We start from the raw sequence: 122,600 nt of genomic DNA, 5'->3' as shown, positions 1-122,600 counted from the left end.
TAGATAGATAGATAGATAGATAAATAGATAGATAGATAGATAGATAGATAGATAGATAGATAGATAGATAGATGATAGATATGAGATAGGTAGATAGATAGATAGATAGATAGATAGATAGATAGATAGATAGATAGATAGATATGAGATAGGTAGATAGATAGATAGATAGATAGATAGATAGATAGATAGATGATAGATATGAGAAAGATAGATGATAGATATGAGTTAGATAGATAGATAGATATGAGATAGGTAGATAGATAGCTATGAGATAGATAGATGGATAGATAGATGATAGATATGAGATAGATAGAATGATGATAGATAGATAGATAGATAGATAGATAGATAGATAGATAGATAGATAGATAGATAGATAGATATGAGATAGGTAGATAGATAGATAGATAGATAGATAGATAGATAGATATGAGATAGATAGATAGATAGATAGATAGATAGATAGATAGCTATGAGATAGATAGATAGATGGATAGATAGATGATAGATATGAGATAGATAGAATGATGATAGATAGATAGATAGATAGATAGATAGATAGATAGATAGATATATAGATAGATAGATAGATAGTTTGTAAAAGGTATGTGGGGGAGGGGTAACACTTTATATTGTCCTGCAATCCATTAAGTTCTGCAGGTGTTAATGGCAATGGGATAATAGCGGTACACATTCTCGATAATGGACTGTAAGCTCTGTGACTAAGTATCATTAACTATTAATTCGCCAATGTGCAAAGAAAAGGAAAGAAGAGTGAAATGAAAGAATTGCAGAGGTGCTGCTACAAGGGGGGTGGGGGGAATACCGCAAAGAGTTAATAGAAAGGAAAGAAAAAGGAGGGAGAGGGAAAAGAGGGAAAGAGGGAGAGTGGGGAGAGAGGCCTGGGAAAGAACAAGAGAGAAAAGAGAGAGGGGGTTGAAAATAGTGAGTGAGAGAAAGAGAGAGACCACAGAACGGATGTTTGAGAGAAGGAGAATAAATGATGCCCAACCCCCCCACCCCTTCCCTCTCCCTCCTCTCTCTCTCCCTCTCTGTCTTGTTGTTTCAAACAATAGACACAGACTCCCTCCCTCTATCACACACACACACATACACTCAGCAAGAGGCAGTGCAGCTCACACAGGATCCTGAAGAAGAGAATTTACTAAAAAAAAAAAAAAAAATCTATACACAAAACATCAAGCTGCTTTAATGCCCCTCCGGCCGCCTTGTGATGGACGTTAGGTTCTACCCTCCTGCCCCCACCAGCGTGGGCACCTTATCTACAGACCCCACCTGCCTCAGCCCCCTGGACTTTTATCACTGCAACAAGGTACAGTGTTGTCACTCTGCTGCCACATCTGCTCTTGTTCCACTGCTTGCTCTTTATTGCTTATTGAGTGCGGAAGGGGTTCAGGCCATTGGCGGATGGCAACTTTTGTGTGCCCAGTGTGACAGTGGTGCCACCTGGGATGGATCATTAGAAAGAGTTCACCAGTGAGAAGTTGCGTTACATGGCTGGGAATGGCTGGCACTCCACTTGCTGGTCGGCTCCATGTGGGCATTTTACTGGAGGGTACATGTTTTGTTTTTTTGGGGGGGCGGGGGTGTTGGAGAGCTAGGTCCTAGCTTGCTGCATGCTCAAAAACTTGCAGGACACAGTGTAGCACTTGAGATGACAGCAGCAAGGAAGCGCAGGTTGTTATCCGGCAGGGATGCTTGTTTAACCTACCAATTGCTGAAATGTCCTCTGGACACAGGACAGAGCTCACACCACTCTCAAATCAACATCAAACCAGTCCATAGATACCATATTTTACCATCTTGTGACTGCACGTGAACATAAGGCGACTGCATGAATATTACGATCTGTGTGGGTTTGAGTGCGTTTGAATGGAGCCGTAAAGACCACCATGAATTAAAGTAGTCCAAAAAGTTGTGATACCCATAAGGGACAAGATCACGTAACGCCCTTTAGAAATATTTGGAGTTATGAGTCAATGTGACACCTACCATGTACTTGTGTTGTCCGTGAATTAATAAATGTACACATTGTTTATATGCACATCATGAATGGATGGTCAAGGTGGACATCATGATGGAATTGTGGTGGCCAACATGACTAGTTGTGTTACTCACCATGAATTTGTAAAGTTTGAGACTGTAGCGGTGGCTACTTTGGGGTTAGAGATGGAGGTTGATGTGATGGCCACCATAAAGTCATAAAGGTAGCAGTAGATGTGTCCCCATGAATTTATGAGTTAGAAGAAATGGGCTACCATCATTTCATAAAGAAAGGTGGTCTTTTCTGAATTCAAAGAGGTACATGTGGTGGCCAACCATGATCTCAAGATCTAGAAGTAGATGTCATAAGTAATAAAGTGAGGTGGTCATGGTGGTCACCCGGCACTTAAAGAGGTACATGTAGAGGCCACCATGATTTGAAGAGTTAGAAGTAATGTAATAAATCATAAAGTGAGGTGATGATGGTGGTCACCCTGCGTTTGAAGAGATACATGCGGTGGTCACCACAAATTTATAGAAATTTGTCACGCTAACCTTTCCATGACTTCCAAAGTGTCATTCCCTTAGCTCCGAACAGGTGACAAGTTCCTGAGACACCAGGCATGGTTGGTTCAGATCTTTCCTTAGGGATACAAACACCTTACAACTCCTCTCTTTGACTGCTATTGGCTACACTTTGTCCTTCCCACTTCCAAATCCCCCCAAAAACCATTCCTAGCCTGTCCACCCTCCCCTCCCTTCACCGGCCATTAAAAATAAATGATTATAAGATCACGCCTTCATTTCCATGTGTATGGAAATGTGCTCCGCCGTTAACCCCTACAATCCCAGGCATAATATAAAACTTCCTAAAAAAAAAAATTATAGAAAAAGAAATAAAGCTGTCCTCCCGCATTGTATTCTCCTCCACCTCTGAGGTGAGCTGACACACAATTGAGGAAAAACCATTTGAGATGTCAGATATTATGGTGCGGCATCTAACAGGAAAATGTCCTCGTTTATGTGCTAGTTGGCTTCATAGTAAACTTGCAGAGCATATAGACAGACGTGCCAGAGGTGTGCTAAATAATACACTGTGGCGGATCTACTAGAACTTGCCATGTTCCGGATTTTAGACAAATATCTTAGGGTGAGTATTACACTCTTATATTATACCTTTATTTAACAATTTGGCAACATTGTATCATTTCTGTACGATCCGCTGTTCTGTATAGGGAGGCGATGAGGAGGCTGTGCTGGATACTCAGTGTGTATTGTGTTTATGTGTGTATTGTATTGATTCTATGTAGATGTAGCAGAGCTGGATTTTTTGTTCTTTTGTGCACCGTGAGTTAGTAGGTCAACCTGCAGTCCTATACCAACCCAGCAAAGCTCATTGTATCGGGACGAGTTGTAGCAATTGACATACTGATCCCCTCTACATCCTCCGTGTATATGTTTAGGACTAGGACTCCTTCACATATATATAATTTGATTTCTGTCAATTAGCATTTGATGCTCCAAACAGGAGTCCTCATAGCATCCTACAGGCTGTAGTGGTCATTGAGGCTGGAGAAGGTCCACGCTGCTGTCTATGAGTGACGGATCATCACAAGGCCTTTGTGTCAGAACAAAAGTTACAGGGACTGGAAGTCCCTGTGTTTACAGCGCTCTGATCCCTATGTACAGCGCCAGCCTGGGCTATAAACAAAGCTCACCCCTTTACTGCAAGGGAAGAAGGCAATGGACTGCTGTGCATGGAGGCAGAGAGATACAAGGAGCACACAATCTCCCACTACACAGTTATCTACATACATCATATAGCATGTGCACCTATATACATCTATATGCTATCTGCTTATCTAGTAAATGTATCCATATGTGTCAATAATTACACAGCTATGTATATGGAGTATGTATCTGTGTGCATGTTTATATCTATCTACAGTACAATACTCTATACATTGATATGCACATGTAAATGTATGTCTTTGCGTAAATGTACACACATACATATACATATATATATATATATATATATATATACATTTACAGTATACATATGGATGTAAACCTATGTATATACTATACTATGTATGTGTATATATATATATATGCATTTATGCATTTCTTACTCTTTACTTTCTTTCTTATTACTCTATGTGTGTATATAAAGTGTATATATGTGTGCAAATTTAAATTTAAATATGTATTTACACACACATATATATTTTATATTATATGATTTGCCTATGTACATATATGTTAGCCTATTCGTGCATATATGTAAATTGTGTTTAAACGTTGTGTAAATGTGTGTATATGTATATTTTATCAACCTATAACTATGTGGGTACTTTACAAATATATATATATATACCGTATATATTGTATATGTTAACCACTGATTTTTGTTACTAATTATTTTAATACAGCACTAGGGAAATGCTAACAGCACCCCTATAAATGTAATAATATACATAATGGTCGCTGTACACAATTGCTCCGTTTTTCACTAACTTTTCTGACAGTCCGGACCATGGTCTCTTCTAAAGTTTCTAGCAGATGAGTAGTATCATAAAACTTTACACAAATCTTGTGCAGGTGCTGCAGTTTTTTTGGGGGGACATTGCAGCAGAAATGTAATTGTTGAGCAGATGACGCTTTGTCTTGTAAGAAAAGTTTCCCACATATAGTGCTCGGTTATTTGCATTTGGATTTTGCGTATGATATGTGTTTTGTGCGGTCCGTGGCTATTACATGTATGCATTGCTTATATGAGATGTGATTAATAGTAATGTGCATATACAGTCTATCTTTCAATCTATATGTATGTATGTGTATGTGATATAAGGATGATAGATAAGCACCCTATAGCGGCATATACTATATGGTACCCTGGACTCAGTGGTGACAATGTTGGGGACACTAGTGAGAAGCCCCACTATTAAATTCATGGTCAGTTAACAGAGGAAACTAAGTTATAGAGACGGCATCACATCACGGCAAATGTATAGAGCTGATATGATGCAGTGATGTCAGTGCTCATATAGATCTACCTTCTGACCACTCATATTATTAACCCATGAGTGTCTAAAAGGCCAGGCCTTCACCCAGGACAGAGGAAAGAGCCTTTGTGTTATCACATGCCATATGCTATATGCTGGGTGACTATATGTGGCGTAATGCAGCAGGGTATAGGGGACCATGTAGAGTATGGCTATGTAATGATACATGTTTTTTTTCATTTATACATTTTGCTACTTGACTATATAACTTTGCAGTCACTTTAATAGCAGAAATACTAATGCGTTTTTAGAAGAAATCAGAATATTACATATTAAAGCCCTAGTATTTTTACCCTCTAACCGTCATATAAATATATTCCGCACCGCTGCGTGCACAAATATACCAAACCATCCTTCAGAACAGCCATTGACATGTAGAAAGAAGGATCAATATTATAGGTGCAGTACAGTGGGTGACCACCGGGTGGCACTGTGGCCCCGGTATGAGTGGTGCGCTTTGGTAGGCCGTCGAGCTAGCGCATTCAGTGAAATTGGTTTGTCGTCCCTGGATTAAGAAGAAAAATTAAACCTTGTGTTCAATGTTCTGCTTTTTTTGTGCTATTAGCAAGAAAATATCAAATATCTCGGCCGGGAAGCTTTTTGGGATTTAAGGGGGGTTTAGGATTTAGTATCCTCGTCTCCTCGGCAAGCTGTCTTTGCTATAATACCAGTTTAGTTAATTGGTTAATTTGGTGTTAATTAGAAAGTTTAATAAAGAACAGGATTGTGGTTGGACAACGTGATGTACCATGGATACTCTGTGACCCAGAAAACATCTGCTTGTCGGGATCAGGGGGGGGGGGGCACAGATATTTCTGGCCCGCTGCCAGTCGTAGCTTCATAGCTGCCCATGGGGTGCACCTGTTGCCTAAAGACAGGGCTAAAAGCCATTTTATTAGCCTGGGAGTGAATCTGGAGACCATAGTTTGTCCATTTAGAAGGCAGTAGTTATGTTGTGATTTAGCTCTTTCTACTCTAGAAAGGTAAATGATATTGTTTGTATAATGAAAATTTTTACAATTTTCCACTATACTTTCTGTATCAATTCCAAACAGTTTTCTAGATCTTTGCTTGCTGTCATTCTATAGGAAGCTTCATTGCTTACTTCCTGTGGATAGAAACCGTCCCTGGTCATGTGATGTCACACAGGTGCAAAGCTCGTTATATCCCTGGTCATGTGATGTCACACAGGTGCACGGCTCGTTATATCCCTGGTCATGTGATGTCACACAGGTGCACGGCTTAATATCACACACGTCTGTGGAGCTGGTCATGTGTGACATCACATGACCAGGAACTGATTTGTCATTGTATAGGAAGCTTCATAGTTTACTCCGTGTTTAAAAATGTCAGTCCCTGGTCATGTGATAGCACACAGGTGCATGGCTTGTTATATCCCTGGTCATGTGATGTCACACAGGTGCATGGCTTGTTATATCCCTGGTCATGTGATGTCATACAGGTGCATGGCTTGTTATATCCCTAGTCATGTGATGGCACACAGGTGCATAGCTTGTTATATCCCTGGTCATGTCATGCCACACAGGTGCACAACTCATTATATCCCTGGTCATGTGATGTTACACAGGTGAATGGCTCGTTATATTCCTGGTCATGTGATGTCACACAGGTGCACAGCTCATATATCCCTGATCATGAAAAGTCACACAGGTGCTCTTCTCATTATATCCCTGGTCATGTGATGTCACACAGGTGCACGGCCCATATTTCCCTGTCATGTGATGTTACACAAGTGCACGGCTTTTTAAATCCCTGTCATGTGATGTCACACAGGTGCACGGGAATGAGACATTCTTGCTTAGCCCTTAGGTGGGCTGCACCATCTGTGTACTATACATATACCAGATTTTACATCAATTTGGAACTGTCATGCATACAATGGCTATTATTCATTATGCCTTCTCCACTGGTTTTCTGTTGGAAAAGGCACATAAACCACCCCATCAACGCCAGTTTCTTTGGGCCTATCGGTGGGCGGGGCTGGCAGTGGTCCGGCAGGGGAGTGAATGGTTGGCTTTCTGGATTTTACTATAGTTTCAGTAAAAATACTGGCGCAGACTATAGCAGTAAACCCGCCAGTTCAGACTTGGATTTAGGTCACAAATGTTAGAGTTTGCCCCTAATCTACAAAGAGACCAAAGCATCTTAGTAGGGGTATTGGAGCACTGGCGGGGGTAATTTAAAATGCCAGTCTTAATAAATTCCCTGCCAATGTACAGACCCGGTACTGCAATTTTTTATTCTCTCCATTTTTTTGCTTGGTGATTTTATCAGTTTGACCCATGGCTGCTGATCCAGAATAAGACCAAAACAAAAACCATATGAGGAAATTGTAAACTTTTATATTACAAATATGTTAATTCCAATAACTAAATATGTTATTATGACTCATTTTATATTTAATTGTGTCTTTTAGATGAAAAAAAATGTAAAAATCTTTAAATATGGCAGTTTTCACACAGTCTTTTACACAAAGGAAAAGACCAAAAGTATACGTACTACAAACAGAGCCCATTTAAAGATGTTTTATTAGGGTCTGGGTACTGGAGATTACAAATATGTTAATGGAGTTTTCAAGTATTTCATATTGATGGCCTATTGTCAAGATAGACCGAAATCTAATTAGTTGGGGGACTGACAACTAGCACCCAGTGCTACTGCTTATGGCTCTGATACTCCAGACACAATCATCTTATTGGTTCAAGGGCTTGACATCTGCCACCACCGATCACAAATCCTGGGGATGGACCTATTTGTGATCGGTGGTGGCGGATGTCAAGCCTATCGCCATGACCTATCGTCAAGATAGACTGAAATCTGATTATTTTGGGGACTGACGACTAGCACCCTGTGCTCTGATACTCCAGTCACAAGCATCTGATTGGTTCACAGGCATGACATTTGCCACCATCCCTAGGATAGACCCCCAATATAACTATTGTAAACAATCTGCACTAACTAAGCTTTAATTTTAGGTTACAATCACACAACACGGACCTACAGGTGGATAATGAGTTGGCATCATGTTTTTTTTTTTTTATAATCGCACTATGCAAATCTATTCTGCAGAATTTTTACAACAAATTTCACTTGTTTCAATAAGTGGCCAAAGTTTGCAAAGTTTGTGACGAAAACATATTAGATTTTTTTCCAACAGAAATTACGATTTTTAGGAAAGGCGTAATTTGAAGGAGTACAAAGGGTGCGGTTGCAACCAGGGCCATAAGGCCTAGGGGGCCCATATGGTGTAACTTAACTATACTAGAAGTCTAGTACTATGAACAATACATAATAACTGGGGGACTGACCCACATTTTGCACTGGGGCCTGGCAGCTTCTAGCTACGCTGATGGTTTTTCGTACTCTTATAGTGGATTTTCACCTTTAAAAATTTAAGTGTTGTATATTAATGAATCTGAATACATAGTAGCAGTCAAGGATGAAAAAAAAAATTTTTAATTATAGAGTGGTGCCCATTTTGGTAAAAGTGACAATACGATAAAATGCTGCCTTCAGAAACTGATAATCAACTCTCATTGGGGGTCATTTACTAAGGACCCGATTCGCGTTTTCCCGACATGTTACCCGAATATTTCTGATTTGCGCCGATTTTCCCTGAATTGCCCCGGGATTTTGGCGCACGTGGTCGGATTGTGGCACATCGGTGCTGGCATGCACGCGATGGAAATCGGGGGCGTGGCCGAACGAAAACACGACGGATTCGGGAAAAACACTGCATTTAAAAAAAAAATGTGTCGCGAAAATTGCACTTACCTTCACTCAGCCCAGCTCGGTGTATTCCAGTGCGTTCCGATGCTCTTCAGCGCAGCAGCCCCACCTGGTGGACGTCGGAGGAACTACCTTAATAAATCCCGGTCGGACCCGAATCCACCGCAGAGAACGCGCCGCTGGATTGCGAATGGGCCGGGTAAGTAAATCTGCCCCACTATGTCAACTTTTTGTTACTAAAAAGTATCATAAAAAGTATTGAGCGTTTATGTAGAAATCTGTTTTTAAAATTAACTAAAATAATCAACTACTTGTTCAAAAAATATAATGAATAACATAATAAAACATACCACCTGATATAAGGACAAAATCCTAATATTCCCAAATATAGCTGCCTCAATGTTTTCGGCTATAGACTGCTCCGGCTGAGGTCAGACATTGCTAGGGGATTAGTTCTTGGGTCATCTGCAGGTCACATTGTTTTGTTGGTTTTATTATATTGACATTTTACATGTTTTATTATCTACTTCCACTGTCCCATTGTGCTATTGTCATTGTTTATGCACCATGGGGAAAATTACTATTCTATATTCTGAAGTTTTTATGGACCCCATTACTGTATATCCACAAAATAACTTTTCTTTGGAAGAATAAGGAAAAATTTCATTTCCTTTTTCAATTTTGCTTTAAACATCACATCATATGTTGTCCATGGATTTGTAGATAAACCTAAATATTAAAAACAAAATAGTTGATAGCTTAGGTTAACTTAAAGCCTTGTAATTGGACAATGCAGATTGGGTTGGATAAGCCCTTATTGGTGAAAGGTTTCTGTTACAACAAGTTGCCCCCATAGTGGACACTTACCTTATACAAGTGGTCCCTGACTTAAGAACACCTGACTTATAGACGGCCCCTAGCTACAGATTGACCTCTTTGCCCACTGTGATGTCAGGTGAAGATCTCTGGATGCCAATAATTTACTGAACTTTAACCCCAGGCTGCAATCATCGAGCTACCAACTGTTGGCAATACAGCTTTATTGTTAATCTTTGTTCTTATAACAACCCAACTTTAGAAAATCCAATTGTCACAATGACCAAAAAAAATTTGACTGGGGTAACAGGTACAATATACCCAGGGCCGCCAATAGGATTCTATTATGAGTCCCCCTCTCCCCACACACACACTTTAGTTCCCATCTTATACTATTATGCCACATTGCATATAAGTGCTTCATAAATTTATTCCCCTATATATAGTTCCCTACAATGAAGCCACTGAAGCACATGCCCCCCAAGTAGGTAGGTAGCCATCAAAGCAAATGCCCTCCAAGTAGATAAGTAGCCACCACAGCACATGCCCCCAAAGTTGTATCTGTCCATTCAAGTCTATGGGAGCAACAAAACTGGTTGATTGTATAGACGAAGGTAGCAATCTTGAGATCCCTTCTATCATGTATTTATGAAATATCTTGTGAACATTTCAATAATATTAAAGATGGAGTACCATATTAACAATGCAATATCCTATACCTCAATAATATTAATGTGAATATAGCCATGATACCAGGTTGAATTTTATGGTTAAAAATATTGAAAAATATCCATACCTTCACTCATACTAGTCATAATTATGAAGATTTGCCATTTTTCACAATTACATCAGGTAAAAGTAAAAGACACTAAAAACAGTAGGTAACTGGAAGGTTATCACCTCATCAAAGGAATGTGGCCTTACCCTTTCTGTATATATGGGAAGACCTCTAACTGGTAACTCCCAGTTGTCACAGTACAAAATTTATCTTCATATCTTGATGTTAATACCACCTCCCCTGCACATACCAGATACAGGCGGTCCCCTACTTAAGGACACCCGACTTACAGACAACCCATAGTTACCGACGGACCCCTCTGCCCACTGTGACCTCTGGTGAAGCTCTCTGGATGCTTTACTATAGTCCCAGACTGCAGTGATCAGCTGTAAGGTGTCTGTAATGAAGCTTTATTGATAATTCTTGGTCCAATTACACCAAAAATTTTGAAACTCCAATTGTCACTGGGGCAAAAGAAAAAAATTCTCTAGAACTTCCATTATAAAATATACAGTTTCGACTTACATACAAATTCAACTTAAGAACAAACCTCCAGACCCTATCTTGTATGTAACCCGGGGACTGCCTGTATATCGAGAGGCTCCGGCCCATCGATATATATCTGGCAGTGTGACTGCGCTGTTCAATTCAACGCCAGTTCCTGCCTGGTGTATCGTTGCGCTATAGCCTACGTGTGCTCCTGGCGAAGGATTTCGGCAGTGCCCAGGATCTCCCCACGCTGGCCCAATCTGTCAACCAACATGGACCCCAACATGCACGCTTGGTGTGCAGGTGGTGTAAGGGGGGAAAAAATTGCATGTCCTCGCATGCACCAAACTTTGCAACACTTTCAGGTCTAGTACACCAGGAAACCGGCGCACAAACTCTTATAAATCCCTCCGCTTTTGTCACAGATGTATATGACTGTGTCAATACTCAATATCCAACTGTGCAATTCTTTTAAGCAAACAGAAGCCTCTATTTCCCAATTAAAGATTCGTTATCATAGGAAATGTCTGCCATCGGAGAATAGTTTGAGTAATATTTCACAGCAGGAGCGATGGTGAACCGGCTGCTACATGGGTCATGGCTTCTAGGAGAAGGTCTGGTGCCCATATTCAGCCTGTAACATATTTCATCCATGATAAAATTGTGATCGTCTTCTTCTTTCCATTACAGGATTTACTCTGGGGAACGTAAAGTGATTGTATCGTCGTCTGTTTACATGTTGCTTTCATGGGAAATTTAATTCAGTTTTCTCTTATCAGCTCAGTACAGAAATCAAATTCCAGCTAAGCTTTATGAAGCTTCCATTTTTTATGCATAAGAGAGGGACTTGTAGGGTCTCATTGGAGACAGACCCTCTCTCCACACACTGGTCTGGTGCCAGCTACTGCTGTAGTCGCTCTACATTACATTTGTCTTCTAGTTAGGCAGCCAGGGAGACTTTCCCAAGTTTCCACAGAAATTTCATGTCCTGTTCAAGTAATAGAATAAAAGTCAGATGCAATGAACCACTACAGAGTTTTAGAGTATTGGATCAAATATAAAGGAAGGAAAGTCACTTTAGCTCAAAATCAGAAGCCTCCAACATAGAGCAGCCACTGCTGGTCAGTAGCCACGTGGCTGGTATCTGGTACCCTTTAAAGGGACCCTTAAATATATACATTTTAGTTATTAAATACTAATTTATTCAGCTTTCTGTGACGGACTGTAATACAACTGGCTGCAGCAGCAGCTTGTATATTGTGCTCTGTATCATTACTGAGCCCTGCTGCCTCTAACCAGGAATGGAGGAGATCACCGGTAAATTGCTGAAATTTTACGAAATCTCATCTACAAATTGTACAGATTGTCAAATAATCAGGACAAGAGTTTCTTGTTTAGAGTTCCTTTATGTTTGTAGTTACTGCACAATGTAGATATAGGGGCTCCTTGGAGCCACCAGATAACATTATTCTTTTTTGGTCTCTGTGACAATTGGATTTGAAAAATGTTGGGTTGTCATTAGAATCAATATTAACACTAAAGCTTCATTACAGACACCTGTGATAACTGTTATAGCTGTTTATTGTAGCCTAGGACTAAAGCACAATAAATTACCAATATCCAGAGGTCCGTTTGTAACTAGGGGTCGTATGTAAGTCGAGTGTTCTTAAGTAGGGGACCGCCTGTATTTCAACCACAAGCCAAGAGTTCTCTCCTCATGTCCAAACTCTGGTTGAAATTTTCTCTACAAGCAATTGGCTGCTCTCTATCCTATTCATGGAGTCCTAGTTTCCCTGGGAACCACTTTACTGGCGCCCAGTCGTATCTTGCCCTTGCCTATTGGAACATGTTCTGCTACATTGACATCTGTATATCTGTAGGAATCCATAGACACTTCTTTCTCAGAATAGGGTCATGGTGAAGAGACAGTAGATCTGAAGTTGTATAGATTTGTACCAGGACCCCCCACCTTCCATGGTGTCTTCATATGTGGCATTAGGGACCTTTGGGCCATCTGTGGTCTAAGGGATGAGGAAGATAAGAATATTGCAATATACTCACGCCCCCCCCCCCCGTCACCTATCTCTACACTCACAGGCCACAGCAGGGGCAACAAAGGTGATTTCTTATCCACGCCTCATCTTTGGAGTGTATACAAGGCCCGAGTACAGACCTCACTCCTTCCGCTGGGCATGAAGAGGAAGCTGGCACAACCTGCTTCTACAGGTCATAAATTATTAGTAAGGGAAGTGAGAGAGACAGTCCAGGAAATGCAGGGACAGCCGATAAGAAGAGATATACATGACTGATAATGAGGACGGGGCCAGCCAGTGGGAAACCACAAGAAGAATAGAAACACTGATGGATGAAAAAGAGCATCAGTCTTAAATTATTATCTGGGTCACACTCCTGCGAATGATGAGAAGCGTATATAAGTGTATGCAGCACACTACAGGGGTCCGAATTGTCAGACATCTCTGAAATATCTGCTTTCAATGTTTGTTTTTCTCAATCATTGTTTGTAAAACTGGGTTCAATGTAAAGAGGTATATTACTTCCTAATAAGCCCTCCCCAGAACTGTAAAATCCATTAAGTGCATATTTTGCTCTTGAAATGGCACATTACACATCCAAGAAAGCTACAATGGATCCCGATGGTGCCCAATGGACCCCATTAACTAGTAATAGGCTTAGTCATACTGAAGCAAGAGATACAAGACTGCGCGGTGCGCTGTCCTCGTTGTCACATCTAATACAACTACTAACAGAGGTTCGGGACCGATAATTGATACAGAAAGGTATAAAGCCCTTTCCCTCCATATACAGGCAGTCCCCGGGTTACGTACAAGATAGGGTCCAGAGGTTTGTTCTTAAGTTGAATTTGTATGTAAGTCGAAACTGTATATTTTATAATTGTAGATCCAGACAAAAAAAATTTTGGCCCCAGTGACAATTGAAGTTTAAATATTTTTTTCGCTGTAATGGGACCAAGGATTAACAATAAAGCTTCATTACAGACACCTTACAGCTGATCATTGCAGTCTGGGAATATAGTAAAGCATTCAGAAAGCTTAACCAGAGGTCAGAGGAGTCTGTCTGTAACTATGGGTTGTCGGTTGTAAGTCGGGTGTCCTTAAGTAGGGGGCCACCTGTATAGTCCAATGGTAACTCTTCCATGACTTCTAGGCCTGCGAGCAACCAGATACATTTCATCTATGTAGTCAAATTTTGGCTCTTTACTTCACAATAGCAGATCCATAAAATTACAAATTACAGATTGGGGTATTAGTTAGTTTAAAAATAATAATCTGGAGTACATCAGCTCCACAGGCTAACCTGCTTCACTTTCAAACCCACTTTTCAAAAGTATAGTGAATGGCGCTTCAAAAAGTCTACAGACTCTCTTTACAACTTTTTGACATCAAAATTGGGGAATATGCAGCGTAGTAAATTTCTACAACTGAGTTGTAACCAAATGTAATTCAAAAATAATCTTCTATTTCTTAATGTAGTCCGTAAATTTCTTATAGCTATGAGTTCCACCTCTACTTTTTGCTTTTAGGTTTCTTCTTAGTACTCACAAAATGACAATCGTTTTGTATTTAGGACAGATTAGTAGTATTAACTTTACTCATCACCTATGCTGTGTAAGGAGATATATTGTTAGGCCTGAAGATGAGATAACGTACTACAACGTGTAATGATACTCGGTGGCTGTTATCAGGTTAGGATCTCAATAAAGCAATTTGGGTATCAAATTTGATTTGAAATTTGAGGTTCCTTGTACAGCATGAGAGCATGATAAAATTTTAGGGAGAATTTCACATGTGCTGCATCGTAATGCGCTGTGTGCCTATTGCTGGCCTATGCAGGACTTATATACCGCGGCCGTATATACGTCTCCCTACGGTCGTGTAAATTCAGCCTAAGTAGTATACATGTGCTACTAGTAATTCCCACTGGCGTGTAGGTGACCAATCAAAAGTTTAGGGCGATTGTAACCAAAAAAACTATTTTGTCTCGAAGGCTGGAAAGAAGTCGGCCATATTTAAAATTGTAGTCACATGTTACATCAACTAAGTTTCCATTTCCAGAAAGGGAATAGGCCATTGACAGCTGTTATTGAACATCATTGATCAGTTTTACTAAATAAAATATGTATTTCTTTGGGGGTTCGATCACCTCAACTGCTGTTTATTCATTTAGTGGTACTTCAGCCATCAACCTACCTCTATGACCATCTATGTGCTCAGTATTTTTAGTCATGCCTTGGATTACACTATTTCGATTATTGCCTTTGTTCCTTATGTACCACGAGCATCGGTGATGTGAATCATGTCGAATCAATATGATGAATATTGCGACATTTTCCATACAGGCCTATGTGAAAGCACCTATAAAGGGAACCTGTCAAAAGCCATACTTCATACAAACCCTACACAGTTCCTTATAGCTTACTATATAAGTCTTCAGTTGATGGCTTTGAATAGCAATTTGATGGCACTAATTTTTCTAAAAAGCACTTTTATTCAGCCCCTTGATAAAGTCAAGGAGGGGGTCTCACGCATAAAGTCAAGCTACCCCGCCTCCTCTCGTTTCCTCACACTCCTAACAAGGCCCCCTACACAGTGATGTTATCTGTATGCCAAACTCACCCACTTGTGGAGTTTGTGATGGGTATGGCTGATGACAGGTTCCCTCTAAGAAGCTAGTCCACATGTCCTTCCTGGTATTTCAGTAACAAACTACTTTACGCCACCACCAATAGGATACTTTTTCCCAGCACATCTCCACACTGCTCCCTTCCTCCACCTTTTATTGTACCGTGTTTCTAAAAATAATTGCCTGCATCTCTTACATGACTGGTGCTTCATATGTAAAATTTATGAGCTCCAGTGTAAGGAGAAAAAAAACACTTTTTCGTTGCATTATTCATGTCACTCTTATAAGTTCAAGCATAGAGGTTGAAAAATAGGGCAGAACAGACACATTCATGTCTTCGTAAAGGTGAATTTGGGGTTAAATGTAATCAGGATTTTGCTTGTATCAGTCAAAGGAACATAATTAGTGGAGCAGTAATTTACTATGAGATTTCAGGGCTTCTTAGAACAATGTAATCTTAGAGATAACAGGAGCGTCTAGTCGGCCAATGGGAGAGCAGTAATGAATACAACATAGCTGGAGTATACATTCAGTTTAGATACATTTTTACCCTCTTCTAAATTTTCTTTTCTTTAGATATATATCACTGTTCAAGAAACTTGGCAGGAATCAGTGATTCAGGGTGTGCACTTGAGGAAACAACTTTGCAATATTTGTCTATTCATTAGCAATTGGCTCTTAGTTGGTGGTTGGAGCCCTAGCTGCTGTGACTCTCTCTGCTCCTAGCTGCTGTGACTCTCTCTGCTCCTAGCTGCTGTGACTCTCTCTGCTCCCAGCTGCTGTGACTCTCTCTGCTCCTAGCTGCTGTGACTCTCTCTGCTCCTAGCTGCTGTGACTCTGTATGCTCCTAGCTGCTGTGACTCTCTATGCTCCGAACTGCTGTGACTCTCTCTGCTCTTAGCTGCTGTGACTCTCTCTGCTCCCAGCTGCTGTGACTCTCTCTGCTCCCAGCTGCTGTGACTCTCTCTGCTCCTAGCTGCTGTGACTCTCTCTGCTCCTAGCTGATGTGACTCTGTATGCTTCTAGCTGCTGTGACTCTCTCTGCTCCTAGCTGCTGTGACTCTGTATGCTCCTAGCTGCTGTGACTCTCTATGCTCCGAACTGCTGTGACTCTCTCTGCTCTTAGCTGCTGTGACTCTCTCTGCCCCTAACTGCTGTGACACTCTCTGCTGCTAGCTGTTGTCACTCTCTCTGCTCCTAGCTGCTGTGACTCTCTATGCTCCTAGCTGCTGTGACTCTCTCTGCTCCGAACTGCTGTGACTCTCTCTGCTCCTAGCTGCTGTGACTCTCTCTGCTCCTAGCTGTTTTGACTCTCTCTGTTCCTTGCTGCTGTGACTCTATATGCTCCTAGCTGTTTTGACTCTCTATGCTCCGAACTGCTGTGACTCTCTCTGCTCCTACCTGCTGTGACTCTCTCTGTTCCTTGCTGCTCTTACTCTCTCTGCTCCAAGCTGCTGCAACTTCCCATTACATTGCCATGTCACGTGCCATCTCTGTGAATCTCTGTCTCTCTTGCTATCAAGATGGTTAGAAATTTTGGAGTAAAAACAGTTTTGTTTGTAGGTAGGATAATAAGAGCCAGAGTAAGTAAACAAGGATGCATTTTGGTGAGATATAAACACCATTTCTTGTAATCACGTGTACATTTGATTTATGCAGTCTTTTGAAAAGGTAAAGGGAACTTGTCATCAGGAGCCCCTTTTCTAGCTCCTCCATGTCCCCATAATAAAACTGTCTTTTCCGATAAAAAGAGCAGTGTCCCGTGTCCCATGCCCGCGAGAAGCGGTTGACTCCCCCCCCCCACACACACACACCCTCAGGAAAATTCTCCATCATTCATCGATTTCAAATTTCAATTAGACGCATGATGGAACCTTTTTTCTTCCTGGCCACTCCCATGGGACACGGGACACTCCTCTGCAGAGAGAAAGGTAAACTTTCATCTAACTTTTCTTTTTAAAAACACTTTGGCAATGTTCAGATTATTCTCTAAAGCAACATGGGGGGGGGGGGGCAGAAAAAGGACTCCTGATGTCAGGTTCCCTTTAACAACCATTTAATTTTGAAAGGCCCATAAACAGCTGAGAAGCAAACTGTTGTAAAGTGAAGCTCCACCTTGATGCACTTTTTTGTCGTGTAGAAAACGTCAATCTAGTGCAATTTGGAGAAAAAATGCTGCTATAAATGGATCTTTGTTCTTATTTTCCACCTTCATATAGCATTTTGAGTACATAGAGATGGATTGCGCCAGTGATAGTTTGATAGATACAGCATTGAAAATACAGTCATCCAGCAAAAAGGTTTCCAAAGCCTCCATGACAAGTCAAATAGAGACTTCCTAATCTTCGGAGAAGCGAGATACCTTCTCGTTATAGCCAAGCAATATCGTTACCTGCTGATGTATTAATTATCATATGTTTTTAAAGGGTATTTGTATACTGGTAGTCCCCTATTTAACGACACCGACTTACAGACAACCCCTAGTTACAGATGGACCCCTCTACCCACTATGACCTCTGGTGAAGCTCTCTGGATGTTACTATAGTCCCAGACTGCAATGATCAGCTGTAAGGTGTCTGTAATGAAGATTTATTGAGAATCCTTGGTCCAATTTCAACAAAAAATGTTAAATTTCTAATTGTCACTGGGGCAATTGTCTGGATCTACAATGATAAAATATACAGTGTCGACTTACATATAAATTCAACTTACGAACAAACCTATGAAACCTATGTTATACATAACCCAGGGACCACCAGTAATTTTAAAAACTGAACCATACATGACTATATTTACTCATATGTATCAAGACTGAGAGACCAAAGTATATGCCAGTCCCGGAATGGTGTAGATTCCAGCTGCTATATCCAGGCAGGTTATACTAAATATTGGTGGCCAAGGTATCCCAGCTCTTGCCCATTTTTCCATTTTTTAAAAAAAAAATCAGTGAACTTGAAATCACTCGAACTTGATAAAGTCACACTTCATCACAAGGCATGATACATCAGCCACATGTAGTATGAGTATGCTGCATTTGGTTCTATGGATTTTGGAGTAGCGGGTTGTATTTTTAATGAAAACCATATGCCTTGAATACACAGTTAATTCTTCTGTACCCCGGATGAGCACGTGTTTTCAATCCAGAAGAGTAAGCAGCTCCCATGTACCTCTGCTGCTCGCTTATGTCCAGGTGGAACAAAGGACCGAGTAAAATACAATATGCTGGATCGTTTCTCCCCTCTTTTTTGCCTTTGAATAGTTGGATGCCTAATACAGACGAGATAGTTGGATGGTGTTACTGAGCAGGTTTGGATATTATCAGGGAGTTTTAGTAATAGAATATTTTAAATGCCAAGGCAAAGCAATTAATGGACGTTATTGCACCTCCAAACTATCCCAACCTATGGAACTGTGATGATCCTTGACCAGAAACCTGTTGACGTGACACATACTTTAGGACACGGCTGACGCAAAGACATGGGTGGAGATTTTCTACGACTTATCTGCAAAGAGTTTGTATGTTCTCTCTGTGTTTGCGTGGGTTTCCTCCGGGTCCTCCAGTTTCCTCCCACACTCCAAAACATACTGGTAGGTTGATTAGATTGCGAGCCCTTGGGGACAGGGACCGATTTGTCATGCTCTGTACAGCGCTGTGTAATCTGTGTGCACTATATAAATAAGGAATTATTATTATATTTCTGGCAGGTTTCTGGCGGAGAACGCATTTAAATCCTCCCCTCTCCGATAGTTCTGAGCCTTTTCCACTCCACATGCCACTTTGGGTTTATTGAAAGGGGGGTGGGGAGGGGTGTAAACGGAAAATCGGTGGAGACTATAGCTGAAATTCCAGGTCAGACCTGGCCGAAACAGATCGAAACTAGCGGAGAATGCGTCCGGATCTACTAAGAGGGCGGAGCCTCTTGTTAGATCTGGGAGGCGGAGAGTCGGCAAGGTAAATTTTAAGGCTCACCTTTAAAACTTAGAATTAAGAAAATGCAGTCCAGGATCTCCCAGTGGCTTCACTATTACAGCACGTTCTTTACTGTTGCTGTAGACCAGTTTTATCTTTGTGTCATCTCATACACAGTGATACATGGCTTCAATTTTCAATCAATAGTAATTATTTCTTCCAAAAGTGACCATACATCAGTATCACTTAGGGTCGGATTAGCCGCTTTAATACACTACTGCTAAAAATGTATTGAGACAGTAAGTCATTTTCATTTCTTATTCATAAACTGCTCTGTTTATTGTTGGATACAAAATAAAATAGATATACAGGCAGTCCCCTACTTAAGGACACCCGACTTACAGACAACCCATAGTTACAGACGGACCCCTCTGCCCACTGTGACCTCTGGTGAAGCTCTCTGGATGCTTTACTATAGTCCCAGACTGCAATGATCAGCTGTAAGGTGTCTGTAATGAAGCTTTATTGATAATTCTTGGTCCAATTACACCAAAAATTTTGAAACTCCAATTGTCACTGGGGCAAAAGAAATTTTTTTTTCTAGAACTTCCATTATAAAATATACAGTTTCGACTTACATACAAATTCAACTTAAGAACAAACCTCCAGACCCTATCTTGTATGTAACCCGGGGACTGCCTGTAAATTGTAAATTTCAAATAAAAAAATATTCGAATTTCTGATCACTTTTCTGATACCGTACTTGCTGTGCCTCCCTTACTGCAGTGGTGCCACCGCTGATACACTACTGGTCAATCAGTAATTGTGGTGGTCACCTGCCTCAGTCAATGATTGGCTAGGTGGCCTTCTCTATTGTTTCCTGTGAAGTTATAAACAGGAAGTGGGAGTGTCCGTGAGCATTGACTTCCCTTTTATTATGTTACCAGCCCCCTGCAGACCTCCCTTCATCATAATTTTACTGCACTAATTAAATTAATATTGTTTAACCACATCTGATTTTAATCCAAAAATACGGAAAAAAAGTGTCCTTGGACTGCAGAAAATTGAGATCGATGCAAGAAATCCTCATCCTAAGAAGAAGAAGAATTCTATTATTTATATAGCGCACATAGATTACGCAGCACTGCACACAACTTGCCAAATCAGTCCCTGTCCCCAATGGGGCTCACAATCTAATCAACCTACCAGTATGCTTTGGAGTGTGGGAGGAAACCGGAGGACCCAGAGGAAACCCACGCAAATACGGTAAGAACACAGAAGGTTATAGACACCCTTGATACCACTCTAAAAAATAACCAAATCTCTATACTGTAATAAAAATCTGAATAAGAGACATAAAGTTTTTCACTTCTTGTTCTAGTAGTAGGAGAATAGTAAGTAGGAGAAGAGAGAGCCTTTATACAAAAATGGATAGGAGCCCCCCATTTATAAATGTCTTAATGATTACCATGTGATTCACTACCCTCGTTCATGATCACACAATATTAAAAGAGAGAGCTGTGTGATGATATCTAGGTATGGGGAGGATTGTTTATTGCAGATGTATTACTTTGGGATACAAAAATGTAGACTATTCTGTCATGCATCTTGCATAGTTATCACTCCTCCAGTTGATATATTTACACTGCTCTATCCATTCTTTATATAGCTCAATCAGCAATTCTGACCAGTCAAAATTGCAGATCAACTCCACTTTAAGTGGTGAGGGCCCACTTGGGAACCCAGTTTTGTGAAGTATCAAAGGTAGCTTCAGCGTGATTGGTTTTTAAGTTTGTGTCCAGGTTCATGTTTGTCCTGTATTGCCGGTTAGGTGGTCATGCAGTTAATCCGTGAAATTGATGCCCCTACTAACTAGCCGTGGCTGTGATTGGCCGGGCGGGACAATCACATGGGCATGCCTCTGGCTTATCATAGCCTTGGCTAGTTGGTAGAGGTGTCAATTTGCCAGATTGGCTGCATAGCCACCAATCCAGCATTATGTCCGGGTCATGCCGGATGCACTCGAACCCCGGACTCCACCCATCTCTACTTGCCATAGATTGTCATCTCAGGGTTCAGGTATTTAGTATCCGGACCATAATATAGAAATAAAAATGAGCGGTATGAAGAAGGTCAGGAAGTCCTAAAAATATAAACAGGGTGGGTGGGAGTTATCTTAGATAGCGTGTAACAAAAAAATAGACCAAAATAGAGGTATGTGTATAGGAAAAGCTGTGGTTTACACTTGGAATTGTACTTTACTAATGACTTCTGAAGCTAATCACTGACTAAACCTCTGGAGATGAAGAGATTTTGCATCTCAACCACAAAAATGTAAAACCAGAAGTATGCAAAAATATAGTGCCAAACTTTATGTATTTTATGTTGTGCAGTTTATTCATCTTTTTTTATTATAAAACCAGAAAATGTGCCTCCGTTACTACCATTGCAGTGTTACACGTCTGCTTTATCAAATTTATGCAAAATTTACAACATTTTCTTTGCATACTAGAGAACAGAACTCTGGATTACAAATTTGTTATGTCACTCTGCGCAATTTATGCCAGGAACACAATTTACTATTTATTTTATTTATACATTTTCAGAAACAGCCAAAAAAGCTTCATTGTTAATCCTCTGTATGAGAGTAAAGCAATGTTTAACTTTCATATATCACTGTGGCTTGGTTGCCTGACAACCCAATTGTTATGAGTTTTGCCATGTAAACAGGGATGACTTAGTCAAACAAGACATTTCGGAGATGTAAGCATTTGCATCCTCAAATAGTAGAATTCAAGAAGATTTAACTTAGGTGAAACCAGCTGCCAAGAAGCAATGGAGATAATGGGGACAACCAGTCCTGGACAATAATTGAAATAGCTTTAAACTCCATTTTAATCTAAAATAAGCCCCCAAAATCTTGGACTTTAGGACTACACCTCCCGGAACATATTTAAAGGACATCTACCAACAGGATGGAGGATTATAAACCCAGCACACTGATATACTGGTGTGTGCCCCCTCTGGCAGGATCTGCTCTTCTGTAAGCTTCCTATGACCTTGTTTTTTAGAAAAAGGGTTTTAAAAATTATGCAAATGAGTCTGAAGGGCTCCAGGCTCCATTAACACCTCAGGCTCATTTGTAAAATTTGTAAAACAAGGGTATAAAAAGCTGAAAGAAGAGCAGATCTTGCCAGAGGTGGCATAAACACGCATGTTAGTGTGTTTGGTTAACAAACCTTGATCCTGGTGGTAGGTGTCCTTTAAAGAACATCTACCATCAACCAACTTACTTGCACGTTTAATCTAGGGGATGGCAACATTGTTCTTATATCCAGGAACGTATGGATCTTCTGACAAAGACTTTATAAAAATATGCATATGAGCCGGAGGTGCTTCAGCCTAAGTCACCGTAGCACTTTTGGCTCCTCAATCTGATAATATATGCACCCCCCGCTTTCTTAATTTGAGCCGATCCACTGCTGGTGATGTCACAATCGATGGGCTGGACCAGGCTACAATGAAGAGAGTGGGGGCGTGCATATATTGGGGCAGATTTACTTACCCGGTCCGTTCGCGATCCAGCGGCGCGTTCTCTGCGGTGTATTCGGGTCCGGTCGGGATTCACTAAGGTAGTTCCTCCGCCGTCCACCAGGTGGCGCTGCTGCACTGAAAAGCATCGTTCCGCACTGGAATTCACCGAGCCGGACCAAGTGAAGGTAAGTGCGTCCCAAGCAAAATTTATTTTGTTTTAAATGCGGCGGTTTTTCCGAATCCGTCGGGTTTTCGTTCGGCTACGCCCCCCGATTTCCGTCGCGTGCATGCCAGCGCCGATGCGCCACAATCCGATCGCGTGTGCCAAAATCCCGGGGCAATACAGGGAAAATCATTGCAAATCGGAAATATTCGGGTAACACGTCGGGAAAACGCGAATCGGGCCCTTAGTAAATGACCCCCATTGTCTTATCAGATGGTGGTGCCAAGAGGCGCTCTGGTGACATAGGTCATCTGGATATTTTTACAAAGTCTCTTTTAGAAGAATCCGACCGCTCCTGGAAAACTTTGACCTCATCTAGATAAAAGAACAAGCCAGTAAGTTTGGGCAGTCTACCATGAGTAAATCTGATTGTAGATATCCTCTAAAAGCATTTTTAGGGAATTTGACATAAACTGTAGAATAAACTTTTAGAATAGCGGTGCTCTGTTAATTATGAATTTTCCACATGTTGAAACACAAGTAAAAATAATGTTTCACATCTAGAAAATCTAGAATCAAGAAAATATAAAGAACTATTTCTTCTGACTCTTTTGCATGATCGGCATGGCCCAAAGTGTGTGTGTAAGGAATGGAGATAGCTGCCCATTACGAAAGAATATAATTGGCCCATTTCTTATCGACCCCAAAATATGTTATTGTAGTAGAATTGGTCACAGATGAAAGAACATATACACATTAGATAGCTGGCCAACACACTAGAATTGGAGGATTTGGCTGATTGTCATCTAATGTGCATGGTAGCCATAAGTGTGGGAATGTTGGCCTTCAGCTATCTCCACAACTCACAACTAACTTACGGCCTCGTTACCTTGTGCTTGTTCACAGGGCGTCACATACCCCGTGAGGTACTATACATCACTACGTTGGGAAGCTGCTGGCTGCCCACACCTCAGAAGATAGGGCAGGACCTATTCCTACCCGTTTTTTGGCCTGTGACTTTATATAGACATCAGGAGGGTGAGCCGGGTGACGTTGTTTGCGGCCAACACTCGTGTGCATAAGGCCTAACTAAGGCCTAAAGATTCTACAATTTCTTAAAACGGCTCAAATTTCTATAAACAACCTAACTTGGGAAAATAGTGGTCAACAACCCTGGATTTGGACAGTCCTGAGACATAGTTCTTGCCAGTCTAAAGACTTTTTAGACTTTATATTGACTATAAGTTTACATCCGCATTAGTCATCCACAGTTTCTGTTCCATCATAGAAACACAAAAACAGAACCTGAAGTCGGGGACATTCAGTTGTGTGATAGACAACACTGGAGCCCCAGAGATGCCACTGACTATAATGAGGTCCATTGGGTTTTCATTATGGAGCTCATCATTATATCAGACGAAATGCAGAACATCTAGTACTTTTTATCGGGGATTTTTAATGGAATTTACACCGGAGGCGCCTAAGAGGAGACTGATACAGATGTGAACGTAGTCCTAGCAGGTAAAGGCAAAGTTTTGACATAAATATGTTTGGACGTTGCATGTTACTACATGTTGAGTTTGTTGCTGTGTAGAGATTTTAATGAATCTACATGTATGTTTAATCCTCTTCCCCGGAATGAATGAGATGAAGGCTATAAAAGCGATTGAACCTGGGTGCTCGGGGCTGGGTCGTGGTGTGTTCTTTGCTTTTTTATTGTTGCAGTGGTAACTTGTGTTATATTACAGGTTTAAAAGTGGTTGCGGATTCAACTGTCACCGATGAAGTGATATGTAGAAACCTACCACAAAGCCACACTTCCTGCTACTGATCTCTGAAAGGTGTGTTCACACATACAAACATTTAGTTGGTTGTTTGAGTGTGTACATTTATATATACGCATGTATAGTGCTTTGTAAGACTTTAAACTTTTGTATCCATATTCAGTGTATAATGATTTTATAAAGGTTTGAGGGAAAACAAAAAATTACTTGAATGTTTGGGACATATGCCATCAAAATCCATCATGATAAAGCAGGGACACTTACTCATAGATCCAGGCACCGTGACTGTGGTCATTTTTTAATTAAATTTGTTAACCATGGGCGCAATCCTTCTAAAATCAACTTTTACAATTATGCTAATGAACCTTAAGGGCTCTAGAGGGCATTACCAGAGTGCCTCAGTGATGTATTTTCACTCGTTGTTACAATGAGCAGAACATGTCTCATGGATTTTGATGGTAGATTTTCTTTTAGTTGGCCATACACAGTGTCCATCCAAATGCTTGCATGGCTCAGCCAAACATGCATGTGTTCTTACAGGGGAGAGGAAAACTTATAATGTCACTTAAAATACTTGTAGATGTGTCTCAGCTCCATCAAGAGCAAAGAATGAAGCATGTTGTATACCAACAGATCATTCTGCCTCTGATTTGATGGTCTTGCCAAAATCGATGGTTGCTGTAGACATTTAGTTCCACCAGGACAATACCTGTACAACCTTGTACAACCCCAAAATATAACAAACGGGAGAACTGGAAGTGGGGACCAATGTTTACCTGTTTGGTTATATCTGGAGAAAAACAGATAATTTAAGCAACTTTGTCCTCATAGGTGGGTCCGTGAAAACTGTTTCCCAAAAAGAATGATTTTTACCAATATTTTGATGGTAAAGCACAACGACTACGTATCATCTACCATGATGCCCATTTGGCAAATTCAGAAATATTGGCTTTGGGACCCTAAGGTCATTCATACAGATTACACATTTTAGTTTGGACCACTATCTTTCCTGACTCCCTCATACACCTGTAGGACCAGCTCAGGCCGAAGTACTCCTCAGGCGACGGCCCATCTGCTGAGAACATAAGGATCGGGCAGTTGAATTCCATCTTGCTCGTGCTTGGGCTGCACCAAGATGCTCAGATCAACCCAACAAATACATATTATTAAAACAACTTTTTTTTAATTTGTCAGTGTTTTTGTAAGGTACCGTATTAGCATAAAAATTCTTGGGCCAGGAGGTTGTCAAATTACAGCATTGGGTATTTAATACATAATTGTGATCACTACTTTATCTGATGATACCTCTCAGTCCTTTACTTCTGGGGGTATATATACTTCTATGACAAGGCAGCATTGTTTACTCTTATCGCTTATCATCTCCTTAGCGTTCTGTATACTATAAGTGCGAGGAGAAGTTAAAAGGTGAACTGGGGTTTGTTGATATACGCATTCATGAGATACAAAGATGATTGTCAGCCTGCAGGTGCAACCACAGCCACCACACATCAATCTGCTTCCAGGGGCTTTATGATGGGCTTCTGGCCCAGCCTCATCTCTTCTAGTTCAAGATCTGGTATAGTGATTGAACAAGTCTAATGGTAAATTATAAGGTTTATTTCACTTCGTGGGGGTTTTCAAGGGACAGCACTTTAGCAAAATGAACGTTTATATACACCAGTATACTAGATGTCCTTCAAATTTATTGCAATCCACTTCCCCTCGGCAATTTATAAAAGTGCCGCAATAAGAGCAATAGCAAGTACAGTCCCGTTCCGGGTGATCTGAGAAGTTAATTTGCAAATAAAATAAAACTTAGAGGAAATCTGTCATCAGAATCCAGGGATCCAGATAGATCCAGGCAACGTGGCTGTGATAATCTTCTTATATGTCTTATCCATGGCTTCCTTCCTTCTAAAATCATCTTTTCAATTTATGATAATGAGCCTGATTCACAGGCTGTTACATTGTGGTGGAACACATTTCCTTTCCCCCTGTGTGACATTACAGCAGGCAAAGAAAGGATAAAGTGCTAAGGGAGCAGAGGCTGCCTATGAATCTACAGCATGGCGGGGCTCTGTTAATGCCACTCATAGCCCTTCTGGCTTGTTAGCATAATTGTAAAAGCTGATTTTAGTAGGAAGGAGGCCATTTATAACAAAGAAGCTTACCATAGTCACGGTGCCTGGATCTATGAGTAAGTGTCCCTGGTTTATCATGTTTGATATTGATGGTAGATCAACCATGAAAAATGTGTAAGTAAGTAATTTTTTCCAAAATTAGAAATGGATTGTAAACAAGAAGCATATATTTACAAAGCTTAGGTAGTGAACTATACAATAGGTAAGCCGTGTCTCTATCCCAATGAGTACCACAAAACATGACATTATGGAAGAAAATAAAGTCTATTTCTAAGGAGTCGAAGGATGTTAGGCCCCCAGAATAATTTTATTGGGTAGACCGAACCAATACCAGTCTAATGTTGCTCAGCTAAATGACTAAAGTTAAAAGGAACGGGGGGCTTATAAAGGAATTATTTCACCTGGTTTTACACCACTAAACTAATGAAGGGTATGAAATATACTTTCCTGCATTCTCTCTCTAGAAAAAATACTTCTAAAGTCATATGCAAATGAGCTTAATGGAGAAAAGAGTCACTTTTTGCTTGTGAGGGGAGCATCACGTCAGATACCCTCAGAATGTAAACTTCATCTGCAAAGAGTTTGTATGTTCTCTCCGTGTTTGCGTCGGTTTCCTCCGGGTCCCCCAGTTTCCTCCCACACTCCAAAACATACTGTTAGGTTGTTTAGATTGCGAGCCCCATTGGGGACAAGGCCCAATTTGACATGCTTTGTGCAGCGCTGCGTAATCTGTGTGCGCTATATAAATAAAGAATTATTATTATTATCTTTCAAACACATGATGGTTGTGGCTCTGTTTGCTGAAGAACCAGAGATAGGGGCTGTTAAATTTATAGTCAGGAATTGGAAACTATGACTTGATGGGCTGTATCTTTGATTTTATAGCACACAGAACCACAAATTGTGATAATCATCTTGACAGTGACACCAGAACCATAGCTCTAGCTGCTACAGATACCAAGATAGGGGCCTCTAAATCTACAATCTCCTCGGGTTTTAATAGTGACTCATCTCAAGCAAAAAGTGACTAATTTTAGCTCATTTACATATGATTTTGACAGCAATTTTTAAATAGGTAAACAGATGATTTTTAACATAAAAGAAGGAAATCTAGAAAGGACATTTCATACCTGTGGGTGGGAGTAATTTTGTGTTGTTAAAGCTGTTCATCTACACAGTTTGTGGCCCCAATATAAAGTAATTGACACATCATACCGAAGCACCTGCTTTGTGTGTCTCAGTATAGAGCACATAGAGGTGCAGAATAATAATAATCTTAATTTATACGGCGCCGTCATATTCAGTAGCGCAATACATATCATAGGGGACATATACAAATAAAATAAAACATAACAGAGCACAACCGGAATCGGAGCTCATGATGACACCCATGATTTTCAACACGCCATCCATAGATATGATGGAAATTATTACAATAAAACCTCCTAATAAAGATTGAATCATTTGCAGAAAACCTCCATGAATCGTGTTAATGTCTTTCTAATTGTTTCTGTAGCGAGAAAACAATCACAGATCAGATTGTGACATCCCGCAGATGATAATGGCGCAGTCGAGAATAATGAACTTTACATAGGTTGTTCTCCTTTCGCTGTTGTGAATGATGTTTTATTGCTTCTGTTTGTTCTCTGCCGGAAGTGAAGATTTATAGAGATAACTAATTATATTCTGGAGGAAACCAGAAGTATTTTTTTCCATGTGTCTTATCAGATGGTGCGGTGACAGGAGGAAATTCATAGTACCTGACAAGCTGAGCGCTCTAAGTCTCCGTGTTATCGCTGGATCTCTGTTTTCCAGATTCAGTTAAATTGGTTTGATTTCTGAGAGCTTTCACTGACAGAATAACCCAATTTGTTCATGCAAATCTCTTAGCGGCTTGTGAATAATGGTATTGTGTTGTGGCTTCTGGGCCAGCTTCACATTCAACACCTAATGGCCTCATCTTATGAACACAATTCATCTGGTAACCATATAATACGCGGTTATGTAACCAAAAAATACACGGTTATGTCATCTTATAATACGTGGTTATGTAATCGTATAATACGTGGTTACAGCATTATGTCAGTGGACCGAAAATTACCAGACACACCTCTAATTTCAAGTGACAAATTAGAAAGTTGTTTGTGTATATCTGACTTCTATGCTGAAGTTGTAGGCCTGAAGCCTGAGATGAGAGTCTCATGACAACATGTCTGTCAGGTGCAATGCTTTTATGCAGACCTTCATCTGAATTACTATTATAAGTGATTAATTGGGGTTGTATGGTCCACTCCTGTCAATAGGGTATAACTGATCTGTGGGGGTATCAGTCAGGGTCGGCTCCAGGTTTCAGTGGGCTCCTTTGCAGTAAACTTAAATGGCGGCATTAAAAAAATCAGAAATTAAAACAGTCTCCTGTTCCCTACAATATTCCCTAGTTTATCATCTCAAACAGCCTCCTCATGGTCATTTTATTTACAGACCCCATTATTTTATATATTGCCCCCTCGCCCCTTATGGATTCATTAGATACAGCCCCCCTCACCCCCATGGATTTCATATGTACAACCTTACTTGGGCCCCCCAGCAGCTCTGGGCTCCGGCACTGGGCGCCGGCCCTGGTCTCAGTGGTCTGTTATGCTAATGAGCCATAAGGGCTCTGGAGGCATTCCTAGAGACGTTCTCTACTGCAGCTTCACAGGCTGTTACACTGTGCAAGAACTTCCCCCTTATCACTGTGTGCTGAAACTTCCTCTGCTTCAGTGAGATTACATTAGGCAGAGGGAGGGGTTAAGTGCAGAGGGAGGAGGGGGAGACATTGTAACAATTTTTACAACTACTGCAGGAAGGGCTCAGGTTGAATGATCCAGAGCCCTTATGGCTAATTTGCATAATTTTAAAAGCTTATTTTAGAAGGAAAGAGGCCATGGATAATAATTATAAGAAGATAACCACAGCCATAATGCTGGATCTAATAGTAAGTGTCCCTAGTTTATCATGTTTGATTTTGATGGTAGATTTCCTTTAAGTCTACAAAGAGTTTCCACGGCAAAACTTCAGCATACAGAAACAGGAAGTATTGTATTACTTAGACTTTCAGTCCATAGATTAAAAATATCAATGCAAATTGATCATTAAGGCTTCTTTCACACAGACGTATGCTATACCTGGGCCGAGACCCGGGTATAGCATACTTTCGATTGGAGAGATGGAGGGGTGAGCCCCCCCCCCCTACCCCTTTCCGTAGCAAGAGTGGATGGGAAAATTTTCATTGTAGGGGTTTTTTTTAATGGATAGATGGTAGCATAAAGCATACTTGTAAATATTTCAAGGTGGCTGTAAAGACAGATTTTTGTGAAAACCTATGTAGCGTGGTCCTCATAGTCATTGTCCCCAAACATGTGACGGGCCATGCCCTGGCCCCTGAATATGAGTTTGACAACTAGAGCTACATCTAATGATATGCAATAGGGACACCACAAATATAAAATATACATATAGTGTCACCTACTTGAGGCCTTCTTCTACCTTTCAACCTTTATGGAAGTCCTGGAGTCTTTCCATTTCTCCATCCTGGAGAGTTACCAAATCATAATATAAACTTTATTGTTCCATTTTGAATTAGAATCTTTTTGAGTCACTGAAAATAATTTGAAAATGTAGCATGGAATAAGGTGAAGGCCTTTCTTCTTATACATTTTTACTAAGGACATTGGGGAATAAAAAAAATGCAAGAAAAATGAAAAATGGAAGAAATCAATGTTCTGTAATTGTCTTCCATGGACAGAAAAGGTGTTTCATAAATCACATAAATCTCATGCGCCATGCCATAATTTTTCTACAGGATTTGGGGGAATTGTCTCATTTTATCCCCTTCGTACCCACCCCCATCTCTAAGTAATTTGGTGGCTTAAAAGTCCAACCAATACAACCATGGAAGTTTACATGTGAATAAGCTCCTACTAGCCAATTGGGCGATAACCTTTTATTTTTATACAGGATAGAGATACACCACCAGAGAAAATAATGAGTTACCGCCCACTTGACTAGTATGACCTTACCCACACATAAATTTACTGAAATATGAAATTTCGAACAAATTATTTTTATTTAAAATACAGTATGTTTTTCAGCATTTTCTACTTGATGGCTGAATCTTAAGAGTAGTGGAAGATGAATAATAATAATACTTTATTATCCCAAACGGGAACTTAAAGTGTCACCTCCGCAGTACATAAAATTGACAAGACATCACATATATATACTCACATAAAAACATGGTCACATAGGAACACATATATCATAAAACAGAATAAAAACACTAATACACATAGATATAAATAGATTCCACCGACTATGCAATACATAGTTACGTAAATAGATTATAAAAATAGCAAAATAATACCTATTTCCAGTAGGCGCACTTTTAAAACATTCCTATTTTACCCCTTATTGAGTTATTTGATAGCTCGAGAGCGGCTGGTATAAACGTCTTTTTAAATCTCTCCGACCTGCAACGCAAGAGAATAAAACGGGAGCTGAAACCACTAAGCTGTGCTTGCAGCACGCCATACATTGGATGGGCACTATTATTTCTAATTTTTTCCAATTTCCTTAATATCCCGCACTGTACAAGCTCCTCCCATCTGTCAAATTGCAGACCTACTATCGAGGAGGCTTTCTTAATTATTTTATCCATCTTTTGACAATCCCTACTAGAAATACAGTTGCCCCAAGCCACTAGGGCAAATGCAAATGCACTGACCATAACCGTATTATAAAAACCGACCATCATAGTCCTTGGGATGTCAAATGCCCTTAGTCTGCGTAAAAAGAATAGATTACTATTAGCGCGTCTAGAGACCTTGTCAATATGCTCATGCCAGCTTAATTTATTATCAATGATTACGCCCAAGTATTTATAGCTCCCAACCTGCTCCACTTCTGTCCCTGCTATAGTGAGCGGTTTCGGCATAACACCCCTTTTCCTCGAAAAATCTATAACCAATTCTTTCGTCTTATTCACGTTTAACACGAGACCATTTGAGCTACACCATTCTGTAAATGTATTCACTGATTCTCGGTAGTCACTGTCTTCCCCCTCTGTGATACAGCCCACCATTACCGAATCATCCGAGTATTTCTGAAGAAAACAGGCCGGATCATTTTTCCTAAAATCAGAGGTGTACAAAATAAACAAGAAGGGAGCTAAGACAGTACCCTGGGGGGCCCCCGTACTACACACCACCTCATCAGACCATATGTCACCCAACCTAACCCTCTGTGGTCTGCAGCGCAGATAAGCCATCAACCATTTAATCATGATCGGTTCAATCTGCATAACCTGAAGCTTAGATTCTAGCAATGCTGGAATAATCGTGTTAAATGCACTGCTGAAGTCAAAAAAAGTCAAACGTACCTCTGTTTTGGGGGATTCTAGATGAGCACATACTCTATGTAACAGATTAATTAATGCATCATCTACTCCCAGCCCACACCGATATGCAAATTGTAGTGGGTCTACAAAATCCTTCACTACACTGGATAAATGCCGCATAACCAGTCTTTCTAAGATTTTCATGACTACCGGGGTCAGCGCTATTGGTCTGTAATCATTTAATGTTTTCGGTCGAGGGACTTTATTCACAGGAACTATAACTGAAGTTTTCCATAAAGTTGGCACTATTCCACATTGTAGGCTCATATTAAATAAATGTGTAAAAACCTCCCCCAACTCCCTACAGCACGATTTCAGGACCCTATTATCCAACATGTCTGGGCCTCTAGCTTTACTAGATTTTATTCGTCCTAATTCTAGTACCACTTCCTCAACTTTAATCGGCGGCATCATCTCCTGTTTTCCTCCCACATAATGTTCCCCCACCACATCTAGATTTACACCATCCCTTACATTACTTCCCGACACTATGGAATTACTCATAGCATCAAACCGATTGAAGAAGTTATTCAATTCGTTGGCCTTCTCTCTGTCCCCTTCTGCCCCTTCAGTTCGCGTTGGTATACCAGTAGTTAATTTTAGACCCTTCCAGACCTCCTTTGTTTTTTGCTCAGACAGCTTATTTTCTAATCTCTTTTTATATGCAGCTTTGCACTCCCGGATTTTATTTTTCACATCCTTTAATAGGCTTCTATAGGAGACCTCATCCCCAGACAAAAAAGCTCGCCTCTTCAACCCCAACAATTTCTTAAGTTCTCCAGTCATCCAAGGTTTATTATTGTAAAATGTAAAATGTTGTATTTTTTATTATTTGTCAAATGTTTTACCTTAGCTTTATTTCCCTTGAATGATTTGCCTCCCTTTTGCCTTTTTCATCCGTGTTTTTGTTTAGTTCCGTTGTGTATACTGTGTTCTTATAAAGTGAAATCCATTTTCCTCCATATCTCCGGGAGACAGGACTTATTAGAAGGCGCTTTTAGTAAGGCTTCTCTTTCATCTTTCGCGTCTAGTTTCTTTTCACGTAGTCTTCTATAGTCTCACCAAATCTGGAATCCATAAGCATAAAATAGAATTCTCGACCTTTGTGAGCAGCCCCATTTATATCTGATCTTGGCTTATAACCAGGATCACATTTAGCCCTCTTTCTTCCAGTAATTTTACTCTAAAAATACATAAAAACTAGTAGCATGAGAAATGTAATATAAAACTAAACCCAATCGGCCTAATAGCGCACAGAACAATAGCGTCATGGCCACGTGCCTACATGCCCCCATTCCAACAACTCATGTAATTGGCTCGGGGCTCATACATGGAGGGACATGCGAGCTGTTATCATGTGTCTGCCCTGTGCCAGAATAAACCTCTTTGTCGCTTGCACAATGCCGTATTTCCATTTTTGCTTGCTATCTACCAATAATAGCATCATTAACTCAGAAATATGTGAATGTGGTTTTGGTTACCACGTTGGTTATAATTGGCAGAAAAAAGAAACAGGAATGGGTGCAGATTATAAAACTCGTTATTTTGATATGAGGTGTTGTATCGAAGTAACCTCAATGATCTATTTTCAGACTATACCCTATTAGTTGATATTACTGTGTGGATGGCTATGTTAAGATTCCCAAGCTTTGGCGATCCCTAGTATATTTTCCCCGTTTTAGCACATTCCGCAGGGTAAGCATCTTCTAGTTGCCTAGCGACAACACGACTTTCTGTTGCTGAAACTACCGTTTGTGTTGATGTATTTACATGTAAGATGTGGTCACAGAAACACATAAAATAGACTTCCTCTCTATGTTATATGGGTTACTCCCCTACTCGTTAGCATATTCTAACCCAAAGCAAGATTGGGTCAACTACATGACTTCCTGTGACATGTGGTCACAGGACGTTATGTTTGCTATAGAATAGACTCTAGCGACTTTATTATACAATGGCTTCTGTAGGATAGTCCCACAAAGATCTAATGAAGAGAAAATGTATCTTCAAGGTCAAAGGTGCTTGAAGAACATTTACATAGAATAGGTCCTCGATATCTAAATATGTATCTTTAGGGTTAAAGGGGCTTTCCAGGCTTAAAATATGGCTAACATATCCATAGAATAGGTCCTCAATATCAAATTGCACCCAATCGATCCACTGATCTCAGTTAAGGATGAACAGAGAATGGAACAGGAAGCACAGAACTCCATTCTCTATGTAGTGGTCAGTCCAGGTTACTACAGATCAGCTCATATTCAGCTAAGTTGCAGTGACTCTATTGAGTCACTATACAGAGAATGAAGGTGTCTGCTTCCTGGAGATTATCTGAGTGCTGAGTGTTGGATCTGTCACTAATCAGATATTTATATGTCCTTAGGATCAATATTTTTTATTATAACGAAAATGGGAAAGCAAATAATAGCAATTTAAAAATTCACATCCCTAAATTATCATGTGCTGTTTTACTCATTTCACATAGGACCATATACACAAAAACAGGCCATGTGCAGTCCGTTTTTTGATCGGACGGCACTAGATTGCACTAAATGATAAACTTTTTAATAGATAAGTACCCACAGCTGTTATCCTAATGGACCATGCAACCAATCCAACAAAAAGTAGAGCATGTCCAAGTCCGAACTGTTTCTCACGGATCACGTATAGACTATAGATCCATGAAAAAGGGATACCAAACTAATGCAAATTGGCCCGTTAATGTGCAGGAAGCCTTATATATCAAGGTTAATCATCTGCACCACCGTACCCCAACACAGCTATCCCCATTGATTGAAAGTTCATCAACATCACAGAAATCTCAATAGAACTTGATGGAGTTGCGGTATCCCGAATTTTTACTATTGATTATCACATCACTATAGCGTTGTTGATTTCATTCCCATCATATGTTTAAAAACCCCTATACTACATCCAGCTACCGTATTCACTTTTCCTTAAAGAACCAATCAGAATGATCGATACTGAATCCACCTTCCTTCCATCTCTACGTTCCCATCACGTGTCTGCAAATTGAAATTAGTTTTTCCCTGTACTATTTAATGAGGCTGAGCAATTACAGAGAACAGCTTCCAAACGAGAATGTTTGTGGAAAACAACATGTGCATAATTAGTCCTTAATGAGCCATTGTGTGTGTGGTATTTTTTTCCCTGTTAAACGTGCAATTAAATTTATAATGGTTTATAAGATGTAAAATAGCGTGAAAGAGGAGCAAGTGGATGGAGTCTGTGCTCTTAACCCATTCCCTGCCGGATTTCTAAAAATTTGATTTCCAAAGTTATGTATTTCTGCATAGGTTATCTTTGAAAAAAAAAATTGAAAAATTTTTCAGCTTGTTATAGGAATTACAATATTTTGCTTCGAGAAATCATCCACAGTAATTATGTGAACGATAAGATTCATTATTTTTGAAATATCACAAAATATTTTTGAAAATGAATTCCAAAAAAGAATTCAAAATAAATAAAATGTAGTCAGAATTCAGTTTCCCAAACTGGCCCAAAGTCTCCAGGATAAGAATATGAGCAAAAAAAGCTCCAGCACGCTGCTCCCTCCCCTTTAAGATGCATGAAGCTGAACCAGAGGAAGCGCTCACTTCAAGCGCGAAACACGTTGTTCGTAGAATGCAATAATTTTTTACTATATTATATATAATGTACTACTTTTAACTAATATTAAATAATCTTGAAATCACAAACCGAGTCGTCCAGTGTCTTCCAAATACTCAACACATATAGAAAAATTAGAGAAAAATTAGAGTTATTCTCCCTTTAAGATGCATGACATGGAATGATAGCATGTATTATAAACACATTATATTAATATACATTATTAACCATTTACGTCAATCAGATAAAAAAAGGAAGCAGCGGCACTCACCAGTAACGTGCAGATGAATCTTTATTGCGGTGTGTACAGAGGCAGAGCGGGGCCTGCCAAGACCCGTACCGGACGTCACCGGAGAAGGAACCGTTTATGGTCGGATGGTGCCGGGACACTGCGTTCTCCCATGTTGATTATTAACCATTTTTTAATAACATCAGACTAGGGGGGGGGGGGTTACTTATTAGATTTACACAGAATCCTTTTACAATTTCCAGTCTAGGTTATACAATATATACATATACAGGCGGTCCCCTACTTAAGGACACTCGACTTACATACGACCCCTAGTTACAAACAGACCTCTGGTAATTGGTAATTTTCTCTACTTTAGTCCTAGGCTACAATAAACAACTGTAACAGTTATCACAGGTGTCTGTAATGAAGCTTTATTGTTAATCTTAATTCTTATGACAAACCAACATTTTTAAAATCCAATTGTCACAGAGACCAAAAAAATCTGTTTGGGATTACAATGATAAAATATACAGTTCTGACTTACATACAAATTCAACTTAAGAACAAACCTACAGACCCTATCTTGTATGTAACCCGGGGACTGCCTGTACAATAAAAGCCATTTTCTATCGAGGGATACAGTACATATAAGTTCTGTAACTAGTATGACCTTTCGTTCCCATCAACATTGGTAGAGTCGGCCTACTTATCTACCTGGTAATGTGTAGATACTTACCAGGCATACATGTGTTATTATTATTATTTTTACTATGGATTTAGAACTTCTAGGCTCTTCTACCCAAAGGAAAGAGGTTGCCAGGGTCGACGGCAGCACCAGTAGTACCCGGGCAAGTGCCGGGGCCCAGAGTTGCTGGTGGGGTTCACACAGCTGAATCTCAGTGTATAATACAACTATGTGGGGCTATATATAATTAAACTATGTGGGGGCTCTATATAATTAAACTATAAGGGGGTGTTTGGGATGATAAACTAGGGAAAATTTTCGGAAATGTTTACGTTTCTGTATTATTAATGCCTCCACATGAGGGGGCCTACTGAAACCTGGAGCTGGCCCTGGAGGTCACAGATAGGGATTTTTCACAGAAAGAGTAGTGAGACTATGGAACTCGACACTACCCTGTAATAAGTAATACACATCAAAGGTTCAATAGGGGCCTGGATAAAAAAAAATTTATATTTGGTAAAATAGATATTTGGTAAAATTTGACTCACAGGGTTTTTTGCCGTTCTCAATATCTGATCTGTGTCATTCAGATACGGTACCATAATAAATAGATATTCTGACAAAAAAAATCTGTGTTTCACACAAATATACATAATACAGTGAAGCTCTGAGGTAAAAATTTCTCTGAGGTACACAAAGGTGGAGCTGTTACAGAAAAATTTCTGCCATGGAGCTCTGATGGAGAACATCTGAGGGAAAAAATGTGTTTGCCACACAAATAGACATTATACAGTATACAGTAGACTTCTGAGGTAAAAATTTCTGTCTGACACCATATAGCAGTGATGGCGAACCTATGGCACGGGTGCCAGAGGTGGCACTCGGAGCCCTCTCTATGGGCACTCTTGCCATCATCCCAGGGCAGAGTTTGCCAGACAGGACTCAAGGCCTCTTGCAGTCCCAGGCAACCCAGGACCCTAGAAGGAAGCTACAATGATAATCCACAAACTTCTTCTCCTTCTTTCTACTGTATTGGTGTCCTCAGGTGTCTATACAATTTAATCCTGTGAAAGAGCAGGGAGTCATAAGTTACTGCTTAAATTGTTGGATTGGCACTTTGCGGAACATATGTGGGTTTTGGTTGTAGTTTGGGCACTCGGTGTCTAAAAGGTTTGCCATCACTGCCATATAGCATAGGGAGAACCTCTGAGGTAAAAACTGAGGTACAGAAAAGGGCCATATAAACCATGGGCCAAATATTGTGGACCAGTATAACTCATACACGAGGCCACAACAATGATAGAATTTGTAGTTTATGGAACTAGTTCATGACCACTGAATGCCTGCCATAGTTACTGCTTTCAACTACACATAAAAAATAAAAATCGATAAGAATGATTGAAGAGAATGTTTTTTTTAAAATTTAATATAACATTTAATATAATTTTTTCTTCATTTTTTCATGTTTTTCTGCTTTGCCTCGGTGCTAAAGTGTGATTAGCGCCTGGTCACACAGGGAGTTACAATAATGAGATCTTCCTCATAAAAATGACCATAACCAAACATAATTCACATTTTCCAAGTCACATAGAATCCCGCTACTCATTTGTGATTCTCAACACTATTACCAGTCCTAGTAAATCTGAAATATTCATTGCCAGAGGCTGAGGGAGATGTTGACATTTGCCACTGTGTCAGATTTGTAGAACATCTGTTCCTGGGGAAGTATGTGATATACATTGAGAGTTTTCATAGTCGCGCAATGCTACGTATGGATAGAGCTGCCTCATGAAATTATTGTCAGCCATGATGTATAATGTAGAAATTATTGTACTGTGAAAGTCAGCAGAGAACAAAGCAAGAGATCTCTGCTGATACTAATGGAAGAGGATTCAGGAGCAAGGCTTCTAAAATGGGGTTAAACTATGAAGGGTGCAGAAGAGCGGGATGCGGGATGGGCCCATAGACACCTCAGCCATATTACAAGGCACCACTAACATAAATGGCTCCTGCTAGATGGGGGATTTGGTATACATTTAGGTTTAGGAGATTTAAAATAATAAGTTTATTAAAATAATAAAGGGTAATAAAAGATAAAATAATAAGTTTAAAATAATTTCCATGTATAATAATACACCCATAATAGTAATATTATAAACCCCCAGGACACAAGTTTTTTAAACTCTTCGTTGTGCAAATTTTGTGTGATCTTATTTCTTGGAAACATGAAACACATGCAAAAATTATTATGTTTCAAAAGTCCAAATAGCCATCCTCTATACATGGTGAAAAATTTTTTTTGACCATTTTGGCAGTAGACAGGGGTTCTTTAGTGTAAGAGCATTGGGGGACATGTATCATATGGCGGTGCATCATGTCCCTCTTCCATGCCTGATACATCAGGAGACTCCAGCCTCCAATGGTACTGTGTCACCATTACCTGCCCCCTTCGCACCTCTTCACCCCCGCCTGGCCGGTTTGCATGGATTTGTGATTATTTCAAGCCTTATACACCAAAAAAATGGCATAGAAACCTTGATAATTGTGCTCCAATAAAACCGTAAAACTCATAGGACGTTGTAATGGTGAAGACCCTCTCTTGACCTACTAGCATCTACAGGACAGGTTCTACACCTTAATATTATAGTTTGGACTTGATAGACCTGCCGCATTACTCATCCTAATGCTGCCTTGTTCCAACTCTAGAAACGTAAAAATGTACATTTTTAAGACTACATCTACATCAGATCATATTAAAGATAGAGCATTACAGCCATCCATGCATGTAACCATCCATGTTAATAATGTAGCCCTCATGTGACTTTGCTAAATGTGGCCTTCATGTTACTTTGATAATAATTTAATGCTTCTTTTTTTACCAATGTTTGTTTCCAATACAACAATACAGGCAGTAGCTCTCATTTATAAAGCCAGGCCAGTCCAGTGGGTAATAAGCTCCCACCATTAATCCCTATGGTCAAATAGGCCAGATCATGGTTTAGTGTTGTTTTCTGGAAACAAGCCATAAAATTCAATGACTTCCCTCCTTCCAAACTGCCCTGGCTAATTTGTAGGACAGGAATACTAGTCATTATGTAGCAAGGAGACATGTGCACTCGCCGAGCCATGTCCAATAACACAAGCACCTGTTGCTCAGAGGGTGGTCGTATAATTGTCAGGATTATAACTCGAGATATTAACGTCCTTCATCTAGAACTCCCAAAGTCTATTAATGTTATTTTCTGCCTGTAATTCTTGTAATAAAATTGATTAAAGTCACATCCTTGGCTTCTTCAGTTTGTGATTTGAGGAATCCGAAGAATTTCTTCTGAAGTAAAAGCTTGATACAAAGTATTCCCTTCTATAATAATAGGCTTCTCCTGCCCATTTCACGGGGATCTTGATAATGGATTCTATTCAATACTGGCCAAGTGTAATATCTAACCTTGGGCTGGACAAGAAACCATTTATCTACTCCCTTTCTGCCGTACACTGCATGCTTCACTCCCTCAAAATATATTACACTGGTTTACAATGAGTGATTGATTATTCCTATTCTACCTCATGATTTTATCCATATGCTAAGATCTGGGTTATTAAATACTTAGATATGTATTTAGTTGAACTTATATACTGGTGCGGGTCCTTTGGACCCAATGATTTTAATTGAGGAAGCATTAAGCTATGTATCTTTTGAAACATGAAATTGGCACTTGATCCCTACACACTACATACAAGTGTAGGTGTCCATCTTGTCCTTGTAGTATGGATGTCTTTTATTGGTAATATTGTGGCATTTTAACCAGAATTCATCCGATCGCCAGGATAGGTGATACAAAGCATACAGTGTAGTATCACCGGTACAGTGTAGGTATATCGCCGGTAGGGACTGAACAGAGTATCAGCAAACATAATCCACCACCACTCCATTCAGTCAACCGTTCTCAACGTTGGTGGGGCTCCAAAAGATGGAACCCAAGCTGATCAAACCTTTCTTACATGTAATGTGGACAGGTTGCAAATTATGTTTCTAGGAGAAACCATTAAACACCTTGAACCAGTTAAGTTCAATGTACGTAATACAGAATCCACCAAAAAGATAGATTTAATACAAGATGCAAGGATGTTCAATAAAGCTCCATGACTTCAAAGGGTGCTGAATATAGATGAGCTCACTTGGCGTTTGCATTCGAGTTTGGGGTTCAGTTTTAGCATGTTGCTAGATTGGAAGCCGAACTCGAATGTCAGGTCCGTTCATCTCTATTGCTGAATACATCATGGCATAAAATGGCCCATTGCAGTGATATATTTACTGTACCTACATGGCAAAACTAGATAACCCTTGAGGACTTGATTGGTAGCCTCAAAAATATGAATAAGTAGTATAGCTTCCTAAAGAATTCCAAGAACTTTATTTTTTGAATTGGTTAATGGGGAGTTGTTCTTCACCTAAAAGCTCATAAATTCTGCAGTGTCAAACAATACCAGACCCCAAATCTTTGGCCATGTCTACTCTACACTTGTCTATGTTACTGAGAAAACATAAGTCTTAGCTTCTGTCCTCTTTGTCCATGAATATGAGAAAAAGGTTTTTAATTCCTATTTTTGTCTTGTAGTTTGATGGGGAGAACATGTATATGAGTATGAATGAGAGTAACCAGGACTTCCTTTCAACAAATCAGGTAGGTTCCGCTCTGCTTCCCTTGTCACACTTGTGGTGTAGTGGTTATAGCTTACCGTAGACGTGGGGGACCTCCTGGCTTTCATATCATAATGGAAAATAGGGGTGAAACTTTTGGTAATCATCATAACCAGACTTATGCCTGTGGCATATGGTAGTCCTACCTAAACTTTTTAAGTGCTTCTCATACTACCATGGTTCCTTGTTTTCTACAAAGAACTGGTGTCTACTCGTAATTTTACTGATACAAGTCCATCAAAAAGAAATGGCTGCTTCCCTCCCTAAACACTGCCACGCCTGTTATCAGGTAATATATGGTATTGCAGCTTAGTTTTAATCACTTTAATTAAACTAAATAGTGGTAAAACCGGACACAATCCATGGACTGTCATGGGGTTATTTTCTTATTCTATAGGGCCCCTTTAATATTACATACTCTGCTTACATTACATTTTTACACAGATAACATGTTACAAGGGGTCACTTGTGTCTTTTTATACCAGTGCTGTCTATCCTGCTGTCCTGGAGTCCTCCATTAGGACAAGCTGGAAGTCATAGTATCAGCTTGAAGGCCACAGGGTGAACACCACTGGCCCATTCCATGATCAGCAATTATTGACTCAAAGGGTCAGAAAGTTGTGGTGGTCGATGGCACGGGGAATCTTTTGAGAAATTGCAAAGTTTTTGTCACGCAAAACTACGCCAGGTTGGACCTGTTGTAGTTTTACCAGTCGGCTGCGCCGCCCGCCTGATACATCAGGAGGCCGCAGCCTCCCCAAATATTGGTATGTAAGGATAAAAATTGGTGGTGGATTAGTGTCTTGATTTGGCTGTGGATAAGGGGTGTGGGTTCTCTGCACCCATGTGTGGCTACTAATACACTGCAGACTGCTCTTGGCCAAATACTTGTATCCTCCCCAACACCATTCATGTCATCATGTAGATGTGTTCTGGCAGAGATTGAATTATACCTGGTGCAGGACCTGAAGAGAGGTGCAGGACTCTAGGTTCTAGTAATACAATGACAATGAGTCCTGCTCCTCCCTTCAATGAATTAGCTTGGACTGAAGCATTCCTTTAACTCCCTTGAGAAGAATAGGATGCACATTGTGTTCAGCAGACATGTATGGCCAGCTCGAACAACCTAATCTGTCCACTTGATCCTTTGTGGTAGTGTCCCCATTGGTGCACTATGCCTTATCTAGACTACTCCTAGATCTATCATTGCAGCCGCTATCACATTATCGATTATGTAATGCTTATAATGTATTGCGATATAACCATGAGACACATAAAACATGGTTAATGTCACTTTAACCTTTCATACCCCTACTAATACCAGCTCAATAGCCGGGCCATGTCTTGTTAGTCCCATCCAGATAAGTCACTGAGACAGCTGCCCCTTTCTCAGCGCACATTATGGTGGCTTTTAGGGCCATCCGTGCCTGGAGGAGTAATACAAATTATATAATTCTACCTATTTAAATCAAATCATGGTGACACTCCTGACTGCGACGCAGAGTGAGATTTCCCGTTTCGAGCAGACGCCGGCGGTAATGAAAGATGACATCCAGTCATTGAGCAGTGACCTATTGACCCCCTTACAGAGAGGAGCGGGAGGGGGCACAGGGGGATATAATTTGTGTGTGACTGGGATTGTATACGGAAGCCTGCTATTGTTTGGCCGGCACAAAGAGGGGCCTTTTCTGAGGAGTTAAAGGATGAATGGAGTGTGCAAATAATTGTGTCATTCTGGGCTTCTGGCCATTGGAGGATTCCTGATGACAAAGCTGTAATGCTTTCATACACTGTTCCCACTAAGGACCAAAGGTGCACCCATTGTTTTATGGAGTTAAATGCTTATTTACTCTGCAAGGACCACAACTACAATGACACAACTTAATTAGTAATGGCCGCTAATGTATTCCTGACATTAACAACGCTCTGCCATATGTAGTTGTGTCCCCCACTGCCTCCTCCATGCCCCTCATTCATTGATTTGTCTGCTGTAGAATTCTCTGTACATCTATGGACTTCTAGATGCACAGCTCCTGCCACGACCTTCCTTCTTGTCTTTCTTTTAGTTTAGAAAACCAATAGTTTAATGTGAACCTGTCAGTTCCCAAGTCTCATATAAACTAAACATCTGACCACTTACACCATAATCTGTGGCCTGAATGTAGAGGAACTTGATATGCAAACATACATATTGATATACAGCTAATCCCATGGTGCAGCAGGCTTCACAGCCACTCCCATGGTGCATAAGGCATCACAGCCACTCCCATGGTGCATAAGGCATCACAGCCACTCCCATGGTGCATAAGGCATCACAGGCACTCCTGTGGTGCAGCAGGCTTCACAGCCACCCCCATGGTGCATCAGGCTTCACAGCCACTCCTGTGGTGCAGCAGGCTTCACAGCCACCCCCATGGTGCATCAGGCTTCACAGACACTACCATGGTGCAGCAGGTCTCACAGCCACCCCCATGGTGCATCATGCCTCACAGACACTACCATGGTGCACCAGGTCTCACTGTCACTCCCATGATGCACCAGGCCTCAGAACCAGTTCCATGTTGCATCAGGCTTCACAGACACTAACATGGTGCACCAGGCCTCACAGCCAATCCCATGGTGCACAAGGCCTCACAGCCACTCCGATGGTGCACCAGGCCTCACAGCCACTCCCATGGTGCACCAGGCTTCACAGCCAATTCCATGGTGCACCAGGCCTCACAGCCACTACCATGAAGCACCAGGCTTCACAGCCACTCCCATGGTGCCCCAGGTCTTACAGCCATTCCCATGGCTTACCAGTCCTCACAACCAGTTCCATGGTACATCAGGCCTCACAGCCACTCCCATGGTGCACCAGGCCTCCCAGCCACTCCCATGGCACACCAGGCTTCCCAGCCACTTCCAAGGTGCACCAGGCTTCACAGCCACTCTCATGGCATGGTACCATGTATAGCACTCTGCTTGGTAGGAAGTAAAGAAACTACATCAATATGTATCCTATTCAACAGGAAATGCTATGGTTAGAGGTATTTTCCAAAAATTACTATTGATGGCCTACATAGTTGGTCAATTGCGACTGACGCCTGGCATCTGCAGTGATCAGCTTTATGAAGCCACATAAAAATACTGCATGAACTTGGAAGCAATTGGCGCCTTTTCAGCTGCAACTTCCATTCTCTTCAAGTTCAGGGTTTTGGATAGGCCCATGCCATGGATTAATGGGCATTTTTGGAGAGGAAAAGTCAATTGTGGCCATACCCCTAGCCTACATTCCATTCTTGTTTTTGTATATGCTCATCGTATGCCACAGAGAAGCTCCTGATGTATACGCTGAGCATATACATTGACATACAGGTAGGCATACGCTGATGTATACACTCAGGTGAAGGCCATATTGCCTCCCTCTCTGGGCCTCCACTGAGCGTACACAATGTGAGGTCCATATAAGGACATTGACATCAGTAGGGGAAACACCCTGAACATTGTTTCTTCCATGTTTGCTCCTCCTTCCGCTTTCAGGGGAAGGGGAGTAGCAGGATCATGTATCCTACTGTATGTGCATACAGTGGGATACGTCATAGTTCTCCATTGTATGGACACCATGGGAATCTGTCCAACATACTCCTTACAACAAAGAGGTAAAACTTAATGTGAATCCAGCTTTAGCATCGACTAACATGTTCAGGATCATTAGCTTAAAGCTCCCAAAAATTTTGTGTCCTCATGACAGGAGAAGAGATTGCCCCAAGGGCAAGAATAGGACCTTTTCTGAGTTTTGCATCTCGGACAGTCGGGTCATGCACAATGACGGGGGCTCTTCCACAGATGTGTACAAGAGCCCATTGAAATACACAGGGACAAGTGGTCAGCACAGATTTGCAGCATCTTTTTTCCGTTCATCTCTATCAGTTGCTTTGCATCTTCCTCTCTTAGGTCGGTCTGCACTTTTTGTATACTAGAGATGAAGTAGAAAATGTAAAGAATAAAGATCTCGTAATCTAAAAACCAATCACCCTCCCCACATCATGCCCAGAGGGGAGAGCGAGACTTGCTTCTACATACAATGCAGTCGTGTTTACAACAGACAAATCTGTTTCCTTCCAACAATTCTCAGAGAGTTTGAATCTCAGGAAATGTCGCTTTCTCTCGATGAACAATAACGGAACATTTATTAGAAGACCAAAATACATCACTGCAAGAAATCCTATGTGGGGTGGAGGGGGGGGGGGGTGCTGGGGTACGGGTAGAGAATAATTTATTAGTGAAATCTTTACTGATTGAGGAGATAACTTTGAATATATTTTTGGACATTTTATATTCCTTATAAAACTGCAAATTTACATTAAAAGAGGACCTGTCACAAGGTTTTGACCCCCCTGACTTCCAATGTCTGCTGATAAAGTCCTCACCATATCACCTAAAATTAGCTGCCGGTGGGGCACTGTACCTTAATTACAGACGTTTTTTCCGATATGCAAATGAGCTTTTCTAACTCATCTCTGGTATCTGTGACTCTTCTCTCTCCTGGGCTGTCAATGAACCACGCCCCATTATTGTGACTGACAGCTCTGTGTCTCTTCAAATCCCTGCTCTGTCTGCTTGTACTTAGGGACTGTCTGCTAATATGCAACTACAGAAATATAATGCTCTATTTACTTTCATTGTGCCTTGTGTTACATTCATATCATGTGACCTGAGTGACATCATTGCAGGGCCTTAAGCCTTCTAATAATAGCAAACTGTACTCCATGTATGTGATTACATGAAATCACAGCAGCCTCCATGGAGAATGGAGAGGAGTAGAAGTTCATGGAGGCTGCAGTGACTTCATGTGGTCAGATAAATACATGGGGTACAGTTTGCTATTGCTTAGAGGCTAAAGGACCTGCAATGATGTTACCCTGAGAAGAGCCATGGGACATGGGGAGGATTAGATGGGAGTGGGCAGCCGAAGGATGGTATGCCCCCTCTGATGCCAGGGAAGGTATAAGGCGATTTATTGGGATGTAAGGTAAACAATATTTAGCTAAAAGAAGGGTGTTAGTCAGTTAATAGAGCTCTATAGGATCCTGCCACTGGCTGTATATGTGAAAATGTGGTGACAGGTTCCCTTTAAGGGTATGTCCAGATTACAATTTTTTAAGACCTCCCTACCCTCTCAGAGATCCAGTGCTCTGAGTTTGAATGTGGTCTAGAATTGAATATATCAGGGTAGGTGACCACTAGAGAATAACAAATGTATTTGTTGATTCATAGGTTTGGTATAAATCTGCCATTTTTCTGGCAATGAATAGAATTTATATTTACTGCAGTTTCTTAGAGATTAGGGAGATAAGGAAATTCGGGATGGGCAAACAAAATAAAAAAAATCTTTAAAAAATTGATAAAACAAGATATCAGCTTTATTAGAGGAGGCAATAAACCAATTTCCGGAACAATTGAACCAAAATTGGTTTGAAGTGAATAGATTCAGACCCTAATAAAAAATGTTGGATGATTTAACCATTGCGCCCAATCACTGGCTTGACTGGTGCAGTGGTCGAGTGGTCGCACCTCACATCTGACTGGTTGAATTTTGAGATAAGGATGAGCAACAGTATAGACTTATACAAAAAAAAAACTTGTCATCTTTACATTTTTACATTTGCTTGGTTTGTCCTTATTTGCATATCATTTGCAAAACCCTACCAATGATGACCAAAACTCCAGTAATGATGCAGTCAGATAGTATGCAGGCACCATCTAGTGGTCACCAGTACAGAACGAGAGGCCGTGCAGAAACGGATGAGAATAAATTGTGTTCTGTACCAGGATCCACTAACATGAAATATTATGTTTTGAGGATTTCTGGCTCCGTGAAGGTCAGTGTACTTTGTCCTTAAAATTTTTTTAGCAAATAGTCGATCTTTCGTGATATTACTTTTCATTTGTCATTACGAGGATGCCTTATAGAGACGACTTATTATCTGTGAATTATAAGTCTATCACTTGGCTTCAGCAATACAATATCTTATGGGTGGCCACTGAAGAGCAGACACGGATATCCAAAATTGTTTTATCTCCAGAAAAGACAGGTTCTGCCAGATTTCGTCCAACAAGGAGAAATACAAAATTCCACGGGGGGATTTATCAAGAGCTAGGGCAAATTTTTCCCTTTGAAAAATATTTTCGTAGCGGAGGCTACTTTTAAAGACCTCCTGACCAGTCAGTATAGACACACCCATTTAACATGGTGGATTGTTAACACCCAGGTGGTAATGTATTCATTAGAGAAGTAGCATATGGAGATATAACAGCAGAAAGATAAAAATCAGAATAATAAGGTGTCATATTATGTGAATACAATTATTTACTATCAGGGGTGAACTTAAACTCGGTGCCGTCTGAGGCAAGAGGCTCAACTTGGCTAGTGGACCCCTGTTTACTATGTCTTGATGGTCATATGTCCTTTATCAATCTTCTTACTATGTAACTAGGATTAACCTTCTTAAAGTGATTCCCCCATGATGACAACTCATTATAGATTTTATGTAGGCCAGAATATTGGCCAACAATTTTTAGTTCGCTTCATAGATTTATGGACTGTCCTGGTCTGCTTTCTACTCAGTGGGTTTAAAAAGAGTTAACCCCAATCTATGAAGAGGTGGTCTTTAAACATAGATGGGCTGCTTACAGCCTTAAAGGGGTTGGACACGTCAAATTTTAACACGGTAAGTATTACACCTGAATAGGGTCACCCATATTATACTTATTATGTTAAAGTTAACCATTCAACCAACCAGCAGCAGGACTTGGGCCTTCTTGTGACATCCCGAGTCATTACTGTTTGTACACCCCTATTTATAATAACCGTGTCTACGTCAGTGGTTGGAGGGGGATTGTTTATGTAAGAGGGGGCGTACCGACCATAATATCTGCAGGTCCCCCTTCAATCAACTGGATGTCAGCCGGACACAGGATGACTTAGGAATCCCCGATTCCTGCTAGTTGTGGGTCACATGAATGGCAGCAAATGGTAAGTGGTGACAGAGTAAGTATGATCTTATTCCTTCTAAAACCAACTTAGAAAATTATGCTAATGAGTCAAAGAGCTCTTGGTGGGGATGTTACCAAAGTCTTTCCTTGCTGTAGCTTTATAGGCTGTTACACTGTGCAGGAGTGCTGATGGAGAAGGGTGAGACATGTTCCTGCACAGTGTAACAACCTGTTTTTAGAAGGAAGGAGGCCATGGATAACAAATATAAGAATATTACCACAGTTATGGTGCCTCGATTTATGAGTAAGTGTCCCGGATTTTAATGGTAGATTTCCTTTGAAGGACATCTACCACCAGGTTGAAGGATTGTAAACCAAGTACACTGACATACTGGTGCATTCCCCCTCTGGAAGGATCAACTCTTCTTTAATCTTCCTATGCCCTTGTTTTAAGGAAAAAAGGCTTTAAAAATTATGCAAATAACCCTGAGGGGTTAATACATACAAATGAAGCCTGGAGCCCCTCAGGCTCATTTGCATAATTTTGAAAGGCTTTAATAGCTAAAGTAGCTAAAAGAAGAGAAATCCTATCAGAGGGGGTACGTGCCTGGTTTACAATCCTTCATCCTGGCAGTAGATATCCTTTAAGACCTAAGATATATACAGCATATCCAGTATACAGTATATTCTCCATTCTCATCATCGATGTAGCTCTCCATGTCTAGCAGGGGTTAAGTCTTAATGAGAATGTTCTTTCGAATCCATTTCCTCCGCTCCTCCATTGTCCCGGAATGATTGTTCCTTTAAATAACCCTGTAATGTTTTTCCTGCATGACATAGAAAAAATTAGTAAATCCCAATAAAAAAAAACCTCTACAAATAAGTGATTGATCTAAAATCTGCTCGGCAAATTGTGTCAATTCCAAGCTCGGAAGCTTCTCCTGCAGATGAAATGTATTCTGCCTCTTCTTCAGGAGAAAAAATCTCTTTTTTTCATCACGTCAGTTGCTGTATAATGCCATCGCTGAAATGATTTTACTTAATAAAACCCGTTGCCATAGAAATCCCATTTCTCTCTCTCTCTCTCTCTTTGCTGCATCTGTCTCTCCTTATTTTTATCAAATCGTTCCGCAGAAGTCTCTCTCTTTCAGGTTTTTTTTTTTTTTTTTCATAAATGCAATAACCATTCCTCCGATAACACATCCCATAAAAATGATTGCAGTTCTGCTATACATATCTTGTTTTTCTTTCTTCTTTTTGCAAATGCAGCAATTTTCTTCTGCCTGGCGACACATCTGCACATCGGTGTTACATACACAGGGTCCTGGATTTTTTTCTGCTTTTATTAAGATTTGAAATTTAACACTTTGGTGGCAATGTCAGGGTTGAAAAATATATTTTAAAAAAGGTCAAAATGGTATAGAAAAACAAAAAAAAACCTCCCATGATGCTTCATGTCTCTACTGGTCTCTACTTCCTGTTCCTTTTTGATATACAGGAAATAAGTATTTAGCCAATCACTAGCTGAGGTGGGTCACAGCAAAAGACTATGATTGGCTTAGCAGTTATTTCCTGTGTGTTTAGAGGGATTGTGAAGAAGAAACATATAAGGGACCTGGGATGCCTTAGTTTACCGTATTTTTCGGATTATAAGGCGCACTAAAAATCCTTCGATTTTCTCAGAAATCAAAGGTGCGCCTTATAGTACAGTGCGCCTTATATATGAACCGTACTTACAGACAACAGCTGCCATGTACTTTGCACAGGTCTGCCACCTGCTGGCCATTCACCCTTATAATCAGGTGCACCTTATACTCCGGTGCGCCTTATATGTGAACCTAGACGTTTTAGCAGACATTTATTGATGGTTCGCCTTATAATCCGGTGCGCCTTATAGTCCAAAAAATACTGTAGATGTGTTTTTATGCATGTGTTTTTAAGGCATTTTTAAGGCAATTTTTCTAAATAATTACTGTTTGTAGAACCAGAAGGGTCAAAGATGAAAGGGCAATTCCAGCTTTTATTTATTACTTATCCCTAGGATTAGAGATGAGTTTATGGTCACTCTAGTAGATGTACTCTACTGAAGCTTTGCTGAAATTTTCAAAAGATTTGGTTCGGGTCCAAATCTATTCGGTCCAAACCAACGTTGCTACAAATGTCCGAGGTACTGGTATACAAACTCCCCTACAGATGTTTCATGAAAATCTCCTATCTCGTTCTGTAAATTTTTTTACAATTTTTTTTCCATTTCCCTCACCTATTCCCTTTCCCTAAGCTCTGGGATGAACGACCTATTAGCTAACTACCATAGTAAGATTCGTCTAAAGCAAAGCAGAAGAGATTCTGATTCACATCGGTGCCTAAAAATGGTCAGAACTGAACCGAATATACAAAGCAATAAATAGATTGGTTGCGTATCTCTACTTAGGAGAGCTGAACAAAATGAAATCAATAGGAGTCCCACACCGGGGACCCACACAATCAGCTGTTTGATGAGACCATTACGATAGGTTGTGGCCAATTCAATTGAAGTCTATTAGACACAGACACAAAAATAAGGGTAGATTTATCAATCTTTTACAACTATGGCTGAACAGATCCGAACAACAAAATTATGTTGTAAATAGCGACGAGCCAACCCATTCAGGTTCTGGTTCCCCAAGTTCAGCTAAACTTTGATCAAAAGTGTGGTTTGGATATTGGGGATGGCACAGATTGCTGGTGTTAATCATTTAAATGCCGCTGGGGGTGGTGAACCCACAATGTTCAGCATGGACCCAAACATTGTGGGTTCACCAACCCCCAGCGGGTTCACCACCCCCTTTGCCAGTGGTATTGAAATGGTTAACACCCGCAATCTGTGCCATCACCAATACGCAAATTTAGACTCCATTCAGTCTTTATAATTACTATATGGATATGCCATGATCTTATTAGCAGTTACAATGCCAATCAAACTATTGGGTTGTTCCAATTTTAATGTACTATAAAAAAAAAATTCTCGAAACACAACCACTCTACTCCTTTTCTTGTGTCTGAAACTCCAAATTGGGCAGGACTGCCATATTATGGCATGTATGGCCATGAGCGATTCTCTTCTACAAACTTCTAGGGAAAATTAGTTTGCTAATTTGATAGAAATGGACAGGGACAAATTAAGACTACCATGGGTTCTTAGCTGTATGAATATTCTAGCCCCTACAAGTCCTTAATTTACCTCCTGCATATGGTACTAGAATCAAGCTTTTTGGGGATTAGAGGATGTGTCCCTTCTTCCTGTGGTTTCAGGACCTTGGTGGGAAGTTTGGGTGGCCATGGGCCCCCTAGAAGGCTTGGGCCCCGGGCTACCACCCAAACCGCCTATATTTTAATCCACTTCTGGAAATGGACTAGTCCACCAAAGAACCAAAGGAGCATCAAGAAGGCTAGGTTGTAACACAACAATGGCACAAACAATTCCAGCTAAATACTGGAGACATTTCTTAGTATCCAACAATCCTCTTAGTGAACCTGAATAGACGACCCAATTTGAAGGCTACCAGGGTCTATTTCCACTTGGTCAATGGCGGACGGAACCCAAAGTCTGCTCGAAAACATTTGTCAATATTCATAACTTCACATGTTCTTCCAACATCTAATTGAGCATCACATAGGCGTTCACTCTACAGCGTAACATTTAATAATTCATGTGTTATTCTCCTGCAAATGAGGACAGCATGCCATAAAAGCAGGCAGCGGGGGAGAACGTAAAATGATATGTCATTCCTGGGGCTATGTTATACTCCACTCCAAAGATACATGAAACAATACCTCTTGTCTGTGGCTGCAGGTGTCCTTCTTATCTGCCAAATACTTGGACTCCATGATGTATAACTGGTAACTTTCAGGCATGACCTTGTGTTTTCTAGGCGAGGCTTTACTGATTGTTACTCGCATGTTTCTACCTTTGCAAAGAAAGAAATCATTGTAAAAGAATACATTAAATTGTATTAAGAAGCGGGAGCTGAACCCAGGGAGGAACCTATTAAGGCCCGGGATGACCTTAGGTGAGATAGAGGTGAACTCATACTTGCTTATTCAGTAGCGTATACATAAAAACTTCACAACGTTCTTCTATTATTAAAATTTATTCTAGTAATTCTTGTATGGTGTTACAATAGGGAATGCTATGGAGGCCCCGTCGAGGGTCCTATGTTACAAATTCCTATTTATACCAAGCTGTAGAGTCATGTAGGTGGTCCTTATTATTAGTCATACAATAGATGCAGCCAATCATTGATTAGCACCACTCCTAAGTCCAGAATGATCAGAGAATAGGTATAAATAGATTGAAAGTTATGCTGGAACTATCCTGAATCCATAGCAAAGTTTTTTTATTTTTAAGTACAGGAATTCCCTGACTTACGGACACCCGACTTACAGATGACCCCCAGGTACAGACAGACCTCTCTTCCCACTGTGACCTCTGGTGAAGCTCTCTGGATGCTTTAGTTTAGCTCTCGGTTGCAGTGATCATCTGTAAGGTGTCTGTAATGAAGCTTTATTGATTTTTGTTCCCATAACAGAAAACATTTTTTTAAAAATCTAATTGTTACAGGGTCAAAAATTAGTTTTTCTGCAGCTACAATAATAAAATATATCAGTTAAAGGGGTTTTCCCACCAAACAAGTTAGGATAGGGTCTAACTTGCTGATCAGTGGGGGTCTCAATCAGGAGACCCACACAGGTCATGAGAATGGGGGTCTGACCGGGTCCACAGGATACGGGATCCATAACATGGTCTTAACTTGGTGATCGTGGGGGTTTCAGGGGTCCTTCTGCATGGCCGATGTTGGTATTGCAGGTACAAGTGAAAGGAGGTGAAATGAAATACAGGAACTAAGAAATAAAAATCATACTGGGACTGGAGAAAGGAAAGTACGAAAATATGTAAAAATTTACTATTTTTATAGTAATGTCTGCACAAGATAATGTAGAATATGGACCATCATTTTAGCTACAAGAGTATAATGTATGAACACATTATACACCAATGAGTACCTATGTGTTATATATAAATATGTTTTCAGTGAACATCATTCCGCAATGTTCCTCAATGTTCCATTCTGCACACAATCAAGTGCTATATATGAGGCAGTATATGAAATATTCAGCCGGAGCAATGCATTTTCTGAATACTAGATGTGCCCCTCGCAGGCCATTCCATTAGTGTATCCATTAGAACATGCTTCCAAGCTTGTCTGCTCTATTACATTCCAGCTCTCGGCTTAACCCCTTGCTGCACCAGCCAGGCATTCACGAACAGCATGGATTTTACTCAATTTATTTCTTATGAAATGATAGGCAACCTTGGGAATATAGAGTGTGCTACAAACCGGACAAATCAATATGGTATAATGTATTCTTTTCTCTATGTACGAGGCTCGCAATATGTGTGAATTTAAAGCGACTGCTTCCAAACATGGCAATTAATGAGAGCCCCGCATCAAAGTAAATGGAGGGTGTCATTGTCTTCTGTCAATTGGGTTCTAATAAGGTGGCAAATTAAAGTTTGGGTCGGCATCGAAGGTTTTGGCCTATGTTAGACTTTGTTCTCTTTCAGCGTTGTGTTACCATATTGGTGACTAGTGAATCTAGTATTAATAATAAGAAATTATTTTAAGGGAGATTGTCAAGTGCTTTTGGCCCGACCCCAAAGCACTTTGTCCCTATTCTGCACGACAAATTGTAATTGACCATTCCACTACACAAGAGTCAAATTGGACTTGACCTCAAGGCTAGGCGGTGCACACTTTCCGAGCACTGCAGGAGGCGCCAGATTCATAAAGACCCGGAGCCATTTTTGATGAATCTGGCGCCCCCTGCACACTACACAGGAAACTGCACATAGTACAGACTGTGCTTGTTTTGATGAATGTGGCCCATTGTCTTCAGGTTCGTTATTGTGCTGATCATTCAGTATAGTACAGATACACCTGCCCATCCATCGTGAATCGTAAAAGGATGTATGCCATTGAGTTAGTGATTGCGCTGCAACTGCCTGAATACCCAGATTGTTGTGTAACCAGATTACTAAGCTCTTCTCAGTGTAATTAGACTGATTGGTTATTGTACAGCCTGATTTTACTTTTATTTGAGTGTCTTGTGTATCTGAAGAGGTTTTTCCATCATTTTTATGCTGTGAGCAGGTGTGTGGCTGCGGTTCACAAGTCGCTTACATTTGCATGTTCCTGTAATGTGGACTATAAGTTAAACTTCCAGCTGCTCAAATAGAGGTGGAACAATGTCACAATGGAGTTCAGTGTGAGTTTAAAGTTACACGAATGAAGGCTACCTGTGTTGCTCTTCTCGGGTAGCAAAGGACGGAACTGTGGTCCGTTTCTGTGGTCCGTGTGTAATAAATTGCTTGGATATATATCCACAACTGTATTATCCACAGTTAGCACACGTCCCCATGTTCCCGGCATCATGCAAAAAATAAGGGAGGTCCTATTCCTACTCATATTGCGGGAAGTCTTTGAGAATTGACATTGGTTGGTATACAGATCCGGGCCTGGGCAGTCTTTGAGAATTGACATTGGTGGTTGTACAGATCTGGGCCCTGAAAGTCTTTGAAAATGACATTGGTGGGTATACAGATCCCGGCCCTGGGCAGTCCTCGGTTGGTATACAGATGCAGGCCTGGGCAGTCTTTGAGAATTGACATTGGTTGGTATACAGATCCGGGTCTAGGGAGACCTTTAGAACTGCTATTAGCAGTTGTGGTGTCCAGCAACAGAGCGCTCCCACTAATGTAACAAGGGACACAAACAATGGACCCCGGAACTGTTGTTTGTGTCCTGTATAAGACTCCAGCTAGGGCAGGAAAAGGACCGACCCTTTGTTTTTTCTACTGCCTCCAAACAGATCTGTGAAAAAATATATTTTTGTGCATGGGTCCATTATATTAATGTGTCAGTGTGCCATCTGCAATTACAGTACTAGGACAAAAACAACATTCGTGTATGTAGTCAAAAAGGGAAAAAAAAATTCTTTTTCCACCAAGGAGGGAGGAGTAATTATCTGGATTTCTTTTATGGTCTCTACCATTATATTTTAGGTCTAAAGATTTGTGAAAGCAAATTAGAATTTTCTTATGTTATTATTCTGGCAGACTGCAGCCACCACTAGGGGGAGCTGAAACCTGATGGTTAAGAACTGAATTGGAGTTTGGTAAACCTTTATGGAGGATGCTTCAGGTATCTCAGTTTTGCAGGTGCCCCACAGCAATGATATAAATGTGTATAGTAGGTTTGCTACTGCGAGTAATAGGTTTTTTTTTAATGCTGGCAAGAGATTTTATTCTGCTCATGTAGTCTTCCAAGTCATTTATGGATATTACGCTCCCTTCGCCTTTTAGAAATACAATTTATGGACAGCAGAAGAGTTAGCATTCCCACTTTCATGCTTCATGATCATTTTGGCTGCTTTTAGTGGATTGTGTCCAAGAGTTGATGTACTGGACTGAATTTTTTTTTTTTTGATGAGTATCACGTGTTCATGAACGGTGATAAATGGGCTTTCACGCAAAATGCTCATGAGTGAATTTATAAGGACAGAAGGCTGAAAACGGGCCCCTGATATCTGCATATAAATGCATCTTTCTGCATATAGATGGGTACAAGATAAAAGGATGCATCGTGTGGTATACAAACGTAGCAGAGGTGGGAATATTATTTAGTGCAGTGTAGATACAGTCTACATAAAAAGTAGCAAGCACTACAACTAAGATTTCAGCTCTGAAGGCCTCATACACGAACGTAATGGGGATCAATATCAGTCCCCATTGACTCCTATGTTGCCCGAGCCCCCGGCACACGCGTTGTCTCACTGTCATCGTGCACAGAGAAATATAGGACATATCCTATATTTTGCTGTGTTAGGGCGCTGACCTTGAGCTGCTTTATGGAGTGGGGAGAAGCGTGTTCGTGGCCAGGCTAATAAACGCTTGTATGAATGTACCCTTACATCTGTCGATAATGACTACATTTAGCGAGGGGTGTAGGTATTCCACACCTGGAAGCTCAATGGACAATGCCGGTATATTAAGTGGCCAGGGGCATAACTTGAGGGGGTGCAGAGGTTGCGGTCGCACCAGGGCCCAAGAGGTTTAGGGGGCCCTTATGGTGTCACTTTCCCATATGAGAAGACTATTACTACATACCATACATTATAGTCGGGGCCTGGCACAGACTTTGCACTGGGGCCCATCAGCTTCTAGTTACGCCACTGTAAGTGGCGCATGATAGATGGGGGCAGAGATTTTGCATTTGGGCCCAGGAACTTTTTGTATATATTTCCTACTATTTGTGTATATTTTACAACCTAGGTTTAAAAAAAACATTTACCCTATCCCTATAAAGATCTATAAAGATGCAAGGTTTAAACATCTTTTCAATGTAGATTAGGATACAATGGTCCTTCCCTACTTAGCAGTGATCCCTCCTCCTGCTGCCTGCCTCCTGCGGTGATCACTGACTGTGAATTTTTAGGAAATTTGGTGAGAATACAGCTGTTTCACATAGAAGTCTATAGACAGAGGAAGGGGCAGAGGAAGACAGAGCAGCTGTCAAAATGGTCACAGACACAAAAAGATGCTGATGTTATGCATATGTTAATAGTAACATTAATCAATACTGCTCTATAATTTGCTTTATGCTGTTGCTTCAACCTATGTCTGCATAAGAGAAATTGCAGAAGAGGATCTCCACTTCTTTCTAAATAACAAGTTTACTCCTAAAAATTATTCCCCTCCCTCTCAGTAGACTTCTAATGGAAGCTTTCAATGCAGGAGGCAGGGGGGGAGGAAGAAAGGAGTCAGATAAGTAGAGAAAGAGTAGTTATAGTTTTGGAAGTTGTATATTATTGGAAGTAAATTGTAATGGCTCCTTTAATCTTTTTAAAGGATTGCTTATTAGCTATGGAAATGGGATCCAAGATATAAAGTGGGTGTATTTCTCCCTGGGGCCTATTCCAGCTATGATGCAATTTAAAGAAAATCGACCACCAGGTTGAAGGATTGTAAACAAAGCACACTTACATTCAGGTTTGTGCTTCCTCTGAAAGGATTCACTATTCTTTTAGCTTCTTATTCCCTTGTCTTTACAAAAGTAAGGCTTTATGCAAATGCGCCTGAGGGGCTCCATAGTTGTTAATCGAGCGCAGAGCCCCACAAGCTCATCTGTATAATTTTTAAAGCTTTTTTTAAAAAAAAAAATAAGGGTATAAGAAACTAAAAGGAGAGCGGCTCTTGAAAGAGGGAACACACATTAGCATGTAAGTGCGCTTGGTTTACAATCCTTCATCCTGGTGGTAGATTTCCTTTAATAATCTATAAGAGTTGAGTACCTTAACCATCATGTAGATGCATCTGAAAATAGATCAAAGTATGAAAAACCTTGGAGGGCAGATAAGTGGTGTAATGGGACGGTACATAACTCGCAATATTAAAAACTGTTGGACTTGATGACCTCTTGACATGTTTGTGTTCTCTATTGGTCATATCAAGATAGATACTCAGGCCCCTATGTGGTTATTGGTATTGGTAAGAGAAGTTAATGAGACCTACTGAGATCATTAGTGAGAACATCCCGAAAAATATTGTTTCATGTGAGATGAATAGAAATGTTCTGTCAAGTAAAGTCAATGGATGTGGTTTAATGAATATGACATGTTACTCATGTAATGCAAGATGGTAGTAGGATATGGCATGGGGGGCACAAAGGTAATCTACAGTAGCCAAAGGGGAAATCAGGGAAGCAGTATTAGGAAGCATATGGGATATCTTAAAAATAATTCCTTTATTTGTATAGCGCACACAGATACGCAGCGCGGCACACAGTCCCTGTCTAACCAACCTACCAGTATGTTTTAGAGTGTTGGAGGAAACAGGAGGACCCGGAGGAAACCCACACTAACACAGAGAGAACATACAAACTCTTTGCAGATGTTGACCTGGATGAGACTTGAACCAGGACCCCAGCACTGCAAGGCTGTAGTACTAACCACTGAGCCACCATGCTGTATCTTCTGACTAAAGGAACATCAAAGCCAGCATTATGATGACTGATTTCATACCCTGTCAACCACGTGAAAACATTTTTCACTTTTTTTTTACACATTCAACTTAAAATCTATTTCTCCCAAACCTGGCCTCTTTTTACACCTAATAATGCCAGGAGGCTGACCGATCCCAGGTTTTTTTTCTTTTCCCTGGAGGTAATTATCTCCAAGAATGAATGTGCAGCTGTCACAATAGGCACATTATTAAGATTCCCATTCTGTAGTAGTGTTGAGTTACTCTGACAGCACCAACACGGAGCTGATAACACCTCATTTGCATTTCTATTATGGACGATGAATGTGCAGAGGAGTCCCCACAATCCTTTGCGGCTTTACTATGTTATTTTCTCATTTGTTCACTTCCTGAATAATGTAGTGTATATATATATATATATATATATATATATATATATATATATATATATTAAGAAGATGCACCTGACTATGCAGCCCCTTTAATTGGCATGGGCTTTTCCAAAACTGGTTGAATTACTTATGCATGATATGTGTCCATATGTATGAGTTGGTGGTGTCCACTGGGGATCTACACTGATGTGAATACATTCTCTGTACGATGATGAGGAATATGTCACCCTATAAATTATATACAGTAAGCCACTATATCAATTAAGAAAACCTTGGAAATCCATTCTCTTGTCATTGGTGGGAGTCCCAGCCATGAGTTCATGCAGATAGGTAAAATGCTCAAAGGGGTTGTCCATTTTCAGCAAATAATTGAAATTGTTTGTGTAATGATAAGTTATAGAATTGTACAACTTACTCTCTGTATCAATTCCTCACTGTTTTCTAGATCTCTGCTTGTTGTCCTTCAACAGAAGGCTTCATTGTTTACTTTCTGTGGATAAAAACACATGTGATGTCACACAGGTGCACGGCTCTTTATATCCCTGGTCATGTGATGTTACACAGGTGCACGGCTCTTTATATCCCTGGTCATGTGATGTCACATAGGTGCACAGCTCGTTATATCCCTGGTCATGTGATGTCACACAGGTGCACAGCTGGTTATATCCCTGGTCATGTGATGTCACACAGGTGCACAGCTCGTTATATCCCTGGTCATGTGATGTCACACAGGTGCACGGCTCCTTATATCCCTGGTCATGTGATGTCACATAGGTGCACAGCTCGTTATATCCCTGGTCATGTGATGTCACATAGGTGCACAGCTCATTATATCCCTGGTCATGTGATGTCACACAGGTGCATGGCTCTTTATATCCCTGGTCATGTGATGTCACATAGGTGCACGGCTCGTTATATCTCTGGTCATGTGATGTCACACAGGTGCACGGCTCTTTATATCCCTGGTCATGTGATGTCACACAGGTTCACAGCTCGTTATATTCTTGGTCATGTGATGTCACACAGGCACACGGCTCGTTATATCCCTGGTCATGTGATGTCACACAGGCACACGGCTCGTTATATCCCTGGTCATGTGATGTCACACAGGTGCACGGCTCATTATATCCCTTTTCATGTGATGTCACACAGGTGCACGGCTCGTTATATCCCTGGTCATGTGATGTCACACAGGCACACGGCTCGTTATATCCCTGGTCATGTGATGTCACACAGGTGCACGGCTCATTATATCCCTTTTCATGTGATGTCACACAGGTGCACGGCTGACGTTATAGACTTATAGCACACAGCTCTGAATACTCTATGTGATATAATGAGCAGTCCACCTACGTGACACCACATGACCATGGACTGACTTTTATACACAGGATTTAAACTGGAACTTCCTGTTGAATGACAGCAAGCAGAGATCTAGATGACAGTTAAGAATTGATGCAGAAAATATATTGAAAATTTGTATTATTTGCTGAAAGTGGACAACCCCGTTAAGAATTAAGACTCTATCCACATAAAGTACACATCCCAAAGAAGTGCTGTGTATGAACTGGAGCCCAAACTTATTAACATAATCTCAATACAATTTTCTTACGTCGTACTAATAGACAATTTATTATTCAATTTCAGACTTACAATGGTCAAAACGAAAGCAACGAAGACTATGAGATCCCTCCCATAACTCCACCAAATTTACCGGATCATTCTCTCATGCACTTGGTTGACCACGAACCTGGATATCACTCACTGTGTCACAGCCTCCCCCCAAACAGCTTGATACCAGCTTACTCCTATCAGAACATGGACCTACCTGCAATCATGGTCTCCAGCATGCTCAGCCAAGATGGACATCTCCTTTCTTCTCAGCTGCCTACAGTAAGTCATCAGATCTACTCTTCTTTGTAAAATATAAGTAAATGTATAAAAAGTCTCAAGTTTTGGTCAAGTAGGTGAAATCCTGGGAGGGAGAACCTTACACCCTACAAATCAACAATGGGGCAAATTTACTTACCCGGCCCATTCGCAATCCAGCGGCGCGTTCTCTGCTCTGGATTCGGGTCCGGCCGGGATTTAAGAAGGTAGTTCCTCCGCCGTCCACCAGGTGGCGCTGCTGCGCTGAAAGTAATTTCATCGCGCCGGAATGCACCACCTCGGACCAGGTGAAGGTAAGCGCTCCCCAAGCGACACTTTTTCGGTTTTTAAATGTGGCGGTTTTTCCGAATACGTCGGGTTTTCGTTCGGCCACGCCCCCCCGATTTCCGTCGCGCGGAAGCCGGCGCCGATGCGCCACAATCCGATCGCGTGCGCCACAATCCCGGGGCAATTCAGGTACAATCGGCGCAAATCGGAAATATTCGGGTAGCACGTCGGGAAAACGCGAATCGGGCCCTTAGTAAATGACCCCCAATGTCTTCATCTTGAAGAGATTTGCTGATTTGAAGAAAATTTGAAGCAGATTATGGAATCATATAGTATTATACACACAGTAGCACGAAGAATGGGATCTCTACAAAATCCCTACTATAGAGATGTAGGTGTTTCACTACATGGTTTATTAACATGGATTATATCACGATGGTGGTCTTCCCTAGATGTCCTGCTTTCGAGGTGGAGATCCCTTCATAATATGACGTCCAACGAAACAGGGCAAATTTATTGTTTGTATTAAAAGGGTTATCTAGGTCTTTAAAACTGATGGCCTAGAAATAGAATTCCAACTTTCCGGAGTTGCAATTGTATTCCAGATCTACAATAATTGGCTTATCCCATGGACAAGCCATCAATTATAAAGATTGTAAACCCTTCAAAATTAATGTAAGTGCAGACACAGTATGGGAACATCTAATTAAACATCAAACATCTAGGAGTCATAATATGGTCATCTGTATGAGGCCTTCAGAGAATCTACGATCCAATCAGTCTATAAATTGTGACATTTTATAGGAGCAATGTAGATTTATGATAACAAATGTCCCCTTTTTTGTCCATAAATTTTGTCAATAAAAAAGAAACGCCGGAAGGAATGAATAATTTATCTTGACTTACTAGATCTGAGGTCTACAGATTAGAACTAGGATATCTCACAACACTATAGCTTAAAGGCAGGGGTGTAACTAGTAGAAGTAGGGCCCCATAGCAGACATTTGAATGGGGTCCCCCTTCCCGGTTTCAAATATGCATATTACACTCACATATATACACATACATATATACATTTATATACACTTATATACCTATATACATAAACATACAGTTCTTCACTCTTTCACACACATTTATAAACTCTTGTACCCACACATGTAGAGCATATACACACATACATGATATATACACACACATATACAGCATATATACATCACATATATTATTATCAGGTTGGATGACAGGGCCCCCTGACACTGTGGGCCCCATAGCGGCTGCTATGGCTGCTATCACTGTAGTTACGCCCCTGCTTAAAGGGGTTTTCCATGCAAACAATTATGATTACATATGCTAAGGACATCTCATCAGTTTAAGATTAGTGGGGGGCAAACCCCTGGTTCCCGACCAATCAGCTGCTTCTTAATCATTGAATAAAAAAGGAAGCAGCCAGCTAAGTTTTTAGTGTAATGAGTCGAGTCTTTGAAGATCAGTGCTCATTCACGTGATAGGAGTTGATCTGCAGTGATCAGGCCTGACCACTACACATGGAACAGAGCTGTCTGCTTCCAGTTGTATTTATTATTGGAGTCATATGATTGGCGAGGGTGCCAGGTGTCAGACCCTATCAATCTGATATTGATAATCTGTTGTAACGATTGGACATCAATTTTTTTGGAGCTTGGAATATCCCTTAAATACAGAATTAGAAAGACAATTTCAATTAAGGAGTTTTCCAAGATATTTACTCTGATAACATCAAAGTCAGATTGATGGGAGTCAAACTTCCACTCCCGCAATTAGTTGATCAAAGAGGTTGTGGGTCTCAGGTGAGGCTGTGGATATTTTCTTAACCCAGGCAAGAGGCTGTATATTATATACAGGTGGTCCCTAACATAAGGACTCCCATCTTACAGGTGACCCCTAGTTACAGACGAACCTCTCTGTCCACTGTGACCTGTGGCGAAGTTCACTTGATGCCGGTAATTTACTGTAATGTAGGGTGTCTGTAATGATGTGTTATTCCCATGACAACCCAATATTTTTAAAATTATCCAAAAAATTATCAATCTGAGTACAAGTTCAACTTAAGAACAAAGCTTCAGAACCTATCCTGTACGTAACCCGGCCTGTTACGGTTTTTGCTTGAAATTGAAATCTTATTTGCATTCAACGAGATGGGGTCCGAGAAATTAGATGACGGGTGGAAAGCAGAAGAAGCTATGGATGAGATTTACTTATCCAGATACCCCCAAACTGTGGCTCATTTGGCATCTAACAGGTTCACACCCACGATTGGTGCTGGTGTTGATGTTACTGTTGGGGTCGAGCCAAAACGCCAAACCCAATCTGTCTGGGTTCGGGGACCCACAGAGCCATAATAACAATATATAATAGACCTTATTGGACCAGATTATATATATTTCAATCTAACGGTCTAACTTGTTGACCGATCTTTACGCTAAGATTCTAATGAAATGCTCTGGAACCATTGTCTGTAAGGATTCACCAAGAAGTAATTAACCCAAGATCTACTTCAAAGAAAGGGGAAAAAAGGGGGAAAAGTAAAAGAAAGAAGAGAATGTTTATTCTTCTTGCTGATTTTCCCGAGCTGCAGTGTCCTCAGTCTGAGAGTGTAATTGTCTTTGATGCATATGTATGAGTGTTCTCTGCTGATTGGTGATTGAAATAGAGAATGGACCTAATGTCTGATGGGGCATGTTTGGCAAATCAAGCCTTGCAGGACAGATCGCATGTTATGAATTTGCATGATTCTCCCTAGCCTCTTTGCATCACAAGTTTCCATTTAGAAAATGCCTGTTTTATTATTATTTTTTTCCCCATCGCTTTAATTGAATTCAAAGGCCGGGCAGAAGATGAGAATATAAAAGAGATGTCTGCAGTACAGCAACAATTGCAACCCTCTATGCCTAATAATATTACCAGTGTGCCCGTACATTTACACAAAAAAGTCATTTTTAAAATTGTTACCGTCTGCGGTGTTATTTATTTATAAACCCATTTTATTAAAACATCACAATTTCTACTTTTTACTAGAAACCTTCTTAGAATAGCCAATGAGGACGCTGCTTTGTGAAACAATAGAATGGGATTTTGTTGTACTGTAGGTTATAATCAAAACTATGAAAAATATGAAAAGTTTTCCAAAGGTAATTGAAGAGATCCTCCTCCTGGTTACATCTCTCCTACTCCTGGTCCTCACCTTGGCTCTAAGGCAACTTGTTTTTGAGAAGCTCTCTCCCATTGTTCTTAGCCTAGCTACGTCAACCCCTTTTGCAAGTCAACTATTTGCTAAATAAAACATATCCAAAAATGTATTTCATTAGATCCTTTTCCAGTTTCCCATCTCTTCTCTTCCTTAACCTCAGCTTGGCTGTTAGGCAACTAATTTAAGAGAAGCACTCTCCCATTGCTCTTAGCCTAGCTATGGTCATTTAGCTACTGGCAAGTCAAAAATTTTACAAATATATTTAAAGAGAACCACCTCTAGGTCTCCATCTATTCTCTTCCTTACCCTCAGCTTGAAGGCCAAGAAACACAAAAAATGGGAAACACAAAGGACGGCGCCTCGGGTGATAACGTTTGGTAATGGATGATGATTCAATGTAGAGACTGCTCACCTGGTAAATTCTTGATTCATAAGCATATAGAGTAGGAAGAGATCCCAAGTTCCAGGAGGTGGTTTTGCGAAAAATATTTTTATCTTCCTTACCCTCAGCTTGGCTAATTTAAGATAAGTTCTCTCCCATTGCTCTTAGTCTAGCTATGTCCACCCATTTAGCTATTCGCAAGTCAAAAATACAAAGGATCTGGAAGATCAGGGCACAAGAAAATCGTAGGCGTGATCCTGTCCTCTGGTGGACTCGAGCCGTAAATCTATTATAAGGGTGGCTATTTGTCCAGATATTTGCAACCCATGGCTTGTTGTTGGTTCTCCTGTTGAGTCAACTGTTAGCTGATGTTCTTAGAAGCTAGACCTAATCTTCAACACTCCTATAACAATATGGAAATTAGTTTTTTTTTTGTAGGGTAGTCCAGAAGGTCATCCAGATTTTTACAAAAATTACCGCCAACTGTCTCTTGTTACTACCTGATTTTCTCTACATGATCACTGTAGCCACAGTCACCTCTGTGGGAAATCAGTAGAAACAACTGAGGACTTAAAACATTAAATTTTACTTAATTTTTAGAGATGTGCGATCTCTCCATCTATTTGTAGATTCTGTACAAATGTAGCTATTTTCAGGCACTAATTCGAATCTGAACATTTTCTGATTGATTTTGTATGAATTTGGTAAATACTATAATAACGGCAATCTAACGGATAGAGATAAATCTAATGGATCTAATGGATTATGCTAATGGATCCAGATAACCCCAACACAAGCAGAAAGTCATATTAATATGATAAACCATATCAATATTTAAGAAACCAAACGATTACTTTAATTTGGTCCTTCTGACCAATCACAGCCATGGCTAGTGGTATCAATTTGCCGGATTGGCTGCAGGCCACCAATCTGACAATATGTCAGGGTCGTACAGGGCACACCCGTAACCTTAAATTTGGGTCCCTTCATCTCTATTAATGGGTCCGTTAGTATCCGTCATAATTTCAAATGTATCACTGTTCCATAAAGATTGATATGGTTTTTCATATTATTATGAATATGTGACTTGCTCCTCTTGTATTCTGGTTATCTGGATGCATTAGTATGCCCACTGGTTTCAATGGACCTTTGATGGTTTCTGTTATTATCCACATCACTTAGGCCTCTGTTATTATGGATTATGTTGGAAAGTGGAAATTAACATTTTTTCTTAATTAATGAAAGGAGATAGGACCTTTTTATTAAAAAAATACCATGTGTTTTAGAGGACTAGAGGGGGGTATAAAGTAATTTCTAAGACAATTTAAGCAACACTGATTCAATCTGAATACATTTGGAAATGAAGTGAAACCTAAAAATGTGATGAAGCTTCAGCAAAAAGAGTCCTGAATGATTCACTCTCCTCTACTTTTTCTGTAATTTACCATTTTCTGTAAAATTTTTGCCAACCCCTTCAATAATATATGTTTGCCCAAAGTCGTTTCCTGAAGATTCTCCAGCAAATTTTTGTCATCTTTTCAAAGCCCATATTAAGTCAAGTTATTTAGAGAGACTTTTACTTTTTACTTTCAATTTTTGATTAATTATTAGATTTCAGAATTTTAGATACTTCCTTATAATTGGGTGTCTATTCCTGCTTAACAACAACCTAAAATATTACATGTACAAGGCACTAACATCCTCAACATGACCCCAATATAAGTTCACCCGGGCCTGGTGATTTTATAACGAGGAGTTGCCTCCATAAAGGTATTTTTATGCTAAAGATTGTCATCGTTAGGGCCAGACAAAGCCAATTCCCCTCCCGTTACTACTGTATTTGACCCTATTTTCTTATTATGATCATTTACTCTCCTATTCTTGGGAAGAAATGGTATATTTGTGAATCGGCCTCTAAAATACGGCCAGGGGAAAGTAATCAGGATGGGAGGGGGCATTCGGATTTATTAAACAGCTTCGTGGACTTGGAAATCATTTATTCTTCGAGCGGGCCTTGGAAAACGCTCCATTTTTCTGTTTTATTGCTTGGTTTTACAAATGGAGCTTGTGGCTGCTATAAATCAGAGTTAGCGGAGATGAGAACTGTTTCGTTTACCATCAAACCCCATCCAATAAAGATTAAAATGAATTCCCACATCCTCTTTCTTAATGTAAAGAAATGCACTTTTAAAGGGTTTTTTCTCTTCCCCGAGCTGCTCCTATGTGCATTTGAAGCCTATTTTGAAATTATTCTTGTTTCTGCTCCCGACCATTTTTACCCCGGAGACAAATATTAGAACATGAATCAGTAAAGTGACATGAAAGAGAATTGTGAATTACATTAAGCTGGATTCTGCGCATTATAGGACCATATTAATGCAAGAGTCTATACTGAAGGTAATGAGGAATTCTGGTTTATTTAGATCTGGATCCTTCGTTAATATATATTTGAAATTAGATGATTGGCCCTTACAATGGCCCAGTCACATGACCTCTGGTAAATCGAGGTTAAGGAGGAATCATTATGATAAAAAGTGCACCCTATGTCCTAAAATATTGTAATTATATTATATAATTATTGTTATATATATTAAGATTATATATATATATATATATATATATATATATATATATATATATTTATGCATACACATAGAAGAATCACACAGACACAGATTTTCTACTAAATTATTGAACTACAGAGTATTTATCTAGCATAAGAGGGAGTAGCCCTCCTAGGTACAATGCTCTGTTATGATTGGCTTATCAGAAAATGGTAATACAGACAGTCCCCGGGTTACGTACACTATAGGTTCTGTATGTTTGTTCTTAAGTTGAATTTGTATGTAAGTCGGAACTGTATGCTTCCTAATTGTAACCCCAGCCAAAATTTTTTTGGTCTCTATGACTATTGGATTTTAAAAATGTTGGATTGTCATAAGAACCAGGATTAATAATAAATCTTCATTACAAACACCTGTGATAACTGTTATAGCTGATCATTGTAGTCTAGGACTAAAGAACAGAAAATTACCAAAATACAGAGGTCCTTTTGTAACTAAGAGTCGTCTGTAAGTCGGGTGTTCTTAAGTAGGGAACCGCCTGAATCTGCGCATTAGCAAAATATATCATGTGATATATACACATCTTTGTTACATGGTGGTAGAAAGACACCATGACTAAGACTACTAAGCTTGGTGTGCCAGTTTTCTCTTGGACTTTGCTCGTTCTTTCTAACTAAAGGGGCGTTCCGGTGCGTATTCACACCACCCGCCATATTTATGTTATGTGGAAGTCCAACATAATTGTGGCAGACGCCCGTTAAACTGAGTGCACCAGAAAAAAAACTGGCTCACCCAGTTCGTGCACTTTGGGCACCCACAGGGTGAGCTCCATGTTCCGTGCTCTGGTCTTCACGAATTGGATGCATACTATAGTGAGGCAAACTGCCTTTGCAAAACTGGCCTTGGGCCTAAGGTCTAACCAAGCGATGAGGCTCAGAGATGTAGTAAGCGACAAACCATTTTCAAACCTTCTTTATTCTTTCAGCTGATGAAATAATGAACCCCACCGCAAAATTATTTGAGTATTTGGACTGTGCCCTCAATCTTCATAAGTAAAGAAACTAGCAATTAATAAATGGTTAAAATTTTGTGTCTTGGAGTCTCAATAACCCTCAGTCCATTTAGAGGAATCTTGAAGAAAAAAACCTATATTCACTATGTACAATTATGTTTCTCCATAGAACCGCAATGTGTAGGTTCTGTCTACCAGACACGTCAGATTGTTATATATTGTTATACTTTTTACACTACTACCTGAATTCCGTCTTAAGCCGGATTCTTGTTTTCTCATATGTTTCTCCATGGCATAAGACCATGATTGCAGCTTCAGACTACACTGGGTTATATTTGTAGTCTGTTACCAAGGAGACAAGTCAAAATAATAGTGAATTTTTAAATAACATAAGTTATGTAGCTAGATTTTTTAAATTATTTTATGAATTCCACATTTTCTATGCACTTATAAGACGTACAAGGTTGTATTTCACATTTATGTTAGTAAGCCGGCCTATTATGACTATAGCTTTCTTTAGTTGAGCAGACATATACAAGATAAATCCTTCAGGAACTTTTGTATAGATATAAAACGAGAGTCTCAAAAAAGATAATAATTTAGTGAGTAATACCATCACAAAAGCTTTGCTGAAGGAACGTCTTCACAAAGTCACCAACCTCACCTAGTCTACCAGACGTCCTTATTGTCATGTACATATCGTTTCACTGTAGTATAGTGTAGTATTGTGACTTTCATCATAAACATATGGAGGAAACTGGTATCACGGCAAGGTCAAGGGTATGAGAGAACCTTGGAAAATGTATCATCTTATTATTATATCTTAAGTGATGGTAATGTAATCATTAGCAGGGTCACCAGGATGTCCTTTTCTTTTAATAGTTTTTGAATTTATATGATTTTTGTGAAAATAGGCTGTAGTTATTACAGATTACTATCACTATATATATCGCCCTTCATTAAAGAATAATATCCTTCACAAGAGCTCCGTAGATATAATAAAACACTGCCCCTTGTGGCCTAATTATAGAAATATCTGGAGAAGTGCTTGCTGGGCATTACCGAAATTACCTTTTTTTTTTCAGAATATCTATTGCTTCAGATTTTCTAAATCAGATGTATTTATAGTGAAAAACTACTTTTATCTTAGTGTGAAATACCATAAAAGAAGGTGGTGAAGCTTATGTGTTCTCCAATGCTTTGTGTGATGATCCACTTTAAGGAAGTACATTATGTTATTTCTCCTCTGCCCCCAATTAATTAGGTGTTAGTTTTTAAAAATCATTCCACCCGATCAAGAGGTATGACCACCGGGAGTTTACCTATGAATTCGATGATACTAGCCAAGGGGGTGGTAACTGTGTGCGGTGCATCTCTGTGAAAATAAAAGGTCAGCTCCCACTTGGCTAGTATCTGTTAATTCTCATCTAATGTACGGAGGTCATCTCTTTTTATATCTTTTGGGTGGACTGATTTTTTGAAAACGAATACCAATTTGATTGGGGGAGGCACAATGAAATAAGGTAGGTCATTCAGCATTTTCTACTTCGAGATAGGTCCTGCACAGAAGTAAAAGAGTTGGGACCAATCCCTTCATCAAGATGCTGGCTCTATAATATCAGGACACAATATGCTACCTTTAGGAGACCATATTGAACATCTTAATGCTTCCAAATGGCTCTCAGAGACCATGCAAAAAATTAGCATCATTTTTCATGACACACTGGGGCAGATTTACTTACCCGGTCTCCGAAGCTGATGCGGGTTCTGCCGGGATTCACTAAGGTCGTGCGCCCAATGTCCACTTGGTGTCACTGCTGCGCTGAAGTCCGCCGCAATTCACCTTCTTCGTCTCGGTGTATGTGAGTGCTATTTTTGAGACACAAATTTTTTTTTAATTCTGCGTTTTTTCTGAATCCGTCGGGTTTTCCGATGGCCACGCCCCCCGATTTCTGTCGCGTGAAAGCCGGCGCCGATGTGCCACAATCCCAGGGCAATTCGGCACAAATCGGAAACATTCGGGAAAACCGGCGGAAAAACGCGATTCTTACCCTTAGTAAATGTGCCCCACTGAGTCACAGAGGAACTAAAGAGGATGTCCACCCACATCAAATGTTCCCATAACTTGCTGTTCAGTTAGGATCCCCTTAGATTATGAGAACCGTGGTCTGTTGTACCTCAATTAATGGAGCAGCAGGGTGGAAGAAGGGAGCAGCACACTGGAGTAGCACACTTGGCTATTTCTATCAGAGCTATAGGGATAAATAGAGCATCAGACGTATGTACAGCCAGCTGCTTTGTTAATTTGGGGATACAGCACCACAATTGTTATGATCTGTGGAGGATTTCCACCAGTCAGCAAGTTATCCCATATCCCGTGGATAGGGGGAAACTTGATATGGCACTGGATGTGGCTGGACAACCCATTCAAAGTGGGACTTATCCCTAATATGGATCTATACAGTGTATCTTTAAGGCCTTATTAGGCATCAGGCCTCAACTACCAGATAACGGCTATCCTCGAGCATGGGCACGGCACGTTGCATGTACCATGTCTCGTCGTGACTTCGTCTAGCGGCTGAGCACTTCCTATGTGCCCCCCGATGTTCACCGAAAGGACGGTTTATGACCCGTTTAGCACACACGTTCATGGGCATGAAGGCTATGGCAGCACATTTAATGCTTATAGGGGATTATAATTGCTGCCATACAAGCTATGTGGACACGCTCTGTAGTGTGGATGAAGCCTTATCCATTGAGCTGATAGTTTTACAGGTTCTTGAAATATTCTTGGAGGTGATAAACATATCCTTCCTGTTTATGTCAAGTGATATATATGGGCAATAGAACAATAGAGGACATAAAATAGCCTCGTCCTCCTGCCTTTAGGTTGTGTCAGCATTTTCAGTGTAGAAGGATGCAAAGTGTAGCTTATACATTCACACAAAAAAATGTGACACCATTGATATACTGAATTTTACCATGGAAACTAAGCTACGAGTATATCCTTCCCATCCCCCACATATACAATAGTAGCAGCTACTCTGCTGTAAAATCCAAAGAGTCATAGAGAAAATCACAAAGAACCAAGCGCAAGCTGCTACATTGAGATAAAAATGCATGTGGAATTGTATTTATGTTCAGAATAATTTGCATGACTTTATTCCTTAGTAAATTTCTCCTGAATTCTTATTCTTATTTTCTTATTATTTATTTTAATATATTTTTTTGTTATAGTGTTATTTGGTTGTTTTACATCTGTACTGCATTGTCCTCAGTGGGGCTCACCATGTGACTTCCATGGCCCCTTTATGTACGGAATAAATATCCAAAACAGCATGGTACTAGGTTTATTTGTGCTCACTAAAGGAGACAATTTTTGGGGCTTCTCCTAGTAGTGGATTATAAAATAGGCAGTTTGGGTAGTATTCTGGGACTCTAGCCTTCTTGGGGGCCCATGACCACCCAAACCACCCACCGAATTTTAGACTGAGGACCCATGAACTTCTAATACATCTTTGTTCCTGCTCTTAATACAATGTACACAAAAGCCATTTCAGGACCTTTAAAGGTCCTCCAAAGGTCCTGAAACCACAGACTGAAAGCAGACAGAATGGATACATCCTCCATTCCCAAAGAACTTTGATTCTAGTACCATACGTAGAAAGTGAATTCCAGAATTGTAGGGGCTAGAATACTTATACAGCCGAGGGCCCAGGGCAATATTAATCCTCCGCTCACACTTCCCCATCCATTTGAATAGCTATATTGTCCACAGGATTGTACCATTGTACATAGGCTTGGCTCCCTATGCAGAAGGGAGGGGGCGAGTGCTCCCCCATCCCCTTCTCCAGCTGCCGGTATGCTGCGCCGAAGTCTCGACCCAAGTGTAGCATACATACGTCTGAAAGGAGCCTTACTATAAGAATTCATTCCTATCAATATGATCTACTCACTGGCTTCACAAAAATTAGATGCATAAATGAATTCTAACATTCTACTGTCTATTCTAAGGGTACATGATCTTTAAATTTTGGCATTTTTGGAGCATGGCTCAAGTAAACCACACTCCCTTTCACGTTTACTACTATGCCCAACTCACTTTTTGGACAAGTTAAAGAACATGACTAATATATAAGAGTGGATCACTGGGTATCCAATTGTTGGAACCACTAGTGATCGGGAGAACGGGGCACCATTTAAAGTGCCTGGTGCTCAAGCCGCCCTTCTAACGTGCTGGTAGACTTCTATCTTGCACAACCTCATGTAAATAAATGGAGACAAATAGGGTGTAGGTAACGCATGAGCATCAGCACCGTGTTCTCAAAACTCTTAGCCCCTGTTTTCCAAAACGGCTACGGGTCCCAGTGGTCAGACCCTAGCGATCTATACACTACATCATGGGACATCCATTATTGGCAAATTTGTTCCTTTGTTTTCAAAAAATTCTTAATTATTATGAAGAAGAATCAAATATGTTATAATGGTGAATAGTGTGTGATAGACTATGTGCATTCTACACAATGGGGGTTGACTCATCACCAACTAGTCTGGTTTCTCATACTACTGTGTGAGACTTTTTGTGTAAGTTGAGAAAGTTTTGTCTCAACTGAGACCAAAAAAGTCTTGAAGGTACAAGAAACCAAACAACATGGTGATAAATCCCCTCACGACTCCTTTCTGCCATGTCCACTTGTTGATCGTGGCTCTTGAGTGCCTACGGTAAAAAACACGTCTGTGTTAAATTACAAGCCTACAAACCCTCGTAGATATTGGTCACTGCCTTAGAAGAGGAGCCATTTGTGCGGCTTGCTACTGAGTTGTGGAGAAAGACTTGTTCGCCAATGTGAGAGAGCAGTCTGTTCTGAATTAGGTAAATGACTTGTGGGGAGTGCACTCATCTGGACCGCAGTGTTTATTTTTAATATTACCGTGCAACACTTCCTGCAATAAATCAAGCGCAATAGACCTTGCATATGTTCGAGCTGCTACACCTAATCAGCAATTTTATGTGCAAGACCACAGCATCTTAAAAATAACATTTTCTCAGTGGTTTTCTCCCTGAACACACAATAAGGCAAAAAAATTCAAGATAAGACAAGAAAATTCTATCAAATGAAGATAATTCATTTGTATATAGACAATATAAAAGCAAAAACAATCTTTGATGTGCCCCTAGACATTGCCTACACTAGTGAAATGGATCTGGTTTGCCACCCTCTACTATATCTAAATACCCTTTTCAAGGAACGGGGTTACCAAGGCACATGTTCTCCCTCTTCTCACCCATGGCATTTTACCATCTATAACTTTGTGTCTAAGCTTTTTTGATAAAGATCTATTTTACAACTAAATTAGTGTGTGTTTCATAGTATAAAAATACATCCTTTGAGCTATATATGTAGCAGTTCTTATTTCCATATGCCACCGCTTCCGGTAACAAAATCATTCCAACTACTGATATAACTACCACTGGCTTGAGTTTGGGTTTTATATAAATCAGTACACCCAATGTCAGAAGTGTCTCACTTAGCCAGCACCATTGACCTCCTCTGTACTGATGAGTGGCAAGAAGGGGCACAAAGATGTCATAGACGTTATAGATGTCAAACCCAAGTGCCTGCAGAAAGAGAAGAGATGTTGATGTTGTACCCATCTCATGTTATAACTACCGACACACACTTTTTCAGAATATTACACTTCATCAAAATATGCTTTAAAAACTATATGAATGGTAAACACTCATGGGGAAGGCTGGTTGCATTGGGTTGTAGAAGCTTCCAGTTCCGACACCAGTTGTAGAAGCTTAGCTACTATCCTGGGTTATGTTGCAAGATTTGGACAGTAACATTCAGGTCAGCTACTTTGGTCGCACTATTGAGATGATATTCTTCTAAGATAGTCACAGACCTGAGAAACCGCTCTACGCACGGGGTCCGTCGTTTGTGGCGTGCCCGGCTCCTCTCTTGTACGTCCCGCCGGCTATAATAAAAAACTGTATTTTTTGGTGAGTGACCTGCTTTTTCTCTTCTCCTTTTTGCCTTGGATTTGTACATATTTGTTGGACATTTATCGGAGTGCACCACTGAACAGTATCTACATTGCCTGTGGCTCCGCTACATATTTTCAGTGTGATATATGTGCAAAGGACGCAGTTGCCTGCTTCTGCTTTCTCTTTTCATGGTCTTCTTCTAAGATAGTTATCTTCTTAGAGAGAACATTTTCATAACTTATCTTAAAAGAGCCCTATGTGGATAGGTGTTAGGTTGGCCACTATCCAGAGTGATGTCACAAGGTTTGGACACTAACATGCAGGTCAACTACCTTGGCAGCACTAGTGAGAAAATATTCTCATTTGTTCTCTTTTAAGAGATACAATTTTCATAGCTTATCTTTAAAGAGCCCTATGTGGCCAAGTCGTTTTCGTCGTTGCAAAGTTTGGACACTAACATGAAGGTCAAGGACCTTGGTGGCACTAGTGAGAAAATATTCTCCTCAGTTCTGTTCTAAGAGAGACCATTTTCATAGCTGATCTATAAAGAACTCTATGTGGATAGGTGTTCGGTTGGCCACTATCCCCAGTGATGTCACAAGGTTTGGAAACTAACATGCCCGCCAATGACCTTGGTGGCACTAGTGAGAAAATATTCTTCTCTGTTCTCTTCTAAAAACCGGGCGCCGAACGGGATTTTTTCAAACACGAGCTATATGCTCACAAACTTCTATCTGTTCTCATCCAAGGGAGACCATTTTCATAGCTGATCTTTAAAGAGCTTTATTTGGATAGGTGTTCAGTTGGCCACTATCCCTAGTAACGTCACGAGGTTTGGAAACTAACATGCAGGTCAATGACCTTGGTGGCGCTAGTAAGAAAATATTCTTCTTTGTTCTGTTCTAAGAGAGACCATTTTCATAGCGGATCTTTAAAGAACTCTATGTGGATAGGTGTTCGGTTGGCCACTATCCCTAGTGATGTCACGAGGTTTGGAAACTAACATGCAGGTCAATGACCTTGGTGGCACTAATAAGAAAATATTCTTCTCTGTTCTGTTCTAAGAGAGACCATTTTCATAGCTGTGGATAGGTGTCTGGCTTGGCCACTATCCCTAGTCAGGTTGCGAGGTTTGGACACTAACATGCAGGTCAGATACTTTGGTAGAAGATAAAATTCTTCTCCTTTCTTTGTTCTAAGAGAGAACATTTTCGTAGCTGATTTTAAGGTGGACTTGGGCTTTCCAAACCTTGGATAGTACCACTAATGTGTCTGCTTGTGTCTGAGTATTCACCTTGTTAGAGCACGGGATGGTTTGGCCCAAAAGTTCCTGTAAACCCGGTCACAATGAACAATGAGCATACAACTACTGATTCCATACCCCCAATAAGTAGGTCACATTTTATTTATGCCCAATCACATACATTATTACGATGACCCCTGCTGCCAGGCAAGTCATTCTCCATATTGTCACATTATCTCCCGTCAATGTCATAAGGTCACTTTTTATGGAGCTGAACCTTTTATCTGGTTGTACATGTCATTTATGCATAGCCCAATAACTTTTACCAATAAGGTGCTTATTTATGGTCACCGAAGACCTGCACATTAAACGTGTCAGTGCCTTTACATCCCACACAAGGGCTGACCGCGATATCTATAAAACATCTCTGATCATCAGACATGAGACCGGCCCTTCACCCCCCCAGTTAAACATAGGGTTAGCATTAACTCAAGTGTAACTAACCCTGTAATATGGCCATAAACCGGTGAGAATAAATTTGACCATTATTTAAAATTTTTCAAAAACACCTTGAAGAAGACAAAAAAAAAAAAACAAAGACCCTGAGATGTTTCTCCTCGTATCTAACTGCTCAGCCACAATTATTTATTTTCAAACAGTCTTTTGGGGGTAATGTTCCATTTTCTTATTTCACACTCCTTTTTCTCATAAATGAACCATCGCTTCCATAAATCATTATGAAAACAGAGACTAACGCTGAGCCTGAAAGGTTGAGAGATTTATGTAACACGTTTATGTTTCCAATTTTCTCATCCCGGAGCCGAGGCTGCTACAGCTAAGCTAATAAAGGCAACTATTAATATTTCTTGTTGCCCAGCAACCATGGGGGAGAGAGTAATGGCTTGAGCTTGGAAAATAGATGACCGATAAGAGAAAAAAAAAAATTTTCAATTCTTTTATCATCTCTAGGGAAAGAGGTTTCACACATACATGATGATGAATGAGGGGGAGGCCAAGAGGAGAAAAAAATACATATATATTTATATTTCTCCCTTTCATATATTAGGTGTTCGGAGTTCATAGAAAAGATCTTTTATCAACATAAAAAAAAAAAACACTCAAAAATTTCCAAAAACATCATTTTTTTTACAGTTCCTCCAGCATCTAAACAGTTAATAGCAACGGGCTTGGAAATATCACATCCCTGCCATAAATTTTGCATTTTCCTGAGGAATCTTATTACAATATTTATTCAATATGTTTCATTATGGAGAAAATTTGCATTTGTTTGGATTTGCTTGAAGGCCCCGAGTAGTAAGGACCATTTATAACTTCCTATTGAACACACTGACAAGCTTCATATATATATACAACATACAAGACAAATATTCTGCCTTCTACTAATAACCCTTACATTCCCAGGTGGTTTGGCGGAGATTAAAAATTCCACTTTAAATTTAAATTTTTTGTTTGAAAAATTTGTTTTAAATATGAAAAACATTTCGAGGCGCGGAATTTATTCTCTATTTTTATCACGTTTTTACGACTTCCATATGTACAGGCATCTAATTGGAATCCTACGACAATCCATTTCTCGAATACATAAGCGGCTTATTAACGCCACCTTCTTTGTGTATAGTAAATGAATATATTTACCAAGAAAGCAAATAATAAAACACAAGCAAAGAGGTAAAAAACTTAATTGCATCATTTTGAATAAAGGAAATGAAGGCTTTATTGCCAAAGAAAAAAAAAACCCTGTCAGTTCTTCCAATAATTCCGAAGAACTTGTGGAGCAAATAAAGCGGCATATTTTATTTATAAGGAGATTCATCGAATCCATTATCTGCTTTAAAATTGTGATTAAAAAAAAGTACGTAGGAAATCATTACATGAACTGAATCCGAAATGGGCAAAATAAAATTGCTATTATTATATCATATTAAATATTTTTTCATATTGTTTTATTAATTGAGGAAGAGAAATTGTAACACAGATATTAAGCTGCTCTATACACAGTAAAATAAAACTAGAATTAAAGGAAACTCACTAGTAGTAGTTTCTAAGAGACAATTTATGCTGACAGGTTCCCTTTAGAGGAAACTTACCATCAGAAATCGACCTATTAAGGTAGGTCTGATGGTAGGTTGCTAGTAACGCTCTAAGACATAAACTAACATTACCTACTCCTACAATACTTTCTAAACTAAGCTACACTTTATCTACCTAATATGCTAATTTTCAGCAGAGGCTTCTTGGGCGTGGTGTAGCCTCTCCAGGCAGTGGGAGCAAAGGCTCCTCCACCTACCAGTAGCCTCTGCAATCTCTCCTTCTTGTGCATTGTCTCTGAAGCCGGAGATACTCTACTGCACATGCGCAGAGCTCCGAAGAAGCCAGGACCACTACAGAAATGGGAGGAGCGGGCCGTGAATGGACAGGTAGGATGGATTGCAGAGGCTCCTGGGGTATGGAGTAGCCCTTGCTCCAACTGCCCCGGGGATGCTACTCCACACTTATTATTACACATATTAGTATTTTTGGATTATGAAAAGATAGATTACGGCTTAGAACATTACTAACAACCTACCATCAGATCTACCTTAATAGCTAGATTTCTGATAGTAGGTTTCCTTTACTGTAAAGGGAAGCTGTCAGCAGGAATTGTCTCTTATAAACCACTACTAGTATGTTGTAAAGCAGCTAAACACCTTCCAGATCACGTTCCTTTTAAGGACTTGCATTGTGGCATAATTCAGATGGTTTACTTTGAAGTGGGATGAAAATTGGTTATTAAAAAAAGGCATAAGAAGCTAAAGCAAGAGAGGATTCTGCCAGTGTACTTGGTTTACAATCCTTCATCCTGGTGGTAGATTTCCTTTAGCCAAAACTGGGTGCAGCAAAAGACCAAAGAGGGGAGATTATTTTAGGATGGAAGCCCTTCCACGCCACTGGATATATCAAGATTCTTAAGCTTCCTGATGTATCCAATGGGCGGATATGACGGAGACCCAAAGTACACGAGCTGCTAAATTACATAGCTCTGCTCAAAAACCATAGGGACGTTTAAGGTGAACGCTTGCGGGATTTAGGTAATGCGCATTCATGGGGCAGGAACACCCTACGCTGGCCAGTCCCCCCTTTGGCGTAGGCATTGCAATTATTTTAGAGCTTCAATGCAAATTTTCTTTAGTAGAAGCCCTGATAAATGTCCTCCAATGATACCAAGTACAGCGGCAAAACACGTTGAGTCCACTAGGTTAAAATGATCATAATGACCGCGAATGGCTCTTATAGAAATTCTACCTTATTAATGTATGTGTTATCTAGTAAATAATATCTTTGTCTATTATTTGACACAACTGATGCAGTAGCTCTGTATTATGGAGCTATATTTTCGACTTTCTGCCTCTATATGATGCCTTTATGATGAGTGGTATATCGTGGGTTTATATAACCTGGATTCACATTACAACCATGCGCCACGACCTTGTTCTATCATTTTGCAGGACTTATCTGATCTACTTTGTACATAGTTTTTCTATACAGCTCTCTAGTTTACTGAAACTTATAGAAATTAGCACTTATATGTTTTCATTCCAGCTTAATGGGTTTTCCCATAATTTTAGGAGATGATCTGATGGAGTCTGTTTAGTGCTTATGTCTCTTGACCGTTTTCCCTGTATAGAAGTGCCATGGGAGAACCTACTGTGCTGGGAACTGCCACACATTTCTTCCACCTCATTTCCCCTGAATGGGACTACTCCATCAGGATGCTGATCACCCGGGATCCCAAAGGTCAAATTTTGCCCCACCCTCTCATGATTGTAACCTAATGGATTGGCCCAGTGGTGCTATTATGGTATCAGATCGGAATACTTCTTTCGTGGCTCCTTATAAAACCATAAACTTGTGTCCTTCAAACCCAATCTGAGATAAACCAATGCAAACACAGGTAAAAGCTGAGGATTTAGGTTGAAAAATTGTCGTTTTGCAGTCGCTAAATAAACATGAAGGCTCATTATCTGGGAGCGAGGAAACAACTGTTTCAGGAGGAGCTTTTTGGCAGACGCGACATAGTAGAAGCCGGTAAAAAGAATCTGAAACTTCTCTTCTAATGAGTCAGTTCATTAAGTAAAGCATTTGTCTGACGCCATTGGAGAGGTTGACTGTACAAAACTGTGTGTATATATTAATAGGGTAATTAAAATATCACTCTGCGTGTGTTTGAAAGGCTGCCAAATTTGCAGTGGTTACCGCGTCAGGCAATTAGGCTTGGATATTTCCCGGGGAGAATACAGATTGTTCTTGGCGAGACAGGAGTGACTTCAATAAAAGTGGGCTTTTCTTCATACGTTAATAAGCCTAGTGGTCAAACGGTGACAGCACAAGCAATCAACCCCTGTAGAGCTTGGCTGGAAATGCTTACTCAGTCATGCCACTTCATAAAATGTTCTCTTTATCTATAAAATCCTCCAATTTGTTTGCCACGTTTGGATCTGCACAAAGCCCTAACTTCTTGTGGCCTCATCCACTTATCTACTAGATTTTTGATAATGAGAGGAGGCATCAGCTCGGCCTGGGATTTTATTTTGGGATTTTATTTTCATAATACACCCATTTATACTGTTCACTTTCCAGGATTGATTCCCTTTGCTTGAAAGTCTTAAATACAAAACTTTACTGTGCAAACCTGGACCAACACCCTCGACTATACTCACAATATATTGGGCCATAGGTGAAATTGATCAAACTGTGCACATAAAAAAAAGAATGTAAGCAATTTCTGTAAGAAACCAGTAGCTATATATAAAACCAGAGGGATTGTGGGTAACAGTGATCATAGGCGGGCACAGGGAAGTGTCTAAAAACATAGGCTTCCCACTCTGAAAGTGAAATTATAAGAGACGATTTGGATGTGCTGCCTTGTTAGACCCCTAACGCTCTAGAACTGGGATAACAGTTGACGGTTCCGATTGGGACAATGGTGTTCTATCAAAGATACTGGAGACAAGAGAAGGTAAACATTGTATGTAATTACTCAAGAAGTGTAAGTTCCATGGGGAAAGCCCAATTGGGTTTCATTGAAGATGTAATTGAGTCATGTAGAATTTGTGAGCACCTCAAGATGAAGATAGTTGGTTAAGCAGTTCCTGAAAGGGTCAATATTTTATTGTTTCCTACATGACCCTAATCTTTGTACTCTGCTATTACTACTGTTATTAACCATTACCGTACAACATCCATGTATTCGACCATGTGCCTGATATACTGCCTTAGTACCATGCCTTTGTTGTATTTTTTATGTTTTCCAAATGCTAAAGATAAATTTTTCCTAAAAGATCTTATTTGGCCAACAGTTATCTCTCCTGACACCGCAGTACATATACAAGTTCATGTGCATGTGTTAGTAATGGACAGAGTGCAGTTGAGCCTCTTGCCTTAGGCAGCAAGATGTTGGGCAGCATCAGGGGTGGAGTTATTTGCTACAAAGCAGGACCTGCCACTTAAAAATCCTATTAAAAAAATACTCTTTACACCTGATGTCAGCTTTCTAAAAAATATGACTTGATATATTACTAATGGAGGGCTCACCTCCGCAGCAGAGAGTTTTGGTTCACCCCTGGAAGAGTGGAGTTCAGCCAACAGCTATGTTCTCTGGCTAATGGAGAGTGTCATGGGAAGACTCCTTTTATTTCCAAAGAACAAAAGGGATACATTTTGGAAGGCAATTTTGGTCTTCAGTTTTGTGCATCTGTGGTTCAACACCCAGAACTGATGGAAGTCTTTCTAGGGACTCTACAGATGTGAGGTATAATGGACAGACTTGCAGCTGTTCTGTGTGTTAGATCACTCCTCATTTTGGCTCAAAATAACTGATGGAAAAAAACTGAAGACCTAACAGTGAAGTGCACTGGACCTAACATTGTCAGCTGAACCCAACCAAATTGTCGGATGTATTTTCTTTTCGTTTGATGTGTATTGGGGCCTTATGTGTCAACTTCACTCAACCTCTCCCAGTAGCCAAACTATCCAACGGCTAAAGAATTCATCTATTATAATCTTTTTTTAGCATTGGGAAAAGGTGGTATGTCCTAATTAACATAAACCCATGGTGAACAGTTGTTAATGGCCAACTATAAACTTGCCCTGGATGTCAGGAGCCGGCCGGTCTAGCGGCAGCTATCATCCTCCCTTTCCGCCATGAGAGTCGTCATGCATCTCTTGAATGGAAGAACATGTCCCTGTTTGTCTCACAGTCTTGTCCCGCTGTTCCCCTGATATTCCCACTTCTAATAAGCTGATCAGAGCGAGCAAAGGCGCTTCTGTTATTTTAACGGATAAATTAGTTTGACTCTTAACTCAATAATTAAAACTGTTATGGCTCCGAGCCTGCGGAGATAATGTACCATTATTATGGTCGTTTGTTTCAATTAAATGCTTGCTGGTTTAACAATAGCAGCTGGGCACCTGTGTGTAAGCAGACATTACTCCGCACACAGAGACAGCTCCAGCTTCCATGCAGGAAATCTCTATTACACCGGCAGAATGTTACATAGAAGCCACTCAGAGCAGGAAGCATTAATCCCGCTGATACATTAGACTCTAAATTGGGCATAATCAGTTTTAGTGCATCCATGTATTTCAAAGAAGAAAGCCATCAGGCTGTCATTTCCATATTTTATGGATCAAATAATGTTGAAAACATGTTGTCAGACCTAACATCTAGGAAATATGATAATTACTGACCACAAAATAGGCTTAAAATATGCTGCCCAGAGGCGAGTTCACAACTAAAATTACATTATCTAAGGCCTCCTGCACACGACCATAAATGAGAGCTAGCCAAAAAATGAAGGCTAATTCACCGCACCCATTGACTTCTATTGTGCACGGTTACATTGCATACACTGGGGCTCATTTACTAAGGGTCCGTCGGATGCATTTTCATCGGGTTTCCGGACGATTTCTGTTTTGCAACGAATTGCCCCAGGATTTTGGCGCATCGGCGATTGGATTTTGGCGCATTGGCGCCGGCTTGCACGTGACAGAAATCGGGGGGCGGGCCGTCGAACAACCCGACAGATTTGGACAGACTGCGGAATTTAAAAAAGGATTTGTGTCGCAAGATCAAGCACTCACATGCACCAGGAAGAAGCAGGTGAACTCCGGTGGACCTCGGCGCAGCAGCGACACATGCAGGAACTCGGGCGCACAATCTTAGTGAATCACGCCGGACCCGAATCCTCGTCGGACAACGCACCGTGGGATCGCGACGGGATGGGTAAGTAAATCTGCCCCACTGTGTCGCACTGCACCAAATAATAGAGTAGGTCCTATACCTGCATCGGTTTGCAGTGCAGTTGCTTGTGTCTTATGGACATCTGAGGGGTAACTGGTGCTCACCGGCCGAGGTCCCCCCGATCAGCGGCCCATCATACACACATGGCTGTGTACATATAGACTAAGGGTGATAACACACATGCCGTTTTTGGTCTGCTTTTAAGCAAGCATTTTCAGTCCGTTTAAAAACGCATGCGTTTTTAAATTACATTGTTTTTAAAACGCCTCTGTTTTTGACCATTTAGCATGCGTTTGGCTGCTTACAACCTGTTTATCTATTAAGATAATTGGGGAAAACGTTCAAAAAATGGACGTGATTTAAAAACGCATGCGTTTTTAAACAGACTGAAAATGCATGCTTAAAAACTGACCAAAAACGCCATATCTGCCATCACCCTAAGACGTGGGTAGTAAAACAAAGATGAGGCTAGAAAAACACTTTGAAGAATTTTATGCCATAAAATTGGCTTTCGGGGGCTCTCCAAATGGCCCAGTGTACATGTGTCTTGTGAGCAGGAACAGATGTACAAGGATTTCGTGGGCAAGGGGCCTTCTCAGTATAAAATTTAGTGGGTGGTTTGGGTCGACATGGGAACCCCTTTTAAGTGCTTTTTTAGATGAATTTTTGAAATAAATCTAATTACAAGAAGTCATAATTACCATTTATGTGACATACACAATCCATTCTGTATGTACCCATCCTACTATAGGTCATATTATGCCTTTGTGAGCCTCCAATGTTTTCTACATATGACATACTAGAATCAACCACAATGCACTTTGGGTACAAATCTGTCGATTAGTTCTTTTTATGGTGTATGGGTCCAGATCAGATCAGTCTATGAATCCAAAAATAGAGCTGAAATGTGATCTTCTTCTCTCGCTGGTGGTTACATTACAGACCCCACACTGCCACTTAATCACATTCTAGGACCATCCCCTTGTTAATGAGACTAATCAGCCGGATTGTGTACCATTCCCTCACTTCGCATCACTTTGTGGCTCAATCAGCCCGCTAATGAGTTGTTAATTGGTAATTAAAGACATGATTCTGCGGAGCCGTGCACTATGCTCTACGCGAACTGAGATGGATGATGGCAGCCAGTGGTTTGTGCACATATAAACTTCTAGTAAATATTATTAGATTTTAGGGCAGGTGTTAATAATTTTTCTAGTAACTTGTCTAATATATACTATAGCCAAGTAGACATAATACCACTACTCGTGGGAGACGATATATGAGACACAAGTTCATAGTAAGTTCATTCCAAGGAGTATTAGCAAAGTATTTCTGTAAGGAAAACCAAATAATTTTGTACATTTTTGGCAATATAATGGCTTCATGATTGTAGTCACAGATCAGAAAATACTTACCTAATTAACTTAACTAAATTTTATGTCACTAAATATACATGTGAATAAGGCAATATAGTAAGTAATCCCAATAACCTGAGCTATCATGAAGGGAAGCAATGGCTTGGCTCAATATCAACCAAAAATGGCTACTTGTATAATAAGTAAAGTGATGCTGAAAGTAAATGGTGTTCTCCTCCACCATGACTCATACTCTATGATTTATCTTTTTCAGATACAGGAGCTGGTTCACTCGGAAGGATCTTCTTATGATCCCAACCATCAAGTTTCCTTGATAAACCGATCTGGCATGCTCCCCAGTCACATGAGTGCGCTCAGCCAATCACAGCTTATATCCCAAATGGGAATGAGGAGTGGAGTTACTCATGGATCACCGTCTCCACCGGGTAGTAAATCAGCCACACCCTCACCTTCTAGCTCCACCCAGGAGGAGGACACAGACTCCCACTATAAGGTAAGAATTCCACATAGCCGGGTAAAAAATATGTACAGGAACCATTGAGTGTAATAGATAGCTTCTCCAGTATAAGTATAACACTGTAATCTGTAACTGTGTATGGGCAGTATTACAGGACCCCGAGGGTGCATTCGCACGTGGCAGTAACGCTTCAAACACATCAGTAAAGCTGAGAAGAGGAGATTTGCCTGATTACACAGCTGTTAGCATTGCATTTACAACATGCATGCGTTGCTGCCATGTGTGAATGCACCCTAAATGTCAATCACTGTGTGTGGGTGGACTAATCAGGACTCTCACTGTCATTCACTGTGTGTGGGCAGATCAATTAGGACTCTCACTGTCAATCGCTGGGTGGGAAAGGGTTAACCAGGACTCTCACTGTCGATCAATTTGTGTGGGCGGAGTAATCAGGACTCCCATTGTCAATCACTGTGTGTGGGCGGAGCAATCAGGAATCTCACTGTCAATCACTGTGTGTGGGCAGGGTAATCAGGACTCTCACTGTCAATCACTGGGTGGGGGAAGGGGTAATCCAGACATTGGGGCACATTTACTTACCCGGTCCATTCGCGATCCCGCAGTGCGTTGTCCGACGCTGATTCGGGTTCTGCCAAGATTCACTAAGGTCGAGCACCCGATATCCACTAGGTGTCGCTGCTGTGCTAAAGTCCACCGGAGTTCACATTCTTCGTCTCGGTGTATGTGAGTGCTATTCTTGCGACACAAATTTTTTTTAAATTCCGTGTTTTTTCCGAATTCGTTGGGTTTTCCGATGGCCACGGCCCCCGATTTCTGTCGCGTGAAAGCCGGCGCCGATGCTCCACAATCCGATCGCGTGCGCCAAAATCCCGGGGCAATTCGCCGCAAATCGCAAATATTCGGGAAACCCGATGAAAATGCGCGATTCGGACCCTTAGTAAATGTGCCCCATTGTCTTTCCTAGAAATCCAAGAGCTTTACCTTTATCATATCCATATCAAAGCACAGAACTTGGTCCCCTTACATAAATCTTACCATGTATGCAGGTACTGACCACCAATCCACAACAGAACAACACTTGACACAATCCCATTGATACAATTTGTGTGTTTGCAGGTCGCTGGAGAGAAACGACCTTCTGCTGATCTGGGGAAAAAGCCCAAAAACCAGAAGAAAAAGAAGAAGAAGGATCCAAATGAGCCCCAGAAACCAGTGTCAGCCTATGCCCTATTTTTTAGGGACACACAAGCAGCGATCAAAGGACAGAACCCCAATGCCACATTTGGAGACGTGTCTAAAATTGTTGCTTCTATGTGGGACAGTCTGGGGGAAGAACAAAAACAAGTGAGTGCACTTTTGTTACCAATAGCATCTTAGTATCTTAGGAACTAAGTATAACGTACATAAGTACCTTCTTATGAGGTTTCAGACTTCCCTTCATATCATTCATCAAGTGTGTTTGGGTAATATACGAAACCCAAAGAAACCCACTGTAAAGCCTCTTTCACACTAACTTGTGAGGGGCTGATATCGGTCCCCCACCCACGGTACGGTACCACACACGTGTGTCACTGTACTATACCGGCCACTGGGCACCATGCCTCACTATCGGGAGGGGAGTGGCAAACAAATTTATAGCTGCTGATTATTATAATAAATGATACAAATACTAGTGTAAAGTTAAAGGGGTTACCCGAGAACTTGGAAAAATAGAAATAAACACTCCCCTGCCTTAAGAAAGGTTAAACAGAGGTGCCCTGTACATGCAGCCCAATCTTTCCGCCCAATTCTGCTACTATTGGCCCTGCCACACAGAGACAGCTCCAGGTTTCATAGGCCCCTGGGTGACAGAGCCTCATTGGGCCCCTTTGCAGTGAACTACTGTGGCAGCATTAAACATTAAGAAACCACAACTGTTCCCTAAAATATTCCCTAGTTTATCATCCCAAACAGCCCCCTCATGGTTATTTTATATGAAGCCCCCTCACCCCCTATGGATTAATTAGGTAAAGCCCTGCTCACCCCCATGGAATTCTTATGTACAGCTTTATGTGGGCCCCCCAGCAGCTCTGGGCCCCGACACTTGAGGGTCTTTTTGTTCATGGTTCTATTGCTCTGTAGCATCAGTGTTGGAATTCCATATATTTTACTCTGGGCAAGTGCGGGTTATCGATACAGTTTGTACAGTTTGTGCTTAAAAGGTTAACACAAGTAGAGCGCATAGGATTATTGCTGCAGACTCCATAAGAGAGGAGCGAGTGGTGAATAGCAGTACATTCTGCAACACCTCATTTCAGAGAACCATAATGATAGATCACAAAACTGGATTAAGTACTTGTCCCAGCCGCGAAGAGATTGCCTTTAGAATTGGGTTTATATGAAGCAATGTGCTAGAGTAGCTTTCTGTTCAGTAAGGGAAGAATAGACGTGAGATTAATTTGCTTCATAGTGGGGAGAACTTTGGGAGTGACATCTGATGGATATCAACACAACGCGAAGAGTTGCAATAGACCTATAACTCATGAGTGTAGTTGTAAGTCTTGTTTTGTTTTTTTTACTTTTCGGGTAACCAAATGAGAACCGAGAGTCTCCACCTGATCCATAGTTAAAACTGGATAGAAATTTGTGAACCCACGTGTAATACATGCCGATCACAGCATGCTTTTGTCTGGAAACCTTTGTCCCATTGAGAGGGGATTTTTGCAAATCCCAAAAACTTTCTGTAAAGTATCTTTGTAGTTAAATTGACTGAATTTTGCACAGAAAATCTACTGTATAAACACCTCTAGAGAGAACCTGTCACCAGTCTGGATTATACTGGTGTTATCTGGTCAGAAGTTATCCATAGGATAGGGAATAACCAGCTGTTCGGTGTGGCTCCCAGTGGTCACACTTGCACCCTGCGGCTGTATTCATCTCAATGTCACTGACACTGATAGTAACTTTGTCAGTGCCAGAGGCTATTTCTGTCAGGCCCATAAGCAGTGAATGAGCCACCACTCTATTCATTTGGGAGTAAAACAGACCACGGTTCTCTTGATCCGTTGGGATCTTACCACTGGGACCCCATCAGTCAGTAAGTTATTCCCTCTGGATAGGGATAATGTTGTTAATGACAATCACTTTAGATAATTACATTCTCACATGAGAATTTTTGAGAGCTCGATATTTTGCTTGGCCTTTGTTATTACTTTAAAAAACATAGGAATGAGCAGACCCATTCAGGTTCGGCAAACCTGAACCCGATTGTTCACCCCCACCGGTACCACCTGCAACCGGTGTGCACCGCCACTTTGCCAAAGATCGTGGCCCTCCTTAATGTGATCAGGAAATGATGATCTTAAAATAAGTGATGGTGCACATGTGCTGGTGACTTTAAAGAGTTAACACCAGCACCAATCATGGGTGTCACCAGTGGGGTGGTGAGTCAAATGCCGAACCCCAACTTCTAGCTTCACTGCTAGAAATACATACAATTTCATTATTTGCCAAGATGGTGTTACCAATTGTGGGTGTGTCCCTTCACTGCCTGGTATCAGCACTAAATGGACACACCCCTAACTGGTAACACCCACTTGGTGAACTACTTAATTACTTACTAAGGAATAACTAAAGAACAAAACAATATAGAACAATGAGGAAAGATAGTTAAATTATTAAGCAGTTACCGGTGAGTTAACTGGACCTCTGTAAATGGATTATTTAATACTAAGTTGACAATACATGGAAAATGTAAACAATGATTTATTGTATTTTGGTAAAAATGTTAAAAAAAAGTCCATGTACACTTAATAACATCACTACTATAACGTAAAGTCAGATTTAATGGAACACAACCACGTGGACGAAATAAAACCCATCTAGCGCCGGCAGTAACCAAATTCTGACTCCACCCAGTAACAAATCAGGGGTTTGTCTAACGGTTGATTGGTTATGTCTGTTGTAGGCCTACAAGAGGAAGACCGAGGCAGCCAAGAAAGAATATTTGAAGGCCCTTGCAGCCTACAGAGCAAGTCTGGTTTCCAAGGTAACAAACCAAAACCTTAATTGCAGGGGAACCGCCCTCCCCCCGCCCCTCTATATCTTAGATTATTCAGAAGCAAACAACTGGTGTACAAGCATTACAATAATTATATTATATACTTATATTTACAACATTTTCAAGTACATTCTGTTTGCATTACAGTCTCTTAGTTGTGATATTTCTACTGCTGTTATATGATTTATATCCCTACTTCCTATACCCGGGCAACTTTGTATCTACTATGTGTGTTCATAAAGTTTACAAAATACAAGAGAGCACAAAGTGTAAAAGGCTCACGCATGAAACAGATGTAGACATAAGGTGTATGTGTTACTAATCACAATCTATGACATTTTACATGTTATTTTGTATTTGAGCCCCACTTTCTTGTGTTGCTGAAATGATATTGTACATATATATGCAATTCTAGAACATACATTGAATTTTGTAATTTTTTTAAATTATAATTTAGACTTACAGTGACCAAGGAGAGACGAAAAACTCCCAACCCAGTCAACCCTCCAAAATGATTCTCCCAAAGCAGTCCATGTATAACCTGCCTCCACAATCTTCATCACCATATCCAGGCCTGGCTTCATTCCTGTCCCCTGCAGACCTGCCAAGTTACCGCAGCCACCCTCACCCAAGTCTCTCCCGGAGCCTCAATGCCAAATCTATGTTGCCCAGCATCAGTGCCTCACCACCACCCCCTTTCCAAATCAGCCCTCCCATCCACCAGCACTTGCGTCACCCTTCCAGCTCTCTTCTTAACCAATCACTCAATATGCAGCAAGTACCACAACCACCCATCCTTCCACCATCCATTGGACTACAGTCACCTATGAGTTCATCTCCCACAGGTCAACAGGTAAGCAAATGGACACTCAGGAGGGTTTCTGATTCTTTAGAAGTCAGCTGATTTTTCCATGGTGGCCAATCTTTTCATGCTTTTTAGTTATGATACTCTTTCTACTCACCTTAAAAAATTTTCAAAACATTGTCCTGGCCGAGTGTACTCAAACTTATGTGTACCCCAACTTATGTGTAACCCAACTTACAGTATGTGTACTCCAACTTATGTGTACCCCAACTTATGTGTACCCAACTAATGTGTAACCCAACTTATGTGTACCCAACTTATGTGTAACCCAACTTATGTGTACCCAACTTATGTGTACCCAACTTATGTGTAACCCAACTTATGTGTACCCAACTAATGTGTAACCCAACTTATGTGTACCCAACTAATGTGTAACCCAACTTATGTGTACCCCAACTTAAGTGTAACCCAACTAATGTGTACATATGGCTAAGGAACCCAAAAAGGCTCTCAGACTTCCCACAACTGTTTCCCGATTGGTCTTTCCCAGTCAACTAGGAGCAACAGAGAGGGTAGAAAGGCATTACTGGATCATATCTTGAATTTATACCCTAATTTAGCTCAACCTATATCCAAAATTTCCATATGTGCTGAAATAAAGTAGTGACTTTTGTCTTCGCACGTCCCATCTCTAACACTTATTCAACTTTGACTCTATTCTTTAGGAATTCTCACATCTCCCATCAGAATTTCCTAGCAATGTTGGCCCACGATCCCCAGCTTCTTCCAATCCCCCTGGAAGCACAGAGTGGGACAATGAGTTTCCCAGCAGAGAATGTGGGATAAACCACTGCAGGTGAGTGCACCTACGGGGCCACCTAAATTTCTATTGTTCTCCAAAACATTGACATTTAAAGGATTTACACCCCAATTGGTACAACCATTATAATTTAGACTTGATAATAATTTATAATTTTAGACATATAATTTAGATATATAACATATAATTTAGACATTGATGGTGGTTGTCAACAGCATGGGTGAGCCTAAACGTCAAACCCCAACTTCTGGCTAATATCCGGGTTTAGGAACCCAAACCTGCAATGGTCGGCATGGATGTTAAATTTAGGTCTGCTCATCTCTAGTCAACATATCAAGAGGGATATTCTCTCCTATCATAAAAGTTGTATTATTAAAGTCTATAATGTGCCCCATAGGCAAGAAAAAAACTCTTCAAACCTGTCACAGAATAGATTTTCTTCAGAATTTTTTTAGAACCATTTTATCTAAAAAAAAATCTCCACTCTCTGAGTTATCTTTAAAATCAGACCTATAACCACATTTTTCTTTAGAAAGTCAGAATAACAATACCGAGGAAATCTACTTCCATCTGAGATCCATTAAGTGTAAAATTGATTCTATTGTTTCACAAACTTTCATATTTCCACTTTTATAGTATAAAAAATATATACAATACAGTTTTTTACTTGATGGTGTCTTTATGGGGCAAAAACCTTCCGACTAGCTCTAAGTTAAAGAGAATCTGTTATACCCTGCACGTGGTATTATCCACACTAAAACTATATATTAAAGGGAACCTGTCATCAGAATTTTAACTAATAAACCACTACCAGTATTTTGTCAAGTAGTTTAATACATTCCAGATCATGTTTCTTTCATGGCCCAGCATGTAAGTTAGATGTAAAAAAGTCAAGGAGGTGGAAAGTTTAACACGGATGTCAAGCTCTCTCTTACTCTGAACACCTCCTGCCATGTGATTGACATCATGAGCTGGACTTCAGGAGATCAAATCAATGATGTCTCTGGATGCAGGACCATCAATTACAGTGAAGTATATGTTCTAAGGCAGGGAAAGCTTGATTTCAGTGTCAAACTCCGCCTCCTTGACTTCATAAAACCGATTTACATCTCACTTCAAAGTTGATTTTCTGGATGATGCCACCACACTGAGTCATGAAAGAAACATGATCCAGAAACTGCTCAGCTGCTTGACATCATACTGGTAGTGGTTAATTAGGCCAATTTCTCATGACGGGTTCCCTTGAAAGGTGTTATCTAGGATCTGGGACTCCAGTTTAGCAGGGTGCTGCCTGTTTCTGGTGTCCTTAATTTGTAAACAGAGGCTCACCATTGACATCATGGTTAGAGATGAGCAGATCCGCCCCTAGCAACTAGCCGTGGCTTTGATTAGCCAGGGGTATCTCCTTGGCCAATCACAGCTATGGCCAGTAGCTAGGGGCATTAATTTGCATAAATTGCGCACGATCCTCAAATCAGAATGGGAAGTCAGTTCATCTGTAGTCATGGCAACACAGCATGCTACACTTGCATACAAACAGAGGTCCCATTATTTACCCTGATCCCTGACTACCACTTTAATCTATTCAACGTTCTACTTTTCATTAACAAGACTCCTGCAAATCAGACACCATGTTTGATGACATAGATTCTCCTTAAAGGGTAGCAGCCACTCGAGTACTGCCCCTCATACTACTATCAGTCCTTAAAGGGAACCTGTCCCCTCGTAGCTGCTGCATAAACCCCAAACAGTGCTTTAAACAACACAGTAAATGTTCCCCATCTTGTCTGTTAGAGATCCAGTCATGGAGACGGGAGAGTTCTTGGATGAAGTCAAACTCCTCCGCCTCCTCATCTCTCCTGAGCCCCGGACCCTTGCACTGTCCCTCAGTATCATTTCACTGGAATCCTTTTTGATATCATTGCACATGAGTAGCGCAACTGTCAGTTCGAAGCTGGACTACGGGTTCCCGGAAGGCTCCATAGGGGCAAGGCACATGCACCAAAATGGGCCGTCCTCTCCCATGTTCATCCATGACTTACGCACAGATGTCTAGTTATCATCGGCACTGGTGCTGTGCAGATTACTGGTGCTGTCCCTGTGAAGGAGCAATGTAGAGGAGCCACATTAGAAGATTTGTGGCACATAGTGGTACTGTTTCCGGTTTATACAGGGGCTACAGGTGACAGGTTTCCTTTAAAGTTCTCCCCATATGGTCTCCAAAATTCATTATGTTGTCCTAGCCTTTTGTCCTCTTATCTTCAATACATACACTTGATAAACTTGTTGGCACAACCCGGCACCCATCACTATACCCACAATTACACACCTCATGGCTGCAATGTATCTGACACCACTCTCTTTTGCTTCCGTGCAGTACTCTGCCAGGAGATAAGTCTCTCTACCTCACCTAGAACCACAAGAATACTTGTAAATGGAGGCTGAAGGAATGGACATTTCAGAGAGTCTACAGCACTGGACATCTAGACAAGGATGGGACAGTCACCGAGAGAAGCAAACTCCCGTGGTTTGTTCTTGGCAAGCTTTAAAAGAATTGGCTTGGTTTGCAGATATAAACTTGGTGAAGACCAGAAGCCAAGCTCCCGAACCTTCTAAAGAACAAAAGAGACACCTCTTGTGGACACCATATTTGCTATGGGAAGCATGGGGATGAGTTCATCCAGGCATATAAAATATGTAAAGAGGTTTGTTAATATTGTATATTTGAAATGACCCCCGACCCCACCTTCCCCACCAAAAACCAAACAATACTTCTTATAAATGGGGGGAAAAAAAACAACAAATACCTAAATAAAAAAGTGCAAATATACAAAAAAAAAACATGGAAAATGTGATAAAAAATAAAAGTATGAAAAATATAATTTGTTGAATAGTTGTAAGTAGATTTATCATGTGGTTTAGGACTGTGCTCAAGACATCTTTACAATTTTCTTTGTGTATAGAAATAAAAGGAGTAGCTTACTTTATAGTAAAAGCATTTTATATTAATTGTAGCACATTTTTTTAGTTATACATAGGATGTGTAAAATACTGCCAAATTTTTTGTTCTTTTTTTTTTTTTTTTTTTACAGTCTGAAAATAATTTCTATCTGTGCGGAGTCATGAATTTATTCTATTTTTTTTTTCCCCTCCGGTCATAATTTCACCTTATTCTAAATTGTTGATTAATGATTTTATTTATGAGAAGAAAAAAAAAAAAAAGATACAAAGCAAGTTTCTGATTTAATAATAAAAATGGCTTTTTTTAATGTTTTTTTGTTTCGATCTGCGCTGAATTCCTGTGCAGGCGGAATATTCATTTGGTTTCACAATTGCTTATTTGACTTTTCTTTTTAATAAAAACGATTGAAAAATGGGAACCGCATTGTGTTTGTTTCAGTTTCTTTGAGTAATATAGGGGGGGGATTTACTAATTCTGACGCAAGCACGACTGTCGGCATCGGAGATCAGTCTCCGGAAAGCACAGCCCGATGTATTAAAGTGGTGCACGGCTGTTAGTAATTAATGGGTAGAGAGAACTAATCAGTTGTGCGCCATAAAAATGCTGACATCAATGAGATGTGCGCCAAAATCTTACATGGACTGCGCCTTAATTTTCCTGGTCTATTGTGCGCCAAAATTTGCGCCAAAAATGCAGACAAAATACAGGAATTCAAGACCTGGAAGATGGCTATTTCTGTGTTTTTTCTATGCCATTTTTTATGTTACAAATTTGCATATAGGTTGTTTTCTTGGTACAAGCTGGTCCACCAGCGGATGCTAGGGAGCGCAGACTCTTATACAATAATGGGGGTCATTTACCAAGGGCCCGAATTGCGTTTTTCCGGCGGGTTATGCAAATTTTACCGTTTTGCGTCGATTTTCCCTGAATTGCCCCGGGATTTTGGCGCATGCGATTGGATTGTGGCGCATCGGCGCCGGCATGCACGCGACCGAAATTGGGGGGCGTGGCCGTACGAAAACCCGTACTGGACACTCTCTTACCTTCTCCAGGAATAGGATCGTGAACTCCGGCGGACCTCGGCAGACTTCAGCGCAGCAGCGACACCTGGTGGACGTCGGAGGAACTGCCTTAGTGAATCGCCGTGGAAGACCCGAATCCACCGCTGAGAACGCGCCGCTGGATTGCGAATGGACCGGGTAAGTAAATCTGCCCCAATGAGTCCAGGTAGAAGACACCACCATTTGAAGCTGAAAATGGAGCCAAATACTTACAGTACGGTACCTATGGATCTATTTACATCTCTGCCCCCAATACCTACACACTACACTACTTTTGGGTCCATTTAAAAGCCCAGTCACAACTTTCCGCTATAGCTACAACCCTGAAGTGATCACATAGGCACCACATATGGAAGAACACAGTGGGCAAGCTTGGTGCACTGCTTATGATGAAACCCTGACACTCCGATGCCGCTGGATAAATCAGGGACCCACCTACTGCTCCATAGAAAGTGGGAGTTGTGGATCACAGAATTTGTAGGCACTGGTGGTGGAGGCAATGAAATAAAAATAAAATTTCCCTGCCTCCTTCCCAGTCTTCTTGGATTGTAAGCTGTGGTGCCATTACTCTTGTTTTGTATATTTGGTTGGGGATGTGCACACAGTTTTAATGTTACCATTTACAGAAATAATGATAACGTTAATAAGAACAGATGACAATAACCATCCCCCACCCTGGACTCACCGCAGAACATACAGATGACTTGGCTCATTGACACCATGGAAATAGCAGTACACAGAATTAGAGATGTCTCACACTAGAAGGTTAGTTAAAATCTACAGTAATTATCAGACACAGGAAGAAGATGCATCTAGTACCTCATGGGTGAGATGTCTTCTGGGTCCAGAACTGCGTGACAAACTAAGTTCCAGAAGCACAGTGATATATATCGCTGCAGAATTTTACACCAGATGTCTTCTGTTCCCGCAAGCACATCCCCACACTGCGCAACTAAAAACATACAGTCACTTACAGTATAATGTCACCTAAAAAACAATGTCCCACACTGCACTCCTAAATAATATTTACTCTCCACAGCACAACTAATCATAGTGTACCCCCCACATATATCAAGTATACCCCATTACTAAACCACAATGGGGCTTATTTACTAAGGGTCCGCGGCCGCACTTTCTGCAGTTTTTCCGAAGTTTTTCGGATTTGCAGGTACTTAACTGGGGGTTGTGTCGCACGCGATAGGATTGTGGCGCAGCTGCGCTGGCTTCCATGTGACAGAAATCGGGGGGGGGGCACTTATTACACATTATTACACATACAGTATATACATACTGTACATGTATACATTATAAAAAACATATATACACATATAGCATAAAAACACATACATACAGTATATACACATCAAATATACACACATACGTACAGTATACAGCATATACACAATATGTACACACACACATGGAGAATATACACATAACAGATACACAAACATATACAGCATATATACATCACATATGCACATCCATACAATCACACAATCATATACACATACGTATATACTTACTTTCAGGCTTATCCAGGGGGCTGTCAGAGGCCACAGATATGTACATTATGTTGACAACATGGGGGAGGTAGAGATGATATATTCCAGTCCTGTCTTTCTGCTGTCCCCTCCCCCAACATTGTTTTTATCTTAGGTGTGTATTGTGGAAGAGGTGCACTGTTATATACATATTGGGGCTCATTTACTAAGGCTCGCGCGCTGCACTTTTGTCGGACTTTGCACCGTTTTCGGGATTTGCACGGCTGTGACAGGTATTTAACAGGGGTGTGCGCTGGGATTGTGCCGCACGTGATCCAATTGTGGCACGGCTGTGCCGGCTCCATGCGACGATCTGACTGATTCGGACTGAGCGCGGGATTTAACTTTCAAATTGTGTCGCAGGACAATGCACTTACATGCACCAGGAAGAAGAAGGTGAACTCCAGCGGACCTGAGCGGGGAAGTGACACATGTAGGATATTGGGTGCATGATCTTAGTGAATCGCGGCACAGGGCATTATCATCGCCGGACAATGCACTTTCTGTGAGCTACAGCGGCCGGGTAAGTAAATGAGCCCCTATATCTACACTAGTTTGAGGCCAATCTGTCATATTCCGCCATTGGATTAAATATGAAAATAAATCATATACTGTACATTTATGACTGAAATCTTAAAAGACCCTATATGAAGTATGATAAATAAAAAATGCAAAAAATGATAAAAATAAGCAAAAGTTTCAGTCTTAATGTGCCAAGACTTAAAGAGATGAAGTGACAGTTTCGGTTACTAAAAGTGTTAGTGTTATTTGCTATGTGGGTTATGAGTAATTCACTTGCTTAATTAGATGGAAGCTGTCACCAGATTTTACCCCATTAAACTATCAGCTCCCTCAGGTTGGGTATGAAATGTCCTTTCTAGAATTCCCTCTTTTATGAGAAATCTCTCCATCTAGCTATTAAAACTCTCCTCCAAACTCATGCGCAAATAAGCAGAGAAGAGTCATATTTAGCGTGAGATGAGTCACACTGAGAGGCTGCAGGGGGAGCGCAATTTCAGCCGTCCATATCATGGGCTCTGTAGCAACGAGAAACATAGTTTTGTACTGTTAAAGGGGTTTTCACATCTGGACTATTTATGTCAGAAATAGACCTTCACTTATTTTGGACCGCACCCTCCCTCCTGCCATGCTATGCCCACCCTTTTCCAATACTGAGCACTATGCTTGTCTATTTGTGGCCAGATTTCTGCAGAATGGTGGGAAGGTCCCATGATGTCATGATGCTGCTTATATTACACATAACTCCACTGACTCCATTGCAGGGGCTCGGAGCACTGTGTGTGGGCCCCTGACTGATGCCTTCTACAGACCTGCTCCCCTCCAGGTATTAGTAGGCTCATGGGTGGCAGAGCCTCAGTAGGCCCCTTTGCAGTGAACTATTGTGGTGGCATTAAAAATACAAAAACTAAATCAGACTCCTGATCCCTAAAATATTCCCTAGTTTATCATCCCAAACAGCCTCCTCATGGGTATTTTATATACAGCTCCTCATGGTTATTTTATATACAGCCCCTCATGGTTATTTTATATACAGCCCCCCCCCCCTGGTTATTTTATATACAGCCTCCTCATGGGTATTTTATATACAGCTCCTCATGGTTATTTTATATACAGCCCCTCATGGTTATTTTATATACAGCCCCCCCCCCCTCATAGTTATATTATTTAAAGCCCCCTCATGGCTATTTTATATACAGCCCCTCATGGTTATTTTATATACAGCCCCTCATGGTTATTTTATATACAGCCCCGCATGGGTATTTTATATACAGCCCCTCATGGGTATTTTATATACAGCCCCTCATGGTTATTATATATACAGCCCCCTCATGGCTATTTTATACACAGCCCCCTCATGGTTATTTTATATACAGCCCCCTCATGGTTATTTTATATACAGCCCCCTCATGGTTATTTTATATACAGCCCCTCATGGCTATTTTATATACAGCCCCCTCATGGTTATTTTATATACAGCCCCCTCATGGTTATTTTCTATACAGCCCCCTCATGGCTATTTTATATACAGTCCCCTCATGGTTATATACAGCCCCTCATGGTTATTTTATATACAGCCCCTCATGGTTATTTTATATACAGCCCCCTCATGGTTATTTTATATACAGACCCTCATGGTTATTATATACACAGCCCTCTCATGCTTATTTTATATACAGCCCCCTCATGGTTATTTTATTTACAGCCCCACGTGGTTATTTTATATACAGCCCCTCATGGTTATTTTCTATACAGCCCCTCATGGTTATTTTATATACAGCCCCCTCATGGTTATTTTATATACAGCCCCCTCATGGTTATTTTATATACAGACCCTCATGGTTATTATATACACAGCCCTCTCATGGTTATTTTATATACAGCCCCCTCATGGTTATTTTATTTACAGCCCCACGTGGTTATTTTATATACAGCCCCTCATGGTTATTTTATATACAGCCCCTCATGGTTATTTTATATACAGCTCCCCTCATGGTTATTTTATATACAGCCCCTCATGGGTATTTTATATACAGCCCCTCATGGTTATTTTATATACAGCCCCTCATGGTTATTTTATATACAGCCCCCTCATGGTTATTTTATACACAGCCCCTCATGGTTATTTTATATACAGCCCCTCATGGTTATTTTATACACAGCCCCTCATGGTTATTTTATATACAGCTCCCCTCATGGGTATTTTATATACAGCCCCTCATGGTTATTTTATATACTGCCCCTCATGGTTATTTTATACACAACCCCCTCATGGTTATTTTATACACAACCCCATCATGGTTATTTTATATACAGCCCCTCATGGTTTTTTTATACACAGCCCCTCATGGTTATTTTATATACAGCCCCCTCATGGTTATTTTATATACAGTCCCCTCATGGTTATATACAGCCCCTCATGGTTATTTTATATACAGCCCCTCATGGTTATTTTATATACAGTCCCCCCCCCCTGATTATTTTATATACATCCCCTCATGGTTATTTTATATACAGCCCCCTCATGGTTATTTTATATACAGCCCCCTCATGGTTATTTAATATACAGCCCATCATGGTTATTTTATATACAGTCCCCCCTGGTTATTTTATATACAGCCCTTCATGGTTATTTTATATACAGCCCCATCATGGTTATTTTATATACAGCCCCCCCCCCCTCCCTGGTTATTTTATATACAGCCCCTCCTGGTTAATTTATATACACTCCCTCATGGTTATTTTATATACAGCCCCCTCATGGTTATTTTATATACAGCCCCTCATGGTTATTTTATATACATCCTCCTCCTGGTTATTTTATATACAGGCCCCTCATGGGTATTTTATATACAGCCCCCTCTTGGTTATTTTATATACAGCCCCCTCATGGTTACTTTATATACAGCCGCTCATGGTTATTTTATATACAGCCCCTCATGGTTATTTTATATACAGCCCCATCATGGTTATTTTATATACAGCCCCCCCCCTGGTTATTTTATATACAGCCCCTCCTGGTTATTTTATATACATCCCCTCATGGTTATTTTATATACAGCCCCTCATGGTTATTTTATATACAGCCCCTCATGGTTATTTTATATACAGCTCCCCTCATGGTTATTTTATATACAGCCCCTCATGGGTATTTTATATACAGCCCCTCATGGTTATTTTATATACAGCCCCTCATGGTTATTTTATATACAGCCCCCTCATGGTTATTTTATACACAGCCCCTCATGGTTATTTTATATACAGCCCCTCATGGTTATTTTATACACAGCCCCTCATGGTTATTTTATATACAGCTCCCCTCATGGGTATTTTATATACAGCCCCTCATGGTTATTTTATATACTGCCCCTCATGGTTATTTTATACACAACCCCCTCATGGTTATTTTATACACAACCCCCTCATGGTTATTTTATATACAGCCCCTCATGGTTTTTTTATACACAGCCCCTCATGGTTATTTTATATACAGCCCCCTCATGGTTATTTTATATACAGTCCCCTCATGGTTATATACAGCCCCTCATGGTTATTTTATATACAGCCCCTCATGGTTATTTTATATACAGTCCCCCCCCCCTGATTATTTTATATACATCCCCTCATGGTTATTTTATATACAGCCCCCTCATGGTTATTTTATATACAGCCCCCTCATGGTTATTTAATATACAGCCCATCATGGTTATTTTATATACAGTCCCCCCTGGTTATTTTATATACAGCCCCTCATGGTTATTTTATATACAGCCCCATCATGGTTATTTTATATACAGCCCCCCCCCCCCTGGTTATTTTATATACAGCCCCTCCTGGTTAATTTATATACACTCCCTCATGGTTATTTTATATACAACCCCCTCATGGTTATTTTATATACAGCCCCTCATGGTTATTTTATATACATCCTCCTCCTGGTTATTTTATATACAGGCCCCTCATGGGTATTTTATATACAGCCCCCTCATGGTTATTTTATATACAGCCCCCTCATGGTTACTTTATATACAGCCGCTCATGGTTATTTTATATACAGCCCCTCATGGTTATTTTATATACAGCCCCATCATGGTTATTTTATATACAGCCCCCCCCCCTGGTTATTTTATATACAGCCCCTCCTGGTTATTTTATATACATCCCCTCATGGTTATTTTATATACAGCCCCCTCATGGTTATTTTATATACAGCTCCTCATGGTTATTTTATATACATCCCCCTCCTGGTTATTTTATATACTGCCCCTCATGGTTATTTTATACACAACCCCCTCATGGTTATTTTATACACAACCCCCTCATGGTTATTTTATATACAGCCCCTCATGGTTTTTTTATACACAGCCCTCATGGTTATTTTATATACAGCCCCCTCATGGTTATTTTATATACAGTCCCCTCATGGTTATATACAGCCCCTCATGGTTATTTTATATACAGCCCCTCATGGTTATTTTATATACAGCCCCCTCATGGTTATTTTATATACAGCCCCCTCATGGTTATTTTATATACAGCCCCCTCATGGTTATTTTATATACAGCCCCCTCATGGTTATTTAATATACAGCCCATCATGGTTATTTTATATACAGCCCCCTCATGGTTATTTTATATACAGCCCCTCATGGTTATTTTAGATACAGCCCCATCATGGTTATTTTATATACAGTCCCCCCCTGGTTATTTTATATACAGTCCCTCCTGGTTATTTTATATACATCCCCTCATGGTTATTTTATATACTGCCCCCTCACGGTTATTTTATATACAGCCCCTCATGGTTATTTTATATACAGCCCCTCCTGGTTATTTTATATACAGGCCCCTCATGGGTATTTTATATACAGCCCCCTCATGGTTATTTTATATACAGCCCCCTCATGGTTACTTTATATACAGCCGCTCATGGTTATTTTATATACAGCCCATCATGGTTATTTTATATACAGTCCCCCCTGGTTATTTTATATACAGCCCCTCATGGTTATTTTATATACAGCCCCATCATGGTTATTTTATATACAGCCCCCCCCCCCTGGTTATTTTATATACATCCCCTCATGGTTATTTTATATACAGCCCCCCATGGTTATTTTATATACAGCCCCCACATGATTATTTTATATACAGTCCCTCAAGGTTATTTTATATACAGCCAACCCCCTGGTTATTTTATATACAGCCCCTCATGGTTATTTTATATACAGCCCCCACATGGTTATTTTATATACAGCCACCTCATGGTTATTTTATATATAGTCCCCTCAGGGGTATTTTATATACAGCCCCCTCATGGTTATTTTATATACAGCCCCTCATGGTTATTTTATATACAGCCACCCCCCTGGTTATTTTATATACAGCCCCTCATGGTTGTTTTATATACAGCCCCTCATGGTTGTTTTATATACAGCCCCCTCATGGTTATTTTATATACAGCCGCTCATGGTTATTTTATATACAGCCCATCATGGTTATTTTATATACAGTCCCCCCTGGTTATTTTATATACAGCCCCTCATGGTTATTTTATATACAGCCCCATCATGGTTATTTTATATACAGCCCCCCCCCCTGGTTATTTTATATACATCCCCTCATGGTTATTTTATATACAGCCCCCCATGGTTATTTTATATACAGCCCCCACATGATTATTTTATATACAGTCCCTCAAGGTTATTTTATATACAGCCAACCCCCTGGTTATTTTATATACAGCCCCTCATGGTTATTTTATATACAGCCCCCACATGGTTATTTTATATACAGCCACCTCATGGTTATTTTATATATAGTCCCCTCATGGGTATTTTATATACAGCCCCCTCATGGTTATTTTATATACAGCCCCTCATGGTTATTTTATATACAGCCACCCCCCTGATTATTTTATATACAGCCCCTCATGGTTGTTTTATATACAACCCCTCATGGTTGTTTTATATACAGCCCCCTCATGGTTATTTTATATACAGCCCCTCATGGTTATTTTATATACATCCCCCTCCTGGTTATTTTATATACATCCCCCTCCTGGTTATTTTGTATACAGCCCCCCCCGCTGGTTATTTTATATACAGCCCCTCATGGTTGTTTTATATACAGCCCCCTCATGGTTATTTTATATACAGCCCCCTCATGGTTATTTTATATACAGCCCCCCCCTGGTTATTTTATATACAGCCCCTCATGGTTGTTTTATATACAGGCCCCTCATGGTTATTTTATATACAGCCCCCTCATGGTTATTTTATATACAGTCCCCCCCCCCTGGTTATTTTATATACAGCCCCTCATGGTTGTTTTATATACAGCCCCCTTGTGGTTATTTTATATACAGCCCTCTCATGGTTATTTTACATACAGCCCCCTCATGGTTATTTTATATACTGCCCCCCTTGTTATTTTATATACAGCCCCACATTGGTCCTATTATATAGAACTCCCTTTTTATTATGTAATGAAATTTGGCCCTGTGCCCCCCCCCCTCCCCGGGCAGCTTTGGGCCCCAGCATTTGCCCAGGTATGCCTGGTGCTGGCACCGACCCCGGTTACAGGTTATTTTAAAACATTATAAAATAATATCATCAAAAATTAAAGTAGTCAGTGGTGGAGTAGGCTATGTTAGTGCCCGGGGTGTCTATGCTTATATCTGAAGGCTCCCCTAGAACAGTGAACGTTAGAAGGTCACAGGAGGTTTTTAAAGTTTTTTTTTCTCTGCTGCTCTTCCTATAACAGGAAACGTGTGGGTTTTCTTTACAAGAACAATTAATGGGGTTTGAGTGTAAACTTTCTGTACGCTACAATGTAGGAAACCGCACTGACACAATCACATATTTGCACGCATTTCATTAGTTCAATTAACTCTTTTTGGTGTAAATTGGTTCTCAGAAACATCTACAAATTCATATTTTTATAATATTATTATTAAATATTAAATACTGTTCACACTTTTTTTATATGGACACAAGAAATTTTTTTAATGGTTTAGAAATTGTTAATCATTAGTGTAGCAACATAAATTCGCTCAGTACTGGGTCGTCCAATTCTGGTCCATATATGTTGTGCCAGTCAGTGTTTGTGACATGACTGTGTGTGTTATCCCTGTATTATGACATGACTGTGTGTATTATGAAAACATGTTAGATTTTTCTGTGTCCCAAAATGTCTAATCTATCAAAATATAAAAATAAGTATCCCATACATCAGATGTGTGAAATGTGAAATGTCCAATTTGCTGCTTTTTATCATTCTCCCAATCATAAAAATGTGAACATAAAGGGGCAGATTTACTTACCCGGTCCGTTTGCGATCCAGCGGCGCGTTCTCTGCGCTGGATTCGTGTCCGGCCGGGATTCATCAAAGCAGTTCCTCCAACGTCCACCAGGTGGCGCTGCTGCGCTGAAGTCCGCTGGAATGCCTCGAAATACACCGGCCTATCCAGGATGAAGGTAAGTGTAATTTTCGCGACACAATTTTTTTTTTAAATGCGGCGGTTTTTCCGAATACGTCGGGTTTTCGTTCGGCCACGCCCCCCGATTTCCGTCGCGCGCATGCCGGTGCCGATGCGCCACAATCCGATTGCGTGCGCCAAAAACCCGGGGCAATTCAGGTACAATCGGCGCAAATCGGAAATATTCGGGTAACACGTCGGGAAAACCCGAATCGGGCCCTTAGTAAATGACCCCCAAAGTGATCATAAAGCCTCATGCACACAAACGTATGGTCACCAAACAGTATCCCGGGCGAGCATCCATCCGGGTGCAGGGAGAGGAGTGGTGAGCGCTCCCCCTCCCTTCATTGACAGCCGAGGGGGCAGCGCCATAATACCAGAAAATATAGGACATGGACTATATGTTTCTGTGATCGCTCACGGTGTGGTGAGACTGTGGGGCTCATTTACTAAGGGTCGTGGAACGCACTTTCGTCGGACTGTGCACAGTTTTCAGGGATTGCACGGCTTTGACTGGTATTTAACAGGTCTCTGCGCTGGGATTGTGTTGCGCCAGATTGTTTTTTGGCTTTTAATGGGGGGTGTGGCCGTTGGACAATCAGGCGGATTCGGACTGAGCGCGGGATTTAACTTTCAAATTGTGTCGCAAGACAATGCACTTACATGCACCAGGAAGAAGAAGGTGAACTCTGTCAGACCTGAGCGGGGAAGCGACACATGCAGGATATCGGGCCATAGACATCTATGGGGACGAATATCCGCCTGCAAATGGGCCCCATTCGGTTTGTGTGCATGAGGCCTAAGGTTGTACAATTCTCAATATGAAATCAATGAAAATGTTAGCTCATACCGCAAAAAGTTATGGGTGTCAAAAAATGGCAATACAGAGAAATTTTTTTACAATGTTTTTGTATAAAAGCAACAAAACAATATACATTTGGTATCTCCGTGATTGTATTGACCTACTGACTATGGGGGATGTGTCATTGTGATCACACAGTAAAAGAATGAAGCTTTAATTCCATCATAATATTTTATTACTAGAGATGAGCGAGCATAAGCTTCCGAGCTTGATGCTCGTTCGAGCATTAGCGTACTCGAAACTGCTCGTTGCTCGGACGAATACTTCGCCCGCTCGAGAAAATGGCATCCCCCGCCGTTTTAATTTTTGGCGGCCAGAAACAGAGCCAATCACAAGCCAGGAGACTCTGCACTCCACCCAGCATGACGTGGTACCCTTACACGTCGATAGCAGTGGTTGGCTGGCCAGATCAGGTGACCCTGGGATAGACTAGCCGCTGCCTGCGCTGCTCGGATCATTCTCTGTCTGGATGCCGCTAGGGAGAGAGCTGCTGCTGGTCAGGGAAAGCGTTAGGGTGTTCTATTAGAATAGTGTTAGGCAGGAGTGATTCTCCAAGAACCCAACAGCCCTTCTTAGGGCTACAATAGCGTTTTTTTTTTTTGGTTTGCTTGTGGCTGGGCTTGCTGGCACTAGTAGTGCAGCTAGTACCATATTGTGAGGAATTTGCAGTGAGACTTGCGACCGTTGTGTTTAGCGCTTAGTGACACACATATCCACCTCAAACACCTAAGTGGGACAATTTATTGGGGGTTTGATTGAATTAGGCACAGTCTGGCGATTTTTTTTTTTTTTCAAAAGTGAAAGTCACAGCACAAAATCCTTTTGTGTGCTGTCAGTGGTGCAATTGCAATTTCATCTAGCTTAGTCTGCCTGCTACTGTTTAGCAAGCTAGTCTCCAGAAATCCCAATAAACATTCTCTCTGCCGGAGAAGAGTACTGTACGTCACGTGTGGCGTAATCTAATGCGGTTTTTTGTTCATATTAGTACCGGGACATTCAGCAATTCGCATTTCAGTTTGCTTTCTGATTTTTTCTGCGTGTTTCGTACATAAAGAAATTTAAAAAAATTATAAAAACGAAAAAACAAAACAAAAATAATAAATTTTCTCTTTTAATTTTTTTGGGGGGTGGGAAATCTCCGTTATAGCAATCAAATTTTGTCTACTGTAGTTGAACGGTTGTGCCTGCTACTGTTTAGCAAGCTAGTCTCCAGAAATCCCAATCCACATTCTTTCTGCTGGTGAAGCGTACTGTACGTCACGTGTGGCGTAATCAAATACGGTCTTTTGTTTACATCAATACCTGGACATTTTAAAAAAATTGTGTTGGTAAGAAACTAGCCATAGCAATCATCCTCTGAGGTTGCTGTCTGATTTCTTCTGCACTTTTTGTTCTTCTATAAATCCCAAAAAAAAACCAGAAAAAAAAAATTACCAAAAAAAAATTTACAGTTTATATTTCTCTTTTGTCTATAAAATAGACTTTTATTTGGAAAATGTTGAACCCGAGGGCTAAGGGTAGAGGACGAGTGCGTGGGCATCCAATTACTGCAGGGGTCAGAGGCCGTGGTCCTGGCCGGGGTGAGACACCACCTGCTGATGAGGGAGCAGGGGAACACCGCAGAGCTACACTCCCTAGGTTCATGTCTCAAGTTACTGGGACTCGTGGTAGAGCACTGTTGAGACCACAACAGTGCGAACAGGTGATGTTGTGGATTGCGGACAATGCTTCAAGTCATTTGTCCACCAGTCAGTCTTCCACGCAGTCCACCCATGTTACCCAAGTGAGCACTCCTCCAGCTCCTCCACCTCAACCTCCTTCCCCCCAGGAAAATTTGGCATTTGAACCGGCATTCTCTGAGGAACTGTTTTCTGGACCCTTCCCGGAGTCACAAACCTCTTCTCAGGTTGCTCCTGAGCTCTTTCCCGATGCCCAGGTTTTCCACCGGTCCCAGTCTGTGGGTCATGATGACTTTCTTGATGTAGTGGAAGAAGTGTGTAAAGAGGTGTCGGACGATGAGGAGACATGGTTGTCAGACAGTGGTGAAGTTGTTGTCAGGGCAGGAAGTCTGAGGGATCGGAGGATGATGAGGTGACAGGCCCAAGCTGGGTTGATAGGCCGGGTGAAGACAGTGCTTCTGAGACAGAGGCGAATCCTATACCAGAACAGGTTGGAAGAGGCAGTGGCGGGGCCAGACGTAGAGGCAGGGCCAGATGCAGGGCATCAGGGCCAAATGTTTCACGTAGTGAAGCTCCCGTGGCGAGGGCTAGATTTTCAGAAGTCTGGAGGTTCTTTAAAGAAACAGCGGATGACCAACGGACTGTGGTGTGCAACCTGTGCCACACCAGGATCAGCAGGGGTTCCACCACTACCAGCTTAACCACCACCAGTATGCGCAGGCATATGAGTGCTAAACATCCCACTCAATGGAACCAAGGCCGTTTACCTCTGGCCGGGCCTGCCACAGCTCCTTCCCCTGTGTCATTTGCTGCCTCTGCTAGTCAGCCCCCTGCCCAGGACCCCGGCCCAAACACCTCCCGTGCGAAAACCACACCTTCACCTCCACGATCCTCCACAGCATCCACCAATGTCTCCATGCGCAGCGTTCAGCTGTCTATACCCCAGACGCTGGAGCGTCAGACAACATCATCTGTGCCCTGACAAGGTCCACCTAACCACGGACACGTGGACGAGTGCTGCCGGGCAGGGCCGCTATATATCGCTGACGGCACATTGGGTTAACTTGGTGGAGGCTGGGACCGAGTCTGACCCTGGGGCTGCTCATATACTGCCGACGCCGCGGATTGCGGGGCCTACCTCGGTCCAGGTCTCTCAGGCCTACTATGCCTCCTCCTCCTCCCACCCCTCCTCCATCTCCTCCTCTGAATTACCATCCGTGGGCATGGCGCCATCAGTCGGTAGCTCTAGGCGCAGCAGCAGTGCTGAGCCTAGGCGATAAAAGGCACACCGCCCAAGAGCTATTACAGGGCATCACGGCGCAGCCCGATATGTGGCTGGCACCGCTGAACCTGAAGCCAGGCATGGTTGTGTGTGACAACGGCCGTAACCTTGTGGCGGCTCTGCAACTCGGCAGATTGACACATGTGCCATGCCTGGACCATGTGTTAAATCTCATAGTTCAGCGGTTCCTCAAGACATACCCCAATCTGTCTGATTTGCTCACGAAGGTGCGCCGCATCTGTGTGCATTTCAGAAAGTCGACCACAGATGCTGCCACTCTCAGGGCAGCGCAGCGCCGCCTCCAACTTCCCGCTCACCGACTGTTGTGCGAATTGCCCACGCAATGGAATTCCACATTAACCATGTTATCCAGAGTTTACCAGCAGCGCAGAGCGATTGTAGACTGCCAGATGTCAACTTCCACCAGAACTGCTAGTCAGGTCAGTCAGCTTCCTCAAGTCTACAATGAAGAGTGGACGTGGATGTCTGATATCTGTCAGGTGCTGAGTAACTTTGAGGAGTCAACACAGATGGTCGGTGGCGATGCCGCCATCATCAGCCTCACCATCCCGCTGCTTGGCCTGTTGAAAAACTCTCTGGTCAGCATGAAGTCGGAAGCTTTGCGCTTGTCACAAGAGAAAGGGGAAGAAGATTCCCTTGTTGATGTGGGTATTCACTCTCCTGGACCCACGGTGCAAGCAAAATCTTTCCACTCTCATCCCTGCAGAGGAAAGGAGTGTGAGAATGCATGAATACCAGCAGGCCCTGGTGCACAAGCTGAAACAGTATTTGCCTTCTGACAGCGCTAGCGGCAGAGTGCGTAGTTCTGCGGGACAAGTAGCGAGGGAGAGTAGGCGAGCAGGCAGCTTGTCCAGCACTGGCAGGGGTACGCTTTATAAGGCCTTTGCCAGTTTTATGTCACCCCAGCAAGATACTGTCACCTGTCCCCAGTCTCGGCAGAGTAGGGCTGATCTTTACAGAAAGATGGTGAGGGAGTACGTAGCTGACCATACCATCGTCCTAAATGATCACACAGCTCCCTACAACTACTGGGTTTCAAAGCTGGACATCTGGCCCGAACTGGCGCTGTACACATTGGAGGTTCTTGCCTGCCCTGCCGCTAGCGTGTTGTCGAGCGGGTTTTCAGTGCAGTTGGTGGCATCATCACCGATAAGCGTACACGCCTGTCGACTGACAGCGCTGACAGGCTGACGCTTATCAAGATGAATAAAGCCTGGATTTCTCAGGATTTCCATTCTCCACCAGGTGAAGGAAGCTCAACCTGAATAATTCTCATTTATGCACTCCTCCTCCTTATTCTCCTCCTTCTCCTCCTCTTTGTACACTAAAGCAGAGGCAACTGGCAATTTTTTGCCAGGGCCAACTGGCTCTAGCTATAGTACTGTATGTATTACATTTTTATGGAGCGCCACATTCGCGGTCCTCAGTATTGCAAATGTTTTGGGAGTGCCACATACAGGTACTCTATGTATTTAATTTTTTTGGAGGGCCACCTATGTGGTTCTCTGTTTTGAAAACTTTTTTGGACTGCCACTATCCAAATTTAATTGTCTCCATAGCAGCCTCCACACGTCGTCTTTATAGCTGCCTCCACACGTCGTCTTTATAGCTGCCTCCACACGTCGTCTTTATAGCTGCCTCCACACGTCATCTTCATAGCTGCCTCCACACGTCATCTTTGTAGCTACCTCCACACATTATCTCCATTGCTGCCTCCACATTTCGTCTCCATAGCTGCCTCCAAAAGTCTTCTCCATAGCTGCCTCCACATGTCATCCCCTTAGCAAACGAGCTGTGTCAGGCTCATTTTTCGGGTGTTTCACCAGATACGTTATGGAACTTGGTCACTCTGTCGCCACCATGCTGTGTTATTGACTAAATATACCGTCAACCTTTTGTTCACATAGGAAATCATTTCAGCGCTTCTTGCTCACCTCCTTCGGTTCCTCTCTGCCGCCATAACCAGGCCAAATACTGATACGTACAGTGCTACAAGTTATCCTCACCAAAAGGAATTTTTTAAATTGGTTTGAAGCCTGAGTCCATTTAGGGTATGTCGCCATGACACTCTCTAGCCTGCCGCTGCTGCCGCTGCCTCTGCATGCTGTCTTCTAAAGAGTCAGGGTCAATTATTGCATGTTTTAGATCAGGGGTCAGGAACCTTTTTGGCTGAGAGAGCCATGAACGCCACATATTTTAAAATGTTATTCTGTAAGAACCGTACCATATGTACATGCTCCCCAATAGATAGGTAGTCCCAGTGTCATGGGTGCTCCTGCGATCTAGGTCTCGAATCGCAGGCACGACCGTGTCACTCTCTGTGGTGGTGCCCCTTTCCGAGCTCATTCAACCCACCACTCTCCGGCCCCCGTACCGGCTGGCTAGCACACACGTGTGCGACGGCATTTGCGGATTCATAGGGTCAGTGAGCCGCTGCTCACTTTCCGGGTTCCTATAGCACATGTCCCCCAGTATATAGGTAGCCACATCACTGGCCCCTGGTAGATAGGTAGCCACAGCTGTCTGAGAGCCAGATGCTGCCAACAAAAGAGCCATATCTGGCTCCCGAGCCATAGGTTCCCTACCCCTGTTTTAGATGCTATCTAGCCTCATTCGGTCACTCTGTCATGGCCATGCTGTTGCCCATAATTTTGGCATAATGGTGCGTTTAAGCAGCCTCAGAGGCATCCATGCATGCTGCCCCTGCTGTTTCCTGTCCATTTCCGTGGTGTTTCCATCCTTTTCTGAGGTTCCCAGGTGCTTGGCCAAGCTTCCCTGTGCAGAGCCTTGGTCCCCTTGAAAAATGCTCGAGTCTCCCATTGACTTCAATGGGGTTCGTTATTTGAAACGAGCACTCGAGCATCGGAAAAAGTTCGACTCTCTACGAGCACTCGAGCATTTTAGTGCTCGCTCATCTCTATTTATTACCAATGAGTATAATAAATTTTGAGAAGACCTCCTGTTTTATTTTTAGTCTCTGATTTTTTTTTCCCCATTATACTCTATAGAAGTTGCCCCTATGATCACAGGCGTAAGTACGAGAGGCAGTGCCCCATAGCAGACTTCTAAATTGGACTGCCCTTCAAGTTTAAAAATATACATATTACACTCACATTACACATATATTTATATACTTATATACATAAACATACAGTGCAATTAAAACACTTACACACACACACACACATACATACATACAGAGCATATACACATGACAAATACTCACACATACATACATACAGAGCATATACACATGACAAATACACACATACATACATACGGAGCATATACACATGACAAATACACATACATACATACATACAGAGTATATACACATGACAAATACACACACATTCAGTACCATATACAGACATATATACACACATAGAAGGAGATTTATCATAAGTTTCGAAGGTAAAACTGTTCACATTTATTGTACATGCTCAGCATACACATTGAAATATAGTGGCAGGCGGAGGTATTGTTGGGATCCGGCAAAAAAGTTAGAACTACGTCTTTCCATCCTGTTGAGCAACGTGTGCGCTCAGGGGGAGCCGTAGAAGGATATGGGGAGCGGATGCAGCTTATTGCGGATACGTCGGTTACAAGAAGGGGAGGACCCAGTGATGTCAATATCCATATAAGGACAATGACATCACAGAGGAAACACCCCCGTACATCATCAGCAGCCAATTGCTGATGTACAATCCTCCCCCTGCATTCAGGGGGGAAAGGGGGTCCCCAGACGACGTATCCCACTGTATAAGAATACAGTGAGATACGTCTACGCCATACGTCGCAACACACGTCAGAATCCCCCGACGAAGTGTCCTTACAATGAAGGCTATACACGAGGTGTGAACCCCGCCTTTCATATATAGCTAATGATAAAGACCACTTACTAGCAGTAAGCCAGACAGCAGCAATCAATGTCAGGCAGCTGCTGCACAGGCAAGAACACTAGCTGCAGAGGAAGATATTTTGAACATTGAAATAATATTCCTAATAATGGGGGATATTATACTACACCTTGCTGTAAAGAATATTTGATAAGTAGATGAATAAATAGGACGGGGGGACGGCAGGTCCCTCTCACATTCAGTATTCGGGGGCAGTTATATAATGTTCACATTTTATTGCAATTGTTTAACGTTTGGGCGACACATTTGAATATTTTTCTCCACTTCTGAGAAACATCATCAGATCATTTCCGATATGAGTTTCACACGAGGTTTCGCCAGTGAAGGTTTTGAGGTTATTATAAATAGGTTAGTCTGTAAGTGACTTAGCAACCCCTGCACATTACCGAGGGTTACACAAGGAATCCAAGGAATTTGTACAAAGTATGTGATGTAAGGGATAGAGGACCATCCCAGAATAATGCTGGAAACATAAAACCGGGATTTTGATTGAGATTTTTTCTTGGCTTTCACCAAAATAGTCATCTGTGGTCTTAAGACTGTGTTCACATGCAACATGGACCATATTGATTACAAGGGGTCAGAGTGCAATGCAAGTTCTGCGCGTCAAAAGCATGCGCAGAAAACGCGCTTGAAAAACGCAAGTGTGAAAGGGGCCTTAGGGTGCGGTCACACGTACCACGTTGATTCAATTTAGAAACACAATCAAAGCACACAAAGGGTGTGCAATATAGGGGGGAGACTGGGAAACTGGTCCCATATTTGCTGCCCTTTTTGGACAGGTCTACATTGAGAGGTGAGCGCCACTTGCCCCGTAGGAAATTACCACTTTCCATAAGTTGCAGCTGTATATATAATGGGGGGAGAGTCATTATGCCTTCTCCGCCAGTTTTCCTGTTTTCCCCCAACCACGTTGGGCATGTCAGGGTTTGGATTGGGCGCTGAGCAAGGCTGGCGTCCACTAAGAGGCCGGAAGCTCAAAATTCCGGTCTTAATGCACCCCCCACAGCCCTGTGCATTGCAAAACTATTTACACCCTTTGAAGTTTTCTGAATTTTAAACACAAAGGGGGTCATTTACTAAGGGCCCGATTCGCGTTTTTTCCGCCGTGTTACCCAAATATATCCGATTTGCACCGATTTTCCCCGAATTGCCCCGGGATTTTGGCGCACGCGATCGGTTTGTGGCGCATCGGCGCTGACATGCACGTGACGGAAATTGGGGGTGTGGCCGAACGGTAACCCGACGGATTCGGAAAAACTGCCGCATTTTTTTTAAAAAAATTGGTCGCACGGGCCATACTCACATGCACCACGATGAAGACGATGAACTCCGGGGCGACTCGGCGGACTTCGGCGCAGCAGCGCCACCTGGTGGACATCGGGTGCAGGACCTTCATGAATCGCCGGAAGACCCGAACGCTCGTCAGAGAAGCCGCCGCTGGAACGCGAATGGACCGGGTAAGTAAATGTGCCCCAAAGTATGTGAAGTAAGAAGGAAACTAAACAGAAAACTGCTAAAAAGGATCCCCCCCAGTCAATTCTTAGGGTACAAATAGACCCGCAACGAAACGTGGCCGCAACGTGACCATGATGCATTTGTAATAAGGCATAATTGTACTATTGTGTTGATAATTCATAACAAAATTATTATTTAGTGACAGTTTCATGTACTGTTAATGTGATGTGATGTTCAGAGCTCCTGCTATAACCCTGCAATACTTGCAAGCCCGGAGGCGTATAGCCGTTGGGCTAATGACTCCACAAAGGGGGGTCTTAGTTAGCGGGGTTTAAGTACAAGAATAAGGCCACTGACTGAGGTGTTTTTTTCTCTTCCTTTCTGATATACTGCGTATGCCAGGGAGGTGGGGGCTACGTGACTAGGGGCGGGCTTGTGTCGTGGGTGGTACAGGAAGTGAGAATAGCTTAAATAGGAGCTGCAGGCGTCACTCACCCTCTTTCTGGATTGCGTTTCCCACCCGCCCTCCTGTCGCGATCCCGCGGTGCGTTGTCCGACGAGGATTCGGGTCTGCCGCGATTCACTAAGATCGTGTGCCCGATATCCTGCATGTGTCGCTTCTGCACCGAGGTCCGCCGGAGTTCACCTTCTTCTTCCTGGTGCATGCAGGTGCGTGTCTTACGACATAATTCTAAGTGTTAAATCCTGTGCGTTGTCCGAATCCGTGGATGTCCGACGGCCATGCCCCGATTTCTGATCCGATCACGTGCGCCAAAATCCCGGTGCAATTCGACGCAAAACGGAAATCAACGGGAAACCCGACGAAAATGCGCTTCGTGGACCCTTAGTAAATGGGCCCCTTTGTGTTGCTTTATCACATATAATATAAATAAAAGTAAGTTTGTGTCAGTCATTAGAAGTTTGGGTCCAGCTCAATCTTCCCCCTTCCATGCGGGCACCGGCTGTGGGCATTAACTCTTCAAATGGCAATGGCAAAGTCACCAGCGGTAATTAAATTAAACTGTCATCGGGAGCGACAACCCTGCCCAAATTGCCTGCGCGCAGCATTGCCGGCGCGATTTTGGCGCGGCCGGAGCAACTTAAATGCTGCCAACGACTTTGCCAGCAACTAGACATGATTGGACCTGACATTCCCTTTTTGGTTCGGCTGTGTGACCTGGATGTATCAGACAAATCAACACCTCTAGCCCCTGGCCGTCAATAAGGCAATACGTTAGGGTTGTGCAGCTGAACCCAAACGGAAACGTTTAGTCAGCTATTCTCAACCAGTAACATTTATACAGTTAACTCCCAATTTTTAACATTTGGGCCCGTCTGAATTCGGATGTTAACGGGTCCGCTTATCACTAGTGAGTTATGAGGAGAATTCATATTTTGGTACCTTCTGTATAGCATTGATTTCAAAGCTACGGAAATCCGAAGGATATTTTCAACACCAGTTCCGGAGCAAAATCCGCTGTGGATCCTGATGTCCTAAGATGGAGTCTAGCAGCTTGGATTATATGTGACTACTCACTGCAATGTTATAACATGCAATATCGCCCTGTGACCCCCTAGGATAGCAGTAGGAGACACATAATATATACAGAATATTGTGGTGTTTGAATCATCAAATTCAGATTTGCCACTTTGAGTAAACTCAACTCTGTTACATTCGACCACCTTGACTCTGCTTAATCTAAATGAATTAGACGAATTTTACAGATCCTTGCTTTCCATATATATAGAAAAACCCAAATGTTACACACCAGGTATATAAGTAAACGCACTTAGGTTAATTGTCTTGCTATGACATTGTATACGCGTGTCCGTCACATGGATAATACACTGCGGCCCATCCGGTGCGACGGTCTGCGCTGCAGAATACCTTCCATAACGATATAACATTGGAGAGATAATGGTGGAAGAACATGGAGAACGGCAGGCCTGACAAACAAAGGGAGCTAGGAGGAAACTAGGGCGTAGTATATGGTAGCTGCAACACTATACGTTTAACCCGTTCAGTGCCGAGCACACATAGCACTAGGCTCCGCAGCAGGTTCCCTTTTAGCTGCACCAGAGATTTAGTCCATATTTCGGACGCAAAAGCACTTAGATTTTTATCCCACTCAATATTATCTTCATTGTTCTATAGATTTGAATTGTTCCCAGATAACAGTTAAAAATCTGAGCTGGGGAGGGAACAGAAATGTAATTATGTTGGTCTCATTTTCCATTTTTACTGATGGAAAGAAGGATTTCTGAGTCTGCAGAAACAATTCAATATACTCTGAAAAAAAAAAAAATGACAAAAAATAAATTAAACAGTAGATGAGAAAAAACACTCCGAAAATGAAAATGCTGCAAATGTGTAGCACTAGCTCCCCCTGCGGGCCGGACGTAGAATCCCGTGTCAATCAATGCTCATTCAGATGGTGCGAGAAGATGGTGAATTATTATCTAGCGTCTGTAGGATATGCGCTTGTGTTTCAATATTCTGGAGATTTGATAATAATTATCCAAAATAATCACCGGGATTTATAAAACTGGAGGTCTCTTTTACTTGACTGGTTTTACCTGAATGGGTTTTAGTGTCTTCTGAGATAAGATATCACGGCACGAAAAGTGATTGCGCCGCAAAACATCATAGTTTATATACAGAATACAGGCGGTCCCCTACTTAAGAACACCCGACTTACAGACAACCCCTAGTTACAAACGGCCCTCTGGATGTTGGTAATTTACTGTACTTTAGCCCTAATCTACAATGATCAGATATAACAGTTATCACAGGTGTCTGTAATGAAGATTTATTATTAATCCTGATTCTCATGACAACCCAACATTTATAAAATCCAATTGTCACAGAGACCAAAAAAAACACTTGTCTGGTGTTACAATGATAAAATATACAGTTCCGACTTACATACAAATTCAACTTAAGAACAAACCTACAGACCCTATCTTGTACGTGACCCGGGGACTGTCTGTACACTGTAGGTATTGAGTGGCTCTCTAAAACCATTCCAATTTCTCATGTGGCCGCAAGGGAAACTGAAGTTTTCCCTCAATGATAGAGTGTCAGTTCTGCTGCAAAATGGGAATTCCGTCCTATAAACCTAGAATTACTGAACTGAACTCCACACATACAATCAGTTCAGTAATTCTAGGTTCAGTTATTTTGGACCAAACTCACGGGCCACGGACTTAAAGGGGTATTCCCATTTTGTCAAATTATAATAAAAAAAAGTTATCCAATGTTCCAATATACTTTCTGTTTTAATTGCTCGCGGTTTTCTAGATCTCTGCTTGCTGTCAGTCAATAGAAAGCTTTTATGTTTACTTCCAGTGAACAGAAAGTCACACAGGTGCACGGCTCGTTTTAACACACAGCTCTGAGGCCGGCGCCACACAGGGCGCTTTGTCTGCGCTTGCAAACGCAAACGCAGACAAAGTCGCGCCCACCGGGGCGGGCCTCGGCTCGATCGCATCGGCGTTTCTATGGAAACGCCTGCGATCGGGAACGAGCCGCCGGTGTTTTGCGTTAATTTAACGCGAAACACCGGCGGCTCGTTCCCGATCGCAGGCATTTCCATAGAAACGCCGATGCGATCGAGCCGAGGCCCGCCCCGATGGGCGCGACTTTGTCTGCGTTTGCGTTTGCAAGCGCAGACAAAGCGCCCTGTGTGGCGCCGGCCTGAGGCCGCAGTCACACGTCCAGCTAGCAGCCCGTTCATAACGTGACGCTAGCGCACAGGGGGGCGTTACTCGGCCCAGGGAACCGCGTGCGATCGACCTATTGATCGCATGCGTTTTCCTGGAACCGCATGTGCGTTCTGGGCGAGGACCGACTCCTGTGCGCTAGCATTGCCTTATGAATGAACTGCTAGCAGAACATGTGACCTCTGGTGAGGGCGCAGTCACACAATGCGTGGCGTTGCATTGTGCGTTACGTTTTTGACTATTCCACTAGCTTCAGCCTTGAGCACATACTAGGGTTACATTGCGTCTCCACTGCATCTGCTAAAACGCGATGTAACCTTAGCATGTAATCAAGGCTGAAGCCAGTGGAATGTGTCAAAAACGCAACGCACAACGCAACGCATCGTGTGAATGCGCCCTGAGGGTTCAGTTTTTCAGATGCAGTTTTTGAAGCCAAAAGCAGGTGTGGATGATAATGGATTGAGATAAATAATTGAAAGCTGCTGCTCCTCCTCCTTTTACTCCATTCCAGGTTTGGGCATCAAAAACTGCATCTGAAAAGCTGAACATGTGACTGCACCCTCATTACTCTCTATGATACTAACAAGCCGTGCACCTGTGTGACCATGGTCCAATTTTTGTCCACTTTCTATTGAGTGACAGCAAGCAGAGATCTAGAAAACCGTGAGGAATTGATACAGAAAGTATTTTGGAAAATTGTATAACTTTTTATAATACAAACAATAACATTAATTTGCTTTAATGGGAACACAAATGTCTCAAGTCTCTTCTTTCTGTTTTTTTTGCGAATAGTGTAGAGACATTCCCATGTGTCTGCTCTAATCACCTTCATGACTATTAGATTGCTCCGTCTCTGTGATCTCTTCTATGTTACCCATGATTTATAAGGAGAGCATCACATGGGCAGCTAGACACTATACCATATCTGCCTGCTGGGAGGACAGTGTGGTTCTCCTTCCCACTATATTCTGCTACAATACAAGTATTAAATCCTCACTGACTGTATATAGTGGTGGATGTAGGATAGAATGATCATCTATACATATCTAACATAAACATGACTTGGAGTGTGTCCACTGATCACAGCTTGATGTTTACTTGCGGACTTTGATCCTTGCAATGCTATAGTAGAGATAATAATGAAGAAATTTGGAAACCTTCCAATTGGATGTGCTTGATCATTCCCTATGGCCAGTAAATAATGATCCCACACACATGGAAAAATCTGCTCCTCTCTACGTATATACATGTACGGCATCCTCTCTACGTATATACATGTACGGCATCCTCTCTAGGCATATACATGTACGGCATCCCCTCTACGTATATACATGTACGGCATCCTCTCTACGTATATATACATGTACGGCATCCTCTCTACATATATACATGTACGGCATCCTCTCTACGTATATACATGTACGGCATCCTCTCTAGGCATATACATGTACGGCATCCCCTCTACGTATATACATGTACGGCATTCCCTCTACGTATATACATGTACGGCATCCTCTCTAGGTATATACATGTACGGCATTCCCTCTACGTATATACATGTACTGCATCCTCTCTAGGTATATACATGTACGGCATCCTCTCTACGTATATACATGTACGGCATCCTCTCTAGGTATATATACATGTACGGCATTCCCTCTACGTATATACATGTACGGCATCCTCTCTACGTATATACATGTACGGCATCCTCTCTACATATATACATGTACGGCATCCTCTCTACATATATACATGTACGGCATCCTCTCTACATATATACATGTACGGCATTCTCTCTACATATATACATGTACGGCATCCTCTCTACGTATATATACATGTAAGGCATCCTCTCTACATATATACATGTACGGCATCCTCTCTACATATATACATGTACGGCATCCTCTCTACGTATATATACATGTACGGCATCCTCTCTACGAATATACATGTACGGCATCCTCTCTACATATATACATGTACGGCATCCTCTCTACGTATATATACATGTACGGCATCCTCTCTAGGTATATACATGTACGGCATCCTCTCTACATATATACATGTACTGCATCCTCTCTACGTATATATACATGTACGGCATCCTCTCTACGTATATACATGTACGGCATCCTCTCTACGTATATATACATGTACGGCATCCTCTCTAGGTATATACATGTACGGCATCTGCAACACCCTCGCCGATGCAATGGCGAGTGGGTGCTTGCGAATAAGCCCCATAACATGTCACCACATCACACAGGGGAAACTGCAGTGGTTAATCCTGCCTGGCAAGGCAGAGGTTAAGTATTTTGTATAATGCAAGATGCTGTTATCCAATGATATGTGTTACATCCTGTGCTCTGTAAGCTGAGATGTGATTGGAGGAGCAGCCACCACCTGACAAAAGGGAGGTAATAAAACCTCTGGCCAGGAATGTTCTGGAGATCTTCTTACATGATTATTCTAGTGTGGAATCCTAGGAGAATCAGTGAGTGCGTGAGTAATCTCTGTCTAGCCCATACCAGAGCAGGAAGAGCCTAGCCCCTGCCTCTGAAGAGTGGAGCATTAGACTAGAGTTAGTGTAGTGAGGAAAAGGGGTATCATCTTACCTTTAAAGGTGATACCTGAAGCCCTGCAGGACAAGCTGAAGCTTCCTACCAGGACACAGCTGCCTCCCAGCCTGCCCTCTACATCCAGGCTGGTGAACTATCTCCTGAGGCTCCCTCCAACTCACATCTCGGCACCCTACCTACCTGTTAAAGGCACGTTTGCTGCGGTTCCTGCGGTTCAAATAAAGAACTGTAAGTTGTTTTCTTCAACTTCTGTCTCCGTCTGGTCCCTGCTAATACGGCTGCCTTCATCACCGGCACCCTGTCCATCACCCAGAGACTCACACTCGGGACATTAAGGGGTTGCCCCAGGGAGATCCGCTATAGCAGCCGCTCCCTCATCATTTCTTGCCAACACCACCCTGCTGGAGACCTGCCAGGCTGTAGGACAGCCCTCCGGTTCCCCCCGTACCAAGCACCGTGACAATAGCGTGCTTAGGCCGCAACCGCCAGCCACTCCGGTACAGCGGGCCTCACCTCAAGGGCTAGGCCCCGGTGGGGGATGTTGCAAGTGGCGTCACGAATCACAGGATATTTACTTCTGTGCCTTATCCTGGCACTAAAGACTGTACTTTATTAAGAAAAAGACTGTGCTGCCTAACCCTGCTGCCATCCGGGTTTAGGCCCAAGTATTTGTGTGTTTCTACATTGAACTTTATACTGCTGCCACGTGCTGTCGAGCGCCGCTCCAGCACTCAAGAGGTTAATTCCTGCAAGAACTGTGTCAGCTCTGCTACATCCGGCGCTGCTGCGCCTGAAGCATTTACCTCAGAGGCGTGTGGCGCAGCAAGTATTTCAAGCCCGCCAAATCTTCACTGGCGGGAACTTCAGAGGCGTCATTAGGCCCCGCCCCCTGCGCGAGTGGCGCGAAGCACCGTGGAGGAGGAGCTGGAGCGTGTGCGGCCGGCAACGAAGAGGGTTAATCGGCCATCTTGGATTTCGGCGCAGGCCGCGCCTGAAGCCTGCCAGCAGTGTGCGCCTCATCCGGAGATCCGGCGCACGTGTCCTGCGACTGGAGGAGAACACCGCTGAGCATCACTGAGCCCTGCTGCCTGCCGGACATCGGGAACGGAGACCTTCGTGCACCGAAGCTGTCCTGTCACCGCGGCTGATCCTGAGTGAGTACCGCTGGGGAAGTTAAAGGGGGGTAGAGATTGTTTCCGATGCTAGGTTATTGGCTCACCTCCCAGGGAATAGTGACTGTGTCTTAAAGTGCCCACGTCCCATTCTAGCCATCGCCCATAGCAACGGACATTGTGTAACCCTACAGGCTTCCCTCAGCTAGGCCAGTCATGTCCGCCCAGGACGAAGATACGGGACTGGCGCAAGTCCCATCCCCTGGTCCCTCCTCAGGGTACCGGAGCATGTTAAGTCCTCCAGAGAGTCCCTTCAGCCCTGCTACAGCTAGTGTCCCTGGGACTCCCACCATGATGCCTTTGACTATGCCCTACTATCCGGGGGCCCCCTGGTTACCCCACTACGAGGGAGAATCACATACTCTCCCTGAATTCAGGGACAAGTTGTTAGCCACCTTCGCCTTGCTCCCATTCACAGAGGAACAGAAAGTTGGCATCCTCATCGGGCAGTTGAAAGGACCCGCTCTCCGGGAAGTCAAGTCTTGGCCCCGAGAACAGTGTCAGAATGTGGTCCAGATTCTTGATAGGCTACGTAACACCTTTGACAAGTGTACTGTCTCCGAGTTGAAGCAGAAATTCTTCGGGAAAAGACAGAAGCCCCAAGAGTCCCTCCGAGACTTTGCCCTCTCCCTACAGGAGACATGGAAGGCCATCACCTGCCTGGAGCCCAAAGACGCTGAAACCTCTGATCAAACCTTAAGGGAACAATTTATTAATGGACTTGTTGATAGAAATCAAAGGTGTCAACTAAAGATCATCTCTTCTCAACATGCCCAGGCCTCCTTCCTTGAGTTTAAGGAAACTGCCATTGACATATTAGGGGACCGACCGCCTACTGGGCCGCAAAAAGAGCCTGAATCCGTGGAAATGGAAGAATCTGCTCTCGCTTGCCATCCTATGCAGTCAGCATCACCTACTCCTGCGGCTATGGAAGTTACTGGCATAACAGGACCGGTCCCTAATCTGGCGGACACCCTGCACCAAATCCTCGATCGGTTGACCCAGTTGGAAGTAACTGTCTCCGCTATGAGGAGGAAACCTCCAGAGAACCCGGTACGGTCAGCTACTCCTCGTGAATCTCCGACTAAACAGCGCCCGAAAGAAGCGAAGTCGTTAAGCACCTGGAGTCAGAAGAAACCCCGTCAGCGGTGCAGCTACTGCCATAAATATGGGCATGAAGAGAATGACTGTCGTCAGTTAAACGACAAACCCTTGGAGCTAAGGGACGACCTCCAAGGGAAGAACTTGTAAGTCCCCGAGATGCTAACTGGATGCCCAGGTTCGTGGGGACTCGCCCCATGGTTCATGTAATCATCAATGGAGTTACCCTACCGGCCTTAATTGATACCGGCTCTCAAGTGACCACCCTCCGGAGTGCTGCCTTCGAGAAATGCAGAGGAAGAGCATCCTTAGTCCAGCCTCCAAAGGCTTACTTGAATATCATTGCTACGAACGGAAAACCCGTACCCATCCGCGGCTACTGGGAGCCCACGCTAACCATTGGAGACACTGAGTTAACCAGACAGGGCGTAGTGGTGACACGTGTGCCCGAAAACGGTAACTTCTCCCTGGTACTGGGTACCAATGTCCTCCGCAATTGCTACCCTGAAGTGCTGAAGGCTCTCCACGACTCCCTGCCAACAGTGCCCAACGGTTCCCGGAAGGTAATTCAGGAGACTATGCAGGTTCTCGCGGCGCAACAGAAG

General features: G+C 41.6%; 1 protein-coding gene across 6 annotated transcripts; it reads left to right on the top strand.

Annotated features, from left to right (window-relative positions):
* Positions 1-1,074: 1,074 nt before the first annotated feature.
* TOX2 (TOX high mobility group box family member 2) lies at positions 1,075-93,537 on the top strand. 6 transcript variants are annotated; one of them, XM_072112208.1, is made up of 10 exons: positions 1,076-1,336; positions 24,926-25,018; positions 41,700-41,765; positions 60,878-61,123; positions 84,739-84,978; positions 86,080-86,307; positions 88,910-88,990; positions 89,460-89,855; positions 90,533-90,663; positions 93,005-93,537. In XM_072112208.1, exons 3-10 carry the CDS (start codon positions 41,715-41,717, stop codon positions 93,039-93,041), a joined length of 1,410 nt encoding a protein of 469 aa, XP_071968309.1. In that variant the 5' UTR covers positions 1,076-1,336; positions 24,926-25,018; positions 41,700-41,714; the 3' UTR covers positions 93,042-93,537. The 6 variants fall into 6 exon arrangements, with proteins under 6 accessions (XP_071968306.1, XP_071968307.1, XP_071968309.1 ...); XM_072112209.1 differs by lacking the exon at positions 1,076-1,336 and adding an exon at positions 2,845-3,157; XM_072112205.1 differs by lacking the exon at positions 24,926-25,018 and having other exon boundaries at positions 1,075-1,336.
* Positions 93,538-122,600: the final 29,063 nt, after the last annotated feature.

Source organism: Engystomops pustulosus, chromosome 6 (genome assembly GCF_040894005.1).
Source record: "Engystomops pustulosus chromosome 6, aEngPut4.maternal, whole genome shotgun sequence".
In the NCBI taxonomy this organism is placed as follows: domain Eukaryota; kingdom Metazoa; phylum Chordata; class Amphibia; order Anura; family Leptodactylidae; genus Engystomops; species Engystomops pustulosus.
This window is presented reverse-complemented; position numbering and strand designations above follow the sequence as displayed.

What these genes read in the sequence shown, in the direction of transcription:
- TOX2 (XM_072112205.1), top strand. Translation starts at nt 1,238, where the DNA reads ATGGACGTTAGGTTCTACCCTCCTGCCCCCACCAGCGTGGGCACCTTA. An exon ending in ACACAGACTCCCACTATAAG is followed by an intron (nt 84,979 to 86,079) that starts GTAAGAATTCCA and finishes GTGTGTTTGCAG; the next exon opens with GTCGCTGGAGAGAAACGACC. An exon ending in TGGGGGAAGAACAAAAACAA is followed by an intron (nt 86,308 to 88,909) that starts GTGAGTGCACTT and finishes TGTCTGTTGTAG; the next exon opens with GCCTACAAGAGGAAGACCGA.